The 101,504-nt window shown below is 45.6% G+C and overlaps 1 protein-coding gene and 1 long non-coding RNA gene across 18 annotated transcripts; one reads left to right on the top strand and one right to left on the bottom strand.

Moving 5' to 3' along the window:
- Positions 1–29,875: 29,875 nt before the first annotated feature.
- LOC144728963 (uncharacterized) lies at positions 29,876–76,906 on the bottom strand. Of its 10 annotated transcripts, none has more exons than XR_013587585.1 (8): positions 76,514–76,664; positions 76,253–76,296; positions 51,189–51,377; positions 44,699–48,923; positions 43,361–43,446; positions 42,058–42,161; positions 39,617–39,685; positions 29,876–39,040 (listed from the first exon to the last, which is right to left on the bottom strand). It is a non-coding gene; the product is annotated as an uncharacterized LOC144728963 (long non-coding RNA). The 10 variants fall into 10 exon arrangements; XR_013587586.1 differs by lacking the exons at positions 29,876–39,040; positions 39,617–39,685 and having other exon boundaries at positions 42,003–42,161; positions 44,699–44,768; positions 48,163–48,215; positions 48,855–48,923; positions 76,514–76,648; XR_013587588.1 differs by lacking the exons at positions 29,876–39,040; positions 39,617–39,685 and having other exon boundaries at positions 42,003–42,161; positions 44,699–44,768; positions 48,163–48,215; positions 48,858–48,923; positions 76,514–76,648.
- Positions 42,570–101,043, top strand: LOC144728961 (equilibrative nucleoside transporter 1-like). Of its 8 annotated transcripts, XM_078608752.1 has the most exons (15): positions 42,604–42,683; positions 46,950–47,041; positions 48,185–48,230; positions 65,379–65,441; positions 67,195–67,276; positions 76,282–76,472; positions 81,440–81,582; positions 83,581–83,715; positions 84,835–84,932; positions 86,174–86,258; positions 87,260–87,360; positions 87,486–87,591; positions 88,662–88,747; positions 89,733–89,932; positions 91,094–101,043. In XM_078608752.1, exons 4-15 carry the CDS (start codon positions 65,413–65,415, stop codon positions 91,203–91,205), a joined length of 1,368 nt encoding a protein of 455 aa, XP_078464878.1. In that variant the 5' UTR covers positions 42,604–42,683; positions 46,950–47,041; positions 48,185–48,230; positions 65,379–65,412; the 3' UTR covers positions 91,206–101,043. The 8 variants fall into 8 exon arrangements, with proteins under 8 accessions (XP_078464875.1, XP_078464880.1, XP_078464877.1 ...); XM_078608754.1 differs by lacking the exons at positions 46,950–47,041; positions 48,185–48,230 and adding an exon at positions 59,151–59,361 and having other exon boundaries at positions 42,599–42,683; XM_078608751.1 differs by lacking the exons at positions 46,950–47,041; positions 48,185–48,230 and adding an exon at positions 59,151–59,378 and having other exon boundaries at positions 42,599–42,683.
- The last annotated feature ends 461 nt before the right edge of the window (positions 101,044–101,504 follow it).

The following is a 101,504-nucleotide window of genomic DNA, read 5'->3' as shown; positions in this document are numbered from 1 at the left end:
CTGCGGATGCGTTCATTTTGAGGGCTTCCTCTGCCACACGAATCTGTCAGCTCCTGCTGCCTCCTCAGCTTGTTTAGGGGGATGCGCACAAATATATCTCTCACTCTGAAGTTTTCACTCACCCAGCCCACTCTAGCACACATCTTCAATTCATCAATACAGAATGAGTAGCCAGTAGCTGCTAGGTGTCTGTGCGCCAATGGCTTACCACTCTCCGTAACTGTGTGCTGATATTGCTCATTACAGCCCTTGCAATTATTTGCAAACCACTAAAATGGCTTCATGGTTTAAGTGCTAACCACCTAAGCCAGTTTGCATGGATTTTATGGTTCAATTCCCGCTGATATATCGTTATTTCCACAGGGAATAAACAAAGCGCTGTAAAGTGAACATTAAGAACTGTATGCTATGTAGTGGATGTTAAAGACCTATCTGCATTATTCATGAGAGCAAGTGTTTTGGTGTTCAAATCTTAAATTCACCTCCATTTAAATTGAAAAAAAAATCCCCGTTATCCGACTAAATACAAACATCCAGTTGCGAAAAAAATATATATGCAACCCCTTAACGTAGCTTGGTTATCCAAAAAGGAAGACGAACGCAATGAGCGGTGAGCAATTGTGTGAGCAGAACGCCCGTAGATGAAGCGTACGAGATCTTGACAATGAAATCCCAGAAGGCACTGTAAAGGGCTCCGGCATACGCCACTGGTTCCAAGCGCTTCCCGTGCACGTGCGCGAATCTGTCTCTCTCTCTCTGGGCCGGACGAGATGCCGGCTCGTCTTGTCCATTCCTCCATTGAGAGGTAGGCCGGGCAGGCTTCACGCTCTTTTTTATCCCTTTTTTCACCTTTGCGTTGTTATCGTGCGACAGGAGCTGAAGAGCCGCGATGCATTCGCCGTCAGCCGAGCGAGCGAGAAGCGCATAGAGGCGTGCGAGAGCTGGGGGCGGGGGTGGTGGAGGGGATGGTGGGAGAGTGCGTGGGGAGCCCAATCATCCAAGCTCTCTCCTCCCCACCCCCCCCCAACATCATCTATTTATCTGCACGACTGGCTGGTGGGCTGCGATTTCGCACTCTTACGGCTGCACCAGCGTTCGGAGGCTGCAGGCGCCCTTCACGCGATGTCTGTCTCGAGCCCGCGCGTGCGTCTTGCACACGCGGCTTGACGAGCGGGATTCTCCGGCGCTGGACAGGAGCGGATGGGGATTAAGCGAGGCTCGTCGCTATCCGTGTCAAAACCTCCCCGTGCACATGGGCAGGGGAGGAGGATGCAATTAAAATGGCCGTGCGCATGATGTCTGGAAATCTGCCTAAACTGCGATTTAAAATCGCTCTTCAGAGATTGCCATTACTGTCATATCTAACATATAATCTCATGATGAGCATCACTTTGGGTTGTGCGCCTTCCGGCCTCGGACAGCTGCCGTTGCCCCTGGAAATAATGCGAAGGTAGGTAGGCTCCGACACTGTGTGGAATGTGATTGCATATTGGTAAAGTATGGTGAAGGTGCTCGTTTCGTGAATGACCCTTCGTAACGTGTGCATGATGATTGACCTCCATAGGTTATTTTTGTACAAGTTGCACATCGCTACGACCGTTTTTCGCGAATAAAACGCTGTACCTAATTGTGACAAAAGAGTTAGCATACATTTTATTTACCTGCACAAGGCTGTTTTGTTTTATATGTAAAAACATAGGTTTCCGTTGTTGTTGTTGTTGTTATTGTACTGCATTCGTCCACTGGTACATTTTAAAACGTGTCTTTCGATATTTTGCTCCATCTAATAGATATATTGATATACAGTATATCCTGTATTGATGCTGCATGTGCACAGCACAATTGTTGGAGCTGGCCAGAAACCGTGTGGGTGTTATGCGGTTCTTTATTTTTACACTTTAGGTAGCCACTGTGTTACTCCTGGTAAATAGCAATTCTCTCCACAAGCATCGAGCTATTATTTCCTGACGTTATAATGCTACGATACTGCAGAATAGCATCCTTATGTTTTTGTCTTTGTGTTCAGTCTGCACTTTGGGCTGCATTTGCTCAGCCTGCATTTAAAAAATTACTCAATCCACCGGTCTTTTTTTCTGCATTTCAGGACTTACAGAAAAGTAATTTGAGTGTCTCTGAAATAATTTGGTGAGATTTGGTGAGAAAAGGTTGTTGCTCACGCTGCTGCAAATGGAATCCTCGGAGCAAATTCCTCTTAGAACGACAGGAGCTTATCCTCATAGCTGGTGTCCATCATCCTCCGGGCCAACCGCCAACCAGCAGAGTCGAGGCTCCCTTTCAGTACCATGGACAGCTCCAAAGGGGCACGCTGCCGCAGCAACGGCAGCGTCAGCTGCAACGACGGCTCGGCTTCTCCTGAGCGGATCTTCAGGCGTGCAACCGAGCGGTCAGGGAGAGACATCCTTCACGGCGCAAAATTGCGGCGCAAACGAGGTGAACAACACGGCGAGGCGGCACTCGCAAAACTACGTGGACGTGGAATTGGTGGCCATCAGCCCCGTGTCGGCGTCGAGGCGCACTGTGCAGCCGAGGGCTGTCGACATGACCCCAACGCCTGGCAGTGAATCGTACCCGGCCGATGACAACGGTGAACCTGTGGATTACGGCTTCATCATCTCCCTCATTTTCCTCTTCGCTGGGATTGTCCTTGTGGTCATCGCATACCTGGTGCCGAGAGAGGCGAGGGTTGATCCAGACTCCGTGTCGGCCAGGGAGATGGAGAAAATCGAAAATTATTACGCGCGGCTTGGGACCAATTTAGATAAGTGCATCGTGGCTGGTCTTTGTTTCCTGACCCTCGGCGGAATGATCCTATCCTGTCTTTTATTAGTGTCCATCTGTAAGGGCGAAATATACCGCAGGCACAGAATGGGTGGCTATCGAACGAACAGGACATATGGCTCCGTAAACCTGCGCCTAGAGACGCCCGACACTGATCTGCACATGAGCTCTCTGGTTGAGGCTGAACGCGATCCCCGGGATTCGGATGCAGAGCACGAACTGTAAAAATATCAGCGTGCTACAACCGACTGCTGACTGCATTCCCTGCTGCTAATGTGCATCGTTCTGCCAGCTGTCAGGCATGCTTCAGTATAACACTTGATATACTCCCGACCTTTTTTACATTTGATAAAAACGCATTTAATTATTGTATGCAGTCGACTCTAGATTCACTGCACTTCATTTGGTGAGCCTGCAGATCACCGATTTTTGCTTTCAATCAGAGATAATTAAAACGAGATTGTCCGCAGGGTGGATTAGTGGATGGAGGCTGTTAGCGTGGAGCAGGAGGGAGGTGAGGAGGGGGGGGAACAATAAATGAATGAATACACTGAATGTACGAGGAGAGAAGTTGATGTTCCACACAATCGTGAGTTCTGCACTCATTGTGCGACAATTTACTTTGGACTGTAGAATGATCCCATATGCGGTTGAGTAAAGTGCGATTATTTGAAAGTGTGTTGTATGCTAAATACCAGTGTTGAACTATATCTCGTTGCATGTTTTAGAAAATGGAGACCTGAAAATTTGACGTTAATTTTAGTTAATTAATACTCTCAAATCGCAGTAAACCCCACCGTGTTCAAGATCAATGACTGCATTTAAATATTTGTATTCCTTGGTTTAAGGTTGTATTTCAAGAGCCGAATTTTATGGAAATTTACATTGTCGTGTTGGAATGATTGCATAAATTAAATGTAGGCTATATATTGCTATAACTTAATGAACCCGTATAATTTATTTTCATTTAAACTATGCAGGAAATGTGTATAGCTGAATGTAGTGCTCAACATTTACTTTTAATGGAACGTGAAGTCGCCTTATATTTTCACATATGCTGCTTTGTGTTTTATTTAAATACATTATAGATCCATACATCCATGCATATATACGAGGCCTGTACATACACGCACGTTGCACCATACTGAAAACACATGTAGACATCAAATGTAAACCCTCACTTACCAACTGTACGCTTACATTACATATATACAGTGTACACAAAACGAACCTTTTTATTCCAGGAGTATAGATAGGGGCGTTATAATTTGTTTAAAATGCCTTACATTAAAGAATTAGGTGTTGATAAAAAAAAATTATTGACTTTTAAATTCTGCGTGCTACTTTGAAACCACAGTATGAAAGTTAATATTCAGCACAAAAGCCTTTGTGAGAATACAAATGAAATAAAGTTGCTTTATTTCTCTTTCTACCTCTTTCATATTTTAAAAGTGTTTATGTTACAAAGTCTATTTATTTCCAATATGTTTCGTATAATGTGGTAATATACAATGTAAGTTAATTATATCGGCACCTACAAAGGAATGTGGTGTTTAAACATTTGCAAATGATTCATTCCTTGCAAACAATCTTTGTTCATATCTTGAAAGATGCGGTGAATCTATGTGAATACTCTTTAAAGTAAATTGAAATGTTTTTGTCCGTCGGCTGATAAAAATGCGGTAGACTACTAAAATGCTTTTCTTTGGGTAAAATGCGATCATGTGTTGTGGGGTTAAAGAATATATAGACAATAATAAGGCTAAAGTACTGTCCTCTTCGCCTACACAGGAATTTTGTGAAAACCCGAGTGTGAAATGTGACTATTTCTGCTGACGCCCACGTACACGGGTGAAAAGATGTAAACTGTATTGATATACTGTAAATATTGACACTCTAGTAGTAAAATATAAGCTACCTCTACGCGAGTTGTTTTATTTCAACACAGTGAACAGAGGAGGCAAGGAAGGAGCAAGGCATGGAGATTTCAGAGGGGCCATCCATCAACTCGTCACCTCACAGAAACCTGAGAAATACCCACTGCTCCCTCTGGTGGCAACCTCACGTAACGTTCACGGACTAATCGAAAAACAGAACTATAATTTTCCATAATTACTGTAACGGCAATTAATCCCCCTCTTTGGAGTACTTATAACAGATGCACATTGTTATTATCATAAGTGGCATGATGTAAATGGTGGCCTGGTCATGTAAGTGTGATGGATTTTTGGATATGCCCTCCGTGCGATGTCAATGCGTTTGTCAGGGATCGTATTTCGGGCATATAACGCATATTTTAGGCTTCGTTGATTGCAATATTATCTTGGGATTTTTATGGGGGGGGGGATTAATTCGCCAAATTATGTGGTTGCTTAGAATGGCCCCTGCCTTAAATGCAGGTGTTATTTGTGTGCGAATCGTACAGCCTATTTTCCTAGATTCTTCCTCCAGCCTGGGCGCCACCTGTTAGGTCGATTGTGCAGCCTCCTCCCGTCTCACGCCGGGCAGGCCAGGGTTGTTAAGCTAGGCCTCTGAAGGCACCGCACGACTTGTTGTAAGTCCTTCAGAAGCAAAATAAAAAAAAATAGACAAATATTTAAATAAATTCACACAATTTAATTACGTATACACGTAAAACAACAAAAGCTGATAATTATGGCATGTATGAAAAAATAAGAATGTTTTTACTCTTTCTGGCAGTAATACAGGTGTTAAGATGTTCAAACATCAAATAGAAACTCTAATCAAGGTAAAACCTATTCTTATGTTTTAATACTTTGATACTTGCAAAAAGGTCACATTTTGTAGAATGTATGTTTACATTTGGTGTGCTGTACAATAGAAACCTGTCCTTATGTTCTACCCATGCAATTTTATCAACATTTTATTCACTTGAATTCATCAATATTATATATCTAGTGTCGTAAATAGCGTGACATTTGAATAATCACACATTTACTCTACTTATCGGACATTTATTCCGGAATGCTCTGAGGTGTTTTATCATCCTTACCATATGCTATTATTTCCTAGATTACCTCAACCCAATTTGGAATAAAATAAAATAAAGATATTGGTAAGATTTAAACGTCCTCTAAGTGAAATACAGCAGAACTTCAACAATTCGCGCTCCAATCCGCCAATTCATATTCGCGGATTACCCGCGGTTTGTGACTCCTCCCATAACCCGCGGGATCGTTGAGCCTAAATCGCGGATTTTAGGGAACAGCTAATTTGTCCACTTAACAATTGTCGTATTGTTTGTCGTGTGGAAATGTGTCGCAGCCAAATGCTCTAAACACGTGTTTCTAAATGTGGAGGGGTAAACCGGAAGACCCGGAGAAAAAATCCACACGACCACGGGGAGAGACACGCAAACTCAAAATATACAGCAGCAGGCGTTAGGTTCGGGATCAAACCCACGACCTCCTGTATACCAGGCGAGGTAGTTAACATCTCGCCACCTTGATGATGAAAGAGAGAGATAGACACGCAAACTCCAAATATACAACAGGCGTCAGGGTCTGGATCGAACCCACGACCTCCTGTATACCAGGCGAGGTAGTTAACATCTCCTAGCCACCGTGGCACCAGACATGAAAATAGTGGGTAATTTAAAGCCCTATGTCAATCCACTGCTGGATGAAACGCCTCCTCATGCCGTGTCGGTCGGGGTGATTGTTGATTGTTCAACAGCCGCTGGTCAGTGCGCATTGGTGGAGGGGATTGTAATGGGAGCAGGACCCGTTCAGATATCACTCACCACTAATGTTAGCCATGGCCATAAATATATAATACACATTTCGCCAGTTTGATTACATACCACGCGAACCACTGCACAACCGCTCAATCCCAAACGTCATTGATAACTGGGTATTGGTGATTATCCTTTTTAGAAAAAATAAATATAATAATCACAGGAAGAAATTCCAGTTACCCATTTCCTCAAATTTGTCACAATTCATTTCGGTTACAGTAGCTCATCCATGATCGTATCTGATTATGCATCATTCTCAATGTCGCATGAATAAGACGATCTTATTAAACGAATTTGCACGGGGGCAATTTTATAAAAGTGGAGGGTGGGAAATCGTGATACTGTGTACATAACACGCACAACTACATATCAGGATATGCGAGGTGAGCAAATCTGTGCAACAGGAAGAGCCGCAAATTGTGGGCAGAAATATTAATCTCAGATTCGCTGAACCTCTTTAGAATGCAAATAAGAGGTGTGCATGCTTCGTCTTTGAGTTGACCTTTCGCTTGGTAATTTTTTGAGGTCGATCCGTTTTCTTTATAATCCGAATGAAGATACAAACATTGTGTGAAGATAATACATCACATATTTTAGATGTCAGGTCGCATATTGTGTCTACGTGTATATATGTATGCAGTTTCTTCAAATTCGAGGCTAAAACATCTTTTTTTTTCTATATTTGAAGCTTTCGTGACTGCAAGGATTCATACTCTTGGGTTTTTTCGGTAAAGTCACGTGACTTTACCGAAAAAACCTAAGAGTAGTTTTAAAACATCTTATCTATGATGACGGAGGGACGTTGTTGTGATTGACAGCATGAGTCCATAATTGTCTCAAGCAAGTGAAGGTTCAAAGCAATGCTGATGTGATATGCTTCTTCTTTCGTACGGCCGCTGATGTAGATGCAGAGCAACAACAACATTTTTACATTCAGGTGATCAGGCCCAGACAACCGTGTCAGGAGCAAGTGGAGTGTATCGCTGTGATGTCTCTTCGTATTTGTGGATCGGCCATTGCGTCGTTATACGTTGCTACGATCTGTTCTGGATGGCCACAGTCGCACTATGCTGGTGTTTAATGGAGTGGAAGGTGGCAGACTTCACGCGGCCCATTCTGTTAAGTGAGAAAGCAACGACGAATGTTATTAATGCGGTGACCGAACATCGATCATCGATCTCCCGGCCTCCAGAGCAACAACACAAGCCATATTTACGTAACGCACAATCCCTGTAGTCGCCTGCATTTCGCCACGTTACCGGTTGTGCGCGACTCGTACGAAGTGACATGGACAACCCCATGGGAAAACTTAAAACATTCACCACTACGGTGATCCTTGCAATATGTTCAAGGACTTCATCATGGCGAGAAGTATGAGGCCAAGGCTAGGTTGCTCATCCATTAATGCAATTATCTGCAAATTCTCAGATATGCAGGTACCAGGAAGAGTTGTGGATGTGCGACAAGACAAGGTAACTCGATAGAGTTTTTGGATTAAAAAAATAATCGTCCCCCCCCCCCCCCAGTTTTTTCCTCTTTGTGCTGTCGGCATCACGCCATAAAGTGAATCATCCATTTTGGAGCTCTCTCACATGGCAATGCTTGTCCGCGGACATCACAAGGCTTACAACGACTCTATCTCCAAGGTCCCCTGACGTGACCTCCGGTGTACACAGTAGGGGGCAGCACTTTCCCACCCACGCAGCTGAATGCCGCCGCTGATCCGTCCAATCCTCAGAGCTGGGACTTGGTGACATTAATAAGCACGGGGCCTAATTTCAATGTGGCGCTTTGTGTGGAGTCATTGGTCACTGAGCCGAGACCATCAACTCGCTGTACTTGAGACCCCGATGTAACCACAGGTCGTTTGCCTGGTCTCGAACCCAGGATCTCAGCAGCGTCAGCTCAATGCTCTTAACCTCCAAAGACCACCCTGGCCACCTAAACTCTATACTGTACGTTAAAAGTTTTTTTTGTAATTCTAAACGCACAAAAGAACATCTCAATGTTTATGTAACTCAGCTAAATATGTTTTCCAGAAGCAAGTGGATCAAGAGCAATGCATCTGAGCACGAGTAACTTGTGAGAACATTTGTACCTTACGGTTTGTCGGATTTCTCCAGTATAGATACTTATTCTGATTCTGTGTGAAGAATAACATCCGCGTCCGACGGTCTGGATTACATTTATGGTCCTCTTGTTGCTGGTGGGTGTCCACAAACACGAAGCTGGTGTTATGTAAACAACTACCAAACGTAAACAACTACCAACGTATCTGCATCCCAAGGTCTGTGTGTGTGAGCTCTAATGAGGTCTCAAATGACAGGTCACCCCCACACAGCTGTAAAGTAAACAGCGTGCTACATCTAACCCCGTGATCCATTAATATCGGTGTTCTGGGTGAGATAGCGTAAATATAAATGTGTCGTTAAACCCGCCACCACCCGACACAACCAATTGTTAATGCTGTAGTGGGTTTACTCTCCAACACACCGGTGTTGCTGTACGAGTAACGAATTGGCCATGTTTTGTTTACGTGACCTACCCTGTCTAATTGGCTGCGTCGGGTGGTGGAGGGTTTAAGGGGCCGTCCATAAATGACGTCACGCGATTTTGGACGATTTTTGACCCCCGCCCCCTCGTCACACGGCGTCACAAAAAGTCAGACCCCCCTCAAATATGACGTCACAAAGCTCTGCCCCCCCCCCCCAAAATAAAACATGCTTCAAATCGCTTTAAACTATTGTCATTGTAGTGCGTATTTAATGTGCCGCTGCACTCTGATGTTGTAGGAGAAAACATTTATTAAGAAGTATATTTAATTAAGTAGAACGTGTTGTTGATATTTATTTAAAGTTGTGCTTTTTGATGTGACGTCACATTTCTCACCCCCCCCCCTCGTCACACATCGTCACAAATGTCTGATCACCCCCCCCCCCCACCCCGCTAGGTGCGTGACGTAATTTATGGACGGCCCCTAACCACACATTTATATTTACGCGAGCTAGCCCCAAAAATACCTCCATTGTGGATATTGGTCGCGAAAGCCTGCCACGTGTTGATCCTGTGATGTTTTTCACCATTGCAGTGTCCTGCCAGCTCAGACTGGCCACGAGGTGCAAAGCGCACAGCGCACGCAACTGCAGTGATCACATTTCAAGGAGATTTGTTTTTAATTCAAAACAACGCATTGCCTCAAAACTCTGCAATGGACACGCGTGACAGTGATTTTGGTCTGGGGCCAAGTTATAACATGACACTTCTCTATCTGATGACAACCAACATCAGCTTCCCTGCTTTTGATTAGGCCTGCAGGGAATTCTCACACTCAATGGCTGGCCCTGCTGAGTTGGGGGGGGGTATTTGAATATACGGGTATTATACTGGACTTGACTTTGCTGGTCAAGTGCTGTTTTCTTGGAAATCCATGAGTAAACAAGTGGGGGCGTAGTACAGTGCAGAAGTTTACGTTGATGCACTGCCCTCTGTTGCCCAACACACAGCCCTGCGGCACCCCATAATATTGGATGTTTTACATAACATCTCAACATAATTCTTTACACAACTCTTCTATTGACGCAGTGTCTCATCAGCACAGTCGGGCTTCTTTGTACGTTGGACGTCTTTCGCACCGTACATAGCCAATCACGATTTAAAGCTTTCGTGACTGCAGGGATTCATCTTCTTGGTTCTTTTGCTAAAGTCACGTAGAAGGGAAATAATACAAATAAAATATAATAAAATAAAAATTATCACGACGTTTCGGCCACAACGGCTGCTTGTGTTGTGGCCGAAACGTCGTGAGTATTTTTATCTTATTCTTTTTATTATTTTATTATTTCCCTTCTACGTGACTTTACCGAAAGAACCAAGAAGATAGCCAATCACCCTAATCGGAGGAGCAGTGTTGAGTCTATGGGTAGTGTTGAGTCTATGGGCAGTGTTGAATCTATGGGTAGTGTTAGTCTATGGCAGGGGTCGGCAACCTACGGCTCCGGAGCCGCATGCGGCTCTTTACGGGCTGCTTCTTGACGATATGTACGTATGTACAGTATGCATTGCGGCTCTTGAAATACTGAATTTTGTACCGAATTGGAAAGAAATGGCTCTTCTTGTTATTTTGGTTGCCGACCCCTGGTCTATGGGATGTATATATGTATATTTAACTTCTTTCGCACCGTACGTAGCCAACCGTGCTAATAGGAGGTGCGGGGAAAGGACAACAAACTAAAGACAAAAGGCAGTTATGAAGAAATGTTGTTGCTTGAATCAATGCTGATGAACTGATAGATGTTAAAGACAAGGACCCTATGCCCGTGCTACGGACAACCATATAATGGGTTTGACCTATACTCTTAGTGGTAAGGTCCTTCCGCCTCTAACACGTGGCAGTTCAATCAAGCAACCCTGACTCAGCCCATGGGACATTGCATGTCAAAACTCGTCCAGAGTTGTACTGAGTTGTACTGTACTGGATCAATTCTGCTGTAATTATTTACTCCCAGAAGGTCATCATGCTGATGAGTAAATCATATTTTTTTACTTTTTTGACATGGAGAGACCGATATGAGAAAGGAGACATTTATTGTCCATTCTAGATTTGAAGCTTTCGTGACTGCAAGGAATTATCTTCTTAGGTTTTTTTTTTTGTAAAGTCACGTAGAAAGTAAAATAAAATAAAAACAAAAATCACGACGTTTCGGAGGCAACACAAGTCTCCGTCATCAGGTGGGACCGTCACAGCCAGATTAGCTGTATCAAGTGAGGCAATGATTCAAGATGTAATCCCTTAAAAGCGAGTTGAGGGGGGAGGGAGAGGGAGGGGGGAGTTCATCAGACTATGGTAGCCAATGAAAGGAACGTATCGGGAGGGAGGGGGGGCGAGGCCAAAAAGGGTGGGCGATGGACGTGGAAGCGCTTGTGCGCAAGCGGCCAATTACTGCACATGCCAACACAATGGAGCGATTGTGCGCAAGCGGCCAGCCACTGCACCCGCCAACACAATGGGCAGAGAGGAGGAGGGGAGGTCTAATACACATGACAGACAAAAGAACGAAAATGATGATGGGTACAAACTTAGGGGGAGCTCATCAGACTATGGTAGCCAATGAATGGAACGTATCGGGAGGGAGGGGGGGCGGGGGGTGGGCGACGGACGTCGCCCACCCTTTTGGCCTCGCCCCCCCCGCCCCCCCCTCCCTCCCGATACGTTCCATTCATTGGCTACCATAGTCTGATGAGCTCCCCCTAAGTTTGTACCCATCATCATTTTCGTTCTTTTTTCTATCATGTGTATTAGACCTCCCCTCCTCCTCTCTGCCCATTGTGTTGGCGGGTGCAGTGGCTGGCCGCTTGCGCACAATCGCTCCATTGTGTTGGCATGTGCAGTAATTGGCCGCTTGCGCACAAGCGCTTCCACGTCCATCGCCCACCCTTTTTGGCCTCGCCCCCCCTCCCTCCCGATACGTTCCTTTCATTGGCTACCATAGTCTGATGAGCTCCCCCCTCCCTCTCCCTCCCCCCTCAACTCGCTTTTAAGGGATTACATCTTGAATCATTGCCTCACTTGATACAGCTAATCTGGCTGTGACGGTCCCACCTGATGACGGAGACTTGTGTTGCCTCCGAAACGTCGTGATTTTTGTTTTTATTTTATTTTACTTTCTACGTGACTTTACCAAAAAAACCTAAGAAGATTTATTGTCCAGTTATCTGTTTTGTTGTATTCTCAGAATGACAGAAATTATTACTTTGAGTTATGTTGCATGTATGGTGGTTGCCCATCTAAGTACTATCCAGGCTCAGCTCTATTTAGCTGTTGAGATCTGATGAGATCAGGTGCATTGTGTGTGTGATTTAGTCATCGTCTGCTCAAAACAATTCTGCTCTCATACAATGGTCCCAAAAGCACTATTGGCTGATAAATCTTAAATGTTGTTTAGTTTATTGGCAATGAAACAGACATTAGTCGTCTTGTCTATTAATTCATTTGTGTGTTCTTAGACTTCTTCAATACAGTGCACAATGATGTTGTATGTATTCCTCTGTGTCTTGTAAAAGAGTCAAAGACTTTCAGTGGGCTCTGACTTGATTCAAACAAATTACAATGATTGTAGCCCCATCCAACCATGCTCAGCTGTCTTCCCTTCTGGTGACGATTGCGTGATTGCACACGTGGTTTGCCCCGTGGTTGCCCTTGTCAAATGAAGCAGGAATTTCTGTTTATCGCTAACCTTGACCCATAGAACTGCTGTCCCGTGGCTGACACCAGTAACAGGACAGTTAATCTGCTCTGTAAAAGACAGAGAAAACACAATCATGGCAGAAAAGTCAGCGCAGGCCGAAAAAAACATACGTTGCACTGATTTTGCGCTGATTCTGTATTGATTGTTAAGTTATCATGGGGTTTATTATCATTTACAGGTTCTATTATTGTTGGCATTATCCAATCTAATGGGCCCCATAGTGTAGAAGTGAGGACTGTGCACATATGGTTACCAGAGGCAGACTTTGCAGCAGCAGCAGTGAGCATTGGTCATGATACTGTGCTGATGAGTCATCTTAAGAATGAAACCAGTCTACAGTTTATCTTTGTCTCACCACTGCCTTTCAGTCGGCTATATTTGCTGAAATTTATTTTATGGTCAACTAAGAAGAGAGGACCACAATACAGTTATTTAACAACTGCTGATGGTTATTGCATGATACAGAAGGCCTAAGTGAGTTTTGTCGAGGAGCGGGTGGTGGAGCACACCCATAGCACTGTGATGGCGAGAGTTGGTGAATCACACAGATGTTGTGAATTTCCTTCCCGTGGGTATCAAGTTGCCACATCCTGGCTCGCCAGGAAAATGCAGAACAGCAAAATGTTGACTCCACTTGTTGTATAGGATAGTGTTTCTCCCCTTACGTGCGTGGGGTTTCTCCAGGTGTTTCCTCCCACATGTAAACACTTATTAATTGTCCGATATCTTAATATGTCGAGGAAAGTAGAGCTTGGGCAATAATTGGCGCCAGCTATCACGTGGCTGCCTTCCTGCTTGCCTGTGGTTTCTCGCGCCTTTGAGTAATTTTCCTCTTCGAAAATGAGCGAATACTGTGCACGTTATAATTATTGAAGTTATTTGTTTTACTCTATTACAAGTGTGTGTGTTAGCAGCACGACATTAACCACACATTAGCAATAGAATTGTCAATACACAGCACATATGGCAAAATTAATTAGGCAAATTTGGCCAACTTTCAACCACAGTCATTTATATGCATTCATTAATCTCTTCCCCCCACTTCGCGCAAGAAGAGCGCACAAGGGTTGTCATCACATCTACGCCTCTATTCAAGGAACGAAACAGAACTTCTCAACAAATCTGGCTGTCGCCTGATGAAGCTAGTCGCAATTACTGGCGAAACGTCGTACTCAGATTGTAAATGTTGTGGCTTGGCTCTCCAACATACTGGTGTGCTGTACGAGTAATTAATTGTCATGTTCTGTTTACATGTCAAACCTTACTAATTGGCTGTCGGGTGGTGGCGGGTTTAAATACACATTTAGATATTTACACGATCTAACCCCCAAAAGAACCTCCATTATGCACGTTTAAAAATATAACAAATAAAAAGTACTTAAGGCATGCTATGTGCTGTGTAATACAATGGCAATTGTATACATTGGTGTGAGATGTTGAGCTACAACAGGATGTAATGAATTCGCAAAATAATTAATGATTAATTATGTTCATGTTCATGGGAGCCGATCAGCGTCAATGGGCGTGCTAATGTGAGCTTTTTCCATCCACAACTCGTCTCTTTCGATCCATAAATCGTGTCTTTATGTGTTTCAGTGTAGATTAAGCTATGATATATTGAATATTGTCTTGCGTCTACGTGTTCGAGCATGGATCAAGCTGTGATTGAGCTTTGGATCGTAAAAAATCGTCCGATTTTCCTTCCAGTATTCCTTATGTGTTGCAGATTCATTATATTATTTTGTTGATTAATTGTCCTGTTACAACGCTGCAACAGGATATAATGAATCCGCAACAGAATTAGTGAAGATTATGTTAATGTGTCACAGAAGCCAATCGGCTTCAATGGGCGGGCTAAAAGCCAATAATTACACCAGAAACCAGCATTTGAGCAAAGACACGCCCAATTACTCGAAATATAGGCTTCAAAATGTAACATAATTTAAAATTAATTCTATCGCGTATTCATTATATCCTGTTACAAGCGCTCATGCAACGTGCATTGCATGTGCAAGGTGTGACCAGAGTATGTATGTCTCGGCCTCGCTGTGCGCTGCGTTGCACCACTATCCGAGTAGTTAACCTCACATTCAATAAACTTTCAGAGCCAGGGTGAACATCCGACTACGACGTATTAAATGAATAGAACGAGGTAAAACTGATGGAAAAACACAGCACAAAATACAGCATCTGTTAATACTTGCAATATCGAAACAATTAATTAATACAAGGAGCATCATAACATTGTCTTAGATAACATTAAACTTAACAATAGGTCCTGGATGGACCAGGCACCAACATGAGCAATTAATAGCTATACAACAAGAGAATAAGCTACTCGGTTAAATAAGGTCACTTTGTGTAATCACCATACTGCATCCTAAATGTACAGTGCTGCATATAACACTGAACTGTGGATGAGATACTTCTTCATCCTTGCTCTCAAGATTGCATTAAAGTTACAGGGCACAAGTCTGGCTCGACTTATCCAACTATAAGTATCATTCACAATAATGCAAGTGGCAGGCTTTGTTGTTAACTAGGCCTCATATTCATTAACAATTTAATAGCATTATAAAAGGCATTTACAGCATTATAACGGCAATCCTAACATTATAACAGCATTCCCGGTATTATAAGAACAAAACGAATGTACAGACATTGCCTCCATTTTGTAATTTGTGTAATGGCCGACAACCTGCCTCATGGCTTAGGGAACCTTAAATCGTAATTTCCTGGTCACGTGACCAAACTCAACACCATATCAGAAATGTCCTGTGTAAGCACACCTCCACATCTGCCGTGAGGCAGAACAATGTACATGGAGAATTCTAGATTTGAAGCTTTCGTGACTGCAAGGATTCATATTCTTAGGGTTTTTCGGTAAAGTCACGTAGGTAAAAAATTAAAATTAATAAAAGTAAAATAAAAATAAATAAGTAAAAAGTTACATTTTTTTTTATAAACCTAAGAATACATGGAGAATATATACACGTGTTAAGGGACATTTCTGAAAGGTCCACTGTCTCCTGCTGGCCACCCGATTCAACTGGCCATAGTCCGACAGGTTTGAAATTTTCACAAATATCCAAGTCGTCCATTAACTGCTTATCTTGAGAGTGATGTATTACAGGCAGGCGCCACTGCTAATGTTTACTGTACTGACTGCATCACGTGCTCATTTAAGGCTGAGTCGACCTAGGTAAGACTCAAGGATAGCTTCAGATATCCCTTGCCACTGATATGAGCTATGGCCAGGAATTGGACGCAGGTTGCTGGGTTTATAGAACCATGTGTTAACCACTTCGCCATCACGCCCACTTAACAATAACTTGGCCTATACGTGTGTGCATGTATATGTAATGACCTCGAGGGGGCCACCGTGGTGGAGAGACAGTGCCGAGTGAAGGGTGGTACTTTATGGATGTGACAGCGAGGTGAACCCGGGAGGGCACGTGACTGGATGAGGTGGGACAGGGGGGCCCCCAGCCGGGGGTGAGAGGATCACGTGATGGGGATCCAGAGTCCCCACGAGGGTTCTGGAAGGGGGGCGTGGCCAAGGGCGGAGCCGGCCACGCCAGGGGAGTTATAAGCGGGGTCCCGAGAGGAATTGTGGCGTTCAACTCTGGAAATGAAGTCGCCATCCTCGATTCTCAGTCCTCGGTGGTCACCACCCTATGCTGTTATCCTGTCAGAGTTACCCGTTGTGTTAAATTAACGTGTTGCCTCCAAGTACAAGTGTGCGTCTAAGTTAACACACACTACATATACACAGTATTTATGTGTGTATAATGTGGAAAACACAGTGAGTTGGTCACTCTACTACCAAATCAAACAGCTGGCCATGGACTTTAAGTGCCGCGTGATACTATCTCAATCTGACACGTGCCTCTAATAGCGCAATAAGCTCATGAGCACTTGGTGTGTGTGCATGTCAGTAATGCTCCTTGATGCTGAACACCCCCTTCGTGCACCATGACGGCCTCATAGCAATTGCCCCTTACAGCAGGCGCGGTTCGTCCACTAGGGGCGTTGTGGCGCCGCCCCACCAAGTTGCTGGAGATGAGAAATAATTTTTCCAATAAAAAAATACTTTTCTATAAATAGTTTTGTTGTGTTTTTTTTATATGATTGTTTCGACGTGAATTGCCTCATAAAGATAAAATGTTAAGTTCATATTAAAAACCGCTGCAACACCACAGTCTGATTTGTGCCTCGGGGAGGTCTTGGGGCGGCTGTTAAGGCGTCCGAGTGAGAGATTTCCCTTCATTCATTGCGATTAGCTTCTAGAATTTTAGCCACGCCGTTTGAGACCCATACAGGGTGGTGAAAAAGGCGCCCATGGCTGTAATGACGATGTCACAACGCTAGGTTGTACTGTGCAAATATAGCAGGTCCCGGCTCTAGGAGGTTGTGTAGTGTGGACAAGAGGGTCATGAGGACAGCATTTCAGTGTTGATAAATGTCTACCGTCAGTAAATAAGACAGTTATATCACTTTCACGGGAAGGCCAAGAACATGACGAGGTTTTTTTTTTCAGAGGTCACTCAAAACAGCCCCACCTAGTGGAAATGTTACGAGACGTCACTGCCTTACAGTATACGGTATCAGGTTTTACGGGGGTTTCTGTGTGTAATAGGTCAGGTATCTTGCTATGAATAGTTTCTGCGTGGTGGCAAGAGGTGTGCAGGACTTTGCAACGTGCAAATGCCATGGAACCAGTCTGCCATCACAAAGACCAAGATCCCGTATAGCCTTAACATACTGTTGGGACAAGTGTTGTTAGCGAGCACCTTTGAAGGCCGACACGGCGCACGACGGGGTGGGTGGCCAACCCCACGCCCGGCCGCCTTCGTCTCCCTAATGGCGATGTTTACACACCGCACCATTTTAGGCTGAGTCGACCTAGGGGAGGCCCAGGACTGGTTCATATAATCGACACTGGTGTTGACCGTGAGCGGGAATCAAACTCGGGTCGCCGGGTCCTTAGCGCGGCTTGCAAACCGCTACACAAATAAAGCTACAGACACACTCATGCATTTACACACACGTGCTTTTGGAATAATGTACAAAGATTTGAGTGATTTAATTTTTTATTTTAATGTTTTTTTTATTTTACTAGGTACGGCCCCACTGAGCTGTATAGATTTTTTTCCCAGAAGCGACCTGGATATCACAAATAAACGCTTAGTGAAGTGGCTTGTCATCGTGTGGAATTTTATAGTAGCCAAATACTCTCAACACTTTGATTCTAAATGTGGAGAGAAACCCCACAGGACCCTTGGAAAAATCCACGTGATTCAGACCCATCTGGCACACACAGACATACAATTAAATATTTGTCATCACTTCCCCTTGCTAGATTTACGGTTAGTAACGAGGTCAGTGTAGAAGAGCACCACGCCCTTTCCCGCAAATTGGTGGAGAGGGGTGGAGGACTCACTGAATAAAACAGAATCGTTTTTTTACTGGACATATACTCAGAGTTGAAATTTTGTTAAAGTGGAAAAACCAAATGTGAATTAAATGAGCCCATAATATCATCAACAACAATACTGAGTACAACGAGGAAGTATCTTGTTGAGTTAAATCTCGCAAAGAAAAACAAAGACACATTAAAAAAGCACAAGCTTGTAATAAGTTGATAATTTTAATATATTTTTGTATTATTGAAGTCAAACCAGCAGTCACAACAGAGGGCACCGTAAACATACAACTAATGCCAGCGCGCGTCTCGGGATTGTGCTTTCTGGGTTGGGCTTTTCTCCCTAAACCGGGGCTTGTTCAGGTGCACCGGGTTCATTCTCGAACCAAGGTGGGGGGTAGGGACTGGGTGGTGGGCACAGTGACGAGACGTGAACTAGTTTAACACGTAATAGTAGGCTTTCGTAACTAACCTATCATCGAGGATTTTCGGGTTAGATCGCGTAAATATAAATGTAGTTAAACCCCCACTTCCTAACCATTTTCATTCTGCTTTGTTGCTTTGAATTTAATGCCGTGGTAGTTTGTGCTTGCTGGGGTTATTGAAAAAGGGGGCCCATACCCGTCTCAAATTCCCGTTCCTTTACCCTTCAATTTGTAACTGAAGTGTTCCACTTGCAGACAGAGCCTATCATGATCGGCTCCAGTGTCTCAACAAAGAGGATTCGTGGTCTATAATTATCAGTGATTTTAGCATATGGTATTACAGAGAAATGTCCCCTATTTCATGAATTACTCTGCTTTTGCAAACTTAAGAGCACCATAGGAACTGAATCTGACATCATTACAGTTCATTGTTCGCAAGTAGGTACCTGTTTACACTTTTATAATATTACTCTTGTAATCAGTGATTGGACCATGCTGCTTATCATGAGTATTACGTACGGAGTGATTCTGCTAAGATTATTGAGGGTTAGAGTCGAGAGGTTGTGAAAACCATTGCCATTTTTGCCCAGACAACACTGTTCATTCAACACAGTTTGGTAAAGAAAAAAGCCGCGAATGTTGACTCATCAGCCCTGACAAAACATCTACTCCATCGCCCAGACTTCCTGCAGTCAATTATCGCTCTACCAGATATTCACCGCAATGCTGCAACTCTCCATGAACTGCACCAATGACGAGTCGACCTAAACCTGCCACAATCATTGATGATCTGAACGACATCCCTCCTCTACAGTTGAGATCCAGAAAAGCCATTTTGGAAACGTGCACACAAACTTTGGCGTTCTGAGAATTTCACCAGATGAAACTTTTTATTGAGCTTACCCTGGAATTGTTTGTTTCCTCTGGAATGGAACGTATCTGGAAATCATTGATGAAGTAAAAAAAAATGACATTTAATTTTCATATTGATGGCTGAGAGTCTGGGAGTATTTGTTTGAAGTCTTGAGGAGTTTGTTTGGTTCATCTCCATATATAAAAAAGGCAAAGTTATGAATATGTGTGTCTGTTATAAATGTTCGGCGTACTTCCCGACATGCAACAAACTGGAAATTTTCCATGTGGGTACTTTCCAGTCTGTACACTATGCAAAAATTATAAAAATACACTTATTTTCTTTTTTGGGGGGGGGGGGGGGCTCAATAATGCATAAATTTTTGCACGGCAAGTGAGCTGTGACGTCAAATCTGTCACATGACCCGCGCATGTGGAAACGTAACGCATTGTCGTGTAGTGGTTAGCGCGCTGCGCTACGAACAAGGCCACCCGAGTTCGATTCCCGCTCACGGCCACCACCAGTGACGATTATCTGAACCGGTCCTGGGCCTCCCCTAGGTCGACTCAGCCTCAAACGAGTAACTGGTGTGGTGTGTGAACATCGCCACTGGGGAGACAAAGGCGGCCGGCCATCGTGAATCCAAGTCCCAGGCGAAGACGGGTAGTAAAGCTAGTTATTGATAACACTGTAACATACTCTTAGGTTTTTTCGGTAAAGTCACGTAGGTAAAAATAAATAATAAAAATAATAGAAATAAAATAATAAATCAGTGAAACTATAAATTCAGCTGTGACGGTCCCACCTGATGACGGAGACTTGTGTTGCCTCCGAAACGTCGTGATTTATTATTTAATTTCTATTATTATTTCTATTAATTTTATTATAATTTTTTTACCTACATGACTTTACCGAAAAAACCTAAGAGTATGAATCATTGCAGTCACGAAAGCTTCAAATCTAGAACACTGTAACACTTTAAGGGCCGAAATGGAATTTAGCAAGAGTTGAGTTTGCACATTATCAAAGCGTGAAGTGGAATCTAAATTAATGGCCTGGTGTGCCGGCTGGTTTAATATTAACCGTGTAGTATCCTTTCATTGGAATGTGGTGCGTAAGGGCCCAGCATATATTTTGCTAATGGTTTCATTAAGTGTTTGGAATGACCTTGTTAAATGTCCACGGTTCAATGCGACACTGATAGAAGTTAAACTCCAACCCGATAAATGCTACGTGTGCAACAACAATAAATAAATAAACTTTACTTTGACGCAGTTATTGCAAAACTGTTTTACCTCAAGTCAGTGCCCTGCCAGAAATGTGCCTATGCGTGTATATTTGAGGTCACATACCTAAGCTGTTAAAAGTCATAGCCAAAACATGTCAATCTTATTTGATTTATATAGCCGCTTCATATGTACGTTGAACTTCTTTCGCACTGTACGTGGTCACCCGTACTAATCGGAGGTGAAGCAAAGTTTTTGAATGATTGGAGTAATCATTTATCGTTACCTTTAGCACTTATATAATTTGAATATTGGCTATGACATCACCAGCAGCGGATCCGATACAGGTGTAGCCACATATGACGTCACTACTATGTCGGCTCTGTATACACATGACGTCACTACCATGTTGGGTCTGTATGTGTGACGTCGCTGCCTGTTCGGTATGGAGGCTGTTGATGGGTGCCACGGGGGTTGTGTCAGGCCATGGCACTCAGGGTGACCCCGGCTGGACACGTAACCGGATTCAAGAGGGGGCTGGGGGCCCTGGGGGACTCTGGGGGTCACGTGGTCAGGCAGGGCAGCCTTCTCGAAGGTTCGAGAAGGGGGGCGTGGCCAGGGCAGGGCCAGCCACGCCAGAGAGGCTTATAAGCGGGCTCAGCACACAGACCTGGGTTGTTGGTGCCTGGGATGAAGCCGTCTCATGAAGACTCTGAAGAAGCCTTCAGCTGTCGTGGCCAAGCCCTCCTGGCTTGGCCACGCCAAGTAATGTTCAAGTGTCAGCGAGTGTAGGCCGGTGGTCACCACCCTAAGTGTAGTTTTGTTGCAGTTGTGTTAATAAATAGCGCTGCCTCCACACGAGTGTGTGCGCCTTAATCCGACCATTACATTTGGTGACAGAAGTGGCAAATTGTAGGTTAGACTTACCTACAGTGAGGCGGAATGCTCACATGTCCTAAGCAACCTGCCAAGGATTCCTCGGGAGAAGAGGACGACGGAGACTTCATCCCTCCAACTGCCCCGGGGATGGCGACCCCGGAAAGTCTTGCTGAGGCTTCGGCGCCAGCGGAACAGCACTGTGCGGCTCAAGCAGCAGATTCATCGCTGGCCAACGCCTGTCAGATGGCCAGCGCCCGCCTTGTTGAGTTGCTGGACGCCGCGGCCGAGTTGGTCGCCAAACTCGATAGCGGAGAGCTGTCGCCGGAGAAGATCATACCGGCGCCACATGGCATCGACATCGTTGCTGCCACCGTCCAAGCATGCAACTCTCCCACCACGCCACCTGACCGTGCGCCATCCATTTTGGATCGCGTGGCGAGGGGGCCGCCATTTTGGCGGGAGTGCGCGGTGGAGAGACCGCCATTTCCTCCCACCCGCCAAGCACTCCGCGGGACGTTCCAGCGCTGCATCGCCAGCTCCCATTTGTCGGCGAATTCACAGCTGCCGGCGGGGATTGGGAGGCGTTCAAACGTCGTTTCACCGCAAGCTGCATATTCGAAGGGTGGACAGAGGAAGACGCTTTGAAAGCGCTTCCCACCTCTTTTGACGACGATACCCTGGCGGCATTCTATGCCATCCCCCCCGCGCAGCAGTCCACGCTATCGCAAGCATTCAAGGCGATGGCCGCAGTCTACGATCCACCGTCCTGCGTACGCAACAGGGGATACCGAGATGCCCGTCGCCTTTCGAAGTGCTCAGCTGTCCCTGGCACAGGCGGCATTTCCGAAGATGGAGTCGGGTGACTCTCCACCCAGGCAGTCGATGAAATGCTGGCCGCCGATGTCATTTCCCCGTTCACGAGCCCTTGGGGTGCTCCCATCGTGCTGGTTAAAAAACATGACGGAAGTCTACGCTTCTGCGTAAACTTCAAGAAACTCAACAAGGTGTCTGTTGCAGACGCGTACCCCCTGCCCCGGATGGACGATTCGCTTGATACGTTGTCTGGGGCGCGTTTCTTCTCCGCTCTTGACTTGCTTTCGGGGTTCTGGCAATTACCGCTAGATGACTGTTCAAGGCCTCAAACTGCTTTCCGAACGCTGCAAGGCTTGTTTGAATTTAACAGGCTCCCGATGGGCCTGCACTCAGCCCCGGCAACTTTCCAGAGATTAATGGAGCTAGTTTTCGCAGGACTCCAATGGGACTCCTGCCTGATATATGTGGATGATGTTATTGTGTTTAGTCGCACGTTTGATGAGCACCTTGCCCGGCTGCGTGCTGTTTTCCTTAAGATGAGAGAGGCTAATCTTAAGTTTACACCACAGAAGTGCCATCTGCGGCATACGTCCGTATGGTATCTGGGCCACATTGTCAGTGAATCTGGTATTGTGACTGATCCCGAAAAAACTGCGTGCGTCCGCACGTGGCCTACCCTCAAGTCGGTAGGTGAGGTCCACAGTTTTATTGGTTTTGCCTCATATTATCGTCGCTTTGTGGCCAAGTTTGCCACCGTTGCTAAGCCCCTACATGCCCTGATGGCGAAGGGTCAGAAATTTCGGTGGGGGCCGGAGGAGGAGGCTGCCTTTGTTGCCCTCCGCGATGGATTGGTGGGCGCCCCTCCTCTACGCTAGCTTGACTTCTCCTTGCCATTCATTTTAGACACCGACGCTAGCAACACGGGAATTGGCGCTGTGCTGTCCCAGGTGGTGAACGGTGTGGAGATGGTGGTGGCGTATGGCAGTAGAGTTCTCTCGCCGGCGGAGCAACGTTATTGCATCACGCGCCGGGAGCTACTCGCCATTGTTTTCTTCGTGCAACAGTACCGGCCCTATTTATATGGCAGGCGGTTCGATGTGCGTTCCGATCACGCTGCCCCTCAATACGCCTTGCGTGTTGAGCAACCTTCAGGCCAGCTTTTTTGCTGGTTAGAAATCCTGCAGAATTACTCGTTCCTGGTGTTCTATCATAAGGGTACGCGACACACCAATGCCGATGTGCTGTCACGGCTTCCTCCGGATGGCGATTGTGCATGTCTCGCGGATTCGTCCCGCTGTAAATCATCGGGCGGGGTTGCGGCTTCCCCCATTGTCACGTCTGCATCGACGCTTCACCCCCAGGAGCCCAGTGCTCCCGACATTGTCCTCGGTCTAAGTCATTCCGAATGGGGGCGCCTCTAGGCAGAGGACGCCTCGCTGTTGAAGTTGTGACCCCGCGTTCGGGGGTCAGTTGACGGCTCTGGGCGATGCAAGGTTGCACCCGTCATTTTGAAGGGGGGCCTGTTAATGTGTTGGGATGGCGGGGTGCAACGATATGGTATCGTTGTGCCCACATGCCTAAGGGGCAGGCTGATTGTGGTGACCCACGAACGCCTGATGCATTTAGGGGTTTATAAGACCCTGGCCACCCTCAGGCTTGATTATTTTTGGCCCGCTATGGCAGCTGACGTGCGGAACATCTTGAAAGGCTGTGTGCTGCGCGCCCGCCGTAAGCTGCCACCTGTCAAGTGCTGCCCACCTTTGCAGTCGATCAAGGTGTCCCGCATCAACGAGCTGGTGGCTCTGGCTGTTTTGGGACCCTTCCCCACTACGGCCTGGGGTAACAAATACTTGCTTGTGGGTGTTGAATACTTTTCCCGCTGGCCTGTGGCTTGGTGGCTCCCGAATCAATCAGCTGCCAGTATTACTGAGGCGTTCCTGCATGGATACGGCTAAACTGCTGAAGGAGGTGTGCGACCTTTTGGGGACAGAAAAGGTTCACACTTCACCTTACAATTCTCAAACGGATGGGATGGTGGAACGGCTGAATAGGACGCTGGCATCGATGCTGAGTCAGCAGGTCAATGGGTCACAGAGAGATTGGGATTTGCGCATCCCTGCCGTGCTTGCGGCATACAGAATGGCTCCGCATGTCTCAACTGGCTACTCGCCTTACTTTCTTATGTATGAGCGGGAACCGAACCCCCCCCCCCCCCCCCCTCCAAATGGTTTCGGAGGCACGCGAGGCCTCGAGGGAATATTCCGCTGCCCACCAGCTGGCCAACAAGCGGTTGAGGGGTCATCGTAAATCGGGCCAACGGTGGGCCCTGGGAGACAAGGCTTGGCTGCACTGTCCACAAGTGCCTGTCGGTACATCCCCCGAGCTGTATAAGCCTTGGCGGGGTCCGGTCAAAGTGGTACTGGCCGACCGGCCCCAGTGTGTTAAAATCCGGTTCGGCTGCCGGAATTGGTTTGTTCATCCCTCAAGACTTAAACCATACTTTCATCCCCGTCACATCCCCTAATCTCCAAATCCCGCGGGCCGAGTGTCGGGTGTGCAGGACGAGCTGGGGGGCGCACCCGTAGAGGTGGTTCCTCAGGGTGGTTCTGTGATACCGCCCGCAGGATCGGAGCTTGTGAGGAACCCACCGCTACCGACTGCTGCTCCAGGGCACGCCCCGCGGTGTGCGGAGCAGCTTGCGACCGACCACCCCTTTTCGATGCTTCCGCCCGTAATGGAGCGACCACACTCGCTGGCCAGCGCTGATAATTCCCCCGGACCTTCCAGGGAGCTTCGGCCCACCTCGCCTGGGGGTCCGGCCGCACGGACCCGTTCGAAGACCGCACGCTTCAAATGACACTTTCACGTGTGTATGTTGTCACTCCTGTCGTTTATTGTTCAGTATGTGCATGATTTTACAGGGGTGTACAGGGGATGGAGGGGGTTTTTTGAGCTGGCTGCTTCATGCATTATTGTTTTGGTTTCCTTTTCTCTCTCTCTCTCTCTTGTGTATATATGTTGCTCGTGTAATTTATTATCGTTCGCCGGTAATTTATTGACAATCTGTTGTTGTGAGGCACGTGTTTTGTCTTTGTATGGTCACAGCCGGGACGGCTGTATGTTACACGGGGGGGGGGGGTTGGGGGGTGATGTAGTGACATATGACGTCACTACCATGTTGGGTCTGTATGTGTGACATCGCTGCCTGTTCGGTATGGAGGCTGTTGATGGGTGCCACGGGGGTTGTGTCAGGCCATGGCACTCAGAGTGACCCCGGCTGGACACGTGACTGGATCCAAGAGGGGGCCAGGGGCCCTGGGGGACCCTGGGGGTCACGTGGTCAGGCAGGGGTGCCTTCTCGAGGGTTCGAGAAGGGGGGCGTGGCCAGGGCGGGGCCGGCCACGCCAGAGAGGCTTATAAGCGGGCTCAGCGCGCGGAGCTGGGTTGTTGGTGCCTGGGATGAAGCTGTCTCACAAAGACTCTGAAGAAGCCTCCAGCCGTCGTGGCCAAGCAGAAGCCCTCCTGGCTTCGCCACGCCAAGTAGTGTTCGAGTGTCAGCAAGTGTAGGCTGGTGGTCACCACCCTAAGTGTAGTTGTGTTGCAGTTGTGTTAATAAATAGTGTTGCCTCCACACGAGTGTGTGCGCCTTAATTGGACCATTACACAGGTAATCACTCTTACCCCCCCCCCCCACCATTAAGACCCCACAATTTGATAGGTTATTTATAATTACCAGAGAAATGCACTGTCTTTTTTATTCATGTAGAGTTCTATTTAAACATATTTTGTTTAGGACTGCCCACTCGGTTTGGAGTGTTCTAGATCTCCCACTAGTCACAATAGATCCGTGACATGGCCTGAGCTTAAGCATTTGGTGACAGATCGTTTAACAACAGGGACAATTTGATTATTCCTGCTAACTATCTGGTGGCTGCGGTAGAAGTCAGGCCCTCAACTCCATGAAAACTTGCCTAATGAGGGAAGCATTGTTGGGCCTGAACTATAATCGCTACCCCCAATTTCTATTTCATTCTCGTTACGATGTAAATGCAATGTTACGTTAATAGCACAACAGGTCAAAGACTCTCCCTACGCGTATGAGCAATGGTGCGGCACTTAGTGGTGGAAATTCCACAATCCCATGGCAGGAGTCAGACAAGCATAAGACATCCACCGTTGATTTACAGCAAATTTGTGATATATTGATTTTAGTGACAACAGAAATAGGAGATGAGTAATAGGAGTTGTGTGGAAGAGAGGAGAGTGAGGGGAGGTGAAAGGAGAGAGGTAGGAGAGTGCGTGGAGTGGAGTAACGTGAGATGGTAGGGGAGTTTGGGTGAAATGAGAGGGGGGACGTAGGAGAGTGCATGGAGGGGAATGAATTGAGGTGAGACGAGAGAGGAGAGGCAGAAAAGTGCATGGAGGGGAGTAGAGTGAGATGAGAGAGGTAGGAGAGTGCGTGGAGGGTAAGTAACGTTACACTCATGCCATATGCTGTACACGTGCTTACACTTCAGAGCGGATGGGGCACGGATATGAGCGAATAAACAATGGACAATGCTGCCGCCAACAAACTGGGATTTGTGAAGGGAGGAGAGGGAAGGCAATTGTCGAGAAACCGGTACTGCAGGTGTGATTGCCGAGCTGTGTAAACACACCATTTGGTCCCGCCATCACCGTGAATGACATGGGAACACCACGGTGACTAGGATATGTTAACTACCTCGCCTGGTATACAGGAGGTCGTGGGTTCAATCCTGACCCTGACGCCTGCTGTATATTTTGTGTTTGCGTGTCTCTCACTCTCTCCGTGGTCGCGTGCATTTTTCTCCGGGTCCTCCAATTTTTCCCTCCACATTTCGAATCAACACTCGTTTAGAGTATTTGGCTGATATTAATTTCCACGTGATACGCCACTTCGATGAGCGATCATTTGTGGCCTGGTCACTTCTGAACAAGAGCTACATAGCTCAGTGGGCCTTACCTGGTAAAAAAAAAGTTTAGTTTAGACATACCGTGTGCCATTCCATTTGTGTGCCTGTGTGTTTGTAGGACGAACCAGCCGCAAATGAGTACCTGGTACAGTGTGTAAAAATATCAACACTGGGGAGACAAAGGCGGCCGGGCATGGTTTTGGCCACCCACCCCCTCCTCATGTGCCTTCATAGGTGCTCGCTAATAGCACTTGCCACAAGTCTGTTAAAGGCAAAGTGGATGACCCTGAAAAACCCGGCGACCTAACATCAGTGGCAGGTGGTATCTGATCCTGTTATTGGCCTCCTCTAAGTCTACTTAGGCGTTATGAGTGCGCGTTTAGCGGTGTGCGACGAACTTTTTGCAGATTGGAGAGGGCAGCTGTTCGGGAAGGTGATGCTGTGGTCCTCAAGAGGATCTTGGACATTGTAAAATATGGGTTATAGGTCGACAGTACGTCGAGGCCCTTTTATCGAGGCCGTGCTTCTTAGGAAGGGGCAAGAGGCCGTGGTCAGACTGAAATAAAAAAAAACATGAAGATTGGATGGATGAATTAGTGATGTTAGCAAACAGCACTGATATCTCGTTGGAGCAGCGTTCGAGGATGGGGTTAGGAATAAGATCAAGAGGAGAGGTTTTTGTTTGGTGAGAGAAAATCACCTGTTCGACTTCAACTGGAGTGACCGGTAGAAAAGAGCTGATAATCACGATTAAAAGGTGTTCAATCTTTAACCATCAAACCGTAATTTTGCTTTCCAAAGTATTTCACGTAAAGTTTACACAGTTAATAAAACAAACATTGGAATCCAGTGTGATGACTTTAGGTGGGGGAATGATAGACAAACAACAGTTGTTTTTATCATATCGATATTGCTACCCGGAGTTTAACGAGGCCAGGGTGAGGCGTCAGGTCGCAGCGGCCAGAACAGGATTCATGTTGTTCAGAGTTCTCAACGATGCACGGATGTGCATCATTGTGACATCTGGTGAGACGTGAGGTCACGATGCTCTGCATTTTGGCAGAAGAAGAAAAAACATCAAGGCATCCGCCTGTGTCCTTTGACTTTTAGCCGACATCAGCGCACACATTATGCTGTGGATGCAGCCAGGAGTGTGGTTGAGACGAGGCAGGAAGGAGGGCAGCCTATCCCCTTTGGCTTCAGCGTCCGAGTCAATTCCACATCCTTCCTTCACGGCATTCTGGCGCAACAGTTTCCCAGCGGCCGTTCTGTGACGAATGTGTTGCTAATAATAGCGCTCCACTCGTCGGGCTGCCAGGTATTTATCCCAAAGGGTAAGCTGTTGAATTTTCTTGGCTATCTGCGTTCCTGTGTGTGTATGTACACAGTGCCGGATTCTCCTAATAGCGAAAGTAGCTACATATGCTACGGGCCCCAAACTTTCAAGGGCCTCGCGCTAAATGCTTTCAAGCTCTCAATTCCGGTTCAGTGATTTTTCACTTGCTCTATTACTAAAATACTATACTGCCTTCAACTTTTATGAACGACTGGGTGTTTAAGGTTAGCGATATGTCGTATTATCTGTCTGTATAGCAAATGAAAAAAATACAATTATTTTACTATGCAATAAAAAAATTTGTGTTTTAATATTTATGTGTTTTTTTTATTTAGGGACCCTTTTACAACAGATGCTACTGGCCCCGCACTCGCTTAATCCGGCACTGTATGTACATGACCTTGTGCTACGGTAGCGCAACATTCATTAGCGCCCTGTGTTATGAAACCGGCGACCCGAGTTCGATTCCTGCTCGCAGCCAATATATCGGTCACGAATATCTGAACCAGTCCTGGGCCTTCCAATATATATCGACTCAGCCTCAAATGAGTACCGAGTACATTGTGTAAACATTAGCCTTGGGAATCAAAGGCGTGATGCTGGCCACCCACTACCCATTATATGCCTTTGCTGGCCTAAATAGTGCTCACTAACAGCATTTGTCCCCACTATCAACTATGCCACGGCTGCACATTTTTGATATCTGGCCAGAGACAACATCAGTAGCAGATTACATTTGACCTGGTCCTGGGCCTCCCTGAGGTTGACTCAGGCCTTAATTTACTACCCGGTGCAATGAGTAAACATCAGAAATGGGGAGACCAAAACTTATTGATGAAAAATGCACCATGGTTGTGGTTTCTTTTTGCGGCTTGGCATAACAAAAACATGTTTAAACACGTACAACCTCGGTCACTTCACGTGTTGACTACAGAGACTACACGCGGTGATTTAGACTCATGTCGTGGTGTGAATTTTGAGAAAATGAAACAGACTTAAAAAAAAATATTCCCATGGACAGTTTCCCAGCAGCGGAAGAGTGACTTCCCAGATTGCCTGCGCGCACATAGTCTATGATAACACCTGTTTCAGTTTAATCTCCGACAAACAAACCAAATGTTTTTTTTATATACAAGTTTGGGAAGATGTGGTGAGGCGATGAAACTCACTGCACACACGAACATCAACAAATAATGTTTACATGATCAAGAAACCGTCACCGAGTATTAATAGTTTTTTGGAGCATTCTATTTTAAATGTTTGGCAATGTGTGAGTCCGTCCGCATCAGGGAGATAACCAGAGATCCGTAGAGAGTACATTCATTTGAGATTATGTCAGCTGACATCTTTGCCCTGCAGGTTGATGTCTCACGTAATCGACGCCTCCAGCAATGTGTGAGCTACAGGCAATGATATTCAATTCAAGCAGTGGCTCTAAAATTAAACCCACGATCTCAAAGATGGCGGTTCAGTATCCTGGTACATGTAATAGCCACTTTAACCACTTATCCACCTATATTCTTAGTTATAGATAGCAGTGTCGAAACATTCGCCTTGCTGTTTACGCGCGCTTATGTAACGCGATTTTGAAAGAGTGCCTTAGATTAATTGACACTAATTCGCGATACCATGGCGCGTTGGCTATGGTGTTACGGAACGCGCCGCGAGCTAATCGTTAGTCGGGCAGCAAAGTTCAGCTGCGATGCTGCCTGAGGTGCAAGCAGTACGACAACCACAAGCGCGGAAAGCAGCATTAGCTGCCGCTCCAATCTCGCGCGACATTTTACAGATCTTGTCCCCGTGAACGTTGTCTTGCGCACACATTTGCCTACAACAATGTCCGATAAGCATCTTACTACGTGTTACAATTTTTTTTACTTTTTTATTTAAATAGGCTGTTACTATCTTTAATACATGTATAGTAGTATTGTAGATATAATAAGTACCTACTGTAACCAGTGAAATATGTAGACGTTTAGAATGAGGTTCGATAGCATGCTCTCCATCACCCCCAAGCATTTTCTTTGTTTCCTATGGAAAATTTAAGTTAAATTACGCGATTTTTGAGTTACGCGCTTGTTTTCAAGAACACGAAACGAGAGGTAGCCATATTGTAAACGTTTAACGTACAAAAATGACAAGTGTTTCCCTGCCCTAACAGAACGGGGGCAATGCTCATCTATCTCTGTTGGTGGCCCTAAGGCAACGAATGATTTACCACAGAGTGTTTTTTTCATCTAAATCACAGAGATATAAAGGCAAAGGTGTATCCTCAATCATGATTGGAAACTCACATCATTCAGATTGTGAGTTGAGCACTCTAACCCCTGTGCCGCTCGGCTGTATTGTATAGACTTTGCAGTTTACAAACTCTATGGAATACTTTTAGCAAATCACAAGCCAGCTCAGCCCGGTTCCTCAACAATGGATTGCCACAAGGTTCAATACTTGTGCCAACGCCTTTCAATGTCTGCACCTGTGACATGCCGCCAACCGGGTCATACAAATATGTATATGCAAATGACCTTGCCTTGCAAGCAGCCACTATCAACGACATCGAATCCACTCTTAACCTAGACCTCAACACCACGGGTAGAATATTTCCGGACATGGAGGCTCAAGCCAAATTCCCCACAAAACGACAATCACCACATTTCATCTTGATAATAGCAGCGCCGAGCACACTCTGAAAGTGACCTTCGACGGCAACATCGTGCGACACGACCCCACTCCAACCTATCTCGGCGTGAAGTTGTACCGTACGCTAACCTTCCACGACCACCTGAAAAAGGTAGCCGCCAAGACCAAAACAACCTGATCCAGAAACTGGGAAGCACAAGCTGGGGGAGCATCCGCACCCTCAGTGATACGGACATCAACAATGGCCTTTGTGTACTCTGCAGCAGAGTAATGTGTACCAGTATGGACAAGAAGTAGTCACATTCGCCTTGTTGATGTCCAACTGAACAATGAAATGCTGTGTATCACTGTAACCCTAAAGTCGACCCCAATACCCTGACTGCCCGTACTATCACAAATCTCTCCCCCAACCATCCGCCGCAATGCTGCAACCCTTCGGGAAGTCCTGCAAATCAAGTAAAGCAGTCGCCTTCGAATTCATCAGGACCTCAATAACGTCCGTCGTCATAATTGGTTGAAGTCACGCCGCAAGCCCTTTTGGATCCATGCGATTAACCTTCAACAATGTGAGTTCAACCCTGATTAAGCCTGGAGAGCTGAATGGAGTTCAAAGAAACTCACAAACAAACACCTTGTGAAAGACCCAACGCAGAAGATCCCTGGGTTTGAACTTCCACGAAGCTCATTGTCCACCCTAAATCACATCTGAACAAACCGTGCCAAATGCGATACCTGATGCACAAATGTAAAATTACAAACTCTGCAATGTGCGACTGTGGTCATCCAGAACAGACCGTCAAACATATAACGACACAATGCCCAATCCACAAATACGAATGAGACATCACAGCGATACACTGTGCTACTCCTGACTCGGTTGTCTGGCTTCACCACCTGAATGTGAAATTGTCGTTGTTGCTCTGCATCTACATCAGCATCCATACAAAAGAAGAAGCATATCACATCAGCATTGCTTGCTGATGGAAAATCGACCACCGCATTTTGTTGAACAAGTCACGCCATGCTGACGTGACTCTGTGAAGTAAAAACAAGTCCAAGGTTTTCCCTTACAGCAAGGTGAAATGGATACCTTGGTTCATAAAATCACGTTGCTCGTTCGGGTATATGTCACCGCATTTTTTTATGGTGGGGGAGGGGGGTGGGAGGGAAGCAACTCTCTTACTTGCTTCATATCTATTCATTTATTCGATCGCTGTAATGGTTAACTTTGCTGTCGTAGCAAATGGACATTTTCAAGTTGTCCAGCAATAGGGAGCTGCTAATCTAAATATGGCAGCGGGTGCCTTTTGGAGGTAAGTCACGGAGCGCACGGCCGTTTGGAATGAGCAAACATTCAAACCCGTGACTCTCACACAGGTTGCTACGAAACAATTGCATCGTTACCTACAAAGGATTGCAAATGTGTCATCCCTGGCTTGTTTTGTGAGTGCCCCTTACATTAGAACCCTCACCCGCCATGATGAGTGTGCCGAGCAGCATCGAGTTGTTATTGCAAGCAGTGTGCCAGCCCGCCATGGTCAGTGATGGGAACAAAAGTCTGAATAGCGCCCACTGCAATGTTTGCTCGGACTTAACAAAACCGGGTCACCTGAGACGAGGTTACTACTTGCTGGTGCCTGACACTATTGTCCTCTATTGTGGTTCGTATTGTTTTGTGCACAACAGCAAACGTGAAAAATCAGGTTCTCGCATTTCTATAAAGTTAAAACATTTCCAAACTGTGGTTATTTAAGGAAACAACGTTTTTTGAAGCTGTCAAAACAGGTGGCACGTCATCGATTTGCAGAATACACACATTTACAATAAAAGTTAATTTATTTATGCCCTTTTATTCAGAAAAGTTTTGCCAAGTTTACAATGGCTTTGCCATTCACTTCACTTTACTTACTTTTTAAACTATGTAATGACTGAATTGTATAACAGATCATCTTCGACGTCCTTTACACCTTTAATTCTCCAATGCAAGTTTGGGAATACAATTTCTTATGACGCTGTTCATAACTTTCGCGAATGTGTGTCTCTTGTTTAACACGTAGGCTTTCGCGACCAATATTATTCATAATAAACGTTTTTCGGTTAGATCGCGGTGGGCTAAAGCAGTGAACTATTTGTCTTTTGTCAACGTGACACTTTTTTGCTGATTGGCCGTGTCGGGTGGTGGAGGGTTACGACACATTTATAAATAACGCGATCTAACCCAAAAACGTTCATTGTGTGTCTCTTGGCCTGACTCGCCTTCTGTTACTTTCGTCACACAATCTCAGTGGAGCGGTTGCATCCTTGCACATTATGTTCATCATTTATTTTTGTTTTTGTGAGGTCTTGGTATGTGTGAGCTTGCAAGGTTGAATCCATTTTCACTCATATAAGCGCATTTTTATTTACAAAGGTTAGGCATAATAATATGAATTCATACTTCAGAATATGATTTATGTGGTGAGTGGTAAACAAGCCGTTCTTTCTTGCTCAGGAGGTTGGTTGGGCTCCTAGTTCTCTTTTATCCATTGCCAACGATAGTTTTTATTCATTTAAATAGTGCAATAATTAACCCGTAAAAACAAAGTTTTTCACTATAAATCCTTTATATGCGTGGCATCGGTTTTATTTTATTATTCATTTCTGTTTTTCTTGAGTAAGAGTTTCATTTTTATCACATTGGTATTTTAAATGAAATATGCATTTTTTTTTCCCTAAAAAGTGGAAAATTTTGGAAAAAAATTTTCACGAAAATAAATTGTCACGCACAACGAGTCTGTGTGCAAAATGTCAGCTCGATTGGATCACGGGAAGTGGGTTAAAAAACGACCGAAACATTTGCACGGTCGTAAGCGCGCAAGCAAGCAAGCAAGTGAACTTAATATAAAGGATTTAATAAAAGAGGCTCATATGGATCCGTAATTATAAAAGTTATATTTTCACCAATGTTGACGAGAATGATTAATGTGTTGTTCCATGATTGAGGTATTTTATTTATTTGTGAATTTTCAGTAAATATATCAACTAATTTTGTTCCAACAACTGGTTCAATTTTGATGACGTTCACAGGTAATACCATCTGGTCCAGGAGATTCCCATATTTTCACGATACAAAGGATAATGTCCACACTCCTTCAAGTGTGACATCTGGAACTTCCTCTACCACTGAGAAATTGTTTTATTCTTGCGGTGCATGATTCTTTGCTATACAAAATCTGCATAATATTCCTCCATGAATTTGAAGATTCCATCTTTATGTTGTGTTATGTTCAATCTGCCTCCCTAAGGTTGGTTGGCCTCCAAATGTAATTTTATTCCATTCCCAATGATCTTTGTAAATAAAATTTCAATTAGGAGAATGATGGTTAGTAATTTGCAAAATGATAATGCCATTTTGCAAATTACCAACCATCAAGCTCCATTTTTGCTGCTTTCATCCTCCCATTGTTATGTCTGCAATAATCGTGAGTTGTGTTCTCTTGTGGAATGACACAGGTAACCGATGGAGAGCTAAAGTAAATGGATTCGTGTTAATACCGATAATATAATCGTTACAAGCCACTTCGTTGAGCTAACATTTGAGGCCAGGTCACTTCTGAAACAGAGCCATATAGCTCAGTGGGGCCTTACCTGGTAAAATAAAATAAAATTGGTTTTAGTTTTAATAGTTATTGAGGATCGACATCGCTGAAGTTGATATCGATGGCAGTGATGCTGTGGGTAAGGTACACCTTCTTGCAGCACAGGGAAGGAGATTTGAGGACACGATGCAGCTGCAAGCAGGGGGGAGCCAAATATAGTCGTAAGTCGTAATTCAACACACTGGTTGTTCAGTCTTGCACAACGTGTGGACACGCTGACCAGCACTGGTGACAAGGACAGAGCCACCCCACCACCCCCGGGATTGCCTCAGGCTGCGTGAGCAGAAGCTTTCTGTAGCAGTCCGGATTGTGGATCAGAGCAGAGCGTGTCACAGGAAATCTCCAGACCCCCCCCCCTCCAAACTGCTCTGCTGAGTAACAAGTAGCCGGTTGTTGGGGCTGGTTAGTGTAGTTGGTTGATCGGGGTAGTTGGTGAGGCTAGTTAGTGGGGCTAGTGAGTGGGGCTGGTTAGTGTGGTTAGTTGATCGGGGTGGTTGGTGAGGCTGATTGGCGGAACTGATTGGTGGAGCTGGTTATTGGAGTTAGTTGTTGGGGCTGGTTAGTGGGGTTAGTTGATTAAGCTGGTTGGTGGGGCTAGTTGATCAGACTGATTCGTAGGGCTGGTTAGTCTCCCCTTGTTGAAGTCACGCTCCCTCTTGCAGCTTTCCCCCTTGCTCCCGAACACGTTGTTAGCAATCTAATTTATTTTAGCCACCGTTATCTTATCCGTCCTCCTAGTTTTCTACTCACAAAGTATGTTCATGTTCTTATTATACCCTTGGATTATCCTCACATCTACCATGGATCGCGTGTCACGGGGTACATATCCACCAGCTTGAGCTGTACACGGCTGCCACGACAACCATGTGGAAATGCTTGCTTTGCTCTCAACAACTTCCTCCACTGCCTCAGCACTATACCTTCTCCACTGCTTTATCGCCGTACCTCTGAGTAGTTACTCCGCGTTTCAGTCGATCCCATACGGTGCACGACTTCGATCGAAAGCACCCTTAGAAGCTACCTGGATAACGTGAATTTCAGGAACATTATGGTTGCCGCTGGCTCTCTGCCTCCCCCACACCCCGAGTTCCGGCTCTCCTCTGGCCCCCCTTCCGGCCCTTCCATTATTCTTGGGCCCCGATGGTATGGCCCTCTCCTCAGCGTGTGACCCACTGACTCATATACAGTACTGAACTCATGAATGGACAAATTTAGTAAGAATAATGTAACATTTTATATTGAATCTTTTCCATGAGAAAGAGAAGTGCTCTTTTGTGAGGCAATGGATACCTCGCCAAATGAATTGGACCTCCTCCTCAGCTTGGCCATGAAACTATCCGCTTTTGGAGATAAGGTGTGTGTATTTGGCCTCGTGTTCCATGCCTTGCATTCTTGACGAAGGCCACAGTGATGTTGACGAATGTGTTGAGTCTTTTGTTGTTGTTGTTGCTCTTGTGCACCACTGCTAGCACAGCATCACGAGGGACCGTGTCTAATTTTGTTGTTATACCCCTTTTGAAGAGGCCGAGATGCATTCGTGTGGTTGAGGAACAGTGTGGTGTGGCAATAGAGAGCATAGATTTGGGGCTTGCGACATGTTTATGGCCTTGGTGATTTAACCAGCGTTGATGACGAGCGCACGCTGATGGACAAGCCTGACAATGATCGCAAGATGCTTTGGCAAGGGATTTCAGAAGATGATGAAATTGAGAAACGCAGATGCTTGATATATGACGAACGCACTCGCATTCTTGGATTGATCACAAAGATAATAATCGGTTGATGGAATCCAAATGTATTGTGCAAGTATTGAGCATGTTCCCAAATTCCGTTGGTGTTGAAGCCTTTGTGAAGTATTTGAATAACACTTGGACTTGACTTGGCCATTAACCATGCCCTTGACACACAGCACATGGCATACATGGCAAAGAAACTGGAGCTAAGTATTACTGATAAGTCAGTAATACCAGCCCCACCAACCAGCTCCACTATTACTGATAAGAGTATACATTTGTACCAATTGAGTGGTAAATTGGTATTTTATTGATATTTTCCGGAGGAAATATATATATTTTTACAGGCCCTATTTATAAATGTTGATATTTTGGGAGCGTCCCCTCTTGGAAAGTTTCCATATTTGCCTCAAAATTGAGGTGACATGACTCAAGTGGTGACAGTGTGTTTATTTATATGATGTTAAAATCCATCTCACTTGTGGGTAGTGGACAGGAGGGTATGAAGAGGGATGGAGTGGCTGAGGCCGAGCCTACATAGCCTCATGGCTCACGGAGTATGTCCTCGGACACCACATCTGGGTGCTTACCTTTGATCAGAACTGGGTCATTCCTGGGCACCCAAGGTGCGTCCTACTAGACATCTCGCCTGGATGTAGTGCAGTAGTGCTCAACAATTTTTGGTATAGCAGCTCTCCAATTAAGAACACTGATCCCATACCGACCACGTTTTTCCCCAGACCCACTCACGGCACTTAACATAATTTTACTGTGCATGAGTTGCTAACACTTAGCAATCAAACCGAGCAGGACATTATCTCTGGCTGCTACTCCATCATTAGTCTCGACCTTTGGTCATCATCCCTTCTATTCCCAATCAGGGCCATCCTTGGTGTCCACTATCCCTTTTTTATTTTGTTCATGTTTTTATTGTATTTCAACAAGACCACGATACAGAGCATAAACCGCGACGTATGAGGAGGGGCAAAGAAACTCGGTGGTGTAAAAAATCCTAAATCAATGCTCCTGCGCAATCAACAAAAAGGAGGAGTGGGGGGGGGAAGTTGGGCTCACTGTCCCACCCAGGTGGGGAGAGCGGTAACGTGTACTTTACTTGTATATAGGGAAGGGGTGATAAGACAGGAAGAACTTAAGTGAATGGGGTATAGGGAACGGGAGAAGGAGTGTAGGTGGGGGAGAAGAGGGGGACGCACTTAACAAACTAGGATAGGATAAAAGCAACTTACACGAGCTTAGTGAATGTATAACTTGTGAAAGTCCTCTAGGGCATTAATTAGCTCCTGTCCATCCCTGAAGGAGGGGCTAAAAAAAACTCCTAGCATCCGTCCCGGCCCCACTGTGTTTGTACCTCACACTAGGGCTCCTCTGCAGGAATGGGGACCATCTGTCCTCAAATTTCCGTTCCTTGTCTCTAAGCCTGTGGTTTAAGTGTTCTGTACCCGCAAGGGCAAGAAGGGAACCGTGCCACTCTTTCCATGAAAAGGGGTTCATGGTCATTTCATTGTACCAAAATGGCCTTCTGAGCCGTAATGCTAAAAGTTTGCAGTCGAGCGCGCTGGTCAGTTTGACGCAGCGTAATTGGTCATCGTAGGTGCCATGTCGGTGCGTGCGTACAAATTCACACGGATGGGCTGTGCTGAGGGATAAGTGGGTTGACCAGTTCTTTTGGTGTACATGTGTTTCTGTTGGTTCCCCTCGTTCCATACGTTTTACCCTTCCCACCCTCTCGGTGTGTGTACATATGTTCTCGCGGTAATTATTATCGGTCGCCGGTTATGTATTTATGTTGTTGTTGGAGGCACACTGTATTTTTCTGTATTGTCACAGCCGGGACGGCTGGTTTTTTTTTTGCGGGGGAGGGTGATGTAGTGATTGTAGCATCACTACTGTGTATACATGCAGACGTGTGACGTCACTATGCTGGAAGCGTCACTACCACGTGGGTCTACACTCATACATGACGTCATCCCGGCTGGAGGCGGGAATGACGTCAGGGTCGGTTCGGGACTCGGGAGGCCACGGGGGTGCTGTGAGGCCGTGGCACTCTCTGTGATCCCGGCTGGACACGTGACCAGATCCCAGTGGGGGCCGGGGGGCCCACGGGGCACCTCGGGGGCACGTGGACAGCAGGGGGGGGGGGGCTTCGAGAGGGTTCTCGAAGGGAGGCGTGGCCGGGGTGGGGCCCGGGCACCTCCTCACAAGGTTCGAGGCTGCCCGTGACAAGGATGAAGATGCATTTTGAAGACGCCAAGAAGAGTCAAGCCTCCAGTCAGCGGACCTGCCAGTAGCACACCTGGCTGAGTCACGCTAGAGTAGCTGAGAGTTAGAGAAGTGTGTGTTAGCTTGAGTAGGTCGGTGGTCACCACCCTATGTGTAATGTACAGTGTTATAATACTTACTGTTCTAATAAATGAGTGTTGCCTCCCAAGAAGTGTGTGCGCCTAAATTGAACCCACTACACATACATATACATTGGATGAGCATCAATAGTTGTGACCTTGGGCCAGATTGAGGGACCCACCAGATGTAGGTCCATTTATGCTGGGAGATGTCTTGCCCCAGAAGCCTATTCCAGAGCTTCCTAGTAACGGATCTTCCAGTGCCCCTGGTGGTAGAAGGTGAGGGAAGATCTCGGGGTTTGCTGGGTGCTTTTCGTGATGGTATTCCTAATTTGCAGATATCTAAAGAAATGTGTTTGGGGGATACTGTATCTTACCTGCAGCTGGTCAAAGGGCAAGAAATGTCCCTCTTTAAGTCAGGTCACTTACAGTTTCCAGCCTGCTTCTCTCCAGCTAAACTACCTTATCTCTTTGCCCCCCATTTTCAATGAGAGGTTGCCCCAAAGTGGGATACCTTCTACGAATGGCCACTGGGAGGAGAGGATGCGTCTACCTCTGCATATTCCCGGCGTCGAGGAAACTGTCCGCATCGGTGACCTGAGGCCCCGAGGCCTATCTTTAGCTGAGGAAAGGGAAAAGCCAGTTAGGGGACCACAGGCTCATAGACTCCTCCTCTCACCATTTGACAACACCTCCGTCTATAGCAGTGGTTCTTAACCTAGGGTGCACGCACCTCCTGGGGGTGCGAGACATGCCATATTTGTTTCGAAGGTAAATCATCGAAAACACAAATTAAGGATGGGCAGGAAAGTACAACTACTTTCTTTCATCAAACCTATGTATTTATTAACAATATACATGTTTTAATGATTGAAAACCAAAGGGGTGCAGACTGCATTGAAGGTTAAGAACCGCTGCTTTATAAGGTTAAACCAATGTTCTGGAAGGTAACTCCCTTATGGATATTTGAATATGCCCGGGAGAGCCAACTCTCTATCCATGCGGGTTTATAGTTCCAGATGAAGGATGAGAATTGGGAATGAAGTACTTTAAAAAAAGGCTTTGGGATCCGAGAGAGAAACATTCGTAAATAATATAATAGTTCATGGAGGACCATCATCTTTATCAGATGGTCTATTTTGGAGGGATAGGAGAGTCTTTTTGCCCACGCAACTAGTAAGGTAGTGGTCTCTTGGAGCAAGAGAGGAAAGTTCGTCTGAAACTTGATATGGGTTCGACACCATTTAAAGGTTAGCAATCCCTCCGGGGGTTTGGGAGATACGGGGGATAGGGGCATCAATTCCGAATTGGCCACATTTAACTTATATCCTAATGCTCCCCCGTATTCCCACACAAGGATCAATATAGCAGATATCGAGGTTGTCGGGTCCATACATGTGATGATAACATCGTTGGCATACAAGTCAATTTTCTTTTGAACCGTTCCACACCTTACCCCTGAGATTTGTTGACCACTCCGGACACATTTGGCAAATGGCTCCATGGCCAGAGTGAGCAGCAACGGGGAAAGAGGGCAACCTTGCCTCGTGCCCCTACTAAACGCAACGTTTGGAGATGCTAGGCCATTCGAGGCAAAAGGTTTCACGCAAAGGAGTCTACATTGTCAATAAATGATGGGGGGGATGCCAAATTTCTCCATCACCCAGAATAGGGTACCACCGGTGGCAAGATTGTAACTACCTCGCCTGGTATACAGTAAGTTGTGGTTCAAGCTCGACCCTGGCGCCTGTATGTTTAGAGCTTGTAGGTTCTCCCCGTGGTCATGTAGATTTTTCTCTAGGTCCTCCAGTTGTTCCCTCCACATTTATAAACATGCGTTTAGAGTAGTTGGCTGCTCGAAATGTTCAGGTGATAAGCCACTTCATTGAGTTATTATTCGTGGCCAGTTCGTTTCTTTAAAAAAAAAACAGCTATATAGCTCAGCGGGCCTTACCTGGTAAAATACAAATTTTAGCTTTTAGTTTAGTTTAGGAATACCCATTCCACCCTGTCGAACACTTTTTCCTCATCTAGAGTAAGTGCATAGGCAGCCAAGCTGTCATTCGTAACTAACTCCACTGCCGGGTCCCTGTTTTTAACTAATCCTGTCTGTGCTTCTCCAATAATTGTCGGGAGAAACGTATCCAACCTACTTGCAAGTATCTTGGCCAGGAGTTTGCGATCTGCCTTTAAAGGGGAGATAGTTACCTATGCTTTTGCTAGGGGTACCCGGTTTATGTAAAACTGATCATCCTGGCTTTGTTTATAGAGAACCGGTCACTACCCCATCTTTAACGAAAATACCAAGCAATTATTGGAAAGTAGATGTTAATGTTTGGGAGCCACCTACGTGCCAGGTATTGCCTGGTAGAAATTAAATCGGCCACTTAGTTCCTGAGTCCCTCTCATAGCCTCAGAATTGCCGCCTTATTCCTATTAAAAACTATTTTTTTTTCAAAACCTTGCTTGTTAAAAATTATTTCCCCAATACTGTTTCACGTTTCTGGAGTACCCTTGCTGCTCATCTACAGCTTGGTTCTCAGCCTTCACTCCTCCTGTTTATGGCCCTATTAGACCAAAATGCAGGGCTTACTTGTACCTGTACCTAACTTTTTTTTTACGTAACCTCTTTGCTCATTATATTTGCATCGTGTTTTCTTAAATTTGCGTGTGTTTAATTTATGACCGTTAAATAGTTTGCTGCTGCGCTCACGTAGGAGCACGGATCTCCCTTGTAGCCAGGAAACTGGGACCATCCGTGGAATGAATCAAGTAAACTCAAGAGCCAACCATTCTACTAGGTTAAACATTAATTTTGTAGCACTGGCTGCACAACTACCCGTGTTTGGGACGTGTTTGGGACCTCCCTCCGCTAACCTCTAATTTCGGCTCAATCTTGATCAAATGTGAGACGCAGTGTAGTGAGGGACTGAACAATGTAGCCTTCATGAGTCGTTTATTAGCTATTTCACAGACTGCCAGCTCCATATCAACCTCTGAGATTCGCCAAGCGCAGTGGTTCTCAGAGAGCGTCCCCGGAGCGCCAGCGGTCTGCGACGGTCTTCCAGGTGGTCCGCGGGGATGTGATGCACATTGATCTGGAAATAATGGCAATGTTTATTAAACCTTTTGTTTCGGACGCGTATTCATATTTAATCGAATTTTAAATGTCGGTTTACTCTCTAACACACCTGTGTGCTGAAATATTAACTATTTGGCACGTTGTTTCCGTGACAAACCTCACTAATTGGCTGTCAGTTGTGGCGGGTTTAACGACACATTTATGTTTACGAGATCTAACCCCAAAAAAAACGTTTGTAGATGTTATTTATTTCGCCTGGTATACAGGAGGTCGTGGGTTCGATCCCGAAATATAATAATTATTTTATTTCTATTATATTTATTTTTATCTTTACCTACGTGACTTTACCGAAAAAAACGTGGATTTAAGTTCAACTTGGGGGGAAAACCGCTCGATCCTCTGGGGGGCGGAGGAGGAGGGGGGTGGGAAGTGGGATGGGACCTCATCATAGCACGGCCGGATGACGGGCAGCGCGCGAGAGTTTGCCGGTGTTGTCGGTGGGAACGAGGCGCGCGTGTGCTCAGCTCTCGCCTATTCGGTGAGTTGCGGCGCGTTTGGTGTTCTACAACGCAGCTTGTTTTTTAGATTAATTTGAGTAATTCACGCCGGTGGTGGTGGTGTTGGTTTGCTGGTGGTTATGATGAAGATGGTGCGCCGTGTTAGGGGTTGGTATGGTCAACTTAAACGTCAGGGGCTCGCACGCTGATATTAAGCGGCATGTTGTGGGGAATAGTGTTACATTAACACCAAAAAACATCGATTACTTCAACTATAAGAACAATTATTCATGATTGAAGCCTATCCTGGTGCATAGTTTATAGAATAACGCGCGTTGACGTACAGTTCCGTATGATCGGTAACAACGTGCTCGCCACGTGCTTACTGTGCACTGTACCGCAATGTACCAAATATGACTATGTTCTATAATTTAACATCATTCTAGTTGTCTCGCGGCTGTGTATATTTGTGTGTGTGTGTTGACTGAAACACTCGTGGTAGGACGTATTGCGAAGGGCAGCGTTGTGTAATGTTTATTCGCTGCGGCCTACTCGAAGCACCACGGGTTGCTTGTCAGCGGGCGATCAACGTGTCTGCTCCTGTTTTAAGGTTTTATATTTTATTTAGTACTTTTAAGCGCGTTTCTGAGGAAAAGTAGCATTGTTATCGCGACGTATTTAATTTATGTTAGCGCCAAAGTTGTATATTGGCCTGCACCCAAGGCCGCGTTGACCAGAGTGGTGAAGTATGGTCGGAGTAGGGGTAGGGAGGCCTTCATCCAGCAGTGGCTTGACACAGATGCTCTGAAAATATATAAATATAGCAATTAACATCTAATCCCATTCGGAATATAACTCGTGTAGAGTACTGAACTATAGAGTTCGCTACTGCAGTATGTACGTATACTGTAGTACGTTATACTGTAGTGTTGTGATATTAACATGTATTAACATGTATTACTGGTTTTAAAGTACCAACTTAATGGAAGTTACATCGATTATTTAAGTACCGTACATAGAGCCATAATGACATGCCATACGTTAGTGAAAGTAAATCAATTTAGTAACTGCGTTCGATTGTAAACACGAGCCAATTATGGCTATGATTATCACAAACACGAGTGTTGTTGTTATATTTTAATGTTTTATTTAAATGTTTTACTATAAAAAAAAATGTTGGGGCCTTCGTTCCGTGTTGCCCCAAGCAGTTTTTGCCGCCAAAGTGCGGTTTTGGGTTTCCGCTTATTTTATAATTAAAAAATTATTACGTGCCCTTGACACCTCAATTGAGTACCATGGCGCGGTGTTTAAAGATCATCGCCACTGGGGAGACAAAGGCGGCCGGGCGTGGGGTTGGCCCCCCACCCCCCCCCCCTCGTGTCCCGTGCCGGCCCTTCATAGGTGCTCGCTAACAGCACTTGCCCCAACAGTCTGTTGAGGCTACATGGGGCATCTTTGTCTCTATGCATGTCATTACATGTTTGATGCCTGTCACTTTACACCCATGCAAAGTGCATGTTCCGCCCCAAAGGAGTTTTTTTCCAGGTAATATATTTTAATTACCAAAATAAAAAAATACCACCAGCACTAGGGAGAAACCATCCACGTGCACAGGATAATAATCTTAACGTATAAACAATAAAGGAAAAACCACACCTTATACTGGTAGGAACCACCTGGTTCCACCAGCCCACATGAGATTATTGTGTCCGTCCGTCGTGCATCAAAAAATGGGAGGGGTGGAGCTGGGTGGAGAGGGGAGGGGCTGGGTGGGGAGGGTGGGAGGGGAGGGGCTGGGTGGGGAGGGGCTGGGTGGGGAGGGGCTAGGTGGGGAGGGGCTGGGTGGGGAGGGGTGGGGCTGAGTGGGGAGGGGCTGGTCACCCCGTGGTGCCCTTATTAAACTCAACGTTTAACCTACTCACGCCGGCTTGTGCCCGCCCTCGCAGTCCGGCATATTTTCGGAATACACCACGCCGCCGTTGACCCTGAGACCATTGACCGAGCAACCCAAAGTTCCTACCAGCTCCTTCCGCAGGAATGTGTTAATGTCACCAACCTCATGTAGACTTTATGAGAGTTTTCAGCACGGCTATGTGAGGCGCGTAGCTTTCACAGTCTTCGTTCCGCTGTTGGCAAGAAAGTTTGGAGAAGTTATCCGTAAATCTGTTGTGGTATCAATACGTGGGATCCCCCCCCACAACCCTCCGCGTCGTGTATCCCGCACAAATGCGCGGCATTGCCGTCCCGATTTTCTAAGTCAACACGACTAATTTCAGCTTGCGTATGAATATAAAGCAGAAAATACATATTTGTGTGAAGCAGCAAAAACTCTCGAACGCCGAGCTCTGACGTCATGCAATTTGCACAGCTGACGCTGTCTGGCATTTCTAAGGGAACTATTTTCAGCTCGCCACGTCATTCTCTTCCGAGTTGCCTAAATCGACCTTACGTATAAGTGGGTTAAGGTTTAATTTCCTTGAGTGAAAAACATCCGATTTAGTTAAATTGATTTGTTTCGGATTTTTTCTTTCTTGCAAGCATCACATTTTTCAGGGTTTTCCAGTGAAATATAAGGGAATATTAAATTGATCCAAGACAAGAATCCAAGTCCCGGGCGAAGCCGGGTAGTAAAGCTAGTTTTATCATAAAATTGTCGATTTTCCATTAAATATGTACTTTAAAAAGGTTTGCTGTATTCTTATGTTATTCTATTACCGTATTTTCCGGCATATAACCCGCGGGGTATACCACTTTTTACAAACAATACAAGACCCTGCGGGGTATATGGAGGTGCGGGCTATCCCAAAAATATTTTGAACGTGTGACATGTCATAACTCGTTTAATTTTTTCATGGTAGGACAATCCACTATGCAGAACTTACCTTTGACTAAAGCACTGCTGAATAAACCACTCACTAAAATTGCACATGTTATCACGTTTTAAATGATTCAAATTGTTTGTACAATTAAACGACTGTTTGAAGTGGGACAATGTTTGAAGTGGGCGCACTTTGTTTACCGGTGACGGGAGAGCTGGGGGGAGAGAGAGGTGAGGGGTTGGGGGCGAGGCAACGGCGTTACCGTAGTGCCGCTATTGTCAGCGCAGTGCGCAATCTACAAGTGCTTAAACTGTACTAATCTACCAGTTATGTGTTACTTATTGGATATTTACTTTTGTTACTTATTTACTGTTTTAAGTTCACTCGTTTCCGGTTAGTTTTTCTTTGTGCACGTTATGATTTTAATGTTAACAATTGATAGTGGAATGTATTACAAACGTAAACTTCGTATTAATATGATGGAATTAAGCTGCGGTAACGATGTCAAAGATATGAATGCATGCGGGGTATATGGAGGTGCGGGCTATCTGAAATTTGTTTTACACAAAACGCTATTTTTGCGGGGTATATGCGTCTGCGGGTTATATGCGTATGTGGGCTATATGCGGGCTATATGCGGGAAAATATGGTACACCTTGTGGCCAATTTTTTTCCTATCGGAATGCATCTCTAATTTTATAATGGAAGTCAATGAGAAATTGGATTCAATACATGTGATTTTGCTTTATAGACAACTTTTCAGGGATGTATCTTTTCCGTATATTGAGGGATGCCCATACTTATGTAAACCGTGCATCGTGGTCATCCATCCAAGCACCTCCAATGAGCACGGTTGGCTACGTACGGTGCTAAAGAGATTCAACATACATAGATGCACTTTCAAGGCTAAAGCCTGCTTGATTTCCAAGATCTGTGTGATAAAGTATGGTCAAATAACCCCTGCAACCCACAACGGCGTGTGGAGGCCCTCATCCAGCAGTGGATTAATAAAGGGTTCTACCAACACGATGTTAGCCATATGAACCTTATGGCGGGACTTCGGGGTCCTGAATAAACGTAAGTCAAAATCGTAATTAATTTATTTTTGGCAACTCCTTCCCACCGCACACATAAACGCTGCGACCCACCTGGCGCGGATCATTCTGTTATCATGTCGTCCAAGCGCAGCAAGGATGAATGCGTAGAAGAAACAAAACTTTGATTAGCGAATCGTGTAGAGCTCGTCTAGAGGAATAGATTGCCGTATCGTTCGCTTTCAACAGACAAAATGACGTCGCAACACAGTTTATGCGAGAGCCGGGGGCTTATGGGACCCCGGGGTCCCCACCATGAGGTTCATATTATCGTAACCGCCATTACTTTCTTGCTGGGTGGAAGCCAGGAGTGACAGCCACAGATGCTGTGTGCCCATGGGTTCATGCCTGGACAGCTGGTACTTGTTCATAAAGGATCATGTTGTCGTTGCAGAAACCTAAATTCGATTCCTGGCCACAGCTGACATCTGTGGGTGTGATATCTAAACCAGTCCACTGCCCCCACCACCAGCGCTGACCAGCGTGGTAAACTATGGTAACACCACTGTCATGACTGGCATGTTGTAGGGGGAGTCCTTAATCCAGCATTGATTTGACAAAGGGCCGTAATTTATCGGTATTTCATTTAAGTACGAGATGCATGTGCAGGAATACCACAGTTTGGTTTTTTCGGTAAAGTCACGTAGGTAAAAAATAAAATAAAAGAAATTAAAATTAAAACAACTAAATAAAATCAGGACGTTTCAGAAGCAACACAAGCCTCCGTCTTCAGGTGGAACCGACAAAGCAAAATTGCTGTAGTTTGGCGGTTCCACCTGAAGACGGAGGCTTGTGTTGCTTCCGAAACGTCGTGATTTAATTTAGTTTTCATTTATTTTATTTTTTACCGACGTGACTTTACCGAAAAAAACAAAAAGTATGGATCCTTGCAGTCACGAAAACTTCAAATCTAGAATTAGGCATACCACAGTTTACGCCCGGGATGCGTTCCTGAAAACCAGAACGTAAAATCGAAAGTACTTCAATCAAAGCATTTTAGTGGATCGTATCGTGGTAGAGTACCTTAACAGAGGATGCTCAGTCACCCATTGCGCATTTATACTGTACAACCATGTGAAAAGTAAGTGTATTTTATTGATATATTAAGATACATTACCTTGTCTGTTATACTATATATATTCGTATATCGTTTTAAAAATAGTTTACACTTGTATAAACATAGTTGCCATAAATACGGTATGTGGGGGGGGGGGGAAATTGCGTATGTGGACACATGAAAGAGACTCCTCTACTCAGGAACGCTCACGCTTGGGCACCATCTGGCACATGAACGTCTCCATGAATTCGTGCGCCAGATTTTTGAGTCTCTCCTTGACTCAAAATATTAAGTCATAATGGTAAAGTTCGTAAATCTCGAGTACGTTATCGCGAGGTACCACAGTACGTAAAACGGAATTGGGTATCATTGAGTTGAGTACATTATGGCGAAATAACGTAAAATGGGAGGGCGGAAATTGGGATATTACGATCCTGCTATGTATATATCCAAATGCTATATATGGTATACTTGTGGGCAGCCCATTGGGGTTCAACAGTCATAAATCAGTAATTGCCAAAATGGATTTCCATACAAATGTGTACATAACCTGATTCATCTTGTCCTCGCAGCCCTGGGGCACGGAGGGAAAATTCCACAGCCCTGCGAATACATATGGTCAGTAACGCTGCCTTTAAAAGGAAAAAATATATATATTAGGTGACATATCAGGCAATGGTCCTTCTTCAAAGCAAAGAGGTTAAAGAAATAGAGGGGCTAATTCATCATTATTTGGTGATACTTGCCTTGGCAGTGGTGCATACCAGAACTAATGGAGCATCAACAAATAATAGCAACCATGGCCTTGGATATCATGGCAAATTATTTCAGCCATGGTTGCCTTAGCGAGTCTTCAAATGAGTCCCGTTATGAGCCTGCAGCACTTTGTGGGAAGTCAATAGTGGTTGACCAATGAATAGACTGGTAATTTCCATGGGAATGTGTAATTTCAACCCACGGGCCTTGATCCTCCAGCCACGAACAGTGCCCTTCACTTGGTTGGACATAGGGAATTGGACCTTTTATCAATACCCCATGGTCTTCTCTCAACACCCCGTGATAGAGAAACCAGAATATAATTAAAAAAATGAATATGAATAACATACTCCCAGCCACAGAGGTTCGTTTCTCAATCCGCTTGTCCTGGGTGGGGGTCACAGCGGCAGAAAATTCCTTAACCAAATTGCCCTCGTGTGCCTCGTAAAGCTGAGCGGGGACCGTGCACAACCAGCGACATCTCACCACCTTTCCAGCGTTGCATTGATCGTGGCAGATCTTGAAGTTGACTCCAGGCAGTTAATGTTGCACCATCTGCCGTGAAAAGGCACCACAGATTAAACCTTTTGTTGCAGCAATGGGACAATGAGTTGTGCGATTGGGTCTTGGGCCATTGTGGCACATGCCCACACCATCTGTTCATTGCGTAGGCCCCAGGCCAATCGGGCACAACATAAAAGGAAAGAGACAATCGGCCAGATGACCCTGACCAGCCAAAAAGGCCTCAGGTCCAGAAAACAGAAGTCTCGGTTACCGTGACATTCATAATGCTGAATGTTTACAATATTCACAGTTTGCTTATTCCTAATGAGAGACATATTTGGGTGGGGGGGGAATGCAAGCTTGTTATTTTTTTGTGATGGCCCCCTCTGTGTGAAAGGGCTTTTCATATGAATTGGATTTATTTCTCATTCCAGAACGGAGAGATTAACAACCAACCACCCACACACCCCCTATTTGCAGCCAAAGCTAGTGTTTGGATTTGGTGAGGCTTGCCTTGAAGTCCAGCGACTGGGAGGGTGGGTTCGTTGTGGACCGTGTACGTAAATTGCAATTGTGTATTTGGAATGTCCACTTGCAGAGACTTGAAAGGTCCTTAGGAGGCAGTACCTCAAATAGCTACGTCATTTGTTTTGCTTATTTTTGTTAGTTTTCTTTAAAAAAAAATATTTCCTCACATGCACAAATATACTCAATTGTATTTGTTAAACATCCCAATTAATTATCATCTTGATGAACAGTTTTTAGACTTGGTGAGGCTGGATAAATAAATGATATTAATATTCTAGTTTTTTTTGGGATACTTCCTTTACCCATTGCTCAGTGCCAGTTTTTGCTGATTTGCTATGAAGAAGGGCAATTGCCTGGATTGTCACCTATTATGTTTTTTCCCTTGATGAAGTTGTGTTATTGACTAATGTGTTTATTTTTTTTCTTCCAATAAGAACTGTACGGGTGGAGCCAAATAATGGTATAAAAACAGCTGATATTTTGGTGTTGCTATGCTAGAGCAACGCCTCTAGCAATGGGAAGGTCTTGACATCAAATTCTGATTTATGGATTCGACTCATCCCATCTTCGATCTGGGCTGGTTAAAATAAGTGCTGTTTTGCGTAAAGTTTTTTTTGGTTCTTTGGAGATGCCTCGCATGGCAATGTCGTATTTACACGACTGACTCAGGACTGCCAAAATAGATGTGCACTGCTCAACATTCAGTTGATCATCCAGAATTATGGATATGTTTTGCATAATTAAATTTCATAAAAATGTATACTTGTGGCTGCACGCTTTCAACTTCAGAATAAATTACTTGATATTTACAGATAATGGTTTAATTGTTACTGAATGTCAGAAGGTCCAATATAGAGACAACAGGCCTTTCGCTCATCTGAACTGTTTATAAAATATAGCTAGCAAACCCGCACGTCCTTTCGATGTGTTCATTTGTCCCTCCTTCCAGCCAACTATCCAGCGAGCAATTTTTTTTTATAATACGCGTGTCCCCTCGCATAACACGCGACAAGCGTTCCTGAAAAGCAGCGTGTGAATGGCGCTGTATGAAGCCTATTTTCCCATATACATGTTATAACGGGGGGGGGGGGGAGTGCGTTACCGAAGAAAAAAGTTTAGTATTTCATTATTTTAGCCCTGGATTTACAAAATACGTATAAATGTAATACTTAAAGTATTAACATTACAAAAAAAATTCATTAGGGGTTTAATAACAAACAATTAAGATTAAAAGATTACGACTTACAAAGATTACTTAATAAGGAATAACTTCCAGGGCGGCTGCTTCTCCTCAGATCAAAGTGGCCATGGCAAGCCCGCGCCACTAGGCACTGGCATGACACGGTGACGCCATCAGATTGAGACTCGAGTTAGCTAACCTGTGAACAAAAAAAGACTTTGTATTTTTATCAATGATAGGTTGTTTTTTTTGGAGAAAAACGTAATTTGAAAAAATCATTCTTGCGCACGTAACTGTGAAACGCACAGGGCACCTCCGATTAGCACGGTTGGCTACATATGGTGTGAAAGAAGTTCAACACACGTGCATACAAGTATGTCCCTTAAAGATTAATCACGGAACTGCGAATTTGCGCTATGTGGGGGGCGGCGCCTGTATAGGACGATAGCGTATCCCACCTCGGTAAAGTCACGTAGGTAGAAAAAATAATAGTTCACGATCGAAACGTCGTGATCTATTATTTTTTCTACCTATGTGGCTTTACCGAAAGAACCAAAGAGTATGGATTCCTGCAGTCACGAAAGCTTCAAATGAAGATCGTATCCCACCTATTTGCACGGGATCCACGGGCCGGGGTGTGACGTCAGCGTGACGCACGGACCCAGCTGGAGTCTGTAGGATGTGGCGATGTCATCCGGCAGTTGTGCACGCTGTGCCTCCGCCCCACAAATACGAAGGAGACATCGCAGCGGTACATCTCCGCTACCCCAGACACAGTTATCTGGCTTGACCACCATCTGCATGTCCATCAGCCATACAAAAGAACAAGGAGACTGCACTTGACCACGCACCAGGCAGACAGGATTCCAGCCAAAAACATTTTTTCCAGCCGAAAAATGTTCGTTTTCAGAACTTGCCGTCAGCTCTGTTTAATGGTTTTGTGCACTCTTCAAATATTTGTTGCACTTTTGGTGCAATGGTGATGTGGCTTTGGCAGCAGTTATTAATACATAAGTCTTGGAGTGTGTACTCGAAACAAGTTAAATTGCAGTTCATAAAGATGCAGTTCATACAATGCGCATACAATGTTTGAGATACAATTAACAGTATAATTTCAGACCGGTGTGTAAAATAAGCTCTAGGCATTGACGTGCGTAGATTAAAAATGCTTAATATTAATAAAAAGTGTTTTGAACACTTGCATTGACACGATTGTAAAATAAAAGCAATGCACATACGTGTACTGGGTTGATGAGGGTCATTGTTAGTTGTTATTGCCAACTATCCTATTGCCCGTCCAAGGACGGGTGTATTGCAGTAAATCTGAAACTTGCAAGCGAAAAGCAGACCGCGACGTGATATGCATTGCATCAATTCGTGTGCAATTTGTAAGGCCGTGGTGACACAGACTTATTTTAATTTAAAGGTTATAATCCCTTGTTCATCATGACGTCATTTTTTGTTCTGTCTCAATAGCGTTACGGAGATCGCGTGACGTGAGGGTTCTGCCTTTGTAGTGAGGGTTGTCAGTTGACGCCATGTGGAGTGACGTCATCTCTTAATTATTATTAATGGTGGGGGGGTGTCCATTTGGAGGACGTCACCTGGTCATGAATATTAATGAGGGGGGCTGGTCGATGTGGAGTGACGTCACGAGCGTTGGTATGCTTTATTGACTAAGCTGTGTCATCTTGCTCTTCTTAGAGTGGCAAATGCTCAAAAGCCGAGTCAACCCTCACATGATATTCCTTGTTTTTTTGTGGGCAGCACTATATGCTTCATTCCCCCTCCACCAAACGGTCATTCTGCTCGTAATGCCGTGCTGATTAACAATAAGTAGGGCAAATCATGCATCTGAATGAGTCCTGTATAAACGTGTTCCAATACATGTTTAGGGCACTGCGGTGGCGAGATGTTAACTACCTCACCTGGGAGGTAGTGGGTTCGATCCTGACCCTGACGCCTGTATATTTGGGGTTTGCATGTTTCTCCCCGTGGTCGTATGGATTTTTCTCTGGGTCCTTCAGGTTTTTACCCTCCACATTCAGAATCAACATGCTTCTAGAGATTTTGGCTGTTTACATTTCCACTTTATTGAGATATTATTTGTGGCCAGGTTTCTTCTGAAAAAGAGCTATATATCTCAGTAGGCTTTGCCTGGTAGGATGAGGATAGTTTAGTTTTATTTGTATGTGTTTGGGTGATTTGTTTACCTTTCTTGTACTTTGCACTTGTATCAGATTTTTGTTGTTGTTTTAACGTTGTCACCTGCTCCAGATTTGTAGCTTATCGGATTCCTACCAGTATAAATAAATATTCTGATTCTGATTTAATTTGCCAATACAATGATAAGGCCAGCTCATTGTGTGTGATATTATTGTCTTGGCCACCGCGGCTTGTCTTTTGAGCGCAAGTTTTAATCACCGAAGTTTTTGGTAATTGGGCCCTCATAAAATACGTTCTCCCTTCTAGGGTTGATGGCCCCAGACGGTTGAGATATTACTGCGAGTCAGGCCACAGATGGTGGTGTGGTAAAACCTCTGGAAGGTGGGGAGAGCCTTTACAAATGTTGGATGCATATAATTAACAACTCTGGCTGTCGCCTGATTGGGCTGGTTGTAATTACCGTCAAAAGGTCGTACTCAAATTGTAAATGTTGTGGGTTTACTCTTCAACACACAAGGGGTGTGCTGAAGAACGAGTAACGAATTGGCATGTTTTGTTTACGTGACAAACCTTACTAAATGGCTGTGTCGGGTGGTGGCGGATTGAACGACACATTTACGCGATCTAATCCAAAAAATCTCTATTATGGTTAAAAGTTGGCATTTACGCTCGATTAATACCGAATACCCTTAATTAACGAAACACCAAATCTTCACCAGTGTAGTTGTAGAGAGAATAAATCACAATAGGTAAGCAGACGATGTCTCCTTAATATGTTTTATGCAACCCATCTGCAAACGCCCTTCTATGTAGCAAGTTGCGCGCATGACCTTCTAAAAAGGCTGTTGGGCCTTTGTGTTGTATCAGAGATACTTTTATTTTTACACAACCTCACTGTCCTTTTTCTTACTTCCTTTACTATCTCTCAGGGTTACTTTGACGATCTGTCGCAGGCTGGGTTTTCTGCTTTTTCAAGCATTTTCTATTCCTTATTTTCGAGCTTTCTTCTCCAGAAAACATTAAACACTTGTGGTCTCACTGAGGGTTTTTGTACTTATCTTGCGGTACAAACATTTTTTCCGTACACGATTGCATCGCAACATCGCGAGACATGTTACCAACTTGGGGGGGGGAGGTCTTCAACTCGCAGTGGATTGTTCACGGCTGTAGTTGATGATAATTTACCATGGACAGGGAAGTCGAATGGTTTTCTTGTAAAGCCGTACAATACGAATCCGCTACTGATGATTGGAGCATGTAAATTAGTATTTGACACGCAAGACCTTTTGTAATCATCGACGGAAATCAATCATCGCCTAATTACACCCTGTATTAACTCTCAAAGCCTCATCGCATCCTCCTGCCATGCTAATAATACGACCCAGGCATTTAAATTTCACCGGTGATAGTTGTTTTCTCACGTCCCCTGGCTGATGGTTTCCCTCATACTTCTGGCTGCGCGTATAACTTGGGACTTACTGGTGTTCACCTTCATGTCGCCTCTGGCAAGGTGCTCTTGCCCTTCTAACCAACCTCGCCTAACTTCGCCAGTGAATCCGCCGTGATGACGAGATCATCAGCAAACAGTCGTTCCCCACGGCGGTCCTGTTCTCGTCTCTTCGCGTAACAACATACGTCAAACACTACTGCGGGCGGCAGTACACAACTTATGAGCGGGTTACGTTCCCAGACCCGTCCCTAAGTCCGTTATCTTGGTAGTCAATATTTAACTGGACTGTACATGCGGTCAGTGTTATAAAATGTGTTATGGTTCAAGAAAAAAGGGAAGCATTGTTAAACTTGACAATACTGTTGTTGTGCATAACGCGAGAAGCTGGGACTCATTACATCTCGCGGAGGATCGATCCGCCGCACAAAATAGTTCCGCAGTTTGGTTCGTGAGTACGACCGAACGTTCGCAAGTCGAACTGTTAAAAATAATGACATCTCACGGCGGTTCGTTCGTAAGTGCGGAATGTTCTTAAGTTGTACGTTCGTATTTGAGGACTGCCTGTATAATAAATTGTATGGGGCTGAGTGCTTCCCTGTGGTGTAATTCACTATGATTGGGAATTTTTGTTGTTGCTTCTGTGTCCTGCCTGAGTTTCTAGCGCAGTGAAATGTTTCAATCAGGTTTCCCTGAGACCCCAAAGTTATTTTATGTATTTACTATTACTTTAGTAGGTAAGGCCCACTGAGAGATACAGCTCTTTCAGAAGCGACCTGGCCACAAATGATAGCCCAGAAAAGTGGCATATGTGGAAATGTATAGCAGCCAAATACTCTAAACGCATGTTTCTAAATGTGGAGGCGAAAACCCGGAGGAGCCGGAGAAAAATCCACACGACCATGGGGAGAACACGCAAACTTCAAATATATAGGCGCCAGGGTCGGGATCAAACCCACGGCCTCCTGTATACCAGGCGAGGGAGTAAACATCTCACCTTAGTTATTTAGATACCTATTGCAAATTAGACTATTTTGGTCTCTTTGAGTTCTCTCACCTGTTAAAATAAAATGAACTCGAACTAAATCACGCCCTCATTCACTCGATCACTTGCTCGTGCTTGCAAATGAGGCGATATGGGACATTTGAGTTCGCACCTGGTTAAAGAAAATAAACTTAACCACTCTGGCTAACCCCAAGTTCCAATTTACTCGAGTCCGGGTAAGGCTATACCGTAGCTGTTGTATTGCTCTTGCACAAGTGAAGGCCCATGCTTCAGCACGTGCGCATATTCTTTGACACACGAGTAGTGGGACCTTTTAGGTTTATCGTTTAATATTCCTGGCTTTACTGCAGTCTAACTTTGAAGTGTTACTGTCGGTGGTTAAATGTTATATTTTTTGTTGTTCCTGCTGTGCTCGGGCACCACAGATCTCGCATTGTAAAATAGCTGAAAAACTGGCATCCATGTGACATCAAAGAAACTCAAACGCAATGCAGGCACAGGTTACTAGCTCTGTGCAATGATCCTTTTATCAGAATAATGACGAAGGGCTAAAGGTCTGAGCACGGTTGGGGTTTTATCTTTTACAATTAGGTCTGTTTAAAGGAGGAAAATATATTAAAGTTAGTCACTTCATATGAGTACACAGTCCATGTATACATTATTCAATACAGTAATGCTTCGAAATTCGTATATTCGATAAACAAAGTTTTGGTATAACAGAAAAATAAATGCAATTAAATAAATAATACTTTCACCGATCTACAGGACTATAAAAATAGGAATAAAACTAATTCTTCACTCTTGATTTGAAGCTTCGTGAAAATAAAATAAATCACGACGTTTCGGGCGCAACACAAGCAGACTAAAATCTAATATTATTTTCAATATAAATTGTCTTTGTTTACAATATGAATGGTTATGGCAATTTCCATTGCAGCCAGCTTGGTGTGAAACATCACCGCCATTGTTTTCCTTTGCTGGTCTCGTGGGTAACGTATTCATCTTGCTGGTGCCTTGGATAACTTGCAAGTTGCAATATGAGCTCGGATAAACCAGAAAATGTGGAACGTTATCTTGAGCCAGCAAATTAACAACCTGTCATTTATCAGTTGAGTAGATCGTGTCATGTCTAGCATAGAGATATAAAAAAAACTAACTTTGGATGCCAATTTTTGCTTCTCGACAGTTCACTGTTAATGTGCCATTTACTGAGTGACTGTGTATGTATGTACTTTGAACTTCTTTCTCACCGTACGTAGCCAAAACGAGCTAATCGGAGGAGCGGGGGAAGGAGAGCAAACTAAACACAAAATGCAGTTCTAAAGAAATGCGTTTTCAAATCTACATTTGAAAGTGCATAGCTCCAGTGGCTTCCTAGTATCGGCAGGAAAGAGCGTTCCAGACGGCCGCAGAAGCGCATTTGAAAGCACACGATGCAGTGACCGTCTCTTTTATTTTACAGTTGTCTTTGTTCGATCGCTATCTTGCCGTGATCTCGGGACTGTTTTGTTGTTGCTGTTTTTCCTCGCTTGCCCAAGCTTGATAAATCGGGCTCGTATAATTAATTTATATTTAGTGACTTGCCTTTTTTTCTATTTTGCACTCGTATCGTTTTTGTGTGGTTTGTTGTAACTTTGCTGACCCGCCCATACTGGACATCTGAGAAAAAGAGCATCATAGCTCCTCGGATTCCTCCTGCAGTCTTAAATAAAGAGTCTGATCTAAACGAGCTACTTAAAATTGTGTCCAGATATTTTTTTATAGAAGAGTTCGATACCCGGACGTTTGGCCAATTCAATTTTGAGAAGTGTTACGTGTGCGTAAATTGGAGTACCCATGAAAAACTCTCCCATGGGGCATGACGTTCATAGATCTGCACAGATGGGTCATGAACACTTTATTTCTTTTGTAGAATTTAATGTAGGTCGTGTTCGATATACCCGCGTGCCAATGAAAGCTCATAATTTCCACGTCGAATAACTGATTTGGCACCGCTGAATTGCTCTGTTAAATTCCTGTCACATACATGTGATTAAGCAGGTTATCAAATCTAGCAACTTGAAGGCGTTGGCCGACTCACAAATATCAGAAAAGTTTTTTTGTGAATAACCCACAAAGGCAGTGCGTAATACTGAACATTTACTTGTGATGCGGTGTGTGCATTTATTGTCATGTCCTTTGACTATGCTATACAGCAGAGCCTGTGGGTGCAAAGTGCTTGCGTTGACTTTCATCAAAGTGTCTTCATTTCTGAGCAAGGCCTCGTTATGTCGTATGGTGTGTGTGTGTGAGGGTGCATTGTGTGTGTGTTGAACGGTACTTTATTTGCTTTTGCACTATACTACATCCCACGGTGACTCTGGTTTGATTCCCAGAGTCACAATGAATCTGGGTTGCCTGCCTGTCTTAAATAATCTCTGAATATGGATTGGGGGACTACTGGGTCACTTTGGCCTTAAATGAGTATCTCTGTGGGAACAATCAGCGCTATGGAGACAAATGCGGCCAGGCGTGGTTCTTGCCACCCCCAACCCCTTGCGTGCTCTTGTCAGTGTGTGTGTGTGTGCTTGCTAACAAAAAAAGTAATTGACCTGACAGTCCACATGCCTAAGTGGCGATCTTTGCATTTGTGTGTGTGCGTTGTTGTTCACAAGCGGTCAATGTGCATGCTGCTGTATTCCCAGAGTCCCACGTGTGAATTTCTGTCTTGTATGTACAAAAGTGGCTGCTGCAACGTGCTTTACTGCCACCGTGATCATATTTCATATTATTTATCAGACACACTTGCTCAAGCAAGTGTGGGACAAAGCTGATTTGTTTAGAAATGTAAGCAAATTATTTGGTGACGCTACATAGCAAAAAAACACTCCAGGCATTAGTCAGTAACACTCCCTTAAAGTTTTAAGTCTAAATTTAACTCCCTGAAAAGTAGAAATATATAATCTGTAAATAAAACTGTCATATATGATCAAATGTGTTTTATATGTGTATATATAAAAAGAATAACAATAATTTTCAAAGGAAAGTATTTAAAAGTACTGTATATAATAAATGTAGCACATCTATTATTGGACACACTGCACTTTATACCCTGCGGCCTGAGATAAATTACGTTTTTTTAAAGTTTATGAACAATTTTTTATTAACATGAATCGTTAATTACTAGTAACAAATTGCATAGCAGACAAACCCGTCAATAATCAGAAACGTATTACTAAATAAACCCATTTCTTTTGAAATGTTAATTTCTAAATATTGCTGACACGATTGGATTTTGGGGACCGCTATTGAATTCCAGGCCTAATTATAATTTAAATAGGATTAGAGCACCTCTAAACCTCTAAAGAAATGTCAGCCTAAAAGGGACTTACAATTGTACTAAATCCCTGATCTTTTAAAGAGGAGTAAAGGAATTTGGGAGCAATTTAAAGATGAGTTATATTTTTGCGTCATTTTAACATTACTTTCCCATTTTACAGATGTATGTATGTTGAACTTATTTTGCGCCGTACATAGCCAATCGTGCTAATCGGAGGTGCGGGGAAAGGACAACAAACTAAACGCAAAAATCAATTATAAAGAAATGAGTTTTCAATCTAGATTTAAAAGTGCATAGCTCCCAGTTCCAGACGGCCGCAGAAGCGCATCTGAAAGTGTGTGATGCAGTGACCATCCTTGTTTGATGGCTAGCCAAAATCCGCTGCGAGGATAACCAGAGTTCGCGTGATGGTTATCACACATTACACATAAATCAAATGTGTAATGTAACAAATGTGTGTTCCAGTGGGAGGTTACATCGTATATTACCTTCGAAAGGGATTTTTTTTTAATAGCACTCAATTGGAAAGCTTTGCGAGAAGTGAGGGGGTGAGTAGTTGAATCCGTTCTTACCGCTGCACAGTTTTCAATTTGAATGGGGAGGTGGCTTTTTCTGCTCTGATCTCCCACCAGAAATCAAGAAGAGGTCATGCACCGACTTGTCACTGGGGCTATGGTCACCACTGCTTGAAATGACGAGCCACTGGTTTTGACACGATGTCTGCACAGTGAGCTTGCTGAAGATGCTGGGCAAATCTTGTTGCCAAAGGCGTTTTACCAGTTTCCAAAATTTCACGGAGGCCACAACGTTTGCGCTCAATGCAATAAACTACATTTGGTGGAGGTACATGTAAACCTATGGTATGTCACAAATGATGCTCTGCATGTCGAATGAGTTTATTTACCAGTTATACATGTTTGAATATTGGAAGTATGATTCAATAGATACTAATAAATGCCGATTTAAAAACTGTTACTCAAGAAATATAAAAAAATTATCGGGGTGCCATGGTGCAGAGTACAGTCTCCAATTCTTGTCCACTCTATCCCACGGGCCTTTCATTGTGCTCTGAAGGCCTATTGCCAGAAACAGTGCCACTGTTAAATTGACGAATGTGAGTTTTCAGTCATTTGTTAAGGTAACTGAGCTGGTTGTGGAAATTCCTCATTCCTGTGGTCAATATGAGTCTGTCCATAGGACAGCCACTGTCGACTTAACACAGTGTAGTAGTACCTGTTTATCGGTCGTTCGAGTGCTGATGGGCTTAATCGACAACCCTCGATGGAGAACTGAATGTGTAGCGTTCTGATTGCGAGCGGGGGGGGGGGGCGATTCGACCACGGTGTGAGCCGCCCTAAAATTATTCGAGGCCCAAAATGACGCGAGGCCTGAATTCGCGAAACTGACACAGCAGGCGCTAATTTTAAAATGAACGTTCGAGCGGCCAAAACGGTGTCTAAAAAAACCCACCTCTAAATAAGGAGATAATCTGGTGCTCCCAAACTATGCTATTAAATTTCACCTCATTGCACAAACAGAAATTAAATACTTTAGAAACTAAAAACCGTACCCTAATTAACTCAAATATACGAAGGTCCTCTGACAGAAGTTGAAAACCCACGTGTTTTTTCTCTCTCTATCCATATAACAAATAAACGCTAAACATTTACACTGTTAATAAGACATGGTAAACACACCAATCCCGCAAAAATACCAGATACGTTTACTTTTTTAACACGGGCCCAGCCCATGCTGACCTCACAAATTACTTTGTAGAGTCATGTGCCCTTGAGTAAACTTGTAGTTTTATGAGCAGGGCAGTGAATCGGGTGCCTGTGCTTTGATGGTTCGGTCCCAATTGCACTGGCATGCTATACCTTGTTCAGCCATATCCCAACGTGTGTGTAGGAACCATTCCCCAGTACCTATGCTGGCACGTAGGAATGAAAACCGTTTGTCAAGTTATGCCATGGCTACTGCTGCTTAGATGAAAAAAGTATCTGAAGGACAATTATTCTTGTAATGAGAGACTCTCATGGCACCACAGAGAGACACGTGACGCAAGTATAACAGCCCTCTGTCAATGCACTGCTGGACAAGGCCCCCCCCCTCTCCGTGGAAGTTCTGACAACACTTCACCAAACTGGTTGGTGCGAGTTGATAAAGGTAGGGACCATAGACGTGAGAGCAAAGGATTGCAGTACAATGATAGATTTTTGCTGCACTGCTTTTGCTGCCCGCCCACGACCTATAACAACCTGTTGTTATTAGACGTGGTGGTCTCGTATCTTAGCACTACCCAGGCTCGCTCAACCCTGCTTCGCTTACAAAAGCAGCTGAGATTGGATGTATTCTGGGTCATTTGGTCATAGTCTTGGAGAGCTGAATGGCGTTCAATAGAACTCGCAAACAGACACCTTATGAAAGACCCAAGGCAGGAGATGCCTGGGTTTGAACTTCCATGAAGCTCATGGTCCACCCTAAACCGCATCCACTGCACAAAACCATGGCAGATGCGGATATCGGATGCACAAATGGAAAATAACATTCTCCACTGTTTGACTGCGGTCATCCAGAACAGACCGTATAACATGTAACAACGCAATGCCCGATCCACTAATACGTAGGAGACATCATGGCGATACACTCCGCTGCTCCTGACACGGATATCTGGCTTGACCACCTGAATGTGAAATTGTAGTTTGTTGCTCTGCACCTACATCAGCAGCCATCCGAAAGAAGAACGTTATGGGCAAGTGATTCGTAAATGAGTGACACAATCCAAAGATCTACACTATGGGAACCTCATTTGCCAGTAAAAATATGATAATTGGTTTTTTACCCTTCTATCTGGCAACAAAACTGACACCTTTTTACAAGGAGTCATGTTTGCATAGACCGCAATACCTGCAGTCATAATACAAACAAAAGAACATAACTCTGATAATGTGCACTGTCCTTGAAGTTGATTGGTCCACACCCGAGACAGCTTTCCTTAGAGCCTAGTCTCACATGGGTTGGACCAGATGACGCCAAAAGGCGCACAACTCAAAGACAATGCACCATCAGAGTATGAGAGCTCGGGGCAAGCATCTACACTATGGGAACCTCATTTGCCAGTAAAAATATGATAATTGTTTTTTTACCCTTCTATCTGGCAACAAAACTGACACCTTTTTACAAGGAGTCATGTTTGCATAGACCGCAATACCTGCAGTCATAATACAAACAAAAGAACATAACTCTGATAATGTGCACTGTCCTTGAAGTTGATTGGTCCACACCTGAGACAGCTTTCCTTAGAGCCTAGTCTCACATGGGTTGGACCAGATGACGCCAAAAGGCGCACAACTCAAAGACAATGCACCATCAGAGTATGAGAGCTCGGGGCAAGCATCTACACTATGGGAACCTCATTTGCCAGTAAAAATATGATAATTGGTTTTTTACCCTTCTATCTGGCAACAAAACTGACACCTTTTTACAAGGAGTCATGTTTGCATAGACCGCAATACCTGCAGTCATAATACAAACAAAATAACATAACTCTGATAATGTGCACTGTCTTTGAAGTTGATTGGTCCACACCCGAGACAGCTTTCCTTAGAGCCTAGTCTCACATGGGTTGGACCAGATGACGCCAAAAGGCGCACAACTCAAAGACAATGCACCATCAGAGTATGAGAGCTCGGGGCAAGCATCTATACTCACATGGGTTGGACCAGATGACGTCATACTGGCAAATGAGGTTCCCATAGTGTAGATGCTTGCCCCGAGCTCTCATACTCTGATGGTGCATTGTCTTTGAGTTGTGCGCCTTTTGGCGTCATCTGGTCCAACCCATGTGAGACTAGGCTCTAAGGAAAGCTGTCTCGGGTGTGGACCAATCAACTTCAAGGACAGTGCACATTATCAGAGTTATGTTCTTTTGTTTGTATTATGACTGCAGGTATTGCGGTCTATGCAAACATGACTCCTTGTAAAAAGGTGTCAGTTTTGTTGCCAGATAGAAGGGTAAAAAACCAATTATCATATTTTTACTGGCAAATGAGGTTCCCATAGTGTAGATGCTTGCCCCGAGCTCTCATACTCTGATGGTGCATTGTCTTTGAGTTGTGCGCCTTTTGGCGTCATCTGGTCCAACCCATGTGAGACTAGGCTCTAAGGAAAGCTGTCTCGGGTGTGGACCAATCAACTTCAAGGACAGTGCACATTATCAGAGTTATGTTCTTTTGTTTGTATTATGACTGCAGGTATTGCGGTCTATGCAAACATGACTCCTTGTAAAAAGGTGTCAGTTTTGTTGCCAGATAGAAGGGTAAAAAAACAATTATCAAAATCCAAAGAGTTAATGAGTGCAGGATAAATGATTATGCAACCCCTTGAGTGTGGCTCCGGGCCCCGCTGTGCGTGTGTTTTACATGTGCGTGATGGTAATAAGGGTTATAATTGAATCTCTGCATTAGTGGGGAGGGTGCGGGGGATTGTATCTTGTTGTTCATCAAGCGTCTTTACTCGTGTGGCCGCACGTTCACTCATTAACGTTCGTTCGACATTGGCGGCGGAATTCTTTGGCCGCTCGGTCAGCGCTTGCGGTTGGGGAGTAGTTAAGAAGGCGCCGACGCGTGACCACAGTCTCGGATGTGAAAGGATCTCGGCCCCGACAAGAAAGCGCAACGATTCCGACTTTTAAAAACGCACCCCTCCCATGCCCCCCCCCCATGTTTGAAGGCCAGCTTCGGGAGTACAGTAGTAGTAACCTTCTTCCACTGCGGGTTTCGCGATGTCTACCTGCCTTTAGAGCTAATCGATGAACAAATGGGATTAGTGGTCCTCGGCTTTGTTTATCATGGGGGGCTCGTTGGGATGATTTGGTGATCCCATTCAAAAAAAGTCTTCATGCTCTTGGAGCAGTGTTGATTTCGTTTTAATGGTCCTGAGCCCCTGATGGATGTAAATTCCACAGTTGTATGGCGGCTAATATTTTCATGCATAGGACAATCACTGCTGGCTTCCCGCAAAAGCAGTCCTATGTTTTATTGGTCCTGAAGCGGATGATGGGCTGATTATATCACCAACGGTGCTCTTGTCACAGCGAACAAAAAAAGATGAACACTTCATCAGTAACACTTGTCTTCAAGGAAAGAAGTATGATTGGCAATGTTTTGGCCAATGCCCGACCTCATTGCACGTGAAGAGAAAGGCCAGAGAGCACGCAAAGGATAATACAAGTTGTAAGACTGCACTTGACGCCATGAGGCCTGATGAGCATTCCAGTTTTTTCAGTAGTAGATTTGTGATGAGAGAAAGAAAGAGAGTGAGCGCTATTTAAGCCAAAGGCATACGAAGCATTCTGTACACAACACCTTTCAACGCTTACTTGCCATGCCCTAGGTTTTCTCCGTGCATCTTTTTCAAATCACACATTTTTTCCCCATGTTCTATGAAACCCACGTGAGAAGTTACTCTGACCTCGTTGCACAGCAGGTGGTGTTGTTGTCGTTGTTTTTGTTTGTTCCGCGCCAAACAGGTTTAGGTGATGGAATTGTCATTGGCAAAAACAGAAACACATTTGACCAATGAATTACAGCACCGTAGAGACGAGGACAGCGTCTTCCTGCTCAAGCGAACATGCTGAAAATCTCTGTTGGCAGCTCTGAGCCCAAAGCACATGGTGTTCAATTAAGTTATATGAACCTTATGGCGGGACCCCGGGGTCCCGAATAAACGGAAGTCAAAGTCGTAATTTATTTATTTTTGGCGACTCTGTCCCACCGCGCACATAAACGCTGGAACCCACCTGGCGCGGATCATTCTGTTGTCATGTCGTCCAAGCGCATCGAGGACGAATGCGCAGAAGGAACTAAACTTTTAAACCTTGGTTAGCGCATCGTTTAGAGCTCGTTAAGAGGAATAGGTTGCCGTATGGTTCGCCTTCAAAAGACATAAAATGACGTCGCAAAGCAGTTTATGCGAGAGCTGGGGGCTTATGGGACCCAGGGGTCCCGCCATAAGGTTCATATGGTGACTCCATACCAAGAGCATTTTTAAAGTGTTCTACAGGACAATCGTGTGAAGCATAAACAGCGCAAATAGAATCGCAGAACAAGAGAGGCCAAAAAAAAAGCACGTGTTGTTGGGTGGTGGCGGGAGTGACACTCGGAGTGGATTCATTAGGAAGACTTGGTTAAATAGCTCTCACGTGGGCTGTTTATACCACAGATGGGCCAGAGGTATTTTGTTGATGTCGCTCCTGTTGAGTTTTCGGCCTCAAGCTGAGCTTTTGTCTGCTGTAGTTGCATCACCCCATCTCGATAGGCTGTTGTTTTGTGTCCTCTGCGCAGGTGTATGTACAATCCACCGTGTGGTCAGCCCTAAACGACAGGATCTTTGAAATAGCAACGCGCAAAGAGTGATACTGCTCACCAACAGCAGGAAGGCACAGCTGCCATCAGACCTTGCGTGAATGTCATGTGACCACCACATTACCGATAAAACAATCCCAGCCTTATCTTATTTCACTGCTGCCTGATGGGACAGCCACATTCTTTTGTGTTTGTTGGTGGATTATAAATTATATGGCCACACATTCCACTCACTTTTGAGCTGCCGATTTAGGCAGTACATTACCTGCCACAATTTTCGCAATGTTCCTCTATAATTGGGCAGTGGTTGGCGTGGTAATGTCTCCTAAATATGTCTTGTGTGTTTTTTTTATGCGTGTGTTTCTGTAATTGCACGTGCGTGTATTCAACATGTGTATTCCATGCACGCACGTGTTCGCATACGTGTCTTTTTGCGTGCGTGTGCCAATCGCTCGCTCACGCGTGTTTGTGTTCGCATGCTTATGTCACCCACAGCTGCAGGACCACGTGATCAGCCCAAACACACAACATGCCCAGCCAGGCGGCGCCCCATGACCGGTAAACGCCCCTCAAACACACATGCGCCATTGACCAGCGTGGTGAAATACGGTCTATTTTCTACTGAATATTTTTATTTTACCAGGTAAGGCCCACTGAGCTATATAGTTATTTTTCAGAAGTTACCTGACCACAAATGATAGCTCAACACAGTGGCTTATCATATGGAAATTTATAGCAACCAAATACCGAAGAAAAATCCACACGACCACGGGGAGAAAGACACACAAACTCCAAATATACAGCAGGCTTCAGGGTCGGGATTGAACCCACGACTTCCTGTATATCAGGCAGGATACTGAACATCTCTTCACCGTGGGGCCCACAATCCTTGTGACTTACATGGCGTGGGGGGAAACTTCATCCAGCGGTGGATCAAAAAGGAAGCCGAAAAATAAACTACGGGGTACAGTTACGTGTTGGTACCCTGGCAAGGATGTCGCGGCATCGCGGGACGTCGTGCGTACGTGTGCACACACGCTGTGAAGAAAACAACCAGTCTCTTGTGAGGAATGTGAGAGACCCGGTTGGTCGTGTATCTTAATCACTCATGGGAGTAGTGTCGCCATGGATGGACAAACCGAGTTAATTTCCTAGCTGTAATCTGACCCTTGGAGCACCCCTCGGTTGACTCGGTCTAAATTGAGCTCCTGGTTGCAGTCTGTGAACATTGGCAGTGTTACAGTGAGGCAGCCACGCGCGTGGAAGTCGAGGCAACACCGCTTCCTTTTATTTGTCTCACTAGCCTGAACAGATGCTCGCAAACAGCACTTAAATAACCACGCAATGAGGCCTCATGCGGATTTCTTTCTTTTTGGCTGTAGTGAGAAATGAAAGACCCAGGCTGAACATGTACAGGAGTGGCTGCAAATGAGAATAATGATCACGATGATAATAATAATACTCTTTGGTTCTTTCGGTAAAGTCACGTAGGTAGAACAATAATAGATCACGACGTTTCGATCGCAACACAAGCAATCGTCATCAGGTGGGACAACCACAGCGAGAAAAAACTGCTGAAGTAGGCGAGAGATCTGCCGTAGCACGAGGTTATATAGGCATTGGTAGTAGGGGGGGAGAGCGAAGGGGGGGAGGCGCGGCAAAAAGTGGACCCCGCAGCAGCACCCGGGTCACTAGAGTAAAGTGGACCACCGCGGCAGCAATGGAGAGATCGGCTGCAGGGGGGGAGGCGGGGCAGTAAGTAAACTGAAATAACCAAAGAGTATGGATTTCTGCAGTCACGAAAGCTTCAAATCAAGATAATAATCAGTTGTCAAACTACGCCATTGTAACGTTAAGATCAATTCTTCCGTCGTGATTGGTATAATTGATTCAGTGACTGCAAATGTTTTTTACGGCCACGTTCGTCTGTGTATTTATGCACCACACCAGGTAGATTCTATTTGAAGTGTCAATAAATGGTACTCATGACGTCACAGGCAGCTCCTTTTTGAGACCTGTCACCTACAGAGATCTCTGTGTGTATGCGTGTGTGTATGTATGTATGTGTGTGTTTCTGCGTGTGTTTCCGTGTGTGTGTGTATGCGTGCGTGTATCTTCGACACGTTACATGGCCTCAAAGTGCATCTTTCCTGGCACAGGCGCTGTGGTGACATCACCGTCACTTAGTGGCGAATGGTGGGTATTGGTATCTGTATGTTTCCATGTGTGTGTGTTTCCGCATGTGTTCCATGTATGTGTGTATGTGTGTGTTGCCACGTGTGTGTGCATGTTCCTGCGTCTGGGCCTGCAGCTACCACCTCGTATGGATCATCTTCTTCATCCTGGGCCTTGGCTCACTGCTGCCATGGAATTTCTTTATGACGGCCACCATGGTGAGACCTCCGAGAATTCCCAAATTTTTCCTGTCCCTGGCATGTTCCTGCCCACATATCGGATATAATAATAAATGTCAAGAATGACGTACGTTTGGTATTCCCAACATTCTTAAAACGCAAAAGGCTGTCGCGAAGGGGTTGTGTTTTTTTTTACAGACAGTCTGCAGTAGGTATCATGCAGTATAGGGCGTTGTGGGTATGTGTAATCCTCATTTGAGTAATTTTCAGGTGATTTGATTTTTGTTTTTGGGCCGTGAAGCTCACACACAATGCCCTACTCATTTTGAACGGCATCATGGGATCTTTATTGTCTACTGTGAAGCAGAGGACGATCATTTTATGGTAATTACACACGCAATAGTAACCAGGGTGGTCTGCTAGATTCTCACCGTGAACTTCTGCAATGAGCGACAATCGCACTACCACTGGGCGATATCGCTGCCCAAAAGTGGCATCGGTGACGTATGGATACATCATTGGTGTATAACGTATTATGTGTGCGTGCGTGCGTGCAATTCCTGTTCCCGAGTAACATCAAATTCTACATTGTAAAGCTTAGTTTAGAGTATGTGGTTGCGATAAAATGTCCATGTCAGAAGCCACGTTGTTGAGCTATCATTTGCGGGACAGTTCTTTTCTGAAAAAGAGCTATTAAGCTCAGTGCGCCTTACCTGGTAAAATAAAATAAATTTTTTATCAAAGATACCCTTGTAAAAGAGACATTTGCATTTCAATAGGTTCTCAGCTGGTGAACTACAAGCTTCAAATCTAGAATCTAGAATGAACTACAAGGTAAGTCATTTGCAGATTAAGATATCAAAGTTGACCCATTAATTTACAAAGCAGTGGGGCTCTGAAAAAAAATCGGAAATCCCATTCCAAACAGTCGGCTACATCACTTGGATTGAGGTGCAAAATTTGGCGATGAGGTTGGTGGACCATAGAGAGATTGTCGTGAGCAGTGATGAGTGCCATTCCAGCCAGAGGGCCTGCTAGCTGGTCAGGTTGCAGTAGAGCAAGAGGGTTGGTGGCCCCGTCTGCAACGAGGGTTTGAGTGCAAGTGGATTTCATTATGGTTATTCCTGTTTGCTCCTACACGATAATAACAAAGTCAATGGAAATTAATTGGCCAAACGTAAAAATGCAAATCCCTCCTGAAAGAGAAGCGAGGCTTAAGCTAGGCTTTTCAATCAATAAAATGCATATATATTATATTAATATTGTACAAGCAGTTATACCTGTTATGCGTAGTTTGTGAATGGATTAAACTTGGCAAAAGGTATTGTTTGTGTGTGACGCTTCCCGTGCAAAAATCCGTAAAATTGCTGCCAACTCCAGCGCGGTTGCTGCAGGGCTGCGTGGCTTTTCCACTTAGAGAACGTAAACAATGTATATATTTGAACGACATCCAAAAACTACACGGCAGAACATTCTCTGAATGTGTTTATAAAAAGTCCGGGCTTGTATTCCCTATGTTGCAGCGCGACAAATCGCAATTTGGCCGCCCTCTGCTTGTGCCGCACCGCCAACATTTAACAAACATTTAGCAGCTATGTGCCGAGGCCACGCTGCGGTTTCACGCCGTGGAGGAAGATTGATGGTCGCGTTTGGGTTTGTGGTGAAAGTTGTTATAGGGAGTGACGTTTCTCTGTGTGGTGAGGGTGTGATGAAGAACGTCAATAAACACAGGGCCAAAACGCATCACCTTCGGTGGTGGGGGGGGGGGTCTCTCATCGTTAGTGGAGATATTGGGAAGCTTTCACGAGAGGCCGAGCGAGATGGAGCATTCGCCAAGTGAGTCAGTCGAGTGCTGCGTTCGCAGAAACCGGCCTTTTTGATGGACCGAATCAACCAAATATGGAAGACTGGAGTGGTCAACTTCAGCGTTAGGAAATGGGTGTTTGTGGCAGGAGTTTGGTACCACGTGGGTTAAAGTGTTGGAACTCTTAACAAAGCACAACAAGAAAGTAATCTGAGGGTGGAGGATGTGTGCAATATGATGGCACGACACAGTAAGCACATTGAACCCTGTAGACGTAATCAAGCGGGGAGGTTGTCAAGAGCAGGGCAGGTGTGCAAGCAGGCAGAGGGAGGGGGCAGGTTACCCGGAGAGATATTGGAGTGGCACCCAGAGATCGGTGGCCATGTGGTGGCATAGTTTGACCTTTTTTGGGTTGTTGTACATCAGTTTAGAGCTCTGGCAGAATGATTTTAAAGCTGAAGTGTGGTGGCGTCATCGGAATTGGCCGGGATACTTTCTTTTAACTTGATCTGTAATGTAATTCTTTAATATTTTTTTGGTAGTGTGGGGGTGGTTCAAGCTCACAATCCAGTGACTTGGAGACTGGGATCATGCTGAGATGTACGTGGGTAGCCAACGAGCAGGGCCTCTTGAGATGTACTGCATGGAAGGCGCAGTAGAAATGCTATTTGATGAGGATAATGAGAGGTGGCTGTAAGGAGTGCAGCACAGCAAATAGGACCGAGCAAAAGTAGCAAAAGAATAAGCTCTTACATGTTGTTTATCATTCTCGCCTGCTTTGTGAACTTGTAATGATGATAGCATTGTTACGCAATTTTTTGTTACGCAATTGTTCATGTTCACTGGCGCCTTCGTGTGTGGCAACAGAGGGCAGAATGTAGAGTTTGCCATCCGATAAAGTATTGGGTCACGCGTGCTGCTTGACAACGTAGATCCTTGCGCAACTAGTGCCATCGACGCTTCATTCATTATTAATTTGTCTTTTACTTTTTCACGCATTATTTTCGTGAGAGCACGGTCGGAGTCGCGTCATGAGATTTAGTTTGTTGTCCTTCCCCCCCACTCCCCCCCCAACCCTGATTAGCACGGTTGGTTAAACGTACGTACGTGAGATGACGAATCACCCTGGAGTCATCGGAGCCTTGCGTCCAATCGGGGGAACTGCCACGGACGACGCTACTCCCAGTACTCTCTCAGATATACACTAATTATTAAAAATGGACCGTATTTCGGGAGAAAAGTGCGTGTGGAATCTCATGATCTTTACCTCCCGGCGGCACTTGCGGACAACTATCTTGTGCACGCAGTTCACCAGGCAGGGGGCGTCATTGTTAGGAAGGGGACATTCGCCAACGTGATGCTGCCGGATCGGTCCTGTAATCGGTCAATGTATGTTCCTTTTCAGTTTCATTTATTAGGTATAACCCTGTGAGCCATGCGGCTCTTGCCTTGGGTGCAACCGCAACAAAACAAAAACATGAACAAGAAACATCTTAAAGTGACTACATGCAACAGAAACATCCTGGAAGCAACAGAAACATCCTGGAAACAACAGCACAGTAAAGTCCCGTGTAGCCAGTTTCCCAGCTAGTTTGCTAAGGTAGATCCGTGGTGCATCGGCACAGAACAAGAACAACACCATTGTTGATCCATACGGAGGAACAGGCAGCAACGGAACGGAACGTGTCAGAGGTGCAGGCAAAAATAGTGCGGAAAGAACAAAACTTAACTACAAAATGGAAGTTATATTGCACATTCTTTCACAGATTCAATATTCTTGAAGTTTTGTGTGTACCATGCACCTTTCAATGACAGGTGGACCACCCTGCAGGATCCCTGGATAAATAAAGGACGTTGTTTTTCACGTGTAGATTTCGTCTTCTATTGGGGCTCTGTAGGGCACCAGCTTTTGGCCGCTCGACAAATTAGCAGGACAACCAAATTCGTCGTAATTGATGCTCCATGCTACGTGTTTAATCAGAATCGGAATATTTATTTATACCGGAGGAATCCGATGAGCTACAAAGCTCTTTTTCCCCACAGATTTGTGTGTTCGTATCACAGCAGAGCGAACGTTTGCTTTTATCTCGAACCCCTATCACGCGCTGACCTCACGACGTGTTGTATGAGTGGCAACCGGTCAAAGAGCTGCAATATGTGTGAATAATCCAGCCCGAGCCCTTATATATTTTTTTCTAATGAATGGCAATTGTAGTTTCTTCCCCACCCTACCCTGAAATGACCCAGCCACCGTGCTCCCCATAGAAGAAACTGCGATTGTGCATTTTCGGGTGAGGCCAGGGTGACAGTCGTTCACGAGTCTGTGCGTGAAGATTCGCCCCCGGCCACTGAGGGCGCCGTCAACTGTGCGCTGTGCGTGGACGAGATTTGATAGAATAATAATATTTGTAGAGCCCCAGAAAGGCTGTCGAGGTTTTCGATTCGGTTTCTCGCAACTTATTGCAGTCTACTCATCTCGTAGAAATACATTTCCATAAATAAGCTGCTTACAAGCACGTTTCGAGGCATGAATTGTGTGTGTGTGTAGAAAACGGTTTTAATCAACTGTGTTTATAACACGAATGGTGGGAGGGTGGAGCAGTGGTTGGCCACCTGAGTTCGAGTCCTGGCTACGGCTAACATGAGTGGAGGGTGACATCTGGATCTGTCCTGGACCATCCCGCATCACCACCACATTGGCCAGCGGGGTGGTGATGGGGTGGCTGTCAAACAACCCCCATGACCAGCACTGCATGGGTGGCCTTCATCCCTCAGTGAATTGACAAAGCCTTGCTAGTTGTTTTTTTTCGTTAGTTAACGCACTGAGATTGGCCCACAATGAACATGTCTTGAGACTTCAGGTTGCACCGTTGAGCTGATGGGTTCTGCATTAGACTCTAGACACCCATAATTAAATCAGGCTACAGGGAGCATCAGTGTCTGCACATCCTGCACCTCTGATTTAGCACGGTTGGTTTCGTACGCTACGAAATAAATTCAACATACGTACAGACATAAGGGGTAATGACTACCAATCCTGGTGATGCCCACCACACCATGTCATCGCTTCCCTGCTTTGAGATTCTGCAACCCTTGCACAGTTCACGTCTGACGTCCACAGTCCGATGTTGTAGTCCATCACCACCATTTGGGTCACTGACATGTGGGTGCTGATCCATTGTCCCTGTCTGAGTAAGCGGCCCTCCTCCATTCTGCGCACGCACCCCGCCCCTCGTAGCCGCCTGATAACAACAGCCTCAAGCCTACACAAGTCTGCTATGAATGTTCTGGTTACAGTCCACTGCTGAAACTTTCCACTATTTTGGATTTCACCAGGCAAGGCCCACTGAGCTATATAGCTCTTTTGGAGAAGCAACCTAGCCACAAATGAGAGCTCGATGGAAGTGGCTTATGTGGAAATTTATAACAGCGAAATATTGTAAAACACGTGTTTATAAATGTGGAGAGGAAAAACTAGAGTATCCGGAAAAAAATCCAACCACGTAGAGAATATGCAAACTCCCCTATAAACAGGCATCGTCAAGGTCAGGATCGAATCCACGACCTGCATATGAGACGAGGAGGGAGTTAACATCTCGCCACCACGGTGCCTGTGTTACATGACCCTCGCCTCCACATTGCTGGATTGCCCTTGTTTATCCAGGCTGGTCACCTGTTCAAGCACTGTTCAGGCTCAACGCCCGGGTTAACTTGAGAAATCTGACAAGGTGGGGCACATTCCAGTTGATTTTGTCATATGCGATCCGCACATACTCATTCTGAAATGGCAGGAGCTTCGTAAAGCACGACATACTGGTTTTTTTCTCTCTTCACGTAATCTATCCCAGCACAGCCCTGAGGATGAACGTCAATGTACGTCCATAAGAGGTTTTTTTTTCTTTTGGGTTAGATCGCTTAAATATAAATGTGTCGTTAAACCCACCACCACCCGACACAGCCAATCAAGTAAGGCTTGTCACGTAAACACAACATGGCAATTAGTTACTAGCACACCACCGGTGTGTTGGAGAATAAAACCCTTAACATTTACAATTCGAGTACGACATTTCGCCGGCAAGTGCAACAACCATCCTCATCAAGCGACAGCTAGAATTGTGGAGAAATCCTCCTGCCTGTTTCGGTCTTAAATAGACTAGGGGTGAATGTGATGACGTCCCTTGTGAGCCAATCGGGTGCGAAGACCAGAGGGGGCGGGGGGTTAAAGTAGTCATAAATTATAATGGATATCTATTATCCGTTGGGTTATTTGAGGTGCAGGGGGAAGGACAAAAACTGAACACAAGCAGTTCTAGATTTGAAGCTTTCGTGACTGCAAGGATTCATACTCTTTGGTTTTTTCGGTAAAGTCATGTAGGAAAAAAAAAAATTTAATCACGACGTTTCGATTGCAACACAAGCAATCATCATCAGGTGTAACAACCACAGCAAGAAATTCTGGCCGTTGCTTGATGTCATACCTGATGATGATTGCTTGTGTTGCAATCAAAACGTCATGATTTAAAAAAAAAAATTACCGACCTGACTTTACCGAAAAAACCAAAGAATACAAAAGCAGTTCTAAAGAAATTAGTGCATAGCAGCAGTAGAGCGAGCGGCTCGCAATCGCGAGGTTGCGAGTTCAAATTCTTGCTGGGGATTAACTTGGCCTCTCAATCAAACTTTCATATTGCACCTTTCAGAGTGAAATTGTCGCAGAGCGCTTCACAAGTAAGCGTGACATCAATAAAATTTTAGTTGCACAAAAACAATGGAAAGTATCACATTTAGTTAAAATATATGAAAGACATTATAAAATACACCTTGAACCTCTTTTTAAACACCGTGACACCTTCCTTGTCAAATGGCGTTCATGGTGCACTCCACATGAACACAACGTCGACCGGTATGCAGCACTATGAACACCATATTCGCTGCACGCTGAACACCCTACCAGCTGCACCATAACACCGCACACGTCACAAACACCCTAATCGCAGAGACGCGTGATTGTGGGGAAGTCAGTCGTTGTCCTGTGGATAATTCCCTCGCTATAGGAATGTGTAATTTTCACCACTGGCTCAGGGCTTTAGATAAGAGAAGAGCACCGCCTCAATGCTCAGAGTAAGAAACCACTTTGACCTTTGACTTTCATGACAGAGCAAGAAGCACCACCTAGCATGGGACATGCACGTATGTGTACACATTGAACTTCTTTCGCACCGTACGTAGCCAACCGTGCTAATCAGAGGTGCGGGGGAAGTCCAACAAACTAAACACAAAAAAGCTATTATTTAAAAATGCATAGCTCCCAGTGGCTTTCCAATATCGGAAGGAAGGGTGTCCCAGATGGCCGCAGAAGCGCATCTGAAAGTGTGCGATGCGGTGACCGTCTTTGTTCGATGGATAGCCAAAAGCTGCTGCGAGGATGAACGGAATTTGCATGATGATTTATGCTCCTTGACGAGATCAGCAAGGTATCGTGGTTCATTTGTGGCAAGCACTTTGTGTGTAATGATTGCGAACTTCTAATGTATTTGTTCAGCAACCGGAAGCCAATGTAGCTCGGCAAGGACCGGACGGACACGGTCAGATCTTACAGTACTCATCGCAACACGTGTCAAAGGATTTTGGACACGTGGCAGCTTGCCAATATTTTTCCAGACGTTCAGTAGAGTAGCAAGTTGCAACAATCGAGCTTTGTCAATAATGACAGTCCTCGACTTACGAACGGGTTCCGTTGAGAGCCGTTTTGGAAGTCGAGCAGTTCGTTACAACGCAATAATGTACCGTATTTTCATTGCCCATATGGTCACTGTTATACAATATCTTACGGTTCGACAAAAAAGGGAAACGTTCTTAAACTCATAAATAAGAAGAAATATTGTGTATTTACATGTAATACTGTGATAAATATTAACTTGCAAATAAAACACAAATAAGAAAAAAATTGTTCCGCGAGTTTGCGTTTTAAGTCGATATTAAAAATAAATTCGGTAAACTCTATCTGTTACATTCTTTAAACTTTTCGCGAATGCAGAAACCTTGTTGTCCCAATAGGACAAACGGGGTTACGTTCCTGGTACCAGTGAACATAGGGGGGAAATAATACATCTTTAATAACGATGACTACAATAAATAATTAATAACAACTTGTTAAAGTACTTTTGATGATAATCATTTGATGATGTTGGAGGCAATGGTGAGGAATTCAGGAGGATAACTGATCGGGAGATGCAGGTGATAAAAACGCCAAAATGTATAAACGAAGTCGACTGTAAGTATGTATAAAGTAAAACAAAAATTCCCAATAACAAGTTCAGAACGGTATTGCTTTGAGACTGAGGACAAAGCGGGCAGCCCAGGGAGCGTGGCTAAATCTTCGCAGACCGTTTCAAATGTAACAACATTCTGCGCGCGCCTCCCCAGTGTTGGTGGTCTGGCACTACGTAGTGCACTCGCGAACGCTGTAGTCTGGCGGGTCGCGACTAGGGAATTGATAGACACTGAGTTGCTCGCGAAACTCGCGAATCCAGAACTCGCTTATAGCGAGGCTGCGGATGTTCGTAAGTCGTGTGTTCATAAGTAGAGGACTGGCTGTCCGATGCTACATTGCACCGTGTTGGCTGTCGTGACTCAATAGCAGCCAAATGTGTCGTAGAGCCCTGACATGAAAATTGCAGGACCTGATGATATTTTTGCACGTGGCGATCAAACAACATTCTGACCGACTATGGTGCTGAGGCTCCTTGAGACGAATAAAAAAACTGAGTCCTGGAGTCTGTAAATGCTACACCTCGCCTGAGCACGAGTGCCAACCAGCAGGAACCTCTGATATTCCTGGTTTAAGCAAAGGGACATGGGCTGAGATAACCTCGAGATCGTGTCCTGCTTTACAATCAACCCAGTTCCTTGTTCAGAGACAACATTTCACAGAAGACGAAACCTGAGTAGCTGGTAAAAACCTGCGCTTACAGATGGGGGCATGAACCCGTTTGTTGTGCTGTTGCGGATGCCTCACAGTCCCGCAGCGTGAAATGCAAACTCCCAGCTTTGACGGCACTGGGTCGCACGCTGGGTGCATCACCGCACCCAGCGTGGGTGAAGCCATCTGCATTGGAGCCTTTGAAATCTTTGAATGCATCTAACATACGTACGCGTGTTAAACTTCGCACCGTAAATTACTACGTGCCCGAGTGCACTCGCCCGCTCACCCGTCGCTGTGTCCCTGGCTCTGTTGCAGTACTTCAAGGGCCGCCTGCAAGACAAGAAAGAGAACGTCACGGCCAGGAACAGCAACGGCAGCAATGACAGCATTTCTGGTGAACCTGCGTTGGAGAGCGAGCTGTCCAAGAACTTTGACAGCACCATGACCATATGCTCCATGGTGCCTCTGCTCATCTTCTGCTGCCTCAACTCCATGCTGCACACGCTGTGAGCCTCGCACAGAGACACAAGCACGCTCCCATGCCTACCCGTCCACCACGCTTGTCAGGAGTGGGGCAAGCCTCCCCTACGGAAGGAGTGCAACCTTCCTTGTGAGCCCCGTCCTTGGCTTGTCGTCACGTAGCCGGCTTCCGTTACAGTGGACACAGTGACAGCTATCTTATGCGCCGACTGACACGTCCACATTTGAATGTGTCCCCAGCCAGCTGAGACTGCCCCTACCTCCCCGTACCAACCCACTCTCTCTCACCTCCACACCGTACCACCGACCCCTCCCAACACCACCACTCACCTCCACACCACGACTCGCCTCAACACCAATAAGTAATATTTTAAAAAACTTTTTTTTTAGACATGCTTTAATGAAATGTACCGTACTAGTAATGGTGGACACAGTGACAGCTATCTTATGCGCCGACTGACACGTCCACATTTGAATGTGTCCCCAGCCAGCTGAGACTGCCCCTACCTCCCCGTACCAACCCACTCTCTCTCACCTCCACACCGTACCACCGACCCCTCCCAACACCACCACTCACCTCCACACCACGACTCGCCTCAACACCAATAAGTAATATTTTAAAAAACTTTTTTTTTAGACATGCTTTAATGAAATGTACCGTACTAGTAATGGAAGAACTCCACGACTCGAGGAAGTGGCCCCGAAGCTTGCCTTAACGTAAGGGACCGTGGTGATTTACAGCCAACGTCAGTTGAGCGTGGACAATTAGACCCAAGCCGTAACATAACATGGTGCATTGTCGTTGAGTTGTGCGCCTTTTGGCGTCATCTGGTCCAACCCATGTGAGACTAGGCTCTAAGGAAAGCTGTCTCGGTGTGGACCAATCAACTTCAAGGACAGTGCACATTATCAGAGTTATGTTCTTTTGTTTGTATTATGACTGCAGGTATTGCGGTCTATTCAAACATGACTCCTTGTAGAGAGGTGTCAGTTTTGTTGCCAGATAGAAGGGTAAAGAACCAATTATCATGTAAAAATAATGTTTAAAATATATATTTTTTATTTTTAATGATAGAATATAGTATTGTCATCAGTATGACATAAGTATACCAAGTTTGTAGTCGATACCACATTGGGAAGTGGGTAAATATTTAGTTACAAGATTTGAGGATACAACAACAGACAGAGTGAGTTAATAAAAAGTGTGTAAAAACAATCACCATTCGCCACTAAGTGGTGGTGACGTCACCACGGGGCTTGTCCACGGGAAGTGTCCAACGCCCGCTGGCAGGTCACGGGACAGACCCAGGTGCCATGGGTCGACTGACTGAGATGACTGGCCGATGCACCACCTGTGTCCCCTACTGTGCCAAATTACTGTGTTGTAGCCACCTGGCGTTCCACTCGTTGTTGTGAGCGTCGCTTCTCTGCCCTCCTATGTTGCTGGAGGGCGACTGCCTCCCAACTGCCCAGTAGCGTCCTTCACGAGCCTCCTCCACGGAGGCCGATCTTGACACCGCTGGTACTAGTCATCGGCAAGTCCACTAAGCTCCACATCCTCCTGTACCACATCACTCCATCTCTTCTCTAGCCCGTGCCGTGCCTGTTTAGCCGCTTCTATCCGGCCGAACAAAAAGCTGTTTAGGCATGCGGTGACTTGGCATGCGGGCTACATGGCCCAGCCAACGCAGCCTTGCCTGCCGGAGGAGCTCAGCGATAGGACTTTGTCCAGATCTTTCAAGTATTTGTGAGCTCCTCACAATCTAGCCTGGTTAAACCCAACATGAATCGTAGGCAGGCCAGTCTAAATGTTTCTAACCGGCAAAGATGTTTCATTAGGGGGGCCCACGTTTTGCAAGTGTAGAGCAGGGAGGGCTTGACCGTGGCCGAGAAGACCCAAAGCTTCGTGTGGAGCGACAGACCAGGTAGCTTCCACACAGCGTTACGCAGCAGATGAAAAGAAAATGCCGCTTGACTGATTCTGAGTGAGACTTCTAATGTCAAACCGGAGCCGGTCATGAGCATACTGCCCAGGTATGGAAAACTTTCCACTCCACAACTGCCCCATCACCAATTGGGAGTTGTGGGGGGGTGGAGTGTCTGATGGTACATATACCCAGACAAGTGCTTAGTTTTGGTGGGGCTGATAGTAAGGCCCCACCTCTTAGTGGCATGCTCCAGGTTTAGCAGCAGCGCCTCCAACTCCTCTTAGTGAGCAGCAATCACCAAATCATAGGCATACATAACATGGTTGACAACTAGGGAGCCATCCCTTGACCGCCCTCAGGCATTGATTAGCCTCCCATTGTATCTGTATCAGATGTAAATTCCTCTGGTACAGCCATCGAAGGCTTCATGAACGACATGGTCAAAATAGATGTTAAATAATGTGGGAGCCAGAGGAAATCTCTGTCGCACCCCAAGGTGAACAGGGAATGGCTCTTGACTCCCATCCACGTAGTTTTACTCGGGCCTGATCACCATGATGAAGGTCCTTAATGATTGTGAGCAGAGTCAGAGACTCCAAAAGCACGAAGAACAACCCAGAGCACAGGCCTACTGATGGTATCATAGGCCTTGACCAGGTCAATAAAGCAAAGATGTAGGTCCTATTGGAATTCCCTATACCTCTGCTGTAGCAGACGGACAGAAAATATGGCATTTGTGCAGGACCGCCCTTTTCTGAAACCACAATGGGGCTCCGCAAGTCTCTCCTCAGCGTGTCTGGCAAGGTGATGTTGAATGATCCTTGCCAGGACCTTTCCCAACACACTGAGGAGGGAGATGCCCAGTCTGTGCGGTCCCCCTTCTTAAAGAGGGGGACCACCAGGGCATCTTTCAAATCCTGCGGAACCCGTCTAGTGGTCCAGACTGTTATTATAATGTCATGTAGGGCAGTCTGGGTACAAACGCCACCCTCCCTCGGCATTTCGCTTGGGAGATAATCTCTGCCCGGTGCTTTTCTCAGACTGGATCGCCTTCTGTGCTTCCTCAATAGATGGCACCTCAGCCTGCCACTCACAGGGGGTGACTGCTTCTTTCAATATTTGAAGCACGGTAGCCTAAGTAGGGTCATCCCCACTTCCCCATGTTTTCTAGGCTGAGGGATTTCCCCTCCCCAAGACCTCAGAAATGCTGTGCAAATCTGCAAACCTATTCCTGGGAGTCAGAGATCAGATCATCTTTCTTTCTCCTAATGATGGTGATAGGTGTGGCGCTACAAGTTACTTCTTTGATGGAGTTAAAGAGGGATTTGTGATTGCGGGATACTGAGGCAGACTTTATCTCATCAGCAACCCGCGACCACCACTCATCCTTGCAGCGCCTCACGGCTCTACGAACCTTCAAAAGAAGGCTGCAGTAAGCCCTCCTCATTCTTTGACGTGGGATGCTGTAGACGGTGAGAGTGGGCTTGTTCCTTTTTCTCAGCCTGCCTGAACACCTCTGTCAGCCATGGTCTCTGGGGAGGTCTGGACCGTTTACCCAAAGCAGCCATTATAGCTGCATGAGCCACAGTCCTAAACCTCGCCCATTTCCCCTCGGCATCAGGAGGAGTGGGGGACGATGCCAACCCCAGCTGCAAGCGATGATGAAATTCTCGCTTGCAACTTTCATCAGCTAGCTGAGACCAGGCTGCTGTGGGTTGGAATGGGGTCCTGGGTGTACAACAACCACCGGAGTGGAAGAATGGCAGGCGCATCTTACAGATGACAAGCCGATGGTCAGTGGGCAGATCAGCTTCACGGTAGGTCCTGGTCTCAAGGACATGGGCCCACATGCACTGTTCCGTCACTATATAGTCCAGCAGATGTTCTTGCTTGGACCCGGCATGCATCCATGATGTTGTGTGGATGCGCCGATGATGGAACAGCGTATTGGTAATTACAAACCCATGGGCTGCACAAAAATCTAGCAGCCTCCTACCGTTGTTATTGAGCTGATCTGGCCCATGCCTTCCAATCACTCCAGACGAGGTGCCAGCATCATGACCAACTCGGGCATTGAAAGTCACCCAACAGGATGACTCTATCCCGAGGGGCCACTTTAGCTAGCGCCTGTAACAGGAGGTCATAGAAAGAAAGTATCTGACTCATCGGCCTTGCCTGCATCCCTCCACTGATGTTCATCTTCGGTGGGGGCATAAATAATCACAACCACCACTACTCGCCTCTGGTTGCTTGGAAGACGAGCCCAAAGTAGCCTGGGGCTTATAGCTTCCCACACCTCACCGCCATGCTCCCATGCACTTTTCATTCATTTGTTCAGAAGAAGGGCCACTCCCTGTTGTTTGGCAGTCTCCTGCCCCGAGTAGTCCACCCCTCATGGCGGCAGGAGCCAGAGCCAGTCTACCAGATCTCCTGAATACCAAAGAGGTCCAGGTGGTACCGGTCCAGCTCCCGACAGAGGAGTGGCAACCTCTCCTCTGCAGTGAGCATGCGAACATTCCACGTGACCACCCGCAGTGGTTTTTTGTTGTTTCTGGAGGAACCGTGAGGGTAAGGATTCAGTCTCCTGGCTCCGCCAAACGGGGTTTGGCCAGGAGATGTCATAGACGCCTGTCTCCTCGGGGCCTCTGACACAAACTTAGTTGCATATTTTTCACGTGGTTTTGTGGTAATTAAATTGAAGGTGGAGGGGTTACCAGCCACTCACACCCATCCAGAACAACCCTTTGGCTGCTTTGGTGGCTACAAACACCATGAGGGGAATGGCCAGTTGAAATTGGCCCTTCCCCCATGGCACTGCTCACCACAGCATTACCGTCCGGCACCGAACAAGGAGGTAGGGGGTTGTTTTGCCGGACTACACCACACCATCACTCAATTTGTGTCCACTACACCAGCGTGTTGAACACAAATTGTAAATGTGTGGGTTTAGTCTCCAACTCACTGGTGTGCTGAAGTAGTAACTAATTGGCACGTTTTGTTTACGTGACTAATTGGCTGTGTGTGTTTCTTCCCACCCCCCCTCTTCCCCCTTGTCTGCGGTGCAGGATCCCGATCAAGCTGCGCATCGTGGGGGGGCTGGGTGGCATCCTGATGATGTTCGTGCTCACGGGCATTCTCGTGTGGGCCAGCTCCCTGTCGCCCAGCGCCTTTTTTGGCATCACCATGGTCACCGTGTTCCTCATCAACTGTGGGTCCCCTCGCGCACTGCTCCACAGCACCACAGTCGTACAGCGCCACAGCCACACAGCCTCACAGCCCCACAGTCACACAGCAGCCACACAGCCACACAGCCTCACAGCCCCACAGTCACACAGCAGCCACACAGCCCCACATCCACACAGTCACACATCCCACAGCCACACAGCCACACAGCCCCACTGCCATATAGCCCCACAGCCCCACAGCCACACAGCCCTACAGCCACACAGCCCCACAGCCACACAGCCTCACAGCCACACAGCCACACAGCCCCACAAACCCACAGACCCGCAGCCCCACAGCTTCCCACAGCCGCACAACCGCATAACCGCACAACTGTACAGTCGCACGTGCACGTGATCATGGGGGATTCTCTCTGTCGCTTTGAAAGTTCTGGTTACAGTCCAGTGCCTGGATAAGGACCTCCCGCACGCCGTGTGGGTCGTAGGTAAAAGTTGAGTAGCATCGACAAGGAGGTGTAGTGTAATATAACAATGGACTGTTCTGCACTGCCCTCTGCTTCCGCGACGAAGCACAGACAAACGGGAAGGCAGCCACGTGGCGAATCAGCACCAGCAGTTGTCCAAGCTCCGTGGTCATCTCTATATTAAGATGTTTTCATTCAATTAATGGGTGTTGATATGTGTGGGAGGTAACCGGGGCGCCCGGAGAAAGCACACACATGCGAGGGGGCAACGATGTATCCCATACAGATGGTCTGCTCTTTGCCGTACCGCCTTCTCCTGGCGAGCCAGGGTATAGCACCTCCTTGACGTTCACTGCCTCGACAGTGCTGCATTACAGGCCACGTGCATAATATCCACCACCGTTAAGCTGGTATGAACAAGACGGAGATCCGTCTTGTTCTTGATAGATGTTTGGGATGGGCCATGGAATGATCGGATCAAATTTGTGTGGTTGAGACTCAAGCACCCGACACAGACAAACGAATCAAATTGTCGCGTTTAAAATTGGTCTCGTGGTCTCGACGACACAATTTTCGCCAAATCTCTCTGTGAAGTTATCCCCCCCCCCCCCCCCGTAGACTGTTGGGGCAAGTGCTGTGTTAGCGAGCACCTACGAAAGCCAGCACCTCACACGAGGAAATGGTGTGGCCTACGCCACGCCCGGCCTCCTTTGTAATCCCCTAGTGGTGATGTTTACACGCCGCACCCGTTACTCCTTTGAGGCTGAGTTGACCTAGGGGGGAGGCCCAGGACCAGTTCATATATATTTGTCACTGTTCGCAGTCGTGAGCGGGAATCAATCTCCGGGTTCATAGTGCAGTGTGCTGACCACTCCTCACGCTCCCCATGCCATATGCATACATACATAACACAAAAAGTAAATCCTCATGCAAGGCGTTTTCGCTGTAACGCGGTTCTTCCATTTGGGAACACTTATTGCGGAACGCGCACTGCTGTGACATGGTTTCTGAGCCATCGACGACGAACTATTTTCTTGAGCTGCGCAGTTGAGCGGTGTGGGAATTCTGGGTATACGCGCGGAGTGATACGGCACGTGGCGGCATGCCTACAGCTCGGTTCTTTGTCCCGCCATAGGATGACTGCCGCAATGTGTACACGGTATTCCCTCGTTATGCGCAAGCGATACGTTCCGGAGATGCATGCGAATAGCAAATTTTGCGGATAATGATATTGGCCTACGAATTACAGTAAATCAATACGTGACTACTACATCTCATCACTTCCTCTCTCATCACTTTATCTCATCACTTTCTCGGATCACATTCTCTCTCATCACTTTCTTTCTCCCTGTCTATTGGTGCAGTCGTGTACAGTTCAGATGCGATTCGCAGATAACAAGTTCGTGAATAACGAGGGTATACTGTACAGTAATTCCTAGCATAATGCGTTTTGGCTTTACCTGGGACTTTTCAGGAATGCATCTGCAAGACTGACCGTAAACACGTTATAAACACAACAACACGTCACTAGTTGTTGATGTCGTGCGTGTGCGTGTGCAGCGTTTGGCGCTGTGTTCCAGAGCAGCGTGTTTGGCCTTGTGGGACTGCTCCCCCCTGGCTACACGGCGCCCGTCATGAGCGGGCAGGGCATGTCCGGCATCTTCACCGCCCTCGCCATGATCTTCTCCATCCTCAGTAAGCACCTTGCCACATCATACAAAGACAAAGATCCCCCGTGGAGCTTGAACGGACTGTTTAGGGAAAGTGCTGTGAGCGAGCACCTGTGAAGGCTGGCACCACGCCTCATTTGAGGCTGAATCAACCTTGAGGAGGCCCAGTACTGGTTCAGATGATCATCGCTAGTGTTGGCCACTAGCGGAAATCAAACTCAGGTTGCCGGGTTCGTAGCGGAGCCAACTTTCTGTATTTTAGCCACCCAGTGCTCCGCTTCGCTCCTCTGCCCTCTGTTGTTGTTGGAGGGCGACTGCCTCCAACTGCCCAGTAGCGTCCTTCATGAACCTCCTCCACAGAGGCCGATGTTGACACCGCTGGTACCAGTCATCGGCAAGTCCAATCAGCTCCACATCCTTCTACGCCACATCAGTCCATCTCTCCTCTAGCCCGTACCACGCCCGTTTAGCTCCACCTATCTGGCCGAACAAAACCTGCTTGGGCATGCGGTGGCAAGGCACCTCCACACACCTCGTGACGACGCACAGTTGCACTTGACGCACGGTGCTGTGCCGTACTGCCGCACTGTAGCGTGTCACAGGACCTGTGCCATACCAACACTACAAAACGTAAAAAAGAACATGCCTGAGAAGACTTGCACTGCATTGAATTTGTTAGTTTCATAATTATTTATGTTGGTGCAGTATTCTCGATGTGTCTTGTGGCACAGTTGTTTTTGCACTGGCTTGCTTCATTGCTGTGCTTTATTTTACTAGTTTCGCTTTCGTGATCTTCGTAACCCCAGGTCACTTTCAAATGAGACTCATTTGCGCCACGCAAGTCCTCACCTGGTTAAACAAAACTTAACTAGAAATAAACTTGAACAACATTCCCTGACGTCGTTGGAAATTCATCGATTCATCAGTGAATAGAAATTTTTTGGTAAACAAAAAAATATTCGTTGGTGAAAAAGGGAACAGAAGAAATGGGATTGAGATCCAGAATGGTGACGATTCATTGAACGGTTACAACCACACCAACAGTTTGGGTCTCCACGGTGACAGCGCCACCAGGAGACGCGCGGGAGACATGCGGTCAGATGCAGCAATGTCCCCTCGCCCATCTCCCTCCTCTCCCCCACAGGTGGCGCAGATTCTCGCTCGGCTGCGTTCTGGTATTTCGTGACGGCGTGCGTTGTAACGGCCATCGCCATATTTAGCTACCTCTACCTGCCTCGTCTGGTGAGCCCCCCCCCCCCACACACTCACCACCGCACCGATCCCACCACCCACCATAGCTCATTGCATCTCACCACCGCACCGATCCCACCACCCACCATAGCTCATTGCATCTCACCACCGCACCGATCCCACCACCCACCATAGCTCATTCCATCTCACCACCGCACCGATCCTACCACCCACAATGGCTCATTCCATCTCACCACCGCACCGATCCCACCACCCACCATAGCTCATTCCATCTCACCACCGCACCGATCCCACCACCCACCATAGCTCATTGCATCTCACCACCGCACCGATCCCACCACCCACCATAGCTCATTCCATCTCACCACCGCACCGATCCCACCACCCACCATAGCTCATTGCATCTCACCACCGCACCGATCCCACCACCCACCATAGCTCATTCCATCTCACCACCGCACCGATCCCACCACCCACAATGGCTCATTCCATCTCACCACCGCACCGATCCCACCACCCACCATAGCTCATTCCATCTCACCACCGCACCGATCCCACCACCCACCATAGCTCATTGCATCTCACCACCGCACCGATCCCACCACCCACCATAGCTCATTGCATCTCACCACCGCACCGATCCCACCACCCACCATAGCTCATTCCATCTCACCACCGCACCGATCCCACCACCCACCTTCCATCCACTTCTCCTCCTTTCTACCCTCTCTATCTCTGTTTCCATCCTTTCATTTCCCCTCCAATTTCCTCTCCACTCTTCCCTCCCTTTCTTTTCTACTATCTCCTCTTCTTCCACTTTCCTCCTTCCATCCTTCTCTTGCTTTTAATTTCAATCCCTTATTGATCTTCCACCTTTTTTTTTATCTTGCCTTAACTTTTTCTGTCGCCTCCATTTCTACTTTATCCCTCCCTCCTTGTTCTTCTCTCTACATATTCTCCATTTCTTCCTCTCTCATTCTCATCCTGCCATCCTTGCCCACCCCTTCCCCCTCTCCCTTCTCTCCCTCTTTCTATAAGTCATCCATTTCTCCCTCGACCAAATGTTTTGTCTTCCTGTACACTCCCCGTTTTATTTTCGCATTCACTCTCTGTCTCACGGTCTCGCCGCATCTGTTTCTCCGTGGTACGCACTCTGGCGTGTTGCGTCTTGGTGCAAGCTTAGTCAGCGTCTCTCTCAGATCGTACTTTTTGTTTTGCTCATCGTCATCGTGTTCCTCTGTGCTGCTGTGCCTCTCCACCGCCCCATGCAGAAATTCGCCAGGCATTACCTGTACAAAGACAACCACCCCACCACCACGGATGACACAGAAAACAAAAATGAACACATCGCTAATGGTGGGTGACTTGCGTACGTGTGCACGTGCTTGCATCATGTGCGTTCGCTCGTTCGGCCTCTCAAGACTAATTAGAGAATCTATCGAAATTGAAAGAAATCAAAATAACTTTAACAGTTCGGATAGCTACCGCCTTACTATTCTGGCAAATTGCCCGATGATGCTGGATGTAATTACCAGCGAAACGTCGTACCCAAAAATTGTAAATGTTGTGGATTCACTCTTCAACACACCGGTGGGCTAAAGTAGTGAACTATTTGTCTTTTGTCAACAATGACACTTTTTTACTGATGGGCCGTGTCGGGTGGTGGAGGGTTACGACACATTTATAAATAATGCGATCTAACCCAAAAACCTTTATTATGAGCTCTCGGAGATATATTTATTATGAATAAAGTCGTTTTTGTTCATTGTTGAGTGTCAGCTCAGGTCTTTATCCCTCTGTGATTGTTAACATTAGTAACAATACGTGGAAGGTTTGTAGTGGGCATCCTGCAGGAAGGCTGGCCATTGTTGGAAAGACTTTGACCATTTACTTAACTTATCGAACTTTGCCTTTATCATGGGACCTCCTTTGCCAATACCAAAATATGAGAATAGAATTGAACTTGTCCTTGTTGCATAGACGGCTCGGCGAGGGTCTTTGTGCATGCGTACGCAATGCTGCTTTGGTTCACTTGTGGGCACGGTGATCCTGGAAAAGCTGTGTTCAATTCCTGCTCATGGCCAACATCGCTGGTGAATATCTGAACCAGTCCGGGGGCTTTCCCTAGATCGAGACAAATTAAAAAAATCAGTAACCCGATGCGTTGCGTGAGCATTCGCACTTAGCTGGGGAGACAAAGGCAGCTGAGCATGGTGATGGATACACTTTCCCCGCATGCGCCGTGCTGGCCTTCATACGTGCTCGCTAACGGCAACAGTATGCAGGCTATACGTGGGATCTATTTCTGTTTTATATATGTACACGTAGGTGTGTCTGTTTTTCTGTCTGTTTTACAGGCGATAGTAAAGTAGCAGGGCCCCATCAGGCCTTCTTGAACCTGAACAACAAGGGAGAAGAGCCTCCTAAGCCCGACGGCATCTACATCATCTTCAGAAAGGTACCGGCTCGACACTCACGTGTTATCTGCGCTGGCACCAATGGGCTGCTTGCTATAACAGCCCCTTGCCCTCCACAGCCTTGCCGAGTTCTAACCCGTTGGGCGACGGCTGTCGTGTTTTGCAGATCTGGCCGATGGCGCTGTGCGTGTGTTGCGTGTTCTGGTTCACTATCGCCGTGTTCCCGGCGCTCACCGTGCGCGTCGCCACATTCAGCACCCACAACATGTGGAGTAAGAGCCCCCCCCCCCCATTCAGTAGCGCCTGTTTCTCTCCCGTTTAACACGTTAGTTGGCTTTCGAAACCGGTATTCATCCGTCATGAAGGGTTTTTCTTGGGTTAGGTCGTGTAAATAATAAATGTGTCCTTATTATGTTTCTCTCCTCGTTAATAAAAAGTTATAGGTGTAGCTTTCCCGTGCACAGCTTTAGTGATGTGATTCAAAAATATTTTGCTGTGTCCCATGTTCAACAGGCATCTTTGTTGCTGTTGATTTACAAAACAATTGCACATTTCGTTGCCATTCTAACTTTTTTAGCCTCGTCTGTGTAATAAATCTAGGTTTGGAGGCCTCAACATCCGTCCTCCCCTCTTGCATGGGATCTAAACAAGGAAAGGCGCCTGTTTGGCCAATGGGTTTAAAAATATATATACCAGGCATTTTATATTTGTAAAATGCCTTTATGACGATAAGATGAATATAGTTGTATGAATAAACGTCTTCACGCTTGTAACACGCATTGTAACAAAAAATCGGCCATGTTGGTTTTAGCATCACCATGACGACTCGTAGAATAAATCAGAGCTCGCATTTACAGGGAAACAAATTTCGCACAAGGTCTTGACGTTTCTTTCGTGCGTCGTAGAGTCACGGTGGCGAGATGTTAACCACCTCGCCTGGTAAACAGGAAGTCGTGGGTTCGATCCCGATCCTAACGCCTGTATATTTGGAGTTGTAATGTTCTCCCCGTAGTTGCGTGGATTTTCGGGTTCACTGGTTTTTCCCTCCACTTTTAGAAACATGCTTTTTAGAGTATTTGGCTGCTATAAATTACCATGTAATAAGCCACTTCGTTGAGCTATCATTTGTGTCCAGGTCGCTTCTCAATAAGATTTACATAGCTCAGTGGATCTTACCCGGTAAAATAAAAAATAGTTTTAGAGTTTTAACTCTTATTTCCCCGGCTTTGCAGCCCATTTAAAACTAGCAGCATGGACAACAACTCGCTTGGTGTAGTACGATTTGCCCGGCCGGTAATTTCAATTACCGCGTTTGCCCGCTCCCCTCGAACCCGTGCAACAGACAGCCTCTTCCTGCCCGTGTGCTGCTTTCTCACGTTTGGTGTGAGCGACTTCATGGGCCGCAGCCTCACAGCTGTCGTCATGTGGGTGAGTGTCGTCCCACCCAGCGCCTCCCACCGCATCCTACATTCGCCACCCACCACCACCCCCTCCAAAATTCCCCATTGACATCCGTGCAGAGCGCACGCGCCGAACAGGCCAGACCAGACGGCGGTTGGAGACATGTGTACGCGTACAACCCTTGGATGAGAGGTCCTTCCCCAGACTGTGCAGGTCATGAGGGATGTTTGACCATACTTCACCGTGCCGCTTAGTGCGAGTTAGATGAAGGCGGAGAGCATGTAAGTGCAGTAGACAATGCTATTATCTACGCCACTCACAATTTGTCCGCGCAGTCGATACCACCGGAGCGTGTTCCAAACCTGACAACATGAGTTTCATTCATTCCCAGCCGCTGTCAAACATCACTGGCGAATATATCAACAGGGTCTCGGACCTGCGGTAGGTTGAATTGGCCTTGAATGAGCACCTGGGGGTACACCTGTAAACGTCGGCACTGGGTAGGCCATTGGCAGGGGTCGACAACTTGTGACTCCGCATGCGGCTTTTTAAAGACTGCTTTGCGGCCCTTGAAATTCGAAAAAATGGGTCCCCTCTTGTTATTTTGGTTGCTAACTGCTGACCATGGAAGTCCAGTTTACCATGGAAGTCCAGTTTACCATGGAAGGCCAGATTACCTTGGGCAGGGTTTGGCAACTTGTGGCTATGGAGCCCCATGCGGAGCATTCAGGACCGCTTCGTGACGTTATTTATTAAGGGCCGTCTCGTATTCACATGCGTTGCGGCTTTTGTTTTTTTTATTTTTACAGAATTCGAAAAAAATGGCCGCTCTTGTTGTTTTGATTGCCGACCCATGGGGGCATAGGCAAAGCACGTGTCGACCCCACGCAAGCCCCTCGTGCGCCGTGCCAGCCTTCATAGGCGCTTGCTGAACAGCACTTGCCCCTCCGCAGCCTGTGTAGTCTTCACGGTGCATAAGGGGGAAACTTTGTCTTTCTTTATGCCATTGTAGCCAGGGGAGCACAGCTGCTGGTTCCCGGTGCTGGTGGCGGCACGCCTGGTGTTCATTCCGGCGTTCCTGCTGTGCAACGTGACCCCACACCCCTTTGGCAGCGCCCTGCTGGCGCACGACGTCGCCTTCTTCCTCGTCATGCTGCTGTTCGGCATGAGCAGCGGATACCTGGCCTCGCTGGCTATGAGCTATGGCCCCAAGTAAGTGCTGCTGCTGCCACTACCGCTGCCGCTGCGCCCGCGCCAGGGGGCAGCCCTTTGCGATGTAACCTCTGCGTCGGGGTTTAGCATCGCGCTATTACTACCAAGCGAGCCCATAGCGCTGCACGATTTAAGCGTCTCCGGTTCGATTCCCGGTCAAGCGCAACGGCAGGGGCACCCGGTATCTGAAACTGTCTCGTGTTCCCCCTCGGTAGACTCGGCCCAAATTGAGTATCCTAATCATGAGTTGGTCCTAATTCTAAGAGATGCAAGGAAGACGAAGGTTGTCGGGCATGAGTGGCAGCGACCACACAACCCACACCTTGTAATGCGGCAGCTTTTATTTTGACCGTGTGCTGGGCGATCTGAAATGATTTTCAAGCTTCTTCCAAGGGGAAAAAGACTGAAGTACATTTCAAGGGTGCTCTGTGGCGCCCGAGTGACCTAATTGCAGTGTGACTGCTGGGCATTTAATGTAATGCCACCGGAGTGACATCTCAGCAGTGTTTACGGAGTGTTCCTGACTCAATAAACAACAAACAAATATAATTCACAAAGCTTCAAACCCGGGTTCGGATTGCCCCGGGACACCCTACCAGCACATGTAGTTACAAGATAAGAGCCGTGTATGTTTTTGAAGCTGCATCTTTTCATGTGTGAGTGTATGTGGAACTTCTTTCGCACCGTACGTAGCCAAGCGTGCTAATCCATGATGAATTTTTGTTTGTGTTAGATCACATATATCAATGTGTCTTTCAGTAATGTCACGTAGAAGGGAAATAATAAAATAATATTAATAAATCGTAATATTTGCTTTTATTTTTTATTATATAATGTTTTATTTTTATTATTGTATTATTTCCCTTCTACGTGACTACCGAAAGAACCAAGAATATGAATCCCTGCAGTCACGAAAGCTTTACATCGAAAAATATCAATGTGTCGTTAAACCTGCCACCACCCGACACGGCCAAATTAGTAAGCTTTGTCACGTAAACAAAACGTGCCAATTAGTTACTTCAGCACACAATCGTGTTGCATTTCATGCGAGGTGCGTGCTAATCTTTGTTTCGCAGCTGCTCAACAATGACGCCCACCGGCAGCAGTACTTCCCGCGCTCGGCTAAACGGGTGACGTTTGTGTGTGCGCGCGCGCTCGCAGGCAAGTGGAGGCCCACAATGCGGAGACAGCCGGCTCGGTGATGATGTTCTTCCTGGCGCTGGGCCTTGCTTTGGGAGCAGCTACGTCGTTCATCATGATACAATGCCTGTGAGCTGCCAGTGCAGCACATACGGCGGGAATCGTCACGCCAGGCCTAACTGCTACACTGCCATCCACCAAGCCAATCGCACCCGTCACACTGCCGCGCACACACACGTTCCGCGTCATGTGGTCCTTCACGGAATATTGTTAGATTACATCCTGTGGTGGCGAGATGCGAATTCAATTTTGCCTGTTATGCCGGAGGTCGTGGGTTTGATCATAGCCCTGTGACGCCTGTATATTTGGAGTCTGCGTGTCTCTCTCCCCATGATCCCGTCGATTTTTCTCTGGGTCCTCCGGATTTTCTCTCCACATTTGGAAACATGCGTTTAGAGAATTTGACTGCTATACATTTCCACATGATAATCCATTTCGTTGAGTTATCGTTTCTAATAGCCAGGCCGCTTCTCAATAAGAGCTCAGTGGGCCTTACCTGGTTAAATAAATAAATAACACGTCATGTTTGACTTTTGTTTCGTATTTGCTACTGAAGCCCAGGAACTGGTTGGCTATCAATTGCTTTACTGCCTGAAAGCAGAACTGCAATTTCGATTTATAGCTTTCGTGACTGCAGGGATTCAAATTCTTGGTTCTTTTGGTAAAGTAACGTAGAAGGGAAATAATAAAATAATAAAAATAAAACAATAAAATTATTACGACGTTTCGATTGAAACACAAGCAATCATATTCGTGAGAATTTAATTGTTTTATTATTATTTTATTATTTCCCTTTTACGTGACTTTACCGAAAGAACCAAGAATAGAACTGCAATTACCAATATTTTATAATTGAGTTTTATAAATGCTTCCCTTGGCTCCCATTCAAATATTTATCTTAAATGCCATTCTCTGTATTGTTTGAGACTCGAAGGACTTTTTTGGAGTCACGCGTTTGTCTCCAATACCATGCTGTGTCAAATGTAATCCAAACAGTGCAGTGATAATAGTTTATCCAATTACACAGCTCATTATGCTCTCTTCAAAATCGCAATTAGGATTTTGAGTGACCTGCAGATGTGTTTTTCTACCGGTGCTTTCAAAGTCAGAAATTTCAGGTAAAATCTGGCATGCTCGTACCCCTTTCCATATCCAGTAATGATTTATCTTGTTGCAGCAAGTGCCCGTAATTGAGTAGTGGCACGACTGTGGGGCAGAACCCATGGGGGCACCCACCCCGACCGCCCCCCAGCCCTCCACTCCGTATGAGCGTGTCGGTAAATGCAGTTGCATGCTTTACCGGAAGCTACACCACTGCCCCTTGTTCAATGTTGTCTGACTCCAAAGTTAATGCCCTTTGTCAATAAGTTAAATCCACCCATCCCCCTTCTCCAAAACCAAAAGCAGCTGCAAAGGTTGTATATCCAAAGTTACCAAATCGCCCAGGTATATATTTTTTTGCAATTTATTTATCATACATTTTTGCCCGCGTACCTTCATCTCTTGTCGCCGTCTTTCTCAGTTGCATGTGCGTAACTCCTGTGGAGGTCCGCTTGGCCCGTCAACTTTCAGGGGCTGATAAAATAAGGACCTCTTTGTGGGGTGTCGATGTTGGCTGTCTCATGAGAAGGATTGGCCTCTGCCATTGCAATGTGGAATTTCCACGTGGCTTCGAGGTGGCCCGTGGAACGGAGACCCTCCCAAAATTTGTCAAACTTGTTTTTGATGAGAAAATTTGATGTGTAATTGAGTTATTTATATTTGTTCTGGTGGTTGTGTAAATACAACCTTCAGAGGCTGCTTCTCTCTCATGCATCCAACAATGCTGGAAACGCGCACACACCTGTGCCTCTTAAGTGGCCACAGAGTCATCGCATCCAATGAGGTGTAAGTTTTCACCAAAGCCATTTATGTTCATGATAATTTACAGTATGTGTGTATACTGTAGTAAGCTTTGTGTTTTGTTTGTGATATAGTTTTGGTTAAACTATTGTTAGGATTATTTAAATGCGAGTTTATTTTTTTGGGGTTATACGTCAGGTTGGTTTAACATTTTTGTAGGATGTAATGTTTTGGTTTGGAGTGTTTTGACTACTGCCTGGATGAGAAACACTGAGTGCTTTGAAACAGCTCCAGGAGACCAACTCCACAGGTTTTTATTAGGTGAACACACCAGCAATAGTTTGTAATTCAGCCGGGCAACATTGCGCAAAAGGACTCTTGTTTTCACAATCGTTGTTTGTTAAGTTGAGCCTACAAACCTCCCCTAGCCCAGTAGAGTACCGATGTGTGGGAAGTCTACAGTGGATTGTCAATCGGAGGAATTGGACCCCCCACCATTTTCATGGGAAATTCTCGCCCCGGTGGCTTTGAGTACCCCCTCCCCCCATGCTCATTTCCACAGATAAGCTTTATTTATTTATTTACGTTCAACTTTACTCGAGTCCCAAGACCCATTTTGGAAAAGGTGCTGCTCTAGGATGAATTGGGACGTTTCGTTTTTTAGCATTGCACATATGGAAGGAAACTGGGATGCACTGCAGAAAATAGCAGTTAGTTGGAAAAAAAAATTCTACTACTGTGACGGAAACAGCCTTCCAGCAAAAACATGAGATTTGATCCCCAAATTTCCGTGCCTTAAATTTTAATTCCCCACCGTAACCCATGCGTTGTCACTTAAACTCAGGTCTCCTGGAACTTAAGTTTCAAGCCACAAAGTATCTTCTTGTTGCCTGCAGCTTAGTCTTTAGGGCATGCGTGGCGTGTGGACACTGTACCAGCAGTCCTATTCTTTAGATGGCCAGTAAAAGGGAATTGAAAGTGAATTGTCCATTTTCTTCATGTAACTGCGGAGTTATGGACATTCATTTTCATTGGCTATCTAAAGACATCAGTACTGCTTTGTCTTTTTTTTGTGAAATCAAACTTATAATGCTAGCATTTGTTTTAGTTTTTTTTGCAAATGCTTGGATAAAAAAAAATATTTCATGTACATGCTTGCAAGTTAAAAGTTTTCTGTAAAGCAAACATTTTTGCAGGTATAAAATATTATACCAAGTGAAGAAAGTTTAAGCCTAATAAAAACGCACCGCGTCAACTCGGCACGCGCAACTTGCAACGGCCACACCAACTGTTACAGATGGTAGCATCGAATGTGTCGTGATATAAATCGGCACTGATAAAAAAAAAAATCTATATTTACGCTAATGTGCGCGAGGCAGTGTCGTGTTTGGGAAGTGGCCCAGAGCATATTGGATCGTTCACGATTGCTGAACAGATGCAACTTGTCAGTACCACTAACACGTGGCGTGGCGTGGCGTTGGCGGTACTAGTGTTTTTATATGGCTAATTAAACGTGAATTTCATGATTTTTCTATTTTAAAAAATAGCAGGGACGTCTCTTTAATTGACTTGTGTTGGTCACATTAAGACTTTTAAAAAGGTGAATGTTTCTGCAGCACGGATGACACCGATTCTGAAACGTGTCATGGACTCTGGATCCCAGTCCGGTAAAACTGTGTCATGTCTACGGTGTGTATGGCTGGATACCCTTGGATGGGCTTCCCTTAAACGCTTGCTGTTCAACCAAAGACCCCCGTAACAGTATTCAGCACCTGGGTGCCGCTTAACTTTCTTCACAAGGTGTGTGTTTTTGCCCCCCCTGTCTGCGCTAATTCAATTTACAGGTCACATACGTCTTATCTGAACCTGTTTTGAGGCCTCTGCTACATTGACGCGGCCTGAAATGAGGACCTGATACTGTGTAAATGTCGATATTGGGGATACAAAGGTGACCGGGTGTGGAGCTGACTGTGCTCCGCCTCGTGTACTGTGCCGCCCTTCGTACATCATATCCAACAAATTATTGCTATAGTCTCGAAGGGTAAATGGCGAGGAATCTTTTATTTTCATGTAAGTGTGCGGTGTGGGCACGTGTATACCAGTACGAAATCCCAAATTCGCTGCCAATTTCATAACGCGCTCAGTAGCTCTGGCGAGTTAAATTCTACCTTTGAATCGCTGAATGTGAGCATTGCTGAGATTTTGTGTTTGAATCTCGAGCTCCCACCAGACATTAAAACCAAGTGCTCCATTGCAGCGAGCTGCTGGGGTCCAGCTCGACCATCAACTGCGCAGAGAAAGCACACCACCTCATTGGTTATACGTTTGCTCAGCCCAACCGAGGACTATATCCATGCGACAGGAATGCCAATCTTGCGGTTGCAGTGACACCCGCGCGTGGAAGGAACACCGAATTTTGAAGTGGTTCCATAAAATCGTTTCCAGGGTCCTTCTACCGAGCCGCCATTGCTCGGCATTAATGTGTCGGGCGTTTCTCAATGGGGTGGTTCTTCCCCTCGTACACCGACTGACGAGATCGCACAATTAGTGAAATCCAAATAATGTATTCGGTGCTTCACAGGAACCCAAATCTACTATGCCCCGTGCCAAAAGCAGACTTTCGAAAACGCCGAAACGGAAAATTCCGTATTGGTCATAGTTTTGCTTGATAAACGTAGTCTTATTTTCTTAATTCGGTGCAAATTCACAATTTTGAGGAATTGGGGATGAGCCATTCTGAGCAGATTAGTAGGAGTGTAAAGCCACCTACTCAACATCAGTATATATATGTGTGTGTGAGGAAAGTGCTTTTTTCACCTTGTACAGTCCGGATGGTCAAACGAGATTATTCTAATTAACAGGAAGGAATTGCCTCCGATATCATTGACATCAAAAACCACACAACCCACGGCACCTGTTCTCGAGATGCCCTCGCCTGTTTGTCCGAGGGATCCCGATGCAGTATCTCGATGGCTTGGGCGATCCTCGTCTGTTGGGTCAGACTCCCGGTCCAGCCGTGCAGGCCATTCCATTGCTGCTTATTGTTGCATTTCAGAGTATTGTTAAGGGAATTTGTGTTTTTGAGGGTCCGTGGGATTTGGTTGCAGATTGAAGGCCGGCGTTCGCCATCCACTCTTGAGACTTAAGAACCATTGAGGTTCCGTGATACGAGTGGCAGGATCGCACACGTGTGCTTTGTTGACTCGCACTCCACATGATGCGAGTATTTTAACTCTCCTTGACATGGAGTTCACGTGGTGGATCCCGCAGTCGGTCTGCTTGGTGCCAGGGTTTGTGCCGATGCCTCATCTGGGACTCCCCCCCCCCCCGATCAGGGGTCCATGTCAACCGTGAGTTTGCGGCACTTGGACCCAGCCACCACGCAAATTGTGACAGATGTGATTTGTGCCTGCGGGTTCACGTGCTTCAGGCAGTCAGGTGGGCTTGCATGAGCGTGCGTTTGAGTCGCACAGTTTGTAATTTGCTCAGGGACCATGTAACGCATGCATTCGGGTCAGAGCCGGCCCAGCCACTAAGCGACCCTTGCAATTGCAAAGGGCCCCGTGGCCAGCAGAGGGCCCCCTAGAGTCACTGCTAGCTAGTGGGTGAAAAAAATCATACATCAAAGGGGCCTCCAACCAAATTTTGCTTAGGGCCCCCAAAGGTCTAGGGCCGGTTCTGATTCGGGTCTCTTGGCACCAGGGCCGTATGAATCGTCTCGTTAAGTCCCATTACTTTGGTCCAAGTTAACTAAATCAGGTCTCTCCGAACTCTGGGTTCGTGTGATGTAAGGGGGTTGGATTGTCGTGCCTCGGGAACCTTATGAACAATGTATCCCAAACTCCACAACCCAAGTTTTAATTTAACTTGTACCAGTTATGTTTGGTGTGGTACTCAGTTTGGGGACTAATTAGCATCTTGACAAATGTAACCTTTCGTCTGATTTTTTTTAGTGAAAATGTGCTGATACCTCCCATCGCAAAGAAACGGGTAAACGTCAAAGTGTTTGCTGTAATCTGTGCCACGTCAATATGTGCGTGTCGTACTTAATCTGCATTGAACGGAGATGATTGATAAACATGGGAACCTTCTCCATGGAGGATGTGAGCAAATAGCTGGTGTTTGTAGGTGCAGGTTCGTGCACGCGTAAAGAGAGGTTACATTTTCGGGCAGCCAGAAGTGCCAGCTCACCGTTGATTCGCATATGATAGGGAGGTAACGTGTAATAATTACCAACGCCAACCATCATTGCAGGAGGGATTTTGAGCCTGCAAGTAAAGGCATGAATTGGCCACATCTGGGCCTCTGCTATCATTCCGATTGCACAAGGCCCCAATCTCTTAAGGCTGCTTGCTGGGCACGATCATCCCGATTTGTGATACTGTGGACAAAGGCTTAAACTTGACCCATTTGGCAAAGTGTCCGTGCATCTGACCACACGTGGACCATGTTGTGATGTAAACAATCGTACAACAGACCAGGTGACCGATCGGGAGAATTATGCCGGCGACGTATAAACTCCTGTGGTGAGTGTGAGTGTAGAAGGGACTTTAATGCAAACGTCTCCCTCACCTTTATCTGTGGGCTGATTTAAAGTCGAGCGTTGAGTTATGCTTCGGAAGTGAGAATATTGCTCAAATGCCTTTTTGTCTTTAACTTATTCATCCAAATGACGAGATATATGCAAAACAATGTCACTTGAAACGAATCGGAAATCACAAATGCTTTGTACATATACGATGTGTACGTTTTCAAAAAAATGCAATGTCTTAAAATGCGGAACTTCTAACCGTTGTTGGAAGATGGCAAATGGTGCGCAGTGACCGAGAAGGGTTTAAATTGATTCTTCTAAATTTAAACGTGGTCCAAAATGGCACGTTTTTACTTTTTTTATAGCAGTAAGCCAGAGGAGGGTAATTTAGGCCCTGCAGTTGTTGGACGGCAATTTCTGATGGACCACGGTGCGTTGTAAGCTTTTGTTTAAGGTGTAACAGAAGGGTAGTACCACGGGGTACAGCTGAAGGGAATCCACTGAATGTGTGCCTCTGGCAAGTGGCAAACTCGTTCGGAGGTGGCTGCCATCTGCCGATACGTGCCATCTGCTCAAGAGACCTGTCGGAGATGCACTGAATAAATTGGGTAAAAAATAATGTATGAAAGTCAACGTCATGTACAAAAAGCATAGGCCTTCCAGAGCAAGTAATGCAATAAGTCAGCAAAAAATATAGCATTAATCTATAAGGAATCGCTGTGTTCACAGTGAGTTTTTACTTAACCCGTTGAGACGGTATCTGGTTGACTATTGCACTAAGGAACCATTGGCCCTGCGCATTCCACTGCTGGATATGAGTTATGTAGCAGTGGCACCTGAATACCCAACAGCACATTTCAAATAGAACCGTTTTGCTCCACGTTCTCGAGACACGCACATCTGGTCCGTGAGTTAAATTTCATAACTTGCCGTGGACGCCAATGGCCTCTTACTGGGCCGAGCCGCTCAAAGACTGACCTCACTTAACTGAGAGCTGGGTCAGTAGAAACGAGCACCATTAACGACAGGGGTTAGGAAATCTGTTCAGTTACTGCTGGCCATCCAAATACCTTTTGGTGGGCCACAGAGTAACACAAGCACCTCAATTGTCACTGCAAGAGGGCTTTTGCCATGACTAAAAGTGACTTGAGGCCACCAAAATTGCAAACTGTGCTGTCAGATCAGAAATATGTCTGTCACATGTACCTAAAATAGCGTGCTTGCGAGAGAAGTGTCGATTTGCAGGCCTTTCCAAGTGGTTGGAGCCCTCGTGTGCCTGTGGGCCGGGCCGTATGAAATGAAAACGTGGGGGGGGGGGGGGGCTTGTTAGCTACCTTCTTCTCCACCCCTGATGTACGATGTTCAATTCCAACAGCTAGCTCAGGGCCTCCGACAAAGAGATACGCTCTTGTTTAGAACATCGGGACAGTTTACCTGATTTCATTTATGTATTGGAATTACGTTAAATTATCATTTTTAAAAGGGAAAATTATAATGCAAAGTATTTAACTACAATCATATCATTAAGAAAGAGCATATGCATTTAGTGTTGAAGGCATTAGCTGCTTAAAGCTGTAGCTTGGGAATGAATTATTTCAACTATCGCCGGTTTACATATGTTTAAAGTTGTAATGAACATAATTTTAATACGTGCAAGCGTATTTATAAATCACACAGATGTGTGTTTAGTTCACAAGTGTAGGTACTTAATTTTAAAATACGCATCGGTTCTATATGCTGTGTACACGAGTAGAGGGCGGTTTATCAACTTTAAATTGGTCAACTCAACATAACATTCTGTGTAAGCTTGCTGCAGCCGAAAGAGCGTTTCGCTCCCCGCCATAAAGTTTCAAGTTCAAAATCTTGGTTGATGGTTTGTTTTCGCTCATCGACAGTGTATTATTGAATCTGAACCCTGTAATGGTAATGTAGAAGAAAATCCACAGCCGACTCATTTATATTCCTTTTCCCAATATGAAAAGGAATATAAATGATCCCCAACACATTTAACCACCCATCTTGTATTTACACAGTTTGTGGCGCATATTGTTGTTTTTATATAGATAAGTTTCCAGTGTGTTGTTTGTAAAAATGTTAAGTGTTTTTATAGCTTCGTTGATTCAGAACTGCAGTTAAAAACTATATTTTATGACGAATTGACTCCATTTATTGATGCATTTTCTCCTTAAAGTAATGTGATCCTCTTTAAATTCAACATTTAATTGCGCAGTTCAGCTGTTCTCAAACTCCAGTTTGGACACAACTACCGTGGTGCACGTTTCCAAATCACGATACGCCAACCCCATGCCCCTGAAGTTTACAACGTGAAAGCGGTAGCCACGGAGAGAAAAAGAGTATAGATAAGCTGGTTATACATGACTCGAGTAGTATGGGTTATATCAGCCTTAGCAAAGCGAATGTCAAGGCTGAGCTGTCTGTGGACAAGGAAAGATGATAAATGCATTCAGGCTATCCATCAGCGGGCTTGACCAGCATTTACTTGGATAATGTTGATATGGTGTGGAAAGGTTTGACCCTGGAGTTGGATGTTATGACGGGAGTCATGAGAAGACTAAATATCTAAGGTTACAGCACCAAGCGCAAAGCATAACTCGTTCAAGTGTCGCCAAGGACATTGTTGCACGCTTTACACTGTTAACAACAATACATTACACGCTGCTTTTAGTTTTAATGAATTGCTGTTGTGTGTGTGCTTTGTTGGCAAAAGTCATCTTTGTGACGGGCAGTCATTTCCATTTCAAATCATTCAGTGAAGACTGAGCGAGCATCCTTGATGCGAGTACTTGGAGTTTGGTCGTGGGTCGATGAAGTATGAGAGGCTGCTTGTCATCGATTTTGTTCACATAAGGCTGTATGGAGAATGTCAATCAGTGGTGGTTTAATACCATTGTATACTTTACTGTATTAACAAAATTGTGGCTACTGGAAGTAAGACAAGTTACGTGAACTTAATTTTAAAAGGGAAATTATATTGGAAGCGCCTGTATCATCGTTACCGGCAACCATTCTAGATTGCCAATGCTGGATAACACGTTTTATTAATATGGAGTAAAAACACATTGCATTCACAATCTGGAATTGCCATGCAGCAACCACTGATTTGGTATTGTACCATTTAAAGCGTGTGGTTACTGACTTAGAAATTAATTGCATTTTTTAAATTAAAGTTTGCAAAAAATACAACAATGTATTGGTCATTTGTATTCAATATTACACTTATACGAGGTAAAAAAAAAATGGTTTCGTTAAGTAAAGAAGGCGCACTGTGTGCACGCCTCTGGTGCATCAACTCCGTGAGTGATCTTGAAAGTTTCTGCACAGCCCAACGTCAACGCGCTGCTGATGAGATGGTGCACGTGGAGTTTTGAGTGAAATGCCTCGTCGTCGCATCGTCCATTTTTTTTAACACTGCGTTTCACAAAATAAAATAAAAACCCTATTTGGCGCATTGTGTGATCGTCAGCACGAAGGTTCGGCGCTGTTTTAGCAATAAAAATTGTTTCTCCTAAAATTTTAATCTCGTGTGGTGCGTTCACTTTGCTGCAGCTGCCGAATGCACGAGTCTCCATCCAGGCTCTGGGATTTGTAATTGGCGTTAATTTCAGGGGTTCTCAGTAATTTTGTTTAGTTTCGAGGGAAATGTATTCCAGTTTTAAAAAAAATACGTTTTAAAATCAGGATGGATTAAAAATGTAGACAGTACATCCTTCCACAAAACCTATCTTAGCAATTGGACAAAAACACATATAAAGTAACTGTATTACTTTATATGTTGTGGATAAAATACCAAGTCAAAATGAGCTACACGTAATGAAGTCTAGCCAATTCGTCCCACATACCCCAATTGGCACTGCGTACCCCTCTGGTGACTGGTGCTCATGCCTAAAGCATCCACATATATATGTAATGCGAGTGTAAATGGGATTCCTGCTGGACTCTGGCCCAATCACACAGCCCGATCTGGGGGGCGTGTGGGAG

The sequence above is a fragment of the Lampetra planeri genome, chromosome 30 (assembly GCF_965212315.1).
Source record: "Lampetra planeri chromosome 30, kcLamPlan1.2.h2, whole genome shotgun sequence".
NCBI lineage: Eukaryota > Metazoa > Chordata > Hyperoartia > Petromyzontiformes > Petromyzontidae > Lampetra > Lampetra planeri.
This window is presented reverse-complemented; position numbering and strand designations above follow the sequence as displayed.

What these genes read in the sequence shown, in the direction of transcription:
- LOC144728961 (XM_078608749.1), top strand. Translation starts at nt 65,413, where the DNA reads ATGCCCAGCCAGGCGGCGCCCCATGACCG. An exon ending in ACCTCTACCTGCCTCGTCTG is followed by an intron (nt 84,933 to 86,173) that starts GTGAGCCCCCCC and finishes CGCCCCATGCAG; the next exon opens with AAATTCGCCAGGCATTACCT. An exon ending in CAGCACCCACAACATGTGGA is followed by an intron (nt 87,592 to 88,661) that starts GTAAGAGCCCCC and finishes CCCGTGCAACAG; the next exon opens with ACAGCCTCTTCCTGCCCGTG.